Source organism: Apteryx rowi, unplaced genomic scaffold (genome assembly GCF_003343035.1).
Source record: "Apteryx rowi isolate R43461 unplaced genomic scaffold, aptRow1 scaffold_134, whole genome shotgun sequence".
NCBI classification, from domain to species: domain Eukaryota; kingdom Metazoa; phylum Chordata; class Aves; order Apterygiformes; family Apterygidae; genus Apteryx; species Apteryx rowi.
This window is the reverse complement of record NW_020447575.1, coordinates 1,304,269-1,448,447: the sequence shown is the minus strand read 5'-3', so window position 1 is coordinate 1,448,447 and position 144,179 is coordinate 1,304,269. Positions and strand designations below refer to the sequence as shown.

At 44.9% G+C, this 144,179-nt stretch overlaps 2 protein-coding genes across 5 annotated transcripts in view; one reads left to right on the top strand and one right to left on the bottom strand.

Moving 5' to 3' along the window:
• Positions 1-48,543: 48,543 nt before the first annotated feature.
• GAP43 (growth associated protein 43) lies at positions 48,544-104,171 on the top strand. Its single transcript, XM_026056899.1, has 3 exons — positions 48,544-48,644; positions 79,808-80,429; positions 103,413-104,171. Exons 1-3 carry the CDS (start codon positions 48,615-48,617, stop codon positions 103,499-103,501), a joined length of 741 nt encoding a protein of 246 aa, XP_025912684.1. The 5' UTR covers positions 48,544-48,614; the 3' UTR covers positions 103,502-104,171.
• Positions 104,172-136,617: 32,446 nt separating this feature from the next.
• Positions 136,618-144,179, bottom strand: part of LSAMP (limbic system associated membrane protein) — a 1,042,261-nt gene continuing 1,034,699 nt past the window's right edge. For 3 of the 4 annotated variants that reach the window (XM_026056897.1, XM_026056894.1, XM_026056896.1), the window contains one exon: positions 136,623-136,763. In XM_026056897.1, the coding sequence (XP_025912682.1) occupies positions 136,666-136,763 (98 nt within the window). In that variant the 3' untranslated portion in view covers positions 136,623-136,665. Of the gene's footprint in view, positions 136,764-144,179 lie in introns of all 4 variants that reach the window. The other variant, XM_026056895.1, reaches the window with a different exon arrangement.

Here is a 144,179-nt window from a genome sequence, read left to right as displayed (position 1 = left end):
ATCCAGCTGTTTCAGTAATGAGTCCAATAACTTGTGTGCAGTTAAAATGTATCTTCCAGTAAGGCGTCTGATCTTGATTTGAGAACTTCAAAAACATGCCAAAGACATCATGTTTTTTATGCATCCTTTTTGTATTTTGTCAAATATTTGGGCCCTTTCCACTGTAAAAAAAAAAACCCAAAACCAAAACCCAAAAACAAAAAACAGGCAAGCCTCATTTCTTGCTTGAATTTGGTTGTGTCTAGCTTCCCATTAATAGTTCTGTCTGTCTTCCTCTGCCATACTGAAGACCCTGCAAGCACTGGGCACTTCTCCTCTTGAGGTATTTACAAATGGTAAGTCATCCACCTCTTGGTCTTCTCTTTGATATGGTGAAGAAACTGAGCTTTTGATACGTTTCTCCCCCTGCCCTTAAGATGTGTGAGCTGCCTCATATCATGTTCTCTTCTTAGTCTAGCTTTTATACCATGACTGTGTACAGGAACAACTGAGCAGCACACGGCCCCTGTGCTTTGCTGACACCAACTTCGGTGTCTGCGCCTTTCCCATCTTGGACTGGGCCTCCCCTCTTATCCATAAAATGTGCTCTCTATAGTTGCTGAATTTTGGCTTGTATCCACAGCTTTGTTGGGGGAATTCCTTCATATAACTGAGTCCAGCAGTCTCTGTACGTTTGCATTTCTTTACATGCACAATCTGCAGCTTTTTCTGAGAGGATTCTCCATAGCAGCAGGTTCTGCAAAGCTCTATTTCCCAGCTAGAAATTTGAAGAGATTTTATCTTGCTCTGAATAAAAACTTTGAAAACAGCTGTTGTCTCCATTTGAAAGTGAAGAGCATGGATAAGCCACCTATGAAAATGCATAAGCATGGAAAGATGAAACAATATTTCCAGACATCAAGAAACAAATTAGACATTTGGACTGAGCTTGGGGTGAAGTTCTGTGAGGGATGAGGATGTCCTTGTTCTGTTCAAACCTGTTAATCAGTCCCTAAATACTGCTGATGGCTTACCCAATATAAGAGGACATTACCCCTTCCTCTGTACTCAATATGAAGACTACTTGGAGGCTGATCTTGCATTCTGGTCCACTTAGAGGACCTTTACATATCTGCATTTGTCCAAGTATCAGAAACATCCTCTAAGACATCTCCTCTTTGCAAGTTCTACTGTGCAATCATCTTCCTCACCCTGTGAGTTTCATTACAGGAATTCCTGAACAAGCATGACTTCATTTTTACCCATAAACGATGCTTTTTGTGATCTCCTGTGGAGCTGTGAAGCTCAGGATAAGTACACACTAGAGAAACACAGGCATCCTTGGAGCAAAGGACATTGGGAAGACCAAGCAACTAAAATGTGATACCTTTGTTACTATAGGGCTGTAGAGAAAGCCCTCTTTTCTTTACCCATCCCAATTTTCTTTTTCATTAGCCTCCTGATGCTAACATCTGAATAACTTCTAAAGTAACAGCCCATAAATATTGCACGAGTCTCCAATACTAAAAGCTGATAAAGTTTATAGCACTTATAAAATAAATAGAAGGAAATGCTTTTCAGTTTCCTATTTATAGGTCCCAGGAGGGATCTCAGGTATGATTTATCACTTCAATTTTAACTGTGTTAGTTTCCCCCCATCACATACACACAAGTCTTTTCCTTGGTCATTCCTTTTTTTCTCACACACAGCTGCTTCCTCTTTTCTCTCTAGACATGCTTACACCCACACAGCCATTTGCCCTCCCCATCCTTTGCTAACAGGCAGGAGACTGTGTGCTATTTTACTTAGTGTTGAGTACCATCAGTTTTTACCAGAGTCAGCAGGTGTTGAGGGTTCTCAGCATTTAGCAAGGGGCTCTCAACAACATGTAACGCAAACTCTTTTCAAGTAAAAGTGGCATGAGGCCAAAGAAAGATTAAAAAAGAGGGAGGCAACATTCTGGACGTGGGTGGATCATTAAAACACAGTGAGTATAGTTAACATAGGGTATGTTTCTTTTTAGGGCATCCCTAGATGCTTTCCAAATGACAATGTTTCTAAATACACAGTATTCATCCTCAATTGCTAACGCATTGCACTTGAGCAGATAAATGGACTCTGGCTAATAATACCCTTTTTCTTGCGGCAAATGAACACCATCATTTCTTCTCTTTCACAGAAAGGGAGGCACGCTTAGGGCCACATATCATGTGTCTAAGTTAGCATTTTATTTTGTCTCAGTGGTGCACTGGAATCTCCTTGAGTGAATCTCCTGTTTGTCCCTGCTTAGTTTATTTTGGATGAACCTAATGGGCAGTTGTGCTTCAGAAATCTACCTGTTAATGGGTGTTCAGGCCATGGGACCAGACTACAGCTAGACCAACTTAAAACCCCCCAAATGCATACAGTGTGGACATCAGATCCTTAGTACTATCTGTTTTGCTTTAGAGCTCCACTCTTATTACCCTGCAATGTTATCTGTTGTAGCAAGCCACAATCACCATTACAGGTTTTGACACAACTGCATCCTAACTGTGTTTCCCTGTGCTGGTTCTGTGTTAAAAAAACAACTAAACATGCCTTTCATGATTGTGATTGAAATAAATACACTTATGTTTGAAATTCCCCCAGACTGTACTTCCAGGGTTTTGTACCCCAGGAGGTGCTATTGATACTGGAACATGAAGAAAGGTGAATAAGAGACAGCAAAACCAGGGGCCCACAGAGCTGGAGTCAAATTTGCTCCAAGGAAATAAGGGAATTAAAATTGCTCCTTCTGGGAGTGCTTATGTTAAGCAACCCACCTCCTCATCATGGGAGGGAAACTACACTTTAGGTGACATAAACCCTCTTGCTAGAAGGGACCCAACTGGCTGGGGTAGGTCAAAGGGGATGGATTGCAGAAGAAAGGTTCAACAATTGAGGAAAAGAAAATGACAGCTGCAAACCTCTGGGTGTGAGGGAAAGGGAATTTTGTCAAGAGATACACATAGAGAAAACCTGTCCGGTGCGGAGTGAAAAGAATTCTGCACATGCAGAGTTTCTCTTCCCAAGTGTCAAGAAGTGGCCTTTCTGTTTGGAACTTGTAAGGCCCTTCTTACAGCTTCTCCATATATCCTCTCATATCAGTCTCTTCGCACATGGAAAGCAACGGAGGCAACTTCACTCTCAGTGAATCATGCTCCATTGTTTTGTTTTCAGTGCTGAGGCTCTGCCTCGCTGATTCTCCCTGTTATGAAATACTGCCTTGTGAGCTCTGCTGTTCTCCAGGGCTGCCCCCTTTCCTCCCCAGTCCCCATTGCTCTGGCTAGGATCACATTGTTCTTGATGCATGAGATCTCCCCTCAATCACATTTGATCAAACCATGACCCTTTTGCTATTCAGGCTATTAGGTAGCATGAATATACCTTTCTTCATTTGCTGTTTTATACCCTGTTAACGATATTATTGTCTCCTATCAGTAGCAACTACAGTCACACGTTTCTATCTACTCAGGCCAAAGGCAACTGGTCAGTTAATATTAACATGATTCCTTTCCAGTTCAAAACTTACTCAGACTTCATGGTCCCAGAGAACCTGGGTTCTCTGGCCACAAAATGAAATATTCTGGTTTCACTCATCTTTTATCTTATTTGATAAATTTGACCTGCTGGAGAATATTGAGGAATATTCATAACTTCCAGGAAATATGAAGCTGTAAGAAGGCAACTATACCTGCAAATGACTCACATCTCCGTCATTTAAATCACCCTGTTGTTGTCTTGAGACCACTAAGCATGGGGTTTGTTTCAGCTGAGTTTAGCCATCTAAAAATGGATGTCTGGTTTGAGCATGAATTCAGGCTCCCTCTGTAATCCATGAGGAGCCACAAGCAGCTACAAATGATGTTCTTTCCATCTCTTAGAGACACCTCTCGTGACTGGATGAATGTTGCCTACGTTAAGAAGCTTTTCTTGCCTATATAGTTAATGGAAAGGGAGGGCTCCTTCAGAGGGGTGATTCAGAGCCATACTTGGGATGCAGGAAGGGATTGGAGGATGCACCAGTAAAGCCAGTCTGTAGGCAGAGGCCTGGCATGCAGCTAGCATTTTGTGCAAATACCTGTCTTCCTAAAAGATCCCATTGAGCATCAGAAGGATAGTGTCTTTCTGGTTGTAGTCCAGCATGGGTTGCATGAGTTATTGATGATTTTCATGGCAAGAAGGGAATTGCTGAGCTCCTTACATAGTAGATGTTCAGTGATTCTTCCCTCCCCACTTTGCTGACCATGACTCACTCACTATCTTTGCAAGGCCCTTCTACAGTGCATTTCCCCTACAGCAGCAAAGAGGTTAATGAAAAAGCCACCTGATACAGTCTGCCTTGGATAACAACAGATTCAGATATTGAACTGCCTGGCAGATACAGCAAGGCCAAGGGGCAAATAAATATAGCAGCAAAATAGAAAATGTGCCTGCTAGGTGAGGGAAATGAGCAGGGCCTGGAGATGATTGGGAGAAGTAGCCTGACAGGAAGCCATCAAAAGCCCGGTGGATTTATTAGCCTGCCAAGAAGTGACAGGGGGTAGGAGATGTGGTGAAAACAATATGTTAAATGTAAATGTCAGTCAGAAACATGAGCTATGGAGCACTGTGAATAGCCTCTGAAGACCAAGCCTGATGTGCCCCAAAAGCCTTCATTTCCAGAGGTCAGTCCTCTTCCCTGTCAGTGAGCAGGGAGGATGGAGTGAGCTTTCCAAGTCCAGAAAAGGACATGGATCCTATCCAGCCATTTTATTCTGTGCATCCTGATAACTGTATCTCTCACTGAGAAGAAAGGCACCCATTGCAGAAGAGCCAGCCAACATGAGGACTCCTTTGGTCCTGCAGAGCAGATCACTAAAGATCAAAACAAGCAGGATTTCCCTTCCTAAAGCCTGACAAGTTAGGAACAAGAGACTAGGCACAAATATGGGGCTTGCATGCTCCCTGATTTCTCTCCTGAAAGAATCAGCTTCTGTAAACTCTGTAATATTCCTTTATCCTGCCCTGTCCAGAAGCTGAAAGATACTCTTTTGCCCTGGCCTCAGAACAGAAAGGAAGAGCAGGCCACTGAGCCCCATACTTTTCTTATTGTGCTTCAGCACAGGACTGGTGGAGTTTCTCTGAAGGCAGAAGTATCAGTTCAGTTGCTGTGCTCCATTCAGCCTTGAGCCTCTTCAGTGGGATTGGTAATGACAGCAAGCGCAGCTAGCTCCAAAAGAGCTGTGGTTTTAGTGGTATGGGCACCTGTCCACTAGGAAGTGCACTGAAACCTCTGGTGCATTTCATATGTTCCGCCAAAGAGGCATCAGACACTAATAACATTCAATCACTGCTAACCAAGGATGATTTTGGACCAGATGCTTGGAAGTGAAATACTGCCTATCCCACCACCAGCCCCTGCCATAAGTCAATAATACATTATAGTATTTGAAACCAATAAAACAGTGCTTTTTATTATATGCCATGGCTTTCTTTGGAAGGTATTGCAGCCACAGTTGAGTTTGGAAACTTCACACATAGCTTATTTTATTTTCTTTGATGACTTTATATATAAAATATCTCTCTCTCTATATATATATATCTTGTTACCAACCCTTTTAGCCACATGATGTATTTTTTTAATCGTAAAGAATATTCTGTTTCCTTCTATTTCTGTTCAGCAATGAACTATACAATCTTCTCCTTTATTTAGATGTATTTGTTTACTGGTCAGACAGTGCTGATACTGCCCACAATTAGAATAAACCCTAATTCAAACTCCATCTCTTACCACACTCCAACCTGCACAACAGGCAGTGTGGTGGCAGAGTCATTAAGGCATCTTTTGTGAAAACTTGGTATCTGAGTTTGCACCCTGGTTTAGCCCTGTGCAGACAGCTGTACCAACTCTAATTGTGTCTGGTCACTTTGGTGGACGGTCAAATGTGACCAGATGCAAATGATGGCCACGTCACTCACATAGGAGCTATGGGCTAACAGTGATTTGTAGTGATGTAACAGTGGGAGGCCTAATTCGAAGTCAGTTTTGTGTGAGGACAACCTGCCACTGAGTTCAGTTGGCTTTGAAAAAGTCTCCTAGGTGAACAAAACAGATCTTGACTGGAGCTTAGGTAGCTCTGGGTGGTGAATAATTGTATAATCCCGATGTTTCCCAGACAGATATCATCTGTGAGCATCTCACTAACTCCAGGAAGAAGGAAAATTTGGAGCACTAAGGGAATACAAAAAGGTTTTTTCAGTTTCATCCAAATTTGTAAAACAGGTGTATCCAATAAAATTTCAGTGCTAGACTGGAGCAGAATAATGGTCATTAAGAGGGAGGGAGAGGCTAAAATAAGAGTTGTATTTTTTCTTACAGGTCGAAAGTGAAAGAGGGAGGGGTGATAATTAAATTAAGTATAAAGTGGCATGTGAAAACACACTAAATGAAAAGCCGGGGGGGGATTCTACCTTCCCCCCAGCCATGTAAAAAAAAAAGATCAAGCTTTTAAGAAAACCCAAGCCTGAAAGGAACAGTGAACTGTTGCTCTCTGGCAAGATGAGAAACTGTTCTCACACTACGCTCTTCGGCCCTTCTTTTCTCCCAAACCTCACGCCTTCATCCCCTCCTTTCTCTTTTCACCTTCCCATTCACCAGCCTCGGGCCTGCCATCCTTCAGCTACTGCTCTCCTCTCATCCTTTGCTGTCTTTTTGACTTAAAGCAGTTCCCTAGCAACAGCTGTTTTCAGCTGAGGTAAAGAGGAAAGGACATTTTGCAGTTACAGCAAAGGGCTGGGCTGGCCTTGGCAGTGACTGGCAGGTGACGGTTCACCCAGGACAGAGTGTGACACAGCAGAGCTCCAAGGCAGCAGTTTCTGCACTGATTCCTGGTCATGACCTGAGACAGGAGAGCTGCACCTAACTCTTATGCTTCCCCTGTTCGTTCTTTCATTAGTTAACAAAATCTTGCTCATACTGCTTCACTAGGAATGCTCATTTCCCTGACCGAACTCTGGGCTTCGCCCAACAGAAAAGCCTCTTGGACACCATCAACATGACAATTCTATGGGAGGCCCATATGGATTCAGACATAACACAAAGGTCTCCATTCTTCTGGTTAAAGATAAGAGCTCTGATTTATATGGCTCTGACAGTGTATTACTGTCCCTGCTGTCTAGCCCACCTCGCTGCTGGAGGCTGTTATCCCCGGAGCAGACATGGGAAATGTGTGTTTCCACCTCAGCCTCACGTGACAGTGGTCTTTGTTAGCCTGTGCCTGGCATGGGCTGCATGCGGGGAGGCTGAGGACCCAGGCATGTATCCCCTTCCACCCACGCTGCTCCTGGGGCAGCAGTACCTTGGCAGAGGGGGAGGGCAGTAGCACCACTGCGGTTAATTCACCCGAGCTCATCTGTCAGAGCATTAACCTATTACTGTTGGTGTTATTTTTGTCATTATACTATCCCCCTTCTAATTTGCCCCAAAGAAACAAAACCGAACATGCCCTAGGTTACACTATATACAGCAGCCATTCCCTCCCCACTCACAGACTTCTCTCCAGTCCAGGACTTTTCACCAGTCTTAACTTAGACTGAAATGCCTCTAAAATATAAAAGGAACCTTTCTGAAGCACAGAGAGTGATTTAGGAGCCCAAGAGAAATGAACTTTTCCTAAAATGCGATCTCATAAGTGCTGGAGTTACTCTGGAAAATATGATGCAAGCTTTTAAGCCATTTGGTGGGGCTTTTGAAAACTGGACCTGAATCACCACTCTGCAATATCTAGTTACTTTAAAATAGACTAGTACACTAGTTAAAATTGTAGTGGGCACATACTTACATAAACCTGTAATCCCAAGTGATCAAAGCACCTGACAAGACCCCAGAATACAGTCATTCCAGTTTAAAGTGATGTGTAGCAATTCATTAAGAAAAGAGAAAAAGAAAAAAGATAAGGTTTCATAAAAAGATTCTTCAGATCTATCAGCACATCACCCTATGAAAAACCTTACAAGATGTAAATAAATATACCTAGGGACTATATTCCTTTTGAAATCTTTATTGCACATCCAATAAATAATAGATCAAATTTATGGGATACCTCCAGCAGCATCCTCCATTATCAAACAAAGCAAGTGGACAAAGTTTTTTATTGAGTGCCCACTGATGTTTGGATTCTGTGATAGTGACTTAATCATAGTTTTTTTCCCTCCTATTTATTTCCAGGCTTTTCAGCTATCATGTTAAATAGAGATGCAGAACTGTTTTGCATGGTAGAAATTATGTGTCTGGATGTGTTGTGAATCTGAGCTCACCTACTCTCAGCCTTGTTTCTGTTCAGTGGTGTGTTTTGTCTGTACTTTGCTCAGCCCAGTATGGACTGGGGCTTGGCAGCCCTGCCAGCTGGTGTATCTTACGCAAGAAACACATCAGTTACCCACTGTTTTACCCCACCTTCCACCACCTGGCACAGTGTCTGCATCTCCTACCCTGCCTGTTCAGCATTCCTAACATGCTCCCCTACTGGCACCCTGTGTGTCTGCCAGCCGGCTGTGTCCAGGGTCGGGGGTCCCAGAGCAGCAAAGAGGTTGCAGCCCTGCACAGCTGCTAGGGAGTATGCATCTTCTAATGGGATCTTGCCTCACATGTGCCCCATGGTAGCAAGCTTTTTGCAGGAGTAGACTTTCCCCTGCCAATCACCATGTGACTTGACATATTAATGGCTTAAGACTGCTGTAATAGAGAGTACTAGGATGAAGCCTAAGGTCCAGCTTTGTAATGGATAACTACATGCCTGGGGTCTCCTAGCCTGAAGAGGTTTTGTCTGCACAGCCTTTGCTGTCCTCTAGATCAACAGCAATCATCTGCACTTGCATCTCTCTCCTCTGCCTCCACCTGATGCAAGCATTTCCCCTTTCCTAGCTCTGCCCTATGCCTCCACCCCCCTACAACAGCAGTCTCTGCTGCCTGGAGGAGCCTTTGTGCACAGTGGGATGGGATATGAATGGATGATGGATGGGATGGAGGATGTATGTGCGATCGGAAGGCTGCTCAGGTACAGAGAAGGGTTTGTGGTTTTGGGGAGTTGGAAGTGAAGCACATGTACTCCAGGGCCTGAGGAAGGAATACAGGACACCAGGGGAGATGTGGCAAGTGAACTGGAGGAGATGAGACAGATCCCATCTGCTATCTGTGGAGATCTATCCTTTCATAGATCTCAAAATCCCAATGCCATCCTCTTGCTCACATTCCTCCCCAAAACCTATCGCCCCTTCTGTCACTCTGATGCTGCCCAAAGCACCACTGATTTTTCCCCTTTTAACCTTTGAAACCTCCTTCCTAGCCCTTTTGCACTGCCACAGAATTCATTTTTCCCTCTCCAAACGTGCTGGAGGCAGGAAAAAATTCTCTGAGGCTGAAAACCCTTGCGTTGCTGGTGCTGTGACTTGATTACTGAGAGTCTTCCTCCTGACCTCAGCCCCGTGCCTGCTGTCAGGCTGGCCTGACCCCAGCTGTGCCTGCTCCCACACCTAGCTCTTTGATCCAACTCCCCCCCAAAATCTGAGAGGCCTCTACTGGTGTGAAAACATGCCCACTTCTTATGGCCACACATTTTTGCCCTTTGTGTCCTCTCCAAACCTCTGTTTTTTCTGGTCCCTGCTCTTCTGTGTGCCTCTACTCCTTTCATTCCTTACGCAATGCCTTCTTTAGACAACATTCAGTTTTCACCTTATCTCCAGTCCTAAGCCTGTATCTTTGTCAATCACTGAGGCTTAGCAGCAAAGGAGTTAATTTGGACTAAGTGCCCTCATTAGACTTAAAATGAGATTAATGGTGGGGTACAGGAGTTCACATATCTCAGGCACTGTTTTAAGCTGTCCATTGTCTCAGGCAGAGATCATTGCTTTAGTTATACCAGCTCATATTTGACAGGTTCTCTTCCAAATCAGAGGCAAGACTTCTTTTGTTTTTAAAGGAATTCTTATATACTGCAAAACTAGAATATGCCATTTGGGCCACATAAACATATGTTGGCCAGATGCTTAATACCTCTGTTTCAATGCGTTTTGCTGACAATAAATGAATAATGAATGTTCCTACAGGACAGTTTGATGTAGATTAGGATACAATGAATGCATTTTGACATTCCAGTGTGTTTAGCACAGCAGAGACAAACAAAATGAACGAAATGTAAATTCTGTTCTTATTTTTCCTTTGTGAAATTGGTATTAGGTCTGAATCCTTAGGTCTGAATATAACATACGTTGTGAATTGACCAGCAACATACTGTAAAAACAAAACAAAAAACCTCCAAACCCAGTCACAATGAAAGTCACATAAATCATCCCAAATGATGGGTCTCTGGAATTTGCCCTTCTTAGGTATACTCAGTAGGTATTAGTTGCATTCCAGCAAGAGTAAACTTGGCCAAGTAAGTAATAAGCTGGAGCATTTATATGTTCTACCCATAGACATGATGAGCAATAAAAATTACTGACACTACAAGGGATCACATTCTGTTGTAATTTATATCTCTTATAATACTACAGAAGTTACTGGGTGTGTGTTGGTGTAACTGAAAACAGCATTAGGCCTAAGATTTATGGAAGCAGTTTAGTACAGCAATAAGCCTGTAAGAGATTCACACACACACACAAACACACACACACAATTTCTACATTTTGTAAACTGCTATCAATCCCTAGTACTGCCACTAGAGAAGATAGTATCTTATTGTCTACAACAAAATATATTCTTTCTAAATTTGGTACCAGAAATGTTTATTCCTTGCTCAGCTCCACCATATGAATAAAGAACTCAGAATGACTAGATCAATTCCAATATAAATCTGTCGGTATGGAACATATTTTATGTCATATGGAGTACTTCAAGTTAAATGCTCAAATATGACATTAGCCAGCATATTGGGAACGTGGAATATGAAATCCTGGTTCTACTAAAATCAGGGTCTAGTTGTGCCTCAGTTGTATTGGTGCTAGAATACTCCTGCGGAGCAGGGATCACAGACGAAACTGGTAGGTTGATTTTGCAGCTAGCATTGGTCCTTAATGGTGTATTATCTTCTAACTATTTAGCTCTTCGGTCCCTAATGACATTGCAAAAGGGTAGAAGATGGACACAGTGATACAGAGCTGCAGCCACCCCCAAAAGCAGATATGTTGTCCATTACTTGAGAGCAATGCTTTTCACTAGAGGAAGGGACACTCAGCCATGAAATCAGGAAGCACTAAAGAAAAGAACAGAAAATAGTGTTGAAGCAGGACAGGACTAGGCAACACTACATATGGAGTTTGTGGAGCTTGGGTTGGCAGTTTAGAGACCTGAACTGTTTTTCTACTGACCAACTTCTCCCCAACATGTTTTCCTTCTCTGTTCTGCTGCTTCTGTTCCTCTCTTAATCTGTCTTTTTTTTGGCATGTAGCTCTTCTGAGGAAGGACTTCTCTCTCTTCTTAAATGGTACTGTGATGCATATGCTAATGAAGACCTTATCTCTGTAAGGACTCTGAGATCCTATGGCAAATTAAATAAAGAGTAAACAGGGATGAAAATGGAAGTGTCATCTCTTCAATGAGCTTTAGAGATCTGATGCTATCCAGCTGATGTCATTAAAAGTCTCTTTTTAGAAAAAGCCTCCATTTCCCAAAGGTGGGATTTCCCTGCCAGGTGTGTAAATCCAGAAGTTATCCTGCCTCTGGCTGAGGCCAATACTGGTGCCTTGGGAAGAGTATAGCCAATGTATAGCAACCCTTCCCCTGTATACTCTCTCAGCCTCCAGCAAGTTTTGGCTGAAGAACTCTCTGCATGACAGAGCAGCAGTGCTGCATCAGACAGCTTCAGATGTTTGTTTCTTCCAGGACTGTATCCAATTGCTTTTGGGACTCATGTAAACTTCTAGCATCCACAAAATCCTGAGAGAAGGTACTGCAAAGCTTGACTATGCATTGTGTAGAGAAGCTGTTTCTTTGCTCTGTTTTGAACCTGCCCCCTGCCAGCCTTGAGCATGTGCTATGCTGTGATTCCAGCACAGTATTTCTGGCCTTTCCTCCAAGCTGAGGTGTCAGAAATCATGTTTGCAGACTCAGCAGTGTTATATAGCACACATCAGTGTGGGAGAGACGCACAGGAGGTAGTGTTATTTTCATATCACTCCTCTTGGGCTTACGAGAACTGATAGGCTTCTGGTCTTCTGGCCCATCTTACAGACTGGACCTGGCTTTTTGCTCTTTAGATGGATGGACAGAATACCAAGTATTCCTGGCATAAGGAGTGGCCTGACTACCAAAAAGGAATTTGAAGAGAGTCTGCTATGATTTTCTTCCTTCCTCTGATTCACAGTCGTGTTTCATTTTACCAGCTAAAAGCCCTCAAGTGACACAGGAGGTTATTCAGGGCCATTCTTGGCTGTGCAGCTGAGTGAAAACTATGGTTTCCAACCTTACTAGCAGCTGTGCACACAAAAGGCACAACTATCTTGCCAGCATGAAGAAGTCATGTGGCTCCATGACTTTTTCACTGTAAAGAGGATGAAATAGATCTCCCAAGTTGCACACAAAACTGCACAACACAGCCCCCGTCCTCCCAGTGCATCGCTTTTCAATAGATGTAAATGTAACATATTAAATACCTTTATAGCCACCTTAAGGCCTGTCTCATTTTCTGATAAAGGCTCTTGGTATACAAAAGAAAAAGCCCTCACATGCCTTCTCAGGCCTGAGTCATGGAGGTTCAGTACTGTTTACTGCACAAGTGCAAACGCAAGCTCAAGTCTGCTGACACTGCTGCAGGGGTAACGAGAAGGAGCATACCAGGCGGGAGGTTGTGCTCTCCCACATCTGCGCACGCCTGTCTCAGTATAGGCAGACCTCTGCAGTGACCGCAGTGAAACATCTGATAGCAGAAACAGTAGTAACAACAGTGCATCTAATTAGCATTAAATTATACTGTTTTTTGTTCGCCATCCCCCACAGCCCTCTGCTCTTCACAGAGAAATTATGTCTCTCCCCCTCTGCCCCCAGAATACCCTCTGCTCCACGCACTGGAGTTGTTGCTGAATGTTCCCCCTCTCCCCTCTGCCTCTTATGACTGCCACTGTCCTACAGTAGGAAGTGTTGTCCTTGTGCCACACCCCTGGTGTCCCCTGTCCTCCCCTTCCCTTCTGGGAATGGGCTCTTTCTTCTTCTCTCCCTCTAGTGCCTCCCTAATATCTCCACTGCCCGCAAACCCCTGAAGAAGCACATGCACAGCAGTACTTGGGTTTAATGTCTGCTGCACTGTCTGCTGCTAGCACAAGTTGAATGTGGCAGGCAAAAGGCTTGTCTCTGGCTTTTGGGTGAGGTTACAAGAGCAATGTGACAGTGTTAACTGTTTCTTTCCTGAACACTTTGTCTGTGTCATGAGAGAAACTGTCTCAAGCTCCTTCAGCAAGCTGAGATAAAAATCAGCTGTTGTCTGCATCAGACATGGAGCAATTTCTGCATCTTCCACTGTGTTAGTCTAGACTGGATATGAAAACAGGTCCTTAACAGAAACATGGTTGTAAGTACATTTGCATCTTACCCACACCTCATACGCACGGCTGTCAGTGTGCAAAGGTAAAAGATGCTTTTTTAGGAGTTATGTTCAGAGTGGCTTTTCCTCTGGCTGTAGCCCAGAGGGTGCATTTAGGAGTCAGCTGGATCTGGCCACTGGCTTTCCAGAGATGCAGAACCAGTCATCTCTGTACACAGCAACACAAAGAAGGAGAGTCACCAAAGTGGGAAAGGATGTGTGGTGGAAAAAGCATTGTTACAGGACACTTTAGGTTCCCTCAATTCTGGAATACTTGGGAAAATATATGACTGTGGAACTAATAAAGATGTTCTACAGGTTTCAAATACAAAACACAGGATTGCTGCACAGAGAGTGAGCAAGCGAAAGAGGGTTCTTATATTTGATGTTGAAATACTGCCAGTCTCTCTCCCCCGCCTCCAAATATGTTCATGACGCCTAGACATAAAGTTCAGTGTTTCATTCCATCTCAGTAGGGATTTTATGACTAAAGTGCCGAGGATAAGAAAAGACCAATTTGTAGTTTTATTGATCAGGCTAAAGGTCAGGGGCAGACGTGTAGGTCACAGTGCTTCCTCTGAACAGACATGGGAGCAAGCGCCTACCTTCTGAAAACTGAAAGATGAAGCAGGGAAGGAGGAACTTACTTACACTGATAAAATGTGACAGCTGAATTGTCAATCATGACCAAATTGGACAGGCTCCAAGACAGGGGGCCTCACAACAACCATAATTTTGCCCCCATGCCTGCATGCACTGGCAGAGGGGCTTGTACTGTCTGGTTTCTCAGGCTGTGATGTGGCATATGGGCAAATGCCAGGACAAAATTTAATATAATAAAAACATAATTTATGCTGGCTAAGTTTATGAGATCAAGTTTCCCAGTCCTAGCTGAACCACATAAAGCCCACACTGCACTGTCACTATGATCTTTTTTGGCTGAATCAGTAGGGGTTTCTGCTGCATGGAGATAACCTGAAAGGTATTGGGCATCATGGCCCACTCTGGGCTGGCTGCAATAATAGAATAACACAAAATTACATTGATTCATTGTCAAGAACTTACAGTTTAAACTTAAAATGTCATGAAGTGAAATGGTTTCCACAGCAATGTCGACTTGTCTCCCCTACATATATTAATTTTGTCCTCATTTGCCCCTCTGAATCACCACTGAAAGCAAGATTTGGTCTCTATAGTATATTGTTTCTGGTCTCTTTGTGTTACACTTGCAGTGGTTTATGGCTGAGGCTGTGCTTGCTGCAAAATAGAGGACTGAACACAGCTTTAGTTTAAGATGGCTTTAAGCTAACATTTGTCCTCCCTGATTCTGAACTGGGCCAAGAAGCTCCTGGCATAATGCTGACAGACCCACCTTCTGTCCTTAGTTTGCTCTGCCTCCTCTTGGGGGCTGGCTCATGTGTCCAAAAGCCCTGAAGCCAGCTTGTTCTTCATGCTTCTGGCAGACCCCCTTCCTGTGCGAAGGTCCTAACTAAGCAACCCGTGGCCTTTACACTGTTCTGATCCCCTTCCTTAGCCCATGGAGCCTAGCAATGGAAGGAGGCTCTCATCCTGATCCACTACTTTCCCACCATTTAGCGAACAGGCAGGCTAGGTAAACATTGTAGGTGGCTTAATATTGGAGCTGCATTTCCTGATCTTGCTTCTTCAGATGTAGTCTGTACAAAGCAAAAACAAGGTTTTGTTATATGGTAATTTTTGAATCTTCAGGTGCAAAGGAAGAAGGATTCCTAATTCACAGGTGACAGCTTAACACAGCTAAGCTCTTTGAAGGCAATCTGGAGAGCTAAACTTTCCTCTTAAATTCCCTTCCCTACATTAAGTTGAGTCAGACTAAACTTGAAAACAAGCAGGGTTCTAAGTCCCTGGAGAAGATGTTTCATTACATGCACAAAGTATCTCTGAAGTATTTGTCTCATCATTGAGACAGTCAGATGGCTTGATTAATACTTCTCATTCCACTAAATTTATGATGAAGTCAATATGGGCATTTCTTGGTAGTTGATCCTGGCTTGGGGTGGGGAAGAATGACCAGAAGGTGTATTGGTATCTCTTCCGACCCTGTTTTCTCTGATTCTGGAGTTAATGGAGAGCCAGTTAAAGGCCCTGGGAAGTACACGTTCAGAAATAGTGTATGTTACCTACCAGACCTATCAGGAACTGAGATGGTCTAGCACACACACTAGAGTGTGCTTTTAAAAATTGTAGGCTAACGTGGAGAACAGGACTACTTTCATTTATACTTTTTTATTCTCTCACAGTTTTTCTCTGCCTGTGTTGCCCTTATCCTGATGGTTCCTGAGCTCCAAGCAAAAACTGATTTTATCAAAAAGACCCACAAAATCTATTTCTTCCACTTTCTTTTCATGCTGTATTTCTTTCTTCTACCTCTTGATCAGCTAAGCAATGAACTTTATGGTAGGTTCTGGTGATGATGAGATTTGAGGCCTAATCTGTTGAAGCAGAGTGTTCTGCATAGCTTGTTGTCAAATGGTTCTCTTCTACACAAGAGGCTTGATGACTTCTAGATGCCTGCTGTACTATAAGTCAATTGTAGATTCCTCAGGCCACAGCAATTTCATGACTGTGATTAGCTGTGACAGTCATAAAAACATGGATGTCTTGTCTAGGACCTAATTCTAAAGAAAAAAAATGCAGTCTAATGATTAGACAAGAAAAAATAACAGTTGTGCATACCTCGGTAGCAATCCTTATGCCCAACAGTCTTGAAAAGTCCAGTGTAACTCTTAGCAATCACCTCCATTAGTTCTGTACCTTTTCTCTGGACCACAGGACTAAAAAACTGGCCTAACGTCACATAACAGGGATTGAATACCCTATACTCTGTGTGTATTTAAATTATAGTCTTAATGCTCCATTAGTGTGCATTTCTAGTGCCTTCACTACTTATATATTTGAATGTCTAGTAAACAGGTTGTTCTAAGAAAGAAGAAAGGAGGGCCATGTTTATTTAGTGTAATAAGAAAATATAAGAGGAGCAGAAAATAGAGAGCTGCCAGCTCCTATACCTAGCGTTTTGCAGCTGAGGGTGTTTGCATCTAATAGCTATGTCTATTAGACCACATCAGATCATATAATTAACTAACAGCAGTGGGTGAGAGACATTCCCCGGATGAAGCCAAACAGCAGCTGCAATGTCTGTGCCATATCATTTTGGGGAGTAACCCCTCACTGTGAGGGTTTTAGAGGACAATATCAAAAAAGGAGATCCTCAGCTGCAAATAGTTCAGACTGTGGAGGAGATGGGTAAGAAACAGAGATTACTACAGGGAAAATGAAGGGAAGGAAAGCTGGTGGCCATTAGGCAGCCGTCACCAGTTTGATTTAGAAGAGCTGAGACAATAGGGTTGCCTCTCATACACAGGCAAAAACTTAGTCTCAGAAGAAGTTTATGGGTATAGAGAAACAGTCCTTTTGATCTTTGAGATACATATATATATATTCTGGTTAGGGGCACAGTGAAATATTACAAAGACATTGGGCAGAAAGAAATTTCTTCAGCCATATAATCAGGGACAGGGGTGAGAATAGAGTGAGATCTGGGAAAGTTAAGATTAGGGCAGAAGACAGGTTTGGACTGGAACAAAATAGGATTATGGATAAGGGCAAAATTGGGGCCTTATTTTGGCCTTATGTATGGGATAGATGTAACGAGCCTCTCAGAGATTAAATTAGAGATGAAGTTTTGCTATCCAGGAAGGTGAATATGGGGTAACGGTGGTGAAAAATACGTAATTCACTGTGGATAGGCATACAGCAAAGCTAAATTTCCCGGTTTTGTTTCAACCTCCTTTAAGGACATCATTTGGCATATGTTTCCAACACCAGGCTAGTTCTCCAGATTGGCACACAGATGAGAGCCAAGCCTGACCTGTTCCCCCAGGATCTGCTGTCACCTGTGCATTTTGCTGGGGTTTCTGGAGCCATTTCCCATTTGTGCTTCATAGTGCAACTCTTTTCGAGTGAACTGTGAGCAAGTTTGGCTGTGTGGGCACACACAGGAACTGTGTGAAAGGAGCCGAGGTCTGAAGAGACTCAAGTGGGCTAGTGCAAACTTCTTCCACAAAGAGGGTAGGTTACAAGCCCAAATGGAAGCAATGACTATGTTTTACTCTGTACCATGGGTTAGGTTAACTCCACCAGATTGAAAATAGAAATGAATGTGTGTGAGAGGGCTTTTTTTGTTTATTTTTTTGTGGATGGGATGGAGCACAGAGGTGACACCTAAGGAAAAGCCTGGCTTAACTCCACAGTGAAGGGAAGCCTTCAATAGAGCAGCAAGCTCATAGTGAAGAGGAAAGTGGGAGCTGGGAGGGTTGGAGATTACTGTCATATATTCGTCCCAGGGGTTACTGAAGTTAATGTGTCATGCTTCAGGGAAGCTTTGCCATTGGAAAGTCATGGGGCTTCCTCTTGGAACGGAGCAGGAGGCAGAATAAAGCCTTGAATTCAGCTCCACATCTTACTTCAGGGACAGAAAAAGCCCAGTCTGCCTCATGAGCAGTGCCTCATCCAAAGCTTTTATCTTCAGGGCTTGAACTGGGGCAAGAGCACAACAGCAGGAAATGACTGGACATACCTGCCACTCCCAGCCTCTCTGAGGTGCAGGTGACCCCATTGCTAGCTAGTGAGAAAGGACCCGGAGCTAGGCCCATTTGGCAGCTCAGGAGAGAAGCCCCCAGGCGATAGTGGACCCCAGCCTGCCCTCCCTTCCCTCCTTCCCCCCTTCCCCAGGGCAGGCAGCCCTGAGGGAAGGCCGGGCTGCCCGGCGCCCCTCACCACACGCAGAAAATGGCCTCCCGGTGGGCAGGCCGCGCAGCCGTTGGCTGCCGTTGGAGCCTGCCTGACACCGCCTTTGCCGGCAACTCGGCGGCTGCCGGGGTGCAGCCGGCAGCTGCTCGGGGCTGGTTTCCATGGTGACTGCGGCGGTGGAGCGAGGGAGGGGAGAGGTCTGCGGAGCCGGCAGGAGCGTGGGGGTGGGGAGCAGTGGAGGGAGAGCGAGGGTGGGATGGCGGGTGCCGAGCGGCAGCAGGGTTAACCCTTCCCTTGGATGGCGCGGCCTCCCCCCAGACCAGGGGGGCTCCGGGGACCTCAGGAGGGGTGCCTGCTTCTTGCCCACGGAGACCCACCTTGTTCTGGGGGGTGGCAGGTCTGCTGCAGCCCCCGCTGGCCTGCTCTCCTTGAGTGGTGTTTGTGCTCCCCCGGCCTGAGGGGAGCGAGGTGCTGAGGGGCAGCGCGGCTGTCTGCCTTTGCCCTCTGCCCTTGCCCGCCCAAGGGGGAGATGGAGGGGAGACAGTGGCTGGTGTGCAGGTGAGGAAGGCAGGGATGGAGAGGGTGTGGGGGTCCCTCTGCAGCAGGCTATCGACAGCACTGGCTTTCGTGAAGGTCTGGCCCGGTGACTGTTAAACACGGCTCTGCAGCTGCATCCTCCAAGGAGCTGCCTTGTAGCAGGCTCGGTAGAGGCACCAGCCATTCTCCCTGTAAAATATTTAGCGGGTGAGCCCAGCCACATCCTCTGGTGGCAGCCCTGATGGGACTTGGGGGAACACTAGGTCATCTCAGAAAGGCTCAAGTGTTAGATTACAGGATGAAGGAAGGTGCTTGGCGAAGAGCAAAGGCTCAGATCCTTGGCAAAGCCACAGCTGGGATTCACAGACAGAGCAAACTGCGTGTGTAAATGTATGGACTTAGTCTTCACACAGGAGTAAGTTCCAGAGTTGAGAATGGTTGTTACGGTATAGAAAAGTGCTTATCTCCATGGTGACTGAGCAATGCTGTGCCTTGCTGGGAATGGAAAGTGCAGGTCCCAGGGCCCTGCTGCATATGACCCAGTGGGTTAAATGCAGCCCTCTTTCCCTTTTGAAACCTGGGATTACAATATTTGTCACAACTGTATATATGCCCATGAATTGAACTGGTTGGAATCAGTCTGGTCTCTACCTGATAGCTGTATATATGCCAGAATGACTCCACAAGTGCACACTGGTGATCATAGGCAGTCTCATCCAAAGAGAGTCTTGCAAAAAATAAAACAGCAGAGGGAGTGCTGCAGGGCAGGAGAGGGGCAGTGGCAGAGCTATCAGACTATCCAGTATTTTAAATATTAGACTAAGTTGTATCTTAAGTCTAAGATGTGTTGGTGTCATTGGATAGGGGTTGGGATTCACCCAACCTGTGCTGTAGTTGAGGGGCTTGAAGCCAAGTGTTTAAATTTACACTTAGGTAGGTATAAATATAACAGGTGTTAAATGTTAAACCTGAAATGATCTCATGAAACATTTTTTGGTTTTGTTTTGTTTGTTCATGAAGCATTTGGATAAAATTCCTTGCTTTTTATTGCCAGGTGAACCAAGAACTTTCCTGTTTTTTTCCCAGCAGCATTGCTTAATCTGATATATTACTGCTTCCTACAAACTTTGGTCCTCTTCATGAAGTCCAAAGTATTCACTCCAGAACCCTGAAAAAAACCTGTTTCTAAAAACCATAATCATAGCTGGCTCCCGAGAAGGATAACAGCAAACCTGAGCCATAGGCAGGTTGCTCTGTTATAGTCTGCCTAGCTAAGGAGAAGGTGCCTCTAGACACAGCATAGAGACTCTTCGTTCACTCGTTCTGATACTCGGGGACTCAGAGGCTGTGAACCAGGAAAAAAAAACCTCAGTGGATTCTCTCTTATCCAGGTCTCCTCAGAGTCACTAGAAATTTGGCTGATTTTCATGGAAGTAGTGGCAGATTCCTGAAGCATTTTGAGAAGATTTTGCTGAAGATGAAAGTGGCTGGAACCTTTGAATGAAAGAACTGCTTGCACTGCAAAAGACAGTGCCCATGAGGGAGATGAAAATAACACTCATGAATGAGCTACTCAAGGTAGGTTCAGATGGGCAAGGCAATGCTATACTGTGAGTATCTGAGCATGCACCAAATGAGCTGGTATAACTGCACAGCGCTGTTCCATGCAGAGACATGAGCTAGGGCCCTGGAAGCAAATTAGCCACATTAACATAGTGTGACATTGAGGTTAATCTACCCCATTTCTGAGCAGAATTTGTTAGGGCTGGAAGCTGTGCACATGTGGCTGTATTGTTTTCAGCTCTGGAGTTTTTGGGGGGCAGAACTACCTATGACTGACTCTAGCCACAGGCAAACTATGCAGTAGGTGCAAGAGGCATTGAAATACCGCCAACCCTGCTGTCAACTTTGCAAGAGCCATGGAAAGCCAGACTGACAGCATCCCTGTAGAAGGGCTGAGGTGTGTGAAACAGCGTTTATGGCTGAGGATACTGACTTCTCAGTAACATCCCTGCTGCCCCTGTTCTCTTTCTCCTGGAGTTTTGAGGAATCCCCATTCAAGTTGTTTCCTCTTTGCCCTCTTTCCCTTTCCAGTCCTTTTCCTTTCTCTTTCCTCTTCCTGTGTAGGAACAGTCCAGATCGGATCCCCACATCAAAACTGAATTTTGCCCACACTCTTAGAATCTGCCAGCCAGCTCTGGCATTGCCTCGAGGATCTCTGCTTGGTGCAGCCATATCCTTTGAGACCCCTAGCTCAAGTACGTTAGCCATAGGTAACTCTGCAGATACTTCCCTCCCTTGTACTCCCAAGACATTGTGAGAATGGCTGCAGCAGCAGAATAACCTGGCTGCTTTTCAGAAGAACATATCCCAAAGCAAAGGCAGGGGCCTCAACCCCTCAGTATAATTAAACACAAGCATCATATTTGTGTAGTCTGTGCTGTGGCAACCGGGGCAGTTATTCTCATTCAGCTGGAAGGTTTGGAAGGCAGACCCATGGTATTTCACAAAAGATCCTCCTTACAGGCTGTGCCCTAAACTATTTCACTGAATGAAATACACTCATGGAGTGGAAGGGGGGGAGGGGGAAAGGGGGAAGGCAGGGGAGGGATATAAAGAAGAAAAAGACACAGGATATAACCACACCATTTCTGGCAGTCATTCAATAGCAGCTCTTGGGGCAGTACCTGATATACTATTAGGGTGAATTCCACACAGTGCTTTGGCACTTAGATAGCATCTTTTTTTCTCCCTTTCTCTCTTGAGTTCCCCAGAGAGGTAATATATTGTCTTCCCTCTAGTTAAAGGGAGAGAGGGCTATTTGCATAGACAGGTCACTGTTTCTGTTGAAGGTGAAAGGAAAGGGCTAGCTAATTCATACACACAGACAAGAGGATATAGCACTGTACTGTCAGCCATTACAGGAGTCAGCAGTGAGACAAGTAATAGAGTGAGGCAGCTCTGCACAGTGGACATAGCACTTGCCAGAGCAAACCTTTGGATTGAAATAGCAGAAAGAGTAGTACTGAGGAAGAAAAGCCAGAGAGAAAGAAAGGGAGAAGCAGAATAAAAGACGAGGGGTCAGATTTTTTTAGCTGATATATATGACCCTACACTCTCCTAGAGCTGTGGTGGGAAGAGAAAGGATGTGGCCACAGTACTTTTGTGGGGGAGCTATTCTGGACTCTAATACACCCAACATACAGCCAGGTGGTGACATTGCCAAGGGTAGAATAGCAAGCACAATCTGAGAAATGCCAAAGGGACTGCAAGCTCCCTTGCCACTTCTTGATGGGCTCTATGTATTATGCAACAGGTCCTGAGATGCAAAGCCCAGAACCTGGGCTGTGATCTGCTGATGGGAACAGCAATGTCTCCATCTATGCCACCATCAGAGAGCGTAGAATTGGAGATCCTGCTGTTTGAGCTTGGACCTCTTTGCAGCTTAAGCATCGATACTGCTGCCAATGAATGCAGAGATTTAGCAATTTTCTTCAGCTAATGCAGGAGAATAATATCATCTGAGTCTTACACAGTGTTTTCATCAAGAGATCTCGTGTCTGTGTCCCTAATTCTAGGTTTTTATAGCTTAGGAAACAGCTACATGGAGAAGGCGAAGGGACTTGCCCAAGATTGCCCAATAAACAGGTGGTAAAACAAAAAGGAACCTTCTGCCTCACACTGCCAAACTGAATTCACTCATCACACACAGGAGAAAGAAACATAATGCATCTGTCTTTCTCTCAGTGCTTTTGAGATAAAGCAGAAAGCGCTCTCTGAGGTTGTGGATACTGAGGTCTCCTGTGCCAGGAGAGCAGATGCCTGCGCTGTGTGGGTGCCATGCCCTATGAGGATCATTGTCCAGACAGCATGTCTCACTCTGCAACTGGTCTGGAGTGTTTGTTCCTCACGTGGGATAGCAAATGTGAGGGAGATAACTAGATTGATCTCCCTTGTAGGCCTGTGCCTGGGACTTGGTACACAAGTTCCAGATGGTACAAAGCCCCTGCTGCTTGGATCTGCACAAAAAATTGCATCTTCCTCATTTGGCTTTCACTCAGTTGGTTGCTATTTGTACAAATTAAGCTGAGCTGCCAGGAACGTTTGCAAACAGTGAAAAGCAAAGTGGGATGCACAGGGCAAGTCAAAATAGGTCTCCAGTCTGGCAAAATGCCTGCAGGTGCTTATAACATTTGACTTACTCTAGCCTGTATATTACAGACACGCACACTCATTCATCAGACTTTCTCTTGCCCTCACACCCACACATGCTAACCCTTCACAGATTCATTCACCTTCTCTTCTCCCTCCCTACTTTCTCTTCCAAACACAGTCATTCCCCCACACAAATCCACCTCCGACACTTTTTGTTCCCCATACACAAACACACACACATTAATGAATGCTGGAGTGCAATATCTGTAGGTGGTATATATACATTCATACAGCAGTCTAGGCCATAGGCATATATCTGTGGGATAGAAAAGTCCTTGGGATTAGTGAGCTGAGAGCTCTGATTGCTCTTTCACATAAAATAAGACTGATCCTGTTCATGGAGCTGGCTGTTTCTGTCTTTCCCTGCTTCAGCCTGAACTCTCTGTCCCCATCCTCCACCAACCCTCCCTTTCTATTCGTCTTTGCCTTGCCCCCCTTGATTCCTTTCTGCCCTCAGTTTTCATTTCCCACATTATCTCCCAAGACCACAGGGCTTCAGAGAGCTCGGTCTTTGCTGTTTCTCTCCATGACCTAACACTGGCCCTGATTATATCTCACAAAGAGTGGGAACTAAGGTGAGCAATGAGCCTGCCATGCGATGGCAGGGCATGGGGTAGGAAATACTGCAAGGTGTGGTGAGCTCAGAGCTCGGAGGCAGAGATGGTAAGCAGTGGGGCAAACTGCGCTGCCGTGTGAGCAGTACTCAGTCCTCCTGGCATTGAGCCTGCCTCTAATGGAATGTGACCCACCACTGGGAATGAGCTCATCTGTAATCCACTTAATTGAGTTTTATGAGCAGGGCTCTCACATCGGGGAGCCAGCCTGCCTTCTTCCTAGCACTCGCCCTTCTTCACTTGCTGCCTGGGGAAGGAAAGGGGGGCTGGGGCCACGTGCAGGGTGAGTGCTCCACTGTGCTGTTGATCAGCTAGTCTTTGACTTTCTCCCTGCCCTGGGGGAGCTGGACAGCCATCCTTTTCAAGATAGCCATTGTCTTGTGGTCTAATATTGTTTGCTTTTGCTGCAGATAGTGACTGTTAAATTTCCATCTAAATATGGGTGATGCTGTCAGGACTGTAGAGCTTTAAGTGCTCCTGGCTTTTTGATCTCTCTGCTAGGGCTAGGGATTCAGGGGAGGGGCTTCAGTGTTTCCTACAGATCTCATGTACACTTGAACCATCTCACCGAGGAGCCCAGGTGGAGTGGGGACAGAGGCATTTTCTTCTCAATCCTGCCTTTGGTGTGCAGTGGTCAGGATCCCACAAGGGCCTTTTTTTTATTCCCTAATGTCTTGCCATCTTTAACATTTGCATCATCATTTGCCTTTACTGTGCGAGTTTGTCACATAAGGGCCAGCAAACAGAGAGGTCTGTTTGCTGTCTGTCAAGGGATTTGCAGACCTGAATCTGGTGCTTGTTGAAAGGTGCAGCCCTTCCTCTTGGTGAAGCAGAAATGGGGGGAGAAAGACAGAGAGAGTGAGCTTTTTTCTCAAGGGAGCATTGCTCTCCTTGGGAAGGGCCAGGAGAGACCCTCCGGTATGTGTCATTGGGAAGTATTCCCTCCAGTATCTAGCATAAAGGCCTATATTTGAGATATATGCTGGGAGCAACTCCTGCTGCTTTTCCATCCCTTCTGGTCTACCTTGAAGGGAGGAGTCTTTAACATCAATTCAGATCTCGTGTTACATACACACCACAGAGCAGTAGCTCAACAGATCCAGAAATCCTTTAAGGAAAGGACATGACATATGGAAGGGGAAGTGTGCAGAGGCATTAACACAAAGACCACAACAGGCCTGTACTGGTGTCACCACTCTGCATTGAGTGATACTTCAGGTGTTTCTTAAAATCCTCAGCCACTGGAATTATGGGAATACATGATAATAAAAGATTTTATTTTTGTAAATGTGTGTTTCTAGTCTTCACAGTTAGAGAACACTGAAAAATTGGACCAGATGAAATCTGAAGATGCAAATCCCAGAGAGGAAATGAAAAGAACCCAGAATGTATGGTTTTTTTCAACAGCATAATTTTTAAGCCAATGTCACATGGATATACAGCAACTTTCCATTGCCATCCTAATGCTAAGTCAATGGAATGATTTTGGGGGTTTACTGCAGCAGTGCTACAGCTGAAGTAGCTGAAGTGCATGTTTTCCTTCCTTCTGGTTTTCAAAATTCAGGACTCCACAAGTCAGCCGTTGCTTTTGAAGTAGTCTTCTTGTCTTGTGGGTGCCTAGAATGTTCTTCCAGGTGGCTCTTCAATTCTCCTTCTCTTTCCTTTGTTTCAGATTCTTGCAAAATGAGCATTGCAGGACTCACAGTTCTTTCAGCACCGAGCACCACCCTTCACTTCTTTCCCTCTGTCCTAGTTCACACATACATGTATGTTTGAGGAAGGCCTTTAGAACAATGACTATTACTAGCAATGTAACAGTCAAATCTTTCAGAAGACAACACTGAAAGACTGATATTCAGTTTGACCAGCTTAGGTAGAGACTGCCTTAGGGTCAACAAAGATACTTTTTTTTCCATAAACTTTAAGATCTGAAAACAGACATCCCAGCATCCCCAATGACCATGCAATCTGGATAGAGAGAACATTCTTCCAGTGAATCCAATGCTGGAAATTTCTCCTCCCAACTTAAACACATTCTCTTGCTCTGTCCCTTCAGTGGGAAACTCCTGACATCACATTTGGTACTATTTTATCCCTTGAGTAGTGGATAGCTTCAAAAATGGCAGGAGATCCTCAGTCTTGCCTCCGGCTCTCTCTGTTTATGGGATCTGCACACAACATATGGTACATGGAGAAAGGAAGAGCTGTTAAAAGGATGAAAGCTGTTGCAATAAATGTGGTTGTTAAGATCCAGTGGAGTATCTGTCACTGATCAGAGCAAAATATTTTCAGATATTTGTACTTTATGGCACAAATGTTTTTTAGAGAAGTTTTGTAAAAATGATTTTCTGGAGAAGTAAACTTTCCAGGAAATTGCTTCTGTTTTATCTCAGAGCACTGAAAGTGTTGAAGTTTCTGCAAAGATCTACACAGTGTCTCACTCCACTGCTGTTTCAAACCCAAAGAGAAGCTTTCGTGCTTCAAAGCTCTTTTCCTTCTCACCAATAGAAGTTGGTCTAGTAAAAGATATTGCCTCTCTCTCTATAGCACTTGCCTCTTGTTTAGATGTTCAGGCAGTAGTGGGGCTATCTTGTTTATCCAAGGCAGGCAATCTTGAAGTATCCAAGTCAGAAATAATCACTGCTGTTTCCTCTTCCTTCCCCCACTAAATCTCTTCCATGGCAATTGCTCAGATTTCCTTGTGGGGCTGATAGTGGTACTTAAGATCAGGAGACAGATTACTGACAGGGGCCATACTAGGCTATGGAGGTCCATATCGCATCAGCTATGGAAGGTCATGTATCTCCCCACTCTCAGTAATAAATAAACAGCTTGGCTCTTCAGCCTCACCCTCCCCCACTGAGCTCTTCACATACATTTATAAAACACCCACTCACATGTATGCATATAAACAAGCAAACAAATCACACCACCTAAAAACCTAATTTAACAATTCCTCCTAAAGCCTGGGAAGGAAAAGAGAAAGGAGACTGTTGGTTGTTTCTATTTTTAAAATATTGAAGAGCTACTTAGCTACTACTGTAACAGAAAGATATATAGTTGGGTTGATTAGACAGGAAGAAAAGGAAGAACTAGGAAGTGTGAAAGAGAGAGAAAGGAAAAAGCTTTGTCACATGGCTCTGGCAGTGTGGTAAGTGGCTTTCTCCTGAATACTCAGTGGCGTGGCCTGTTTGGGTAAACCTCATTAGAGATAAAAATGGAAGAGCTGAAGGAGTCCACACTGAGCTCCTGAAAAGTTTTGAAAGCAGGGCATGTGCTTGGGCCTGGAGTGACAACAGCAAGGTCAGAAAGCAGCTGAGAGGGAGATGGCAGTGACAATGGCACTGCTGCCCAAGTGGCCTGTGGAGAACTGTGGAGCTGAGCACAAAGGCAGGGTTTGTTCCTAGTGACACACCAGTGACCTAGACACCACCACAAGGTGATGCTGAGCAGGCAACTTGCAAAGTGAACTGACTAGCACACAGGTGATATTTCCCTACAGATCCCCAGAGACTTGTTGAATGTGTTGAAGGTGATTCTAAGAAATAAATGTCTCTTTCCCACAACCAGCAAGTAGGGTTTAAAGATCAGCAGCCCTTAGGGGGACAGGTGAGGCCTACCAGAATTCCTCAAGCTAGACACCTAGATATCATTCAAAATGCTCAGGATCCCTAATACCAGGACACTGGATGTTATCAGGGAGAAGAAAAGAAGTTTGGAGCTACTCAGGGCAGCTGAGCTGGTCTCCCAATCTGTTTTTAGGACATATCTTCTATTCAGCAGATATCCAGACAGCTATCAAATATCTCAGAATGGGGGACATGGCCACATAGGCCACAGTGTCAGGGAGTACATGTGCCATACCGGGCTTGTGGTTGCTGTACCCAATTGCCCTGAGTTTCTCACTCTGTAGAAGGGGGCTTAGTGATGCTTTCCTGCCTCATGGGTAAGAGTGAGATTGGGTTTTGTGAAATGCTCTGGTCTCCTCAAATGCAATGCATCATGCTGATGCTGTAAACAGCCTTACAGACAGGACTGTGGATACTTGGCAGCTCTTTCAGAGGGCGATGGAGGGAAAGGTACATGAGGGATTGTGGTGTGTGGGGGAAGTTTGCACTGCGTCTGCTCCTGCTCTATCAATTTTGTGGATAGAAAGAGGCTGACATTAGCACACACTGTATGGATTTTGCAAGGTCTGTGGTGATATGCTCTTCCTGCAATAGATTAGAGTCAATTTCTGTCTTGTCAAAAGTGGTTAGAAGGAGCGTAGATTTTTAATGTGCTTGGGTTTAGGTATTTGTGTAGTATCTGAAGGCTGGGCTGACATTGCCAGGGAAGCCACTGCTTCAGACTTCCAGCAGGATTATAGCCTGACAAGGGCCAGAATACTGTTGGGCGCGCGAGTTTCCTGTGACCTGTTCAGTGCTGCTGACAATGTACCCATGCTATCTAGACGTGTCATAGCCAGGGGCCGGGGGTACTGCACTTCCACCCTGGCACCTCTGACAGTAGCTCTTCAAGCTCCAGGCTCCCACTGTCCTAAAATGGGATCCTGAGGCTCTCCCATTCTTAGCCCTCATCCCTTCACTCCAATTGCCTGTGATCCCAGTCAGTCCCGGCGCAGCAGTCTTCCTGTTGGGATATGTATGGCCCTGCACTGATACAGGCAGCCAGACAGTGTTCTCAAAGTAAGGTATTATTAATCCGAACAATATGACAGAAATATGAAAGAAAAACTTTTCCTTTAACCCCTTCTGGTAGTAGGCAGATGATTTTGTTTCTCTAGTGCCTCAGTAGAGCCTGTCTTTTGTGGGTTTGGGCTCTGCAGAGATATCTCTTTCCTATAACTCCAAGGCAGTGCTTTTAAAGCCATTCTGTTCCTTTGGCCCAAACCCTTAGCAAAATTCCCTTATAACCTGGAAGTAACGTTTTCCCAGGGGCCACAGCAACTGCCACTGCCTCTTAGTGACCCTAGTACCTTTAGCCAAAGGTGCTTATTTAGAGCCAAAATAAAACATTTGAAGCTGGTTTCCTGAGAAACTTCTTTTAAAATAAAGTTTTCCACTGCTGTTTTCCTTAAAACCTTGTTACATGCAGGTGGTAAAAATTCCAGCAGCCCAGTATGGCCATGCAAAAACTCCTCCTTTAGCCAGGCTATAACATCACTGAGAACTCCAGGTCCTTCACTGCATTCCTATTTTAATATTTGTTTCTGTTATGAGGTAATTTGGAGACTAGAAATCAGAATGAGGACATGAAGGTCACTTTTGCAGAGGTCCCCCCACCAAACTACCAGCTAACTGCCCTGGCTCCAAATCAATGATCAGTCATGCAAGAGAAGTGCTCTACTGTTGCATCTGCTGATTTTTACTTTTACCACTCTTCGTTGTGTAAAGAAGCTCCCAAAAGCAGACGTTCATCTAATATTCCCATTAGAACAATTCCGCTAATACAACTGATTTAAGTGTAGACTTTTGTTGTAGAAATAATAGCTTAAGTGGAGGCGGAACCTCCTCTATACATCTTTCCTTTTTTCTTTTGAAATCTCAGGGTTTACAGCATATAATATGTCACAGGAAATACTGGTGTAACTGCATATTGTAATTTGCTTGCAGCACATATCGTGGAACATACCAATGAAGTGTTTGACAATGATAACAATACAGCCAATAATCTGTTTGTATGATCTAGCAGACACTTTTTTATCAAGCTGTTCGAGTCTCTTATTATTTGTTGGTGGTGTAATATCATAACAGGAAATGCTGTATAACCAGTACTGCACCCAAAGTAAAGTGTAACTTGTAATGAATTCTCCATAGTAAAACAAAGCCTTGACAAGAATGGCCTCCTTACCTGGAGACCTGAACATATAGGCATTTGTATGATCAAGGATTTCCCTCCCCATCCTCACATCTCTGCAAGCATTTGTGTAGTTATGAGTGATGGAGTCTACAAATGAAAATGTCAGGCAGAAAGTGTTTATGCAATTTTGAAATTAATGTAGATACTGTAGTTGAATCTGAGAGAGATAAGATTACACTGTATGTGTCTGTGTGTCTGTGTATATGAAAGAAAGTGAGTGAGAGGGAGATTACATTATGTTAGAAAGAGAAATGACAGTATGTGTTATAGAGAGATAAAATTGTGTTTTCAGGGCCTCAGTGTGTTAGAAAGATTTCACTGTACAGGTGTTTATGTATCTGTTCTTATGTTAAGGAGAAGAAGATTAGTTTGTGTGTGTTTAGAAGGTGAGATTACACTGTGTATTTATGCATTTTAGGGATGCAATGTGTGAGAGTATATATGTATGTATGTATGTGTATGAAAGAGAAAGCCGACCCTCTGTATGTTTAAGAGAGGAAAGTCATATTATGTGTCCTAGGAGAAAGATACTGTTGCAGTATATGTCTATTTCACAGAAGTAAAATGTAAGTATGAAATAGCATAGTATGTACATGTAGCATACATATAGCATAGCATATATGTGTATGCATGAGTTTGTGTGTATTTTAGATAACTTTAGATAATTAAGCTCTGTTTCAATTTTCTTTATAAAATAAACTATTGTCAGTATTTTAGAAACTACTTTTCTAAAATTCTGGAATTTCCTGGAGCTTTTTGTACTTTATCACTCAAACATTTGAACTTTTAAAAATTGCTATTAAAAATATTTGTTGAAGATGCAAAACTCTATCCAGTGAAATATGACTTAAAAAATCCACCCTCCCCACCCTGCAAAAGAAAAAGTCTATTGGAATAAGTGCTCAGTTCATTGATGAGCTGTAATTGAAGCAAACAGAAAAATCAATGACTGTCAGAACTTATATTTTGGCCAATGCAAATTTTAATGACACTTGTTTGGTATTTCTTGCTAAATTCATTCAAAACAGTAAGTTACCAGAAAAACAGCCTTCCCTCCAGGAAACAAGAATGTGTCACTGGTGATTCAGAAGCTAGAAGCTGTGATACAAACACTTTTTTTTTTTAAAAAAAGAATACATCATATCCTTTTTTGAAAGTATTTTGTGAATCTGAACTGCTTGCTAAAAGCCCCCTGTTTTTATTTAGAAAATAATCATCTGAGTAGTACTTTTGTGTGTTGAGAAAAGATAACATTTTGGATATGTAAGAGAAAAGGTATTGAGGCATATGATGGAGAATTGAGATACTCCTTTTTATTGTGTTGGAGAGAGAGAAAAAACAACCTACTTTCTTCTCCCTGACTCAGACCTCCCCTGCATCATAACAGCAGTGCCTCTGCTTCCCTCTCTCTTACCCGTATTTAGCTCTCAGCACCAGGCACCCCATGTCTTTACAGTTATGCTGGGATGAGATGGCCTTTTCAGATGTGCCCACACTGCATTCTGCATGCGTGGGTGAGGGTTGAGTCTGCAGGGCAGCATGACACTGGGATACGAAAAGCAGAGGTCTCTGGAGAAGGAGGCACTGCAGTGGCTGCTTTCTGTGGCCTTCAATTATTTACTCCCTCTGGCTATCATCACCTTAGGTAGGAACAAAGTTGAAGTTTAATAGTAGAACCATTTGCAACTGCTTAAAATACTTTAATCTGACCTTGGCTTCATCATTTAGGCTGCTTGTGTTCCTGTGGCTTCATATTGCTATATATATGTGAGACATGGTCCCCCTGCCCTCTTCTACTTGCAGTCCCTGAGGTGACTGGATACCCTGCCTTACTTCGTACGGTGAGTAAAGGAGAGCTGGATGATCGGGACTGGCCTCTGCTAATCTGCATGGAGCACCTGCATGTAGGCTGGTGTTCTCCACAACAGTGATTCATGTGCCCATCACTTCCATGTCATGGCAACCTTGGGAAAAACTGTCAGGCTGCCAGCACTATCACTACACAGGTTTGGAGAGACGGATTTGGCATCGTCCCTCACATCTGCTTCTAGCAACGGAAGGACAGTCTGCTTGGAAGTGGGTATGGGATTCTAAGATCTGCAAAGCCATATGCAAGGGCCAAGGAGAAAAAGGTGGGGAGGACATGAAGGGATATTTTAGTTTGGACAACACTGGTTCTTCTCCACCTGGGATGGAGTCCAGATCTTACTGGCAGAAGCCTTTTACTATCAACATCCATAAATCATTAATTCAGTGTTTTTTCAGCCTGGATGAACTCCTTTGGTATTAATAGTGATTCCTTAGTGTCATTCTATAAGATACTCACTGCAATTCAGCACTAATTAATTTCTGTCTGTAAGTCTTGTCTTTCTGGCCTACTGCCGTCTCACCTTCTGTGGCTGCAAGTTTCATAGCAGGCATGAGGCCTGAAGGAGGGTGAGATTCTGTGAATACTGGGGTACAGAAGAAAAGAACATGAACAGAGAGCTCTCTCTTTTTCAGTACTAACCCAAATTCAGGCAGTACTGCCGTCAATGCAGGTGAGCCATTAAACATCTCTGCCACTTTGTGCTACCACATGATGAAACCATTGCTGTCTCCCATGCTCACGTAGGGTGGTAGGCAGACATTTGCTCATAATCTTTTCTATGCTTATGCCCAAACATAGTTAGTGTGTCTAAATCTAGACCACTTTGGTTTCAGTGCTGCTGGAATCTGGCTCTGCTACACTTAGACATCTCTACAGCTTGTCTTGGTGACAGTGTCTCACTGCACAGAAGCACCCAACAAATCCTCCCCTTTGTACACACTCATGCACTTTGTAGCAGGTGCATCTGCTAGTCCTCCTGTGTTCTCTTATGTTTACATGCACTCACAATGTTGCCAACTCTCAGCATCTTATTGTGATTCTTACAATATTTGCTACCTTTATATTTGCTACCTTTTCCTAAAGCCTGAGCTGCTTGAGTCAGAGGGTTGCATGAAACTGTTGGTTGTCATTTGAATAAGCATACAAATTCTTAGCCCTTCTTGTTGTGGAAAAAGCCTGTAAATGTGGTCCTATAAAGGATCAAAAATCAGGAAATATAAATTTTTGATTGACTGATTGATTTCTAGGTCAACTTAATGATTTTTTGGGTGCACAACTCAGGTTTTGAACATCCAATGTGGATTAAGATATACCTTTTACACACATAGGCCTTTCCAGCTTCATGTACAGAAATACATATGTATTTGCATGTAGATGCATGTGTACACTCCCACCTACCAGCTGCACACATCTTCTCACAGAAATCTTTACTCCCACTCAGCCTTGCTTCCACGCATTTGTCTTTCTGCAACTTCTGTCCATCACCTTTCTTAAGTTATGGAATTTCCACTGTTGCTTGTACTGAGTAACCTTCTCCCTCACTCTCCCTTCTTCCTCTCCTCCTTCACTCCAGGAAAGCTCTTTCTGATTCTCTTTTCACTGATGACTGGCATTCATGCCTCAGTAGACAGAGAATGACAGGAAGACAGTGACGTGAGCAGACAGAATAACCGGGGAATAAAGAGGCGTTGGTTGAGAATCTGTAATTAGAAGCCCAATTTCCATTTCCTTCTCAGGCACTTTTAAAATCCCTTTCAGGGGTTTCTTGACTGTCTCAAAATTGAATGTCATTGAGATTTTTTTTCTTCTTTTTTTTGCATCCTTCTGTTTCCTTGGCAACAAGTTGGTGATGCAGGAGCTAGAAATGTGCTGTGTCTCCGTGGAGATGTTGGCGTGGGTGTGCCATGGTGACATCCACGATGGACGCACAGCTCTACCAATCCTACCTCACTCCTTGCAATAAATGCAATGGACCCAGCCTCAGAGGTGACGCTTTTATTTTTAGCTTGATAGGTGTTAATCTGGCCTCTTTGCATTGCACATATGCCATGACGATGGACCATAAGGTCCAGAAGCCTCATTAGTTACATCAGCACAAATTAACTGACTTGAGGAAGGCTTTTAGGGCCAAATCTTCAGGTTTGAATTCAGGAACTTCATAACTTGGAAGAAAGTACAGTCCTGTGTTGGAAGGGTACTAACTACAATGATTTAAATCTTCTTCCTTCTCTTATAGAAGAAACACTTGCCAGTTGTTAATGAATAGGACTGTGAATCAGAGCTCCTGTGTTTCATTTTATCCTAAATGAAGTCATTTCTCCCTTTCATGCCTAAGGGCTACTCATTTGGAAAGCAAAGAAACTGCTATTGCTCTTGTCCTGGAGCATAGGAGATACTAAATTTTATTGACATGATCAGCTGGGAGGTTCCAGGCATCTTAGTTGTATACTCCCAAAAGACAGAACTGTCTCTTCCAAAGAGTCTTTGTTGCTCAGATTGCTTAGTCCTTGTTTGGCTCTGCCCAACAGCAAGCAGGGAGCCTGTAGAAATGTTCATAAAGCAAGTCGGGAAGACATCTGAGACTAGACCTCCCCAAAAACCTCAGTACAATGCTCTCTCTCCCTCTTTTCCCACACACTCAATATGTTTACAATACTTGTACATGGACCATAAAACCTGTTCAGTCTCGTTGTTCTGTATTCTGCATTCATCAACCATTTGGCTGCAAGCTAAGACCCTAACTCTGCTTGGACACAGCTCTTGATAGATACAGGAGCAGAGTGAGGGCTAGCCACAGCAACATCAAATAACCAGAGTTCCTGCTGCTTTTTCGTTCCCTAGGTGGCTTTATGACATCACACAGAAACTGTGATGTCAGCAAAGAACCCTCCCGGTAGGCTTTTGAGAGGTTGCTAAGAATCTTCTTACTGACAAATGAGTGTAACCTTGTCCCAGTGGGATTTACAATAGGGCTCATCCATGCAGCAATAAAGCCAAGCACTGAATTTTTCTTGCCAGAAAGACCAATTAAAGGATTAAATGTGAAAAGCTGAAACCCATAACATCCATGGTGACAGGGTTTTCTTTTCTTTTTTAGACTGTAATCATCTTTGTAGCATATCGTTCTGGGATCAGCACCCTTGGGGATACATTAGTACAGTGATTGACAGAAAGAAGCTGGAGAGGGAAACCGAAGTGAACCCAGCCAAGTCAAGATAAGCTTCTCTTCCAGCCATTCTGGCAGGTTTCTTTTGCCTTCTTTCCCATACTCCTTCAGCGATTCAGGCACAGACTGATTTTATTCATCTTCCAAGATGGCAAGGTGCTTGTTCAAAAGGTGTGTCATTGTATGAAGCCAGAGGAAACATGAGGAACAATCAGACACCAGAGGCACATTAAGAAGATGTGTCATTGGCACATTATGTCAATGAGAAGGAGTGAATCCAGGTTCTGTTTTTAGGGACATTATGTTCTAAGGCACACACATAAAATCTGACTCAAATGCTTTGCTTGTTGGATCTGAATCTGGAGTTTATTCCAGACTGCAACTGAAATCCAGGTCAGATTTTTCTTTTTGTTTGCGCTTGTATTAATAAATGAAAGGAGCTGACACATCTGTCTAGCTCCAGCAGTATATTCAGCATTGTACCTAATATTGTCTTAAGGAGGTCTCCTTCATCAAGGAACTAACAGCCCATAGGCCTGATTTGATAAGATGCAGAACACCATTCAAGAGATGCCTCTACTAACTTTGATGGGGAAAAAGGCTGCACGCTTATTGGGAGGGGAAGTGACACAGCAGTGCCCCCAGTTGAAAAAGCAGTATGTGATGGATAACCTGGAATCAACAGCAAAGGTAGGAGAAGTTACTGTGGGAAAACTTGGTAGAAGGAATGTGTCTAAAATCATGACAACTAAATGGAGAGGAAGATGAATGAGGGGGTCATGCTCAAAAACATAGGCAAAACTATTATGGGGGGGTGAGGGGCTAGATGCACTTGACAGAAAGCATCTGTTCTCTCCAGAAACATTGCATCAAAAAATTGCAGTATTTTTGTTTCCAGCCCCAAAATCGTTACTGGTTTTGGAGGAGGAATCAAAATTTTCCCTAAAGAAAAAAACTCTTCAGCCTCCTCTTCTGCCCCATCTCCTATCTCAGGAGAACCAGGAACACTGCAAGGATGATACTGCCAGCTCAGGTTCCTCTCTGTTTCAGACAGTCACAGGGAAATTCCAGATCAGATTTCTTCTTATCCAACAGCAATATCTTTTCCCATGTAATTTGGAAAGCTGGTACAACATGAAATAAAATTCAGTCCAAATTTTTCTGGCACATTCTGCTACTGCTTTCTACTTTTTGCATTTGTTAGCACCTGTTTGTGCTAGGTGCTGCACACACAGAATACATGAGCATCCTCACTGTCTCCTGCTGCTAGGAGATTAAACTAGCATGCACTGAGTATGTGATTGCTTTTGATTTCTCCTTCCTTCCCCTCCTTCCCTCTGACTAAGATTCAGCAGCTTCTGCAATATGACAAGTTCCCATCAGCTGTCGGGGCACTAAAATAAACCTTTATCTTGTCTCCACAGCCCTGAATGATGGGGCAGGCAAGAGGTGCACTGCAGCCAGGCAGCCATTTCTGCCATATGCTCTTTTAACCTCACTGCATGCTAACACAGCAATCTGTAGCCTGGCAGATTTGCTGTTTTTCCTTGCAAGACCTACAAAAAGGGCAACCCTGGTTCCTGTATCTCCCTATTGAAGTGTCTTTTTATGCTGGGTTATAGCATTATTCCTCTTGCGTATTTCTTCCAGTGGTGGGTGAGGGTGAGAGCCAAGACACCAATCCAATGCTAGAGAATGAAAATCTTGCTAATTCTGTTAAATTAGAATTGGCTGCAGAAATGGCCTAGGGGCACACATTGTAAATTAAGTTGAAACCATGCACCATGCAGTTGAAGGGAAAAAAACCCTACCTTCCTTTAGGGAGAGAAGGCATTACATATTCACACTTCAAGCATGCACACCATTGCCAACTAATCCTTCTTGTTCCACAAGGCTAATTTCAAAGTGGCATTTATATGGCATTGTTTTCTGGGGAGGGCACTGATGAATCAGTTAGCTGCCCTTTATGATAAGCCCTGCGCAATTGCTTCTTAGGCTGCTCTTTTCTACTGCCTTGCCTTCCAGTCATCTCTCTGCCACACGCTTCTCATTCAAAGGGCACCTGTTGGATAGACCATGCAGCAAAGTTACTGAGCAGGGGCAATAAATAAAGGGGAGCACAAATGCACAGTACAGCTCAAGCCACTACTTTTCTATAGTCCTGCCACAGGGACACAGGGATTCTCCTGAATGGCAATGCTGATGTTTGAATGAGGAATGATAAGCCTGTAATTTACTTGCATGGCTGTGCAACTGCTTCCTGCTGAGTGGGAAAACCTAGAAGAGTGTTGTTAGTCCTAATACTGCTGCAGCTCAAAGCAGTTCTTTGGCACCACAGGCATTTCAGGCTCTACTGGTGTCCTGCTTTGTGACCATGGCAGAACAACGTTTAGTTAAATATTACTGCACAATAGTGATTGGGAAGTCCAGAAATTGCAGAAGAAGTATGAGACCCTCCACAAGTTTTCAGGCAGCTACTCTGGCAGTAGCTCTGGACGGATCTGAAATGCTGTATGCACTGATTCTGAAATCTACCAGTGTGGTACATTGTATTAACAGTGCACTATAGTAGCAGGAAAACCTACCCAACATGCTGATTGTTCCACTGGGGCACAACGTTGGTCTGCCCCTATCATGAGAACTTTTCAACTCACTGTCTAATTCCAAGCACGTTTGACAGAGAGATGGAAGTCACGAAGATAGTTCAGTTTCCAGAAGTTTCAAGAACATTGTCTCTGGATAGAGGACAGAGAGTGATTCAAGTTGGTGAGGGAAAAGCAGGGAAACTGAGACAGTACTCAGTCTGTTGGCCAGCTTGAGAATGATCATTCTTGGGTAGACTAAAGGTCCATCTAGTATCTTTATTCAGGGGCTAAAAAGAGGGGTAGAGAGTAGCAATAGAAGAAATTACAATGATGCTTCCTGCAAATACTCCTCCAGTCTCCAAAAGATTGCAGCTCTGATACTTTCTGAGGCAGAAATAGTGTCTGTGTACTTACCCAACTGCCTGATGAACAGACACTTAGCTCTGAGAGAGTCATGGGAAGTTCTGTTTCTTCCATTAATGCGTAGATGTGAAAAAATAAGTAGGAACTATGGGAGTCAAATGAGTGGACAATGAAGGTTCAAGGAGATGGATGTGACAGGGGAAGGGTTACATAAGATATGGTAAAGAGGAAAGTTAAGAATATGAGGTAGATTTGGGGATATTGTGTTGCAAAGTGCCATAGATATGTAGTGTTGAGCTGGGTTTATTTTGGTAGAGAAGGTGGAGGAGAAAAGGCCATAAATCCATAGGAAAATGGGCTGTGTTGGGTCTGCTGCTTACAGGGAAATTTGTTCTGTATTCAAAGCATTCAGTAACTGCTGATTCCTAGCACTTTGTGCACAGGATATGTGCGATTCTGAGTAAGAAAGAGAGTTTTGCCTCATGTGCCTTCAAGAGGATCAGATTTTAGATATTTCATAAAACATCCTCATTGCATAGAGTAATATTAATTACCTTAACCATGGATATGTTCAGCAGTGATTAACAATAAAAATGAACTATGATGTATCTCAAAGGGACTTAAAGAAGGATGGGTGAGGATTTTTATTCTCATTTTGTGTTGTGCTAATTGCGGAACTGAAGTAAATTTATCAAGATCCCAAAGCATGTTAGGAGCAGTAAATATCTCATTACAGTGAAAAACAGAAATGGAACTATTTGGAATTGCAAAAGAAAGGAGTGAGTGCTGTCTAAACACTGACCAGAAAATGTGTATAGCTTTTAAATAATATGAATTCTAGGCTGAGCCTTAGAAGAATAGATAACGCTATTGCCAGTGCAACAATGTATACACATTAAGAAAGGGTCCTTTGTTGCTCAGCTTCATCAGTCTCCCCATTAAAGAATTGCTTCCTGAGGTCTATGAAAACATGCATTTGTTTCAGGAGGTGGTGTTGCTTTACTGTAAGCTTTACTCAGGTTTGTTAGGTCATTAACTTTCAAAGAACTGAAAGACTGGTGAAACAACCAAAATCTGAAGAAAAGGAAGAAGGAGTTGAACACTGGGGGCAGAACAAAGCAACAGATACTGTTAAGCCCCTGAGTGGGTGAGGGAGGAGAGAAAGAAATGTGCTCAAAGTCAGGGATGGTGTAAGTGAATCTGGTCCAATAAGATGTTGCAAGGAAATTCCAGCAAATGAGAAGAAGTGGCTCTGTATCAAAATTTGAAAAAAGCAAACTAATTTTTATCAAGATGTCTTTCTTGCAGTCTTAAGAATCCTATTTTGGATCCCTTTAAGTAGATTTAACCTCCAGAAAGAAGAAATAGGCATCTTACACAGAATTCACAGTAGATCAAATAATTTGCCAGTGATTCCAAAAAAAGACATGAGATTATGATTAGAGTGTTTGGATAGATTTTACAAAAATGCATGATTGCACTGGATATAATGAAAGAATTTTAAATCCTCAATAAAGCTATTAAGCTAGGGCAATTTTGTATTTGTGGTTCAAAAAAGCAGAGTATAACTACAGAGTAAAATCTCTGTTCCACTTAATATTATTGCAGGTTTACCATATCCTATGCTTTTTAATATTGTCTGTGTAAAAACTGGTGTGAAATTCTCAGGATTAGGTGAAAAGGAATGTCCTGTACAAATTTTTTGATATGTAGATGACCTTGCTGCTGTAAGAGAGATAGGAAATCTTGTGCAATAGGAAGTTGAAGGAAGTGACAGGAAAGATAGGATTTAAGATCAGTTTTAAGATCAATGAAGATAAAACAGATACTTATTCTTGAACTTTTTCAGGAAGGAATAGAGCTCTAGTGTAAATTTCCAAAGTACAAAAACATCCTCTAATTTTCCTCTGATGTGAGACCCGGGTACTTACACAGAAAGGCCCCGTGTATATCCTGGGAGATAATGAGACAAATTTTGGGCCAGTGAGGTTGAACTGTGTGTGAAGAAGATCTGATAAAGGACTGCAGGAGTTTGACGAGTCAGTAAAAAAGTAGATGTAACAAAGTCCCAACATTTTCAGTGGGCACAGTTTGATCAAGATTAAGTCAGACACAGTCGCTAAACATCCCTTTGGAGACCATTTGACTTCTTGGATGACTGAACATACAAAGGAGGGAGTATGCACCAAGATCTAGGAATTAATAACCTTTACTGGCTTTCAAACAACATACTAAATGAGCAACGTGTTTCAGCAACTTTGCTCTCCCTGTTGGGCTCAGTTTTAGCCTATTGATTCCCAGTGGTTGCAGGAAATGTTGAAAGATCTTGAGGGCATCACAGTGCCTCAGGCCATGGCTTGGTAACTATTGAGCTTAAAGCAAGAATGAAAACAACCATGCTGCTCTCTCTTCAACATTAGTGACTAACAGCTAAGCAGGGAGGTCTGGAGCCTGTCATGTGTAATATGGAGATTACCTGACAATGTAGGGTTGTTACCTCTTTGTGTTTGGCGTTTCCTGAGGACTCAGTGTTTTGTTTTCTCTATTTTTTTTTTTTTTTTAGCTTTCATCCTTAAGAAGGAAATTTACATCATTTAAAGTTTTTAGGCTGTACTCAGGACTGTTCTTGAACAGAAAGGCCATGCCAGTCTTATCTTTGTGCTGTGGCTAACCTTAACAAAACTGGACAGATGAAGTTTGCTTTTCTAACATTACAAAGATTTTTTTTCAATCTTAAAAAGCTATCCAAGGAAATAGTATGCAAAAAGTGGGCTGAGAAAACATAGATCCCTAACTTGAAAAGAACTCTAAAATGAGGAAACTCAGAATTACAGTTCCTAAAGCAGATGAAATTGTATTCTCTTGTATCTATTCTTAACAATAGAATCTTTCAATATATGATCATATGATACAGATAAGATTGTCAAACGCTCCATCATTTACTATGGAACGTTGTTCATACTTGAGCTTAGCTTTCATAACAAACAGAGAATGAACTTCTTTTTCCTCCTCTCTAGATGAATAAATTAGGGTAGCAAGGCAGAATTACCCTTTGTATTTTGTAGCAGACAATATTCTCCTTAAAATAAATATTAACTTGACCCCACTGAGATGAACACACGCGAGAAGATCATTAAGATCAGCATACTCGTCTTCTCTGATGTTGGCAGTAAACAAATGCCTTTTTCCTCCTTTCTCCCTCAAGCTGAAGGAGACCTTTCCACCTCCACTGAGCACTGCATTTCCCCACCATTAGCTGAGTGGGCATAAAGTTCCCTGTTCCCTTCACTGCAGGTCTCTGTCACCTCCCTTGCTGCTTCCTGCTGCCTTCTTCAGGCTAATGTTTCCCCTGTCTCTGGCCTCTGCTCATGTCAGGATACACCAGAAAAACTGGGTGAATTGTGAATACAGGTTGCAGGACAGAGAAAGGGGTTAAACAGGAGTAAAACATGACTGGCTTCTCTAGCATGTTGCACTGGTAGGTGTGCGTGGTATATGACACTTATATTGTATAATACAGTTTGTGTCAAGTAGTGAGGCTGTGTAACAGACTGGATAGATTAGGCTGCCCCTCTCCAGAAAGCTTCCTCTTTTTCCTCACCACCAGAATCACTTGGGAAAGGAGCTAATCCCCCAGATTTATACTGTAAGAAAATTCACCATTATTCCTGGAGCTGCTTCTAAACCTCCAGAAAAACATGCTTCAGATACACAGCTCGGTATCCTGTGGAGCTGAGCTCAGACAGGGCCTTCCTCTGCAAGGCAGTTTTCATGCATGGGGCAGCAGTTTTGGATTCTCGCCTGCACAGTCCTGGAATCTTAAAATTCCATCTGTGTTTCCTGCCCTCTGGTGTGAATTCCTTTGGCTAGCAGTGGGGTCTTGGAAAACAGATAACAAATGCTATACTAGGGCATTATGAAGTCTGGGCACAGTGTTGCTCTGTTGATATAGGAGAACTCTTTTTTCAATGCACACTAGCTCTGATGCTGCTGGAGTGAAGTGGTGATAATCAGAGCTATGGGAATCTTAACTGTGAATTTCCATTTTCCAATACGGATGATTTTATGGACCGAATTGAGCACTTTTTATCCTGTAAGAGCTTTGCAGTTTTTACCTGCAGTCCACACAGTTCTGATGCTGGACTGCATCAAAATTGCAGTGGGTACATCTCCCATGTCTAGCAGAATTTTAGTAAAATAGAAGGGGAACCCTAACAAGATTCTGGCCGTGGTGAGACCAATCTACAAATCAGTTGTCTGCCCAAGCCCTGTGATCTGCATTTTGGACTGGGGAGCTCATTCACTTTTATTGATGCACTGAGATTCATATTGTGGGTCCCACTGCAAGGGAACAGCCCGCAGCATGTGCCATGCCTGCCTGACAAACTGAAGGATATGGGGTTTCCTCTTTCTGCTTAGTGTGTGTCTTGTGCCATGAAACCAAAGGGCGGGCAGCTGCTTTTTGGAGCCCTAAAGCAGATGTTAAAAAAGCTCCAGCCTATGTTTCCAAAATAGATGCAGAGATTTTTACTCATGTGGATGTTTACAGTTTTCCTGACCATTTAATTTGTGCTAGATCTTTGCTGTTCTAACTCCTTCACTTACAGCTCTGGACAAATCAAGGGATCCTGCCAGTTCACTGCACCACCTCACACTTACTCAATGCAAGCACCTCCCCTTTGTCCTTTAACCTTTTCTGTGGTTTGTGGAGCCTGCTGCTGTGATCCTGGTCAAGGAGTGGTGTCGTCACCATATGGCTGTGCATGAAGCACTGCCATGGTTAGAAATTCTTAATGACATTTCCTTAAGGCTGAAGGTGAGAGCAGATCTGATCCACTGGAAGCTCTTTATCCCTGGAAACTTCACCCTGTAGTGGACAGTGCAGTGCCAAGTAAGGCAGAGGAAGGCCTTCTCCAGCTCTGTCTTTTCCTCTCATCCATTTCCTGGCAGGGACAAGGAGACCTCATGTACCTCCCCCCATGCAGATTTGTTTGACTCAACTCAGCTATTGTGGTGGAGAGAAGGAAGAGTTTGATCAGCCGAGGGGACAGGAAGGAGGGAGGCTGCCCTGCCTCAGCTCACCCACCTCCCCAGTGCTGGAGCAGCCAGGTCATCATTCCCAGTCTGGCTTGAAGGAGGCGGGGTTGTGGGCAGGTCCAGAGCAGCACCAGATGGTCCAAAGAGGGCTCAGGAAATTGTGAATCACAGCATAATACTGTCACGTCATCATGCTGGTATCACATTCAGCACTGCAGTGTTAGGGTGATGGCAGTATATCAGTGAAGAAGCCAGAAGGAGAGTGAAACAGTACTGGGATGGACTTTTCTCCTCCACGCATGCCCTGAAGTTAGTGTGCAGGACTCACACCTCAACATTTGTCTCTGTTCCAGTCCCATCACTCCCTGCAGCGTGGAGTGGTATAGACATTCCCCATGTGGGGCTGTAGGGTGGCCAGCTTGGCTACTTACAGCAACTTAGCCATGGCAGCACATGACTTGGAGTAAATGATGGAGCCAGCCTGAGAAGCAGGGTCAATTGGCCCATGCAGAGCTCCTGGTTGCCACTGAATCTTGATAAAAGCTTGGTTTGCTGAGTCTATGCTACAGGGGAAGGGACTGCTGCATAGACCTAACAGCACAGATCACAGGACCCCTGGAGAAAAAGGAAGGGGCCTCCTGGGTCATTTTGTCTTATATTTGGTTTGGGTTGTAAAGTATCACATTCCTCCATGGTAGAGTATAACTACACCAAGAATAATAGCTGAGAGGCTGGCTGCTTTCTGTGATGACATTTTTCTTCTTGACAGACAAGCAGATGAGATTTCATTTTATTGGGGAGTTACGGTTTTCAGCGCTAAGCTGTGCTGGGATTTAACTGTTGCTTGTGTTTGCGTTTTTGATGATTTTGAAGCTTAACAATAATTAACACTGACCTGGGGGATGAAAGACCATTCTTTGTGCATGTTAAAATCTTTCTACCCTTGCTTCCACCCAATTTGCATATGCCACACAAGTTATAGAAAACACATTTTTTCCAAGAATGATAAAACATAGGGAAACTATTGAGGCCATTTCTTATTATGTTTCCTATTGTAAAGTCAGGTGTCTTCAGTGCTGTGAGCCCAGCTGTGCAGGCATGAGAAGAAAAGAGGAAATCACAGGGAATAAATGTAGAGCACCTGTGAAAGTCTCTGACTAGCATGATGGCAACAGGTGCTAATGCCATGTGTGTTCAGTGTTGCAGAGGATAAGCAACCAAGCAGTCATTAAAAGCACTGAATGAATTAAGGCATTCCTGGACTGGCATTTTCTGAAGCCCTCTCTGCAAGAGTAAGTGGCATTGTGGTTCTTGAAAATCATGTTTTTCAAGCCACTTATTTCAACTTATTGTGTATGGACAGTCTTACATCAAAATAAAGCAGGCTGTCTTTCTTTTTCTTTCTCTCTTTCAAAAAATTTGGGATTAAGTTAAATCCAAGGTAAACTGAAGTAAGTCATCTGCATACTGAAATATGGGCATTCCTCCAGGGAGGTTCATGAGTGTATCTAAATCAGTTTAAAAAAATGAGTTTGGTCACATTGCAGCACTGCACTATTTTGCTTCAATAAGGCATAGATGAATGAAAGTGAGGCCACATGAGACCAGATTTGCAAAGCTATTTAGGTGTCTAAAAATGCAACTGAGCCTGCAGTGGAATTTTCAGGAATGCCTCTTCAAATGAGGATCCTGAAAAATCTTTATAAAATTGGCTTTTTTCCCTTCAGCATGAAAATTGGCTAACAAAAGGCAAGGCTACCACTGTATGTGGAACATATGAATAAGGAGAAAACCCAATCTATCTCCCAATGAAAGCAAGTCACTCAATTCAGTACTGTTTTTACTGAAGCTTTAAATATCCCTAGTAAAGGGATTTACACAGTACTTCTCTTGAAGAAACGCCTCTTCAGTTTAGCATGCTTACCACTGGGACGGCTCTTCCAGGCAAACTAACTTAGTCTTTCTTGGTTTCATTTAATTTACTCTGACCAGGGAATCAGCCTGATTACAGTCCTAGAAGCTGGTTCAAACTTTTTGGTTCTCCAAACCAGAACTGAATCTGAGCTTTTACTGTTGAACTTGAAACAGCAGCTGAACTGAAAACACCTTTTCCTTGAACCAGCATGGACCCTGAACTGCTAGGGTAACTTCAGGCACTGCTGATTCTTGCAGCAGAACCAAACAGGGAAAAAGGACTGGTCTGGGTCCCTCAGTCCACACAGTGTATTTTGTAGCAATCACTAAAATGTATCATTAGTTTGTAATAATCTGAACCCTTTGAAAATGAAAACATGGCTTTGAATTAACGGAGTAATCTTAATAATTACTTTACATGAACCATACCCTCCTTCACAGAGAAGGAACATGCAGCATACAGCAAGCAGCAGGTTGTATGTGACTTCAGATAATTCTTCTCCCTTCTTGAGGCTTATGGCTTTCAAAAATACCACACTTCTCCACCTCCTTAGCTTAGTCAAGTCTCGCAGATGAAGCTTTTAAAATCTGTGTTCATTGGTCACCCCCAACTGCCAGCCCCTTCCCCAGCTCCCCCATTCGTGTTGTTCTTTGGAGCTGTTCTTCCTTTTATGTGTGTATATTCAAAAGCCAAGGTCAAAAGGGCCTTTCAGGGCATGTCTACACTGCGTGATGCAGTGTTATCCAGAAACTGTGAAGGAGAGCTGAATGAGCCAGCATAGGCAGTGCAGTGCAGAGACAAAAGTGTAATTTGGATAAAAGCATTCCATCTTGACTTGGTAACATCAAGAAATGGGGATTTACCACTTCTCCTTCCCTTGTGTTTTGCTTCTGAGGTTCATTAATATCTTTGCTGAAGTTTGTGCCTCTGGTTTCTCACTCAGATTTCTAATTCCCTTTGGCCCTTTCACTGCAGGACTCTTCCTTCTTTCCTTCTGCATTGTTATCAGGTAATTTCCCTACAGGTTGAAGTGATGACATAGCCAAAATGGCAGAGCAAGGGACTTTGGTGTATGATTTTCAAAAGTATTTAACTGGCTTAAGAATTTAAAATCCACCTTTTAAAACTACTTAAAGGGTCCTGATTTGAAGGAAAAGGGTGTTAGGACCTGAAATATGCTTAAAATTTGGGTCTTAGCATATGGCTGTTATATGTGAGAAGTAATTCAGAGGAAACTCAGAGGTGACTTTGTGGTGGACTGACCCCTCACCACTAACTCCACACGCATTGAGAACCTGCCAAGGGCTTGTCTATGTGACAAAAGTGATTTGCAATATGCTAGAACAGAGTGCCCATGACAGTGGACATCAAGAGGGGTTATAGTTTGGATCTGACTTAAGGTGGTGAGCAACCACCCCAGGTGTGCACAGGAAGTTGGCTTGACCATAGCTGGCTGCACCAACGCAGTTGTTCTGCTGCCAGCTTGCTCTGTCTCCAGGTGGGCATCTGGGAAAGATGGGGGCTGGGCAGGCTTTCCTTGCCAGGACTCCCTTACAGCACAGAGGATCTCTAAAAAGGCCTTGTCAGTGGGAGGAAAACAAGCTTCTAAAGCACTTCTGAAGCATGATTCATCTGACCTAGTTTAGGCTCCTGCTTTAGGATCATCTGAATCACACCCTAGAATTTCCCATTTCTCTTCATTGACATCAAAGGGAGTCCATGGTGATGCTCTCAGACAGAGACACGTGCATTTGGCCAGACAAGTCCCACCTCCCAAGGCCACACAGAGCAGTTGTGTAGGTTAGCAAGTGCACACAAGCTCATGACACATTTACTTTCTCATGGAGATGAGTCCCCAACCACTTCTGAAGCTGGGGCAGAGGCTCCTAAGTCCCATAGGCATATTCCAAAGTACCATTGCACTGCTGCTCTGCTCCTCAGCACCTTGGCGTGGTGTTGCCAGTAGCGGTGTGTGCCACATAAACACCCTTCTCTAACTTGAGATCCATTGCTTTCTGCTGCTCCATTTCTTAGCTATCTTCTTTTATGATTGCATAGTGTACCTTCTTTTTCTCTGCATGTGTTTTCAAAATCTAATTTTGTTATTTAATCCTTTGGTCTTTGTATATTATTTCTGTGTCAGCTGATGTTTGCAAGTCTTCCCAGTTTAGTATCTTCTCTGAATATCATTATCATGCCATTATTTCCCTTTTCTAGGCTGTATAACCAGAACTAACACTGATACCTGTTCTATCCTACAAGGCACTTCCCTTAAACTACACACAGATTTAGATAGCTAGATACATTTTGTTTGAAATGCTGTTTACTTTCCTTTTAAAAAATACAGGGTACTGGGAACTGCAATGATGTCATAGCAACTGAATATGATTATGTAGAGTCTGCGCTGAGGGGTATCCAGAAACTATACCTATATATGCATGTGTTTATTTGTATAAATGTGTGTGTGTGTGAATATTTGTGTTGAATAATGTACTTATATGTATTTAAAGAGCAAAGGCCTTGATAATAGTCTAAGACAAAATTCTTCTCTTTCTTGGGCTATTTTTCATTAAAAATAAATTAGAGGTAACTCCATGGTGTAGCAGAGAAGATGATGTCATGATATTAGTGCTATAACAGAGAACAGAATCTGGTTCTTTCAAAATAAGATAAGCTAAATTTGAATTTTGGTAGAGGAAATCCTGAGAATCCAGAAATCCTTTTATATTTTTAACATGCTCAGCATTGTCATACTGTGGTTTAAATGTTGTCTGGAATATTTTTTCACGGTGACAGATATAGCTATCCTGCTCATATATATTCTGAGAAAACACAGTGTTATAACTTTCAAGACATATGTGCTTGGGGGTGTGTGTGTGCATGTTAATGTTCACTCAGACTTCTTCATTGCCATGATCTTCTATGCATGCAAACCCGTATTTTTTTCCCACGTGTGCATGGGGGGTGGTTCTGTGTGTGAACATGCACATCTTCCTTATAATAGTTTACAGAAATTTGAATAGTTTACAGAATTTTGAAGATCATAAGATCAATAGACCTAGAAATTACTTAGGCATAGAAATTACTTTAGAAATATATAGAAGGAAAAGGGATGATTTCTATAGATTGTTTTTAAGCAGAATATTTTAAAAAACTCTTGTTACAGAAGTATCATTTTCTGTGTCTACAGGAAGTCTACTGGATGGACTTGGGGAATAACAGAGAAAGTTGCCCGTTCTGGTCTGTTCTGCAGGACATTGCCACACGGGGTATGTGTGTGCACACGTGAAGGAGGCAGCATGTGCATGTATGTTTGCTGGTATGCTGGTGAGGGGGAGGGGGATTTTTAACAGCCATTTTAACATATTTTCCAATTTCCCTTCAGCTCACAGCTCCCACCTACAGTACGTCACCTGTGCATGAAACATACTGCATGCCATGGCAATAACCCTGCTCCCTCTTCTCCCCTCCATCCCCACCCCACCTCACGCTTTCTTAACATATAAATCCCACTTCTGGCGGTGGCTGGGTGGGTGCTCGTGGCTTTGGCTGCTCCAGTGGGCATAGGGCTGGGGGCTCCCCACCAGATGTACGCCCTTGCTGGGCCCCGTCTTGCCCCAACACACCTCAGCCCACCCCTGCCGCATTCTGCAGTGTCCCCTTTCCTGTGTAGTCTCCGTACAGTGGGAAAGTCGTTGGGTAATTGGGTCCAGATTGGAGATTTTAATTATTCATGAGGCTGGCAAGGGACTTGGGGGGGGGGCTGCTGGGGCTGCGGTGGGGGTTGGGTGGGGAGGTGACTAGTGAGGGAGAGCTGGTGAACAATTCGGGGAAGGAGAGGGAGAGAGGGAGGGAGGGAGGGAGAGACAGCGTGTGCATGTGTGATGAGCAATAGCTGTGGACCTTACAGTTGCTGCTAACTGCCCTGGTGTGTGTGTGTGTGTGCGCGTGTGCGTGTGTGTATATGTGTGTGTGAGAGAGAGAGAGAGGGAGGGAGGGAGGGAGGGAGGGAGTGGAGAGGGTGGGGGGGAGAGATAAGAGAGAGAAGAGGAAAAGGAGAGAGGAGAAGGAAGGAAGAAGAAGGAAGGAAGGGGACAATACGATCATGCTGTGCTGTATGAGAAGAACAAAACAGGTAGAGCTGAAGATTTTTATATTTCTTTCGGCTGAGAAATCTCCCAGGCTGTTGGGTGTCTGTGGGGTGTGTGTCTGCCTGAGTGTGTGAGGAGTAGGGGTAGGGGTGGGGGTAAAGGTAGGGGTAGGGGGGAGGAAATTTCAATGGCTTTCAGCAGATGTCTCTTTTGCAATTCTTTAGCATCTTGCGGCTGAAGGCTCTTTTCACACCCTTCGACATGACTGTTTTGCCTTTCCGGGGTTGATGATGTGGGGAGGGGGGGTGGCCTATGTCCACATTTGGGGAGCTACCAAGATCTCCCCTCTATTATTATATTTTTTAATTGTGGGCAGATGTATTGCCTAGGATTTTCTGTCTGTGTTTCTGAGGGTGTGGATGTGGAAGGGGGGCTGGGAGGAAACGTGATGAGAAGTGGCTCTACCTTGAAGATAAAGGAAGCAATTCTTCATCTTATGCCAAAAAAGAGAGGATACCCAGTAAGCCTTGATCCCTGGTCAGAATGCTCTCCATTACTCCTGGCTCCGATGAATGAGAGATGCTTTATGTGTATGTACTATGAGGTGGCTCAGAGGACAGGTGCATTCATTTTTTTGTGTCATAACAATCTGAGCAGGAATTAACCTGAAGCTTTTTTTTTTTCCAATTTGTGCATAATGAAAAGTGCAATTAATTAATAACAAAAGCATTAGCCAGGGGAGGGGGAGAGTAACTCTCTTTGCAATACCCTTCTTATTACGAGTTAGACAACTGTGCACCAGCTGGTAAAGAGACAGAGGACCACGCCTCTGCTAGCTCCGAACTCGGGTGGGATAAGAGAAGCTCACAGTGTGAACCTGTTGGAAACCAGTTCATTCTCTTTAGTAGTATCACATGGCTTTTCTTGATGGGGAATTGGGATGATGAGAAGATTTGGGTGGTGGCTAGTTTTCAGTGACAAAAACTATATGTCCAAAATGATAATGATATTGAAAAAAGCTACTCAGATCATGTTCCCCTCACCCTTCCCCTTTTTATTTTATGTGAAAGCTGAGACCTGCTCTTGGTTAAGAGAGCCTAATTTGGCTGAACTCCTCGGACTTCCTTAGGAGGATCTTGGATTTACATAATTGGAACTTTGAGGCAGGAGCTGGCCTTGGGTATCTTTATAAGAAATTTTGGAAACTTCCCCTAATTAAGGATCTGTAGGTAATGACAAAGAGCTTTGGTCCTTGCTTTGAGTGCAAAACTCAACTCAGTCTTAAGTATAGAACCATAATGGTTACTTTCTTTATATGTTTGCATACATACATTTGTATACCTCTTACAATATAGCACTGCAGTACTGTGGAGCAATAGCCTAACATAGTGATGCAAACAAGTCATGTTACTGTGGAACAGTACAGTGTTTAAAGAAAATCCAGGTTAAGGTGTGTTTCTGAATGGAGATATGTGCGTTATCAAATGAAGGAGCAATTTTGTAGAATAATGGGGAGGGGCAGGCAAATGAGATAGAAAAGAACACTGCGTCATTCTGTGTTTTTCCTTATGCAGGTTTCAAATGCTCTGCAATTAATGATACGTTCACTAAAATCTGGAGGGAGGTGGTGATGGGTGGGGGGAACACATTGCAGCCAGCCAGCAGAGCACGTTCAGCTGGCAAATATGGAATGAAAAGAGAAGGAGAAGGAAGGCAGACAGAGAGGCAGAGTGACAGAGTAGTGGGCAGAGGTGCACAGCAAATTTTAAAATAAAGTAGGTAGCGCTGGGATTCTCTGGAGTCAGGAGAGAGCTATTGGGGGAGGGGGATAATTTTGCCCATAGCATCACAGGTTGGTCATTAAAGCTCCTGCTTAATATTCTGATGTATCATTCTTTACCTCTGTATAGATCCACTCCTGTCATTTTTTATTCTAATGTATTTAGAAATGCATGGTATGCAGGTACTTTGATCTCACATAGTCCTCTCTCCCCAATCCGTATATTAATCCACTGCATGGTACACACCCCTTTGCATGTGCATGTGCTGCTCACATCCCCACTCTCCAGTCCCCTGCATCTGTACCACACATACATGCACACACTTGCGCTCATTCACATATGCTTTCTGTTCCTTATGTAGCCATACATCCTGAATGTGACTGCCCATGCATATTCTGTGGCTGTTCTGTGCTCAGAGCCCAACTCCTACTCCGATACCTGAATGCACACGCTTCCACACACCAAAATTGCTGTATGGGTTATACGGCAGTTGGGACAACAAAGCTAGTAATATATACCAAAGGAAGCTTTAATTTGGAGAAGAAAAAGACCTTGGTTTTCAGCTTATGCTCTTCCTCTGTCCCTGCCCAGACCTTTCATAGAGAGAAAAAGATGGATGGGAATCACAGGCAGGAGTTTCCTTCCCAAAATGAAGACAACTCTCATCAAATTATTCTGGGGAAGCTCCTGGTGTGCCGCCTTTCTGGCAGCAAAAGAGCAAAATGTTGAAATTACAGGCTTGGGCGTGGAAGAAATCTCTTCACATTCGTATCTAGGTGTGCCTGTATGTGTCTATCCTCCCACCCCTCAAAGACAAATATGTTCACACACTCGTACCTCGCAGATTATTCTTTCTTGTGGGTGCAGTGCCAATGTGAAGAGTGAAGTGTCTGACTGACTGTGCCTGCCCATGAGAGATGTAGATAGCTTAGTGTTGTCATTTATGCTCACACTTGATTGCACCTCTGAATCTTTGCCCACAAAATATTGAGCTGAAAGGAGGCGTAACTGAAAGGCTGGGTCAAAGAATTTCTGAAAAATTGAACTTACCCTTTATTGCTAGCAAGAGGTGCAGTCGGTAATACATGGAGATGGGTAGTTAGATAGGTGGCTAGAAATGCAAGTGTTGCATGTGCTGCACACTAAAACAGATGGACATTATGGGGGTATGTGCTCAGTATTGGATTGCATGAGTGATTAAACAATAACCCGCAAGCAGGTTTCCCACTTGTGGGTGAGATGATTCTCATTCATCAGCAGCCATATCCTACGGCTTCCCGCCCGTTCGGTCCTCTGCTCCTCACCCCAGTGTCAGAGAGCCAGCGGCTGCAAAGGTTTAAACCTGCCACACCCATCAAATCAAAGGAGGGAGGGGGAAGAGGCAGTCTGCATTTCTTTCCCCTTCCGCATGAGCAGCATGAATAAAAAGCGCTGTATTTCTAAAGAAGCAGTTTAATGCAATTAAAGAAGGAGAAAGCATTAGGGAACTCTTTTAGCAATTACAGCCAGCCGGTGAGGTATCTTGTCATTCCTGGAACTGCAGAGATGTACAGGATGGAGGAAAAAGGAGAAAAAGAGAGAGAGGAAGATGCATGCGTAGTTAAGATTTCGTTGCCTTAGGATATTAAAATGTCTTGGACATCATTTAGAGAAACTTAATTATGCCACACAATGCAGATGCTTCAAAACTTGCAAGGCATGGTCTTACCTTTAAACACCAACATAAAGAGAGAAAAAGGAGTATTTTAAAGGCAGGTGACCACCCACACCTCTCCTCCCTCTACTTGCCAGCGTGATGTAAATCACCACAGACCATTGACTTCAAGGCAGAGGCACTTCATCTGCACCTGTGGAGAGTCTAGCCTCTGCCTTTCTGAGGAACACTGCACAGTTTCTGCGCTTCTCTCAGTAAACAATTGCTGCATGGAAGTTTAATTACTTCAGGTCCATACTATTTCTCTTCCTGGAGCAATACCCATGGGATTTCTCCTGGAAAGCATGTCTCCAGAGAAGCACCCCTCCCACCACCCTGTCGTCCTCCGCTGCCTTTGCTGACTATTAGAGACATTGATTTCTCCTAGATTGCATAATGTAACTGTTCTTAATGGCACAGACAAGCTCCCTCCTAGGGAACTAATTGCAGGCAGAGTTTCCAGGGGGAGAAGGACAGCCGTAATGCTTAGTAGGAAAGAAACATTTCCTATTGTCATGTGCTCCTGAATAGGAGTCCCAATAAAGAGCAGTCAGGCAGCACCCACCACTGCATAGAGGAGTCCCTGCTGAGAAGGTTGTATTGAAACTTGTATCTACCTGTGCCAGGCTGGGTACATGTGTGCAACCCGAGGGACCGACATGTATTGTCTGTGGCCTTGTCCTGCCCAATGCTGAGAGTGTCTGAATTATCTCAGAGCTGCTCCTGCCTCAGGATAAGAAAGTGTGCAGTAACTTCTGACTGTGCCCATGCCATGCTGAGAGGGTGGATATCACTTGAGGCCTCCCATGTCTTATGATGAGAAGATCAATACCTGCCTTGCATCAACAAGTTATATTAAGTCTGGGCACTTCCCCAAACTCAGGCTGAGACTGTGTAGCCTGAGTCCTCTGCTTGTCCTGTGGCGTGTGAAGCATCTTCTGTCAAAGGGCCACTCTGCCAGGGAGCCCTCCCTCTTTCTTGTGGCTTTGACTGACTTGAGGTGCAAGAGGTTCTACCTTAGATCTGCTCTCATTTCAGGTCATCTGTCATGGACTCTGTGATGTCATCCCAGGATCTAGAAGCTAATCTGCATAGACTTTACATTTCCCCCTCCGCATCTCCCAGGGAGACTGTGTGGTGGAGGAATTTCCCACTGGTGACAGCTGCCAAGTTTCACAGTCTTCTTGTGCTAGTGGGAAGGTGAACTGGGCCATGTGTGTCTTGCTGTCTGGGTTTGCCCCCTGCAAGATAACAGTGGGTGGATAGTCTTGTGTGATGTTAATTGAGGATGTGTATAACTGATGGGGTTCACTGGCCTTGTGCTGAGAGGCATGTGCTCTACTCAGTGACTCTCATCTGCTCCCCATGCAGAGGATGTGGGGCATACATGGACTCGGCCTGGTCTATACTATGCAGGCACATCTATGCTGAGAGATTGGTGTATAACCAGGAAAAACAGCAGGCATAGCCTGAGGACTGTCTCTGCCTTGGCTGAAATAGCATGAAGCAAAAGTGCATACTTGCTTTTACATCAAATATGTATAAACTGGAGATCTCTGCATACTCCCAGTAGGCTGGAGGTGCGTTACTCTCTACCATTTGCTCAGTCCATGCTTTGCTGGCCCTTGTATCCTTCTCTCTGCATAACTCTCCTGTTGTCCCTTCCTCCTGCACCTAAATGACTTTTTCTTCTATTGCTTTGGGCTTCCTCCCTACTCAGGGAGGATTTTATCTGGATTTGAGAATAAATGATAGCTCCAATGACAGACTGAGGCTAAAGCAGCCTCAGGATGGCAAAACTTTTGATGGCAGCACTCTGTGCTGATTCACTTCACAGGTCGCTGCTTGCTTCCAGGATTTGCTATGAGACTGACAGGTCTCAGGAATAGGTTTGGTAGCAGTCCACACCTGGCCACCTCTTAGCTGTGAAGGTCCAAACTGTAAGGCAAGAATCATAGCCCAGTAGTTCTGCACAGGGGTTCATGAGACTGACAAGAGGAGGTCTATCATCCAGACAGATTCTGCAGGAGATGCATGTCCCTTGCTGGTAGAAATACAGAGCAGGTATCTTGGTGAGATACCTTTTAACAGCGGAAGTCCAAAGTCAAACTCTAAAACCCATCCACATTAATTTCATCTATAATTCCCCCCCACAAACACCCCAAGCACTCTGGGAGATGACATGTAACCTCAAAGCTCTGATGGCCTCATGTGGAGAAGGTGTTTATGTATCCTTAGGGCTCTTTCTATCACCTGCTGAGTGTGTGTGTAAAACTCCTTGGCTTTTCATGGTTGCAAGCAGCACAGACCAGTAGTTAGTATACAGGAATGTTTTTCAGGAGAGCTGTTTTCTGTTCCTAGCAGTGCTATCAACCTGCTTTCTGACTTAATCTAAGTGCAGTTTCTCTGCCTGTTATGGCCCTCTCTGCAAGGTGCTTCTTTAATTCAGAAACTAAATAATTAGTGCGTGAAAAAAAAAGGATTCTGAGGCCCTCAGATGAAAGGTGCTTTAGACAGGCAAAACTTTGCTTTATCCATCCTCAGTCACTCCTGTAATGCTAGGATGTTATCAACAACTTGGGTTCCTCTGACACAAGCCATTGATTTTCTTCCTAGAACCAAGCTTCATTACAGTGAGCCACAGCCTGAGAGAATGGGCTACAACTTAACTTTCTCCCTCCATTCACCAGTGTGCTAACTCCTCCCCTCCTGTCGTAATGCACCAGCCTGTAGCGATGTACAGTATATGTGTGGGGTGGAGAACTAGTGTCATGAAAATACTGATTTGCTTTTCATGTAACAAAAAGAATTTGTCCTTTTGGACTTACACTAATCCTGCTATCTCTGCCTGTTATTCATTTTGTCTCCTCTGCCCACCTGTTCTGCTCCTTCCTTTCTTCCTGCTCCCTTGACCATGCAATCCTCCTGCTGCTTCTCCTCTCCTCCAGCTGGGTACCAGCCCTCCGTTACATTCTGCTTTTTGCAGGCTCCTGCTGGCATCATCAGCGCTACCTCCAGGGTCTTTTTCCTTTCACCTCTTCTGGCACAGGTATCAGCAGGGAAGCTGATAGGAGCTCTAACTACATGGGTTTTTCCTTTGTGCTTCTGGTTGCTTTTGCAGCTTCCCCAGTTCTCCTCCAGTTGGGCAGCTGTAGGAGGTACTGGAAATGACCACCTATAGACAGAAACAGTCAGTGGCGCATCCTCACCTATTGCTTTGCTGTCAGCATAGGTGAAAAGTTCCCCAGTCCCAGCAAGCAGCTGGTGAGGGGTACAGCTGCCCTGAGGGCAATGCATGCAATGCAAGCCAATATTGCCATTCCTGCTTTCTTCAGCATTCATGCTTCCTCAAGTCCTGTCCCTCTGCTATTAATGCCACTGCTGGGTGGCAGGCTGTGCTCCAACTGTCTTGCTGGTCCAAGAGAAGATGTCCTGAACCTGCCTTCTCACCAGGGTTGATTGACCTTGATTCCTCAAAAGAAAAGCCAGGATATACTTACCTTCTTTCAAATTATAACCAATAAATGTCAGTCCCATTCATTACTCATCTTACTTCTGAATTTTCTTGAACTAATTCCAGCCATAATCCCAGTATATCTTTATTTATAGAAAGGTGGCACATCTCACATTATTTAACTGTTCTCTCAGTAGGAGCCACCTTTCTCCAAAGGCTGGTAATTAATAAAGTTAATAGGCTCTGATGGAGTCCTACTCACTTGGTTTGAATGCTCCTAAAGTTTAGGGGTTCAGGGATGTGTGTTTGGATTTGGACACAACTCTGCAGTTAGTTTTATTCTACTCCTTCCGTAATAACCTAGGAGAGAAACTGTGGTCTCAGAACTTCTGATTTTTGTGGATTGGGCTGATTTCTAATAATTGGTGATATCCAGAATAATTTACAGTTTTGATTACTTATATAATTAGTAAGACTATTATCAATTAGCATCTGGTTCATCAGACTATTGAATGGAGTCTAACCCATTTATTTTATCAATAGTATCCAATGACCTTATAAATCTGAAATGTTAAGTATGCAAGGGTTGGGGGTTGGGGCAGCAAGGTGCCATGCTTTGCTCTTTTGCACAAGATGCCAGTCATTTATATTAGATCAAACTGAAACCAGCAGAATGTAAACCACAATGCTTTTGATCTGACCATTGCTTTCATTCCATCCTTACCTCTTCTATCTACCCTCAGCTTTAGGAGCAAGTTATTCAATGGTGGACTTAAGTAATTTTCCTTAAACTGTTCAAAATTTGGAAAGATATATCTAAAAAAGCAAGTATGACATGTTGCTTTTCTAGCAAAAACTTATAACTACTCTAGTTTTGTCCAGGAGTGAGACCTGCTCTCACAAATCACGTGCTGAGAAAATGCCAGGAGGGCATTGCCTGCTCCACTGTGCCTGAGGAGTGTGGTCCAGCTGGGAGGCTGTACTGGAGCAATGGGTAACTGAGGCGAAGGAGCTTTTAGATGCTGAACCAAAACACTGAAGTTTGTTTGAAGGCAGGGACACTTCACTGTAGATCGGAGAATTGCACTGAAATGGCACTTGTGTACCTCAGAACTAGGGGCAGCTTCCTCACGATCAGTAGTTTCATTCTTATCTTGTTACATTGGAATAGTTGGGCTGGCAGCTCGCAGAGGCCCGGATTGCACTGACTTAGTCAGAATTTGTCAGAATGGAGACTTTTCCTGATCAAAGATGAAAGACAGTGTTTTTAACCCCTCCTGCTGTTTGCACTTCCAGTGGCAGACCCTTAGGAACTTCAAGCCCTACATAGAGTTTTGAGGACAGATATCCACAACAGAAATTCCATGTTTAATGTAGACAGGACCTTTAAAAATGCAGTAAAAAGCATGAAAAGGATGAAACCAAGCCCACCTGCAGCACAGGATCTGGCAAAAAGCCCTTCCTTTGTACCCAAAGGCCAGCCAGAGTACCATCTAGAAGAGACCCAATCCTAAGGAAAGGAAGACTGGAGCAAGAGAAAAAGATCTCCCCCCCCAAAATAATGGAAGAAATGAAGCTAACCAAAAGCTCCATGAAGTAAACAGAATTTGGATCACTTCTAGGGGATAGTTAGCAAAGTTAATGTGTGTATCAATCTCTTATACGGTAGTAAAACTAGATATGCAGCAAAAAATATTTCCAATTATGATGCCAGTTGTACAAGACTGTGAATGACAAAATAAAGAGCATCTACAGATTAGTGAAAAATGAGCCTTAATGACTTAAAGAAACTTTTAGAGAATCTTCTTTTAAAGCTCAGTTAATTCTGTTCTATGTTCTTTGTTTTTTTCCTTTAAGTCATATGATTCCACAATACTGTTATAGATACCATAAGACAATGCCTCATATTGTACAATTTCTTTGCTTTTTCATTAGGGCCTAGCTGAAAAGAGGAATCTGAAATATGTCACAATATTTTCCCATTTTTCTGGACCCAGAAATAAGAATTTATTCTATTACAAGTTGGACTACCTTCTTAGAGGTATCTGTTCTATGCTGTAGAACTTTAGAGCTTCCTTCCTTTCTAACTGTGGAGGTATCATGTGTATCATAAGATACCCACACTTATAAAGTCCCCTAAACATTTGAAGATTACTTCTTGGCATGCTAGATGATCCTTAGTTTTATCAGCAATAATCAGCTCTATTCCTACTTAACATCTAAGCCATAGTGGTATCTATGAAGCAAGTATTCTTCCAGTTGCTTTCCCTGCACAGCCAAAATGGGTGTGTCAGAGCACATAGATCAAACATCCACACAGAATGCATCCAAGAGGAAGGGAATGTACTTATCCAGAAAAACTTTGTATCCTTTTATCCAGAAATTCTTTGGTTAAAGTATTCACCCAGAGATATGGTGAATGTACCACTTCTGTCTGAGGAGATCTGAACCCCATCTCCTAGGAGAATGTCCTGATTATTAGGCTATAGAATATTCTGGGGCAGGTTTCTCTGAGCGTTTCATGGGTCAGCTGATCTATTTTGCACAGAAGGATCAAATATTATTGGGCCGGAGAGCAAGAGAGTGAAATAATGTCATCCTGGCTCCTTGGCTTAGTGTTTATGGTACTTGTAGAGGGGAGGGAGGACCTACATTCCAAACCTTCGTCTAAAACTTTATATAATACATTGTCAATAAGGCCAGAGTATTTCATGCCCATTGCACGTCTCCAGTAAGATGGTTAACTGCAACTATATGGCTAAAACAATTAATAACAGTTGCAAATGAAGAAGATCAAAATCTAGAAAAGGGGCATAACAATGTACTGATGTACAGGAGATGTACTGATGAAGGAGAGTTGTTTCAAATCATCCAGGACTGATGAGCATCATCCTAGATTATTTGCAAAGATGATGGAAGCAATCTCTGACCATGAGCTTTGAATACTTTGAAGACTCGTGAAGGCTGGGTGAGGTATCAGAAGGCTGAAAAATAGCAAGGAGGAGATAAGAAGTTACAAACTACTCAGTTTAAGTTCATTCCTGGAAAAAAAAATGATGGAAATAATCAAATAAAGGAGACGATTAGGAGCCAGCACAGATCTGTCAAGAATAGATCATGTCAAACCAATTTAGCTTTCTTCTATAGCAAGCCTTGGGGATACAGGGGATGTAGTTGTTATATCTTGTCATTATTTCAGAAGCTTTTATCATGAGTTAAGCAAAGAAACATAGTCCAAATGAAAACATTACAGCACAGATGCAGGACTGGTGTAGATAGCCCGACTCAATGAGCAAATCTCTGATTTGCTGTTGAAGTAGAAGACTCTATTGAGTGGGTTTCCACAAGGTTGAACTGTGGCCTGTTAATACTTAATGTTTTCATTAAGTACATTGTTCTTCATATTTTGATTTCAACCTAGATGACCTGCTAGAGATGGTGCTTGTTAAATCTGCAGGTGGCATGAGCTAGGTGTAAGCTGGTAGAAATTCCTGGAACCAAGGACCTGGTTTGAAAAGCATCAGAATGAATGCAAGATGCTCTGCATGGGTAGAATTAATAAATTACAACCAGCTGTCTATGGGGGGCAACAGACCAGCTAGCCATCCTTCAAGAGAGGAGACAGGGTCTGTGGGGGACCACAAGTTCAATGTTAGTCTAGAATGTCATCCTGTTGCCAAAAAGGCAAACATCATCTTATCAGGATGTGCAAATGGGAGTATAGGCTGTAAGACATGTTTAATAAGCCTTCAGCTCTGATCAGCACATGTTAAGTCTCAGCTGAAATGCCAGGCCTAATTCTTGCTCACTAAGCGTGGTCCAGTGGGAGAGAGTGCAGACTGGGGTAGTGAGATTTTTCTGAGGCCAAGGAAAATATAATCTGTGAGGAAAGATTAAAATAATTAGGTTCTTTAACCTAAAGAGGTAAGACTGAGAGGGGTCAGGATGCCAGTCTTCAAGTACATAAAACTCAAGAGTAAGAAAATGGTAATGTGTTCTTCATGTCCAGGATGGATAAAACAAGGAGTAAGGCTTTAATGGCCATCAGAATGAATCAGACTAGATTTTAGGAAGAGTCTTCTCACTAAAAGGATAGTGATTCACTGGAATAGATTGCCTGAGGAAGCTATGGCTGCTCCAATCACTGAAGGGCTGTAGGAAGTTCCTCTGGACCCGAGGATGGACTAAATGGTCTCTTGTGATCTTCCAGCAACTATTTTCTATGATTAGTTCCAAATGTTCTCTGAAGCAGGAATCTGCAATCTCTCCTCTTGCAGATGAGAGCTTAACGACTAGGCTATAAAGACATATTTTCTTCTGTGCTCTATCTCTGGCTTCATGCTTATTTAATTCTTCCATGAAAAAAGCCTAACAGCTTGAACAGGAGAAGCTAAAAACATTGTACTCTAAACTGTTGTTTGCAAAGGAGGAAGATATAACTTGAGATCCTTTTGGGTACAGTAGAGAATTGAACCAGCAACTCTCATAGTTTAGGTAAGCTACTCTAACCACTGACATACGGAATAAACACCTATCTATCTACTGCATGCTGTGAGAAAGGGGTATAGTTGTTGGCCCTTTCTGGGCAAGAGTTCAGGACTTTGAATCCGAAACAGAAAACGTCTCCCTGCCAGAGCAAGATGCCTAAATTCAAGCAGTTTAGATATCACTATATCTTCAACGTTTGCTATGGGCAGGTTCAAAAGGCATGTTTAGCATATTGTGGTACTGAGGTGCCTAATTCTCCCCATATTTTCTAGTAGGCTCTTAAGAACCTGACTTAAAGCAATGGTTTCTGCAAGGCATCTGATCTTCTTCCTAGACCCAGCTCCAAGATCTGTCTTCTGAATACAGACATCTGCTGGAACTCCACGCTGAGGTTTCTTTTTCATCATCCTCAAGCGATGGATTATTACAAGGGATTTATCAGTTGGTGGCTTCTTCTACCTGCCTGACATGAATCGTCTCATAGCATTTATATGGCAGTCACTCAGAAATTCCCAACTGGAGCGGTGTACCCCTACTGGCATGCACCTTCGTTGCTTAATCCCCTCTGCTCCCATTGTGATGTGTCCCAGCGGTTCCTGGGAATACTGAATAAAACATGCTGAGATATAATGTTAAAGACACTGCACCTTCACTGAAGATCTTCTCATGCAGCAGCAGAACTGCATAAAGCTGACCCGTAGTATCTTCTGTTATCATGTTCTGAGTCTATATAGCCCTCAGGAAGACATCCTTTCCCAGGTTCTTCTAAGGCCTTTACACACAAGAGGGAGAACAGGACACCCTGCCTATAGTCAGGATTACCCAACTTTTTTTGGATGAGATAAATTGTAATACTCGAAGACACTCTTGCAACTACATCTTATTTTTTTGCTGAGCTTTACCTGTTTGGATAAAAAGTTTCTTGTTAGGGATCTTCTTACACTGTGTTTTGTTTTTTTTTATTTGGCTGTATCTGAGTTTAAGATTATAGGAATAAAGCTTTGGACATGTAAAGAGTATTACAACCACTTAATAAGCAACTTTTGTGCCTTTATACTATAACCAAATAGAATGCCCTTATGATTTCAAATGATAAAATTTCTTATTTTCTGCCTTTTTGGTTTGCCTTTTTTAAATAGGAAACTAAATCCTTTTCTTTTGAGCATACATTAAGTTTTCAAGGTCAAACACTTAGAATATAGAGAATTACCTAATTAAAAGGGTTGCCAATCCATCTTTAGTTTGTCCTCCCTCACTTACAGGCATAATGATGTGGTCCTTAATTATATGGTCAAATACTGGTATATATTATATATATGTTTTTCAATAGGATACCTGCCTGATTCAGTGCACAGAATGGGATATACTTAGGGACTGAATGAGCTTTGCTGTAAATGAGGGTGTTATCTGTAGATCTCCTGTTTCACTTATTGCCAGTGTTGAAGGTTGAGTATTGAATTGGGCAGGGGGCTGTTCAAAAGCAGAAGAATGGTCTCATGTTAGGGCAATTCAATACTGCCCTTAAGAATTAGGCTCTTTCTTGCCTCTTGCCATGAGTTCCTATGTGATACCGAACAAGCCATATAAATGAGGCTTTCCATGGGTGGTTACTAATTGGTGCTTAATCATTTTCTGAGTTCTCAATCTGAGACACCTGGGGTCTGACTGGCAAAAGTGCAGATCTGGCATTGTATGGAGTTCTGCTCTCAACATGCACAGAGCTGTGGAAATGCTAAGCACTTTGATAATGCAAATCCAAGGCGTCTCAATTTGAGGACTTAAAATTAGTGGGTGCTCTGCACACTTTTGACCTTAACCTCTTTGTGTCTTATTTCACTGGCCATAAAATGGAGATAACAACCCCAACACCTCCCTGGGAAAACATCCATTAATGCTTGTGAAGCACTGAGATACTATGGCAAAATAGTGCCATAGAAAAGGACATGAAGAAATTAATAATTCTGTATTCAATGCTGGGTTTGAATGATGCATGGCAAATAAGGCACTTTGCCATGCCTAAAATCAGGATAAAGGAAAAATACTGAATAGCTACCCACTCAGTGAGCCCTGTCTGTCCTTTGTACTAGCTGGGATGGGCTAAGGAAGACCTGCATGAAAAAAATGATACGAGATCATGTAGTTAAAGACTCGCATAAGGCATATGCACAAGTGAGTTAAAGCATGGTTTCAGAGGCAGTTTCCATTTTATGTTTTCTCTTTTCAAGCTTTACCATGTGCCTGTAAAGATGACTACAGAACAGGCTTTTTATGTAATACATAGGAGTCATGCTACTTTGTACTTGTACCTATGATGATAGGTCTCAAAATAATTTGACAAAAATGGGCCAAATCTGTTATCATTGAAACTAATACTATACTCTTCACTGGTGTCAGAAGTCAGCTTAGGTTCTTAACAAATGAAGCCTAGAACACTCTTGTTATTACTCCCTTTATAAGTGAGCAAACTGAAGCACAGAAGAAAGTGGAATTCCCTGCCAAAGTGCTTCTGCCTATTTTTCTCTCTCTCTATACATCACCAATGGCTTTTAGACTATTATTCATATGCTTGCATGTATTAAACTAGAAATGACAGGAAAAGCGTGGGGTTTTTTCCTCTCTTCTTCCCCTCCCTTGCTTCTGGAAGAAATAGCCTGATTAATGTAAATTGTTTGTTTGCTTTATTTGCTGGTCTCTTTTTAAGTGTGTCTGTGGGAGTGGGGTGTGTGTCTGTGTGCAGGACTCTGTGGGAGGATTTCCTGAGGGAGGGTTAAGCTGGAGAAGCAAGGAGGCAGGAAGGTCTATGGTATCGTAGGTCCTAAGGCTGGACCTCGATGCTGTGCTCATGAAGCTCAGGGTCTTGGCTGGCTGCTCAGTTGTTGCCTTGGAGGATGGCCACGCAAAGAGGTTGTGCTCATACTGGGAGGAGCAGCCCCTCTGGAACATAAGGTCCAGTCCAGAACCAGCTTTAAGAAAGATGTCTTCAAACTGCGCAGCCTTCAAACTGCACTTAACAGGGAGCCAGAGAAGAGGCAAGAGCCTTGGTGATATATGGTTATACATTTTTACTAATAAGAGCCTGCCTAGGGTTTCTCCCTAGACTGAATAGGCTGTCATAATTGTGGAGACTGTGAATGTCTGTACTGCCTTCCTCAGCTCTGTGGCTCGTAGGGTGGGATGCAGTTTTCTGGCCAGGCACAGGTGGGAATTTTTTGCACTCTGGCTCCATGTATTGGCTGCTGATTAACTGAGACTGCCTGCTCTGTAGATGTATTGCCTCTTAGGCCTCTGTGTCTATGAATTATCTTCAGCAGAGAGTTTACTTCTCCCATGGGGGCACATTGCAGGCTAACATGTTCAGGGGGAGGTTTTATCTTAGCAGAGGCTGAAATGGAAATATAGAAATCCTAGTACAGAAATTCAGAAGTCTTGGAATGAAAGCTATTCACCTGAACTCCATAAGACCTGTACCTATGTCTGTTGTCCTGAGATGTGCCAGTATGGCATGGCTATAAACCAGCCAAATCTAACCAATAGTTATGGCTTGAAGTATATGCTTTATGAGGGCTCCCTGTCTCCTATTTTGAGGACCTTCTGCTGAGATTGCCCTCTATGACAGCTTAAAAGACCCTGCTTCTCCAGAATTAAACCTCTGGCTCTCAGGACTGATGCAGACTTGATGGTCAAGGCTGAGTGATCTGGAGAGATACTTCATGGAGGCAGTGTGGGTAGATGAAAGAGAAGGCCCTTATGCCAGGTATGGAGAGAAGGACTCTGTCCCTCTGCCAGCTCAGAGTGGAAATGGAAAGGCTGACATTGTAGGGAAGGAAGGGGCCTAGCTGCAAAGTGTATCTGCAGTTGTCTTTCTGGACCAAACCAGATATGTGTTTGCCAAGAAGATAATGGAACTATAGCTCTTCTGTTAGCCTTTGGGAGGTGGTGGGAATTTTATAGTCCTCACTGTTCCCAAATCAGACAGGATTTCAGCATACTTCTGGGGCAAACCCTGCTCTTGGATTTGTCATGTAAGGACTGTACAGTGCCACAGCCCAGACATGAGAAGTGGAGGTGGAGAAGGGAACTGGACTAGGTCAGGCGATGATTTTGTTGGAAGTATCTGCAATCATATGGCTCTACTGGCTTGTTCTCCCCATAGAAGAAGCACTGACCACAGCAGATACTACTGCAACTTGCAAGCACCCACTCCAGAACTGAGTGGGCCTTCCCGACCCAAGGTCGGCCTTCCCATCTCGCAAAATACAGTAAGTGGCCCCACTGGTAGGGTTTGCTTTCTTCTGTTTCTCTTCTTTGGTTGTAACCTGTCCCTGCAGAGGGGAAATGTGTTCTGCATTGCCCTTCCCTGCCTTCTCATTTCTGTCCCCATTCAGCTCCATCTCTCACACGTGATTTGTGGCATCTCAGCTTCACACAGCGTGATAGCATGGATGTTGATATCTCCAACCTGTACTTTTTCAGCTCCTCTCATGGATACTTGCCTCTGAGCTCTTCCTGCTGTCAGGTGTAGCAGAAGACAAGAGTATACTGAGTATACCTCTTAGGGGTGCGACACAGAGAGATTCTGCTATTTGGAAATTAGTTTGGGAAATCTTTGAGTAGTGCTGATATGCCTGGAGAAACTAATCAGAACTGGAGATGGGCACAGTTTTTAAAAACACAAGTTGCAAGTACTGTGGTGTAAAACAGGAGGTCAGTTTGCTGCCAGTAGCAGTGAAATAGCACTCACTCAGTTATATAGAGCACAGGAAAATGCTGAACAGGGTTTCTGTCATTCCTTTCCTCCACTTTCATCAAGGCCCTGAGCTCCTGCCTCGCAGCACCCCTGGTATTCCAGCTTTGATACTGTAGGGTAGCCATTGAGTTGCTGAAAATTAGGCAAGGATATAACTGATCCTTTGAACAAAATAATTCTCTGTTCAGTTGCTTTTTGTAAATCTTAAATGATGAAATCTTCAGGGGGCTTTTCCCTGCTGCAGTAATTGTGCACTCATTAAATTGGCAGATAAGACTTACTTTCTATTAATTTATTTTTTGCTAAGAAAAACGTTTCATTTTCCACTGATAATCTGGCCTCACCTAATTCAGGGATGGCCAGCCTGGGGCTTTTAAACCAAAGACAGATATTGAGCAATTGAAGTTTAATTCCCACAATGGAGATATGTCATATTATTAACAGCATGCTCTGCTGATGCTAGGACTACTTTTCTATCAGTACTCCCACATGGAAGGAAGCTCTCAGAAGCTGCTGAGGCCATCACCTCTCAGAAGCTCTGGGACTCAGCAGGGCATCCAGCCTAACCCCATACTACGCTGGGTGCTGGGACCCTGGGGAGCCATTGCTGTTTTCTGCCTGGGAGCTACTTGATGAAAATTCTTCACCTTACCTGAGGTACATGCTTTGACACCTCTTGGACATTGGAGGATGTTTTTCTATGAGGCTTATAAGGCCAAGAGGTTTGAACTCCCATGACTTAATTCATTCTATTTTAGAAAGTGAAATCTGCGTAGAAGTTGAATTATGCTTCATTACTAAGAGTGGACATAGATTAGACTTCAGCTGCAACTAACATGAGACAGTACATGTGTGTAAAAGTCAAAATGAAACTATTTTAAAAGAAAGTTATTAAGACTGCTAAATCAAGTGCTCAGAAGTTAGCCAATATTGGAAATGCAGTTGCCTGTGCAACCTCAGCGTGACCTCCTCTTCTATACATATTTCAGTACACTTTCAATAACAGGAATACATCCTATTCTTTCCAGGGGTTCCTACCACATTGAGGTCACAGAATGGATCATGCTCACTTAATGAACAGCTATTCAATGTTTTGTTCTCTCATAATTAGTCAGTGTGTGACCCCACAGCCTTATTCAATGAGCACTATTCAAACTCTTCTCTGAAATCAGAAATACTAATTTTCTCCTGGGCTGCCTTGTGATTCTGAGCATTTTCCAAATATTACTTAGCTTATTTTCACAACCCCCATGTGAGAAAACTAAGTATTATTACTCCATTTTTGCAGATGGAGAACTGAGGCACAAAGAGAGAGTTTGGTCAGCAGGATTCCCTCATTTTATGTGCCCAATTTGAGAAACAAAGGACCTGACTTTTATCATTAGTTTTTGTTTTCTAGCATTGCACATATTCAAAAACATCTTCCATTAATCTCAGCTGCAGCTTTGAGTGCTCAGTGCTGCTGCAAATCAGACTCAAAGTGTCTGAAGCCAGCTACTCAAAGATGTGGAGCATACAACTAGCAACTGCCCTGTGAAAAGTACAGGCAAGAAAAACCGAGAAATTCTGCAGCAAAGGTAGGGCAGCAGTAAAGGACAGCAGTCTGTTGGCTGCCCTAACCCTGAAAGCCTCTGTTCTTTGGAAAGCCTCTGCCTCCTTCATTTTAACCTTCGAACTTCTGCAAAAGATAGGACCAAGACTTTACCATAATCCTTTATTCCCCCAAGTTTCCTAAGCTTCAACTATCCAGAATTCCTAGTAAAGTTTAAGTGTTCTTTAAGCTCCTTTGCTTTACTTCACAGTCTTTCGGCAGATATTTACAAGGCTAGTTTCAAACAGTGGCAGGATAGCATCATGTAATTTATAGAACCATCCTAACAAGAAAGATTTATAAAGGCAGGAGCCTTAGCAGGATTTTCAAAGAGCCCTGGTGTCCAATTCTCACTGGTTTCAATAGGATTAAAGCAAGTATGCATTTATGAAGATCCCACCCTTGGTTCCTTAAAATCTATCCCTTTAATTCTTCTTTCAGTCAAGTTCATGCTGACCCACTACAGCTGAAGCATAGAAATGTATATTAAAATGTAAATAATTCATGAATGTTTGTAAAGTGCTGTGATAGTACAATCTGGAAAGCAGGCATCTTGGGGGTGTGTTCTATTTTCTGGAGGCTTCAAACTAATTGTTTCTGCAACCAAAGCAAAATATAGGTGGAAACTTTTTCTTCTCCGTATTATATTGAGATCAAAATATTACTTACCTGAAAACCTTGATAGGTGTTCCAAATCTAAACCAAGTACCCTCAGATGTTGCTAATGGTCAGTCAGATCCCAAAACCCTGAGTCACTGACTGGTTTGAAAGAGTACAAAAAGTGTTTGGGCATTTGTAACTCAATCTTACTGGAAGGGATCAAATGACTCTTGTTGAATTTAACACCTGTTTGAAAATACTTCTGTATCTATGCTTCATTTCTGATTTCAATTCTGCAGGATTTAGCGAATAGGTTATGTAACCTGACTTCAGACTATGGATTGCTTGCCAATTATTCACATACTCCACTATGCTTTTATATACATACCTACGTATATATATGTATATACATACACAATGTGTGTGTATGTTTGCGGCATGCAGTTCATGATACTTGTGTGATAATGTTTCCTCTTACTGATGGGGTTGGAGAAGGAGAATAAGAGTTAGGAAAAAAAAGTCACACTCCGGGACTAAAATTTCAGATAAATAATCATTCATTATAATGGAACTTATGAGAATTGTGACTATTTTCATGGCTAAAGCAATAGTTCATCTGAAAAGTGGAGTACAACTGATGACGTAACCTAGCCACATAACATAGACATTTGCATACCATAGTCTTTGCTGCAGTTGAGCAGATCGACAGTTTGTGTAACTCCAGTGATGTGTCTTATGTGGGACTAAGTGTTGTTATTTTTAATGAGTCAATAAAACTGGACTGGCAAGAACCAGTCTTGTACTGTGACTTCCTGAAGAAGCAAGAATTATGTCTTTCTGCTAAGAAATGGCCCCATATTTTAGAAGGTGCAAGGAGAAAGCGAGCTGGTCCCTACAATATGTGTAATTTTTTTCCCTCTGTGAACTAGTGTCCTGCCAGTGCAGTTTCTTGTGTTCAGCACATTCCCATTGTCTTGACTCCTGTTGCTTGTTTCATTGCTTCCTTCCCCAGCACCACAAGGGAGATATATCCCAGAGTTGTAGAAGTAGTAATGGCTGTCATCATCATAAATCCTCATGCATTTGGCTCTTCTCACAGTTGTGGGCACCTCTCCCTTCATCTGGGGACTCACCATTAGGGCAGTAGGAGCCCGGATGGAAACTCTCTGAGAACCTCTGAAAAGTGGTTAGCTTCCTTCCACTTGATCTTACTTGTCCTAGCCTGTTTCAACTACCCAGCCTCTTGACATCCTCAGAAAACTTCTAAATGTGCTGAATAGCATTTGGAGGAGGCTGACAGGAAGCAGAGCAGTCAGACTCAGGACTGTGTGAAACAATCTGCATGGATTGCTATCTGTCTATAGGACACTTGGTCATTTATAAATTCCTCTAAGCTTTTTTTTTCTTCCCCCCACTAAGTGCTTAGCTATTTTCATCACCATCTATGTTCATGTCTGCAGCTTTTCCTTTGCCTTTGGGAGTCTGATTGACACGCTGATTTATTTTTAGTTACATTGCTAATTATTATTTTTGTGAGTATAGTGTTTCATTATTCATTAAAGCTGGGGAGACATTTTAGTCATTTCTCAGTAGAACGAATGTGAATTCAGTAACCAAAATAGGATCTCTGCATACGGGTTAAGAGAGCTAGGAAGAATGGTCTGGCAAAGATGGATGGTCTGACAGGTGAGAGCTATTGTTATACAAAGGAATGTTACTAAGAAAGCACGAACAAGCTGTTCTCAACATGAACAAGAAGCAAGGGGTTGACCGAAACTCGGGGAGGAACTCTGTAGTTCACCAGTGGAATAACAGCCAGAGAAGCCCAAAGAATCATCTTTTGTGAAAATGTACAAAGACTGACATGAGACCCTGCTTTTGCAGGGTGGGTAAAAGATGAAGAAAATCAGTCTTGCTGCAGTGGAAAGTGAGGGCCTAGAGGACCCTCCAATCCACCCTCCAGTGGATCCAGCTGGCCCTCGGGTATTCTGAATGATCCTTTCCTCACTACAAAGTTATGCAAAGTGAACTGGTCCTTATTAACAGGAGATGAAACACTGCACAATTTTCTGACATTATTCTCTTTGTGCGTACTTCCCAGTGCTTTCTGTCTGGCTTTGCACTGGGTCCTGAGGGAAGAAGCCCCTATTCCAAAAAACAGGTTCCACTCAGGGTGAAAACTTGCTTTCCAGAACACTTCTTTAGCAGAACAGAAAGAAGTGGAAAGAACTTTGTGCACTCTGCCTGCCCAGCCATCCCCTCATCCTCACCAGAGGTCCCTTCTCCCTTGAGTCCTTTGTCAGTGTAGCCCATGGCTGCTGAGTAAAGCCCTCCACAGAGAGGGCTCCAAGGATGCCAGGGTAGTTCAGTATGGCTGTGTTAAAGGTACACCAGATAGATAGAGAGCAATCTAAACTGTTTGCCTGGGGAGAACTCCTAGTGGGACAAGGTATCTGTCTCCTATATTTGATGTCTTATAGAGTAAGTTTAACTCTTCTCATTCTCACCTGCACTAGTGACCAAGGAGGGAAGAGATATGGGATCTCTTTCTTTCTCTGCTTGTTCTTTAAAGACATAAAAGGAATGAAAAAAATTGTAGGCTAAGAGTAATTTCACAGGAAGTTTCCTATGAGGTATTTGGCATCCAAGACATGCTGTTGCTGTGAAGCATTCAGATCCATAAGAGGGGCTCACGTTCTACATACTGCTTTTGGTGACTCTCTACACATGTTGTCATAAGCGAGAGCCCTATCTGCTGCCTTGCAGAAGATCTGTAGGGCACTGATGACGCTGCTGAAGTGAGGGTGGGTGGAGGGAATTACCAAGTCAAGTCAGAGGCAAAAGTGCATGTGTACAAATGAAGGAGATCTCTAGGTCAGGCAAGCCCAGCTGGGCATGAAAAGCCACAACACAAATCAATAAAGTGAGCTGCTGTGAAGATCAGAGTTAGCACCCTCAAGTCTCCTTCAACACTGGTATTTTCTGCCTCTAACAGCAAGGTTGACTTTTGTCCTAGTGGAACCAGGGCTGGTATTAGGCAACCCCCAAGAGCAAGAAGCTAAGAGCAAGAAGCTAAGCCAGCAGAGCCTCTCCTGGCTGCTAAGGAGTGGCTCAGTGCCACCGAGACCCACTGAACCCTTCAGAACCAGAAGCTACTAAAAAGCCAGCTGACCCTGTAAGGAGATGTAGCCTGTATCAATAGGTAGCAGCCTTTCCTGTGAATTCCTGCTCTTTGGGGATATAAGATCCTGGTACATGCACAGTTCAGTTCTGCAGTGAAGATATAGGATGGGACTACCGGGAACAAAAGCTGAAGAGGTTATGAGAGGGATATCTTAGACTGAGTTAGTTTAGTGTCAATTTGTGTAAGAGACCTGCAAGTCTGGTTACTTGGGTTTTGCTGGATGCAGTGCTGGTGATTTGAAAGATTGTACTGTGCTCCCTGGGGAATGGTGAAGCTGTTAGCAGAATGTGATGCTCTGGGTTATGTTCTCTTTCAGGAGATGAGAAAGACAAAAGACAAAGGCCTGGTCAGGAGGATAATTAATGGTAAGAGAGGCAGTACTAACTGTACTGATCTTGTCAGATCCTGATCAAGGATCCTGGTTACTACCTTCTTCAGGTCACTGTGCAATTTCAGGGGGATTTAGTACTCCTGTCCCCACCCCGAGTTAACTTGCTGTGTGCGGCTGTGGGCACAGGTAGCAGCTACAGGGTTTCACCCCAGCAGTAGCTTCAGTACAGAAGAAGAGAGACATTTTCTTCTGTGTGCAGGTGCTAGGTGTAAAGCAGTGGAGGCTGAAAAGGCCTGTAGAAACACCACTGTCCAAATGCTCTGTGGAGTGGGAGAAGCTCATTGCAGAGCAGTGTGGGAAGGCACAGGGGGCTGTTGCACAGCCAAAGTATTTTCCTCATTGAAGCCTTAGCTAACACAAGCATAGCAGTGGATGCTCTGTGATGAATGGAGAAGATATTCATGAGAGCAGCTTGCCTCTCCTGCAGTGCCACAGTGAAACCTCAGATTTCAAGTGCAGAGTAAGCGTTGCTCTTTCCATTTCACAAGTAGGGTGACCCAGAACTATGAGTGAAGGACTTGGGACTTGAACCCCCTTTGCTCCTGACTTGGGTTTCCTCTCCTGTATCTCTCCACTGCCTTAGAGGAGCTGTTCCATGTACCAGGACAGATTTGACTCGGGGCAGGTCACTTTGCACCTCTGTTGTCTGGGATGAGAAAGGAGCTGGCGAGGCTCTGCCTCGGACTTTTACACATTATCACATCAATAACCAAATCAATGTGCTTCCTGACAGGGCCAGCTCCCCAGCAGGGCACTGCCACCAGCAATGCTCGCAGGGATAGCCTGGCTGATCTGGGAGAGAGGCTGACCAAGGGGTTGCCGGGACTACTGCTATCCCTGTGCTCATGCAGATGGAAGCCAGGGTTGTGCAGCGAGGTGGCACATGTCAGAGAGTGCTGCCAACACCTCATTCAGCTGTGGCATGGACAGTCATGCAGGTCTGCTCCAGGGGACCCTGCTCAGCTATTTAGCTGCTCTGTTTTTCTTGACATCTCTCGCTATCACACCCTTCACATGTGGATCAGTGATTTTTTTCTCTCGCACGCTCTCTCCCCTCACTCTCCCTTACGCTGTATCTCATTTCTTCCAGTGTACCTCTTATTTCTTTGTCTCTTTTCCATTCAGTGGCTTGGCTTTGGCCAGGTTTTACCTCTCTCCCTGCCTTTCCTTTTCTCTTCTTCATTTGATTCCTTTGTTCTTCCCTCTTTTCTCATTTCTTCTCTCCCTTCAGCTCTGTCTTCTCCTCCCCCAGCCTTCCACCTTCCAGACCAGCTCCATGGGTTTTAACCCCACACCTCCTCTTCGCTGCTCTCCCCCTCGCCATGGCATGGCCTGGGGCTGTGTTGGAGGAGCAGCCTCCCTGGGTCTGTGCTGGTGGGCAACCTCCAGAGGGGAGGCCAGCCACCATGCAGAGCACTCAACCAGCTGCACTGGCAAAACCTGCCCTCCAAGCAGTTTCCCAAGCCACTGGGAATTAATCTGCACCTTGCTTTCCCTAATTGCTGGGGATGTTTGTTTGATTTTAACAATCTGTAAATGCTTTCTCAGAAGATAATTGCCCCCATTCTAGTGACATAAATTAAAATAATAATAATAATAATAATAAAACAAATACAGCCCTGCACTTACAGCCAAGCAGGAAGGAAGCTACTTGATGCTTAGCTCTCTCTCATCACTAGGTTGAGTGATTTCATGGCATTGTCAGTCATGGCCTACAGGAGGTATCAGTGGTTCAAGGTTAACAGGCCGGTTAAAAAGAGGGTTGAGGAACTGGATGGCCTTGGGGCTTGAGCCTTTCACTGCTATTCTGCTGGCTGCAAAAATCCTGGGCAAGCCAGCAGGGAGCATAAATGGGTGCTGAGTTAGTGGTATCTTTGAATGTGAAATGGGCATATGGGACCTGAGCCTTGTTGCTCATGGACAAATGGTCCCGGCATAGAATTCCTCATAACAATTAGGTACAACCCAGGAAACGTCCAGGTAACCTCAGAGTTTACTCAGTCTGAGGAGACTTCCCATAATCAGAGCTGGGGGTGCAGCACTGTGTTCTCACAGAGGGGATGGGGTAAGAGCTGTAGGACACAAGCTGCTGCTGCTGCTGCTTGTGGAAAGTGCTCTAGAGACACTGCCTAACACGGGGCTCTGGGGAGGCTCAGTGACTGCCTGCAACGGACCTCAAGGAAGCAAGTCTGAGTTGTAAATTAACTTCTGGCCCTTGGTTGTGGTTAAAGCGGAAGCAAGTGTGTCCAGCTCTCTTGGGGCAGGCAATCTGAGCCACTGGAGATTAACAACTTCTTCCTGAAAATTTCTGTGGAATCCAAAACTAAGCAAGAAGAAAAGAAAGAGAGAGAGAGAGAAGGGATGGGAGAGGGAGAGTTTGCTAATTCAGGGTTTCATTACTTGGCCATGATCAGCAGAGCATGCAGGGATTCAGAGTGTGAAGTTGTTACTTTAAGTCATATAGCAGCAACAGTCCTTGCTTGAAAAGTCAGGAAAAGGTCCACCCAAGCCACAGGGTTTGGGTTAGGATAAAATTTTTCAGTAGTCTCATGATATTCAGGTCTGTGTCTTTGTCTAAGCAGCTGAAATATTCTTGCATTCTTTGTATGTCTTTTTTCTAACCAAAGCATAGTTTAGGGAAATTTTTTACCTGGCCCTTTTGATGAATCTCTTCAGCATGGTCTATTTTGGGAAAGCATTTACTCTGTCAGCTTGGATAGCTTCCTGTTTCATTCCCAGGCTCTGGTCCCTTGAACTGAACACCTGCTGGCTGGCTCCTTCTGGAGCAACACAAGTATTTCCCTCCAAAAGAGAGACTAGGCACAGCTCCCAGCACAGTATGCACCAGGATCCAGCTTGAGGAAAGAACATAGATGTGGATTGTGCCAAGCACCCAAGGTCTTCAACATGGTACTCGCAAGCCTTGTGCCTTTGAGTGCCTTCACATGCTCAGGCTGTGCCTCAGGATAAACAAACACAAGCCCTTGACATCATGACCCCACAACCACAGGAGTACTACACAGAGCCCAGACAAGACCAAAGGCAAGCACTGTTTCTCACAGACATCTATGAGCTGCTCTGCTCCAGTAAACATCCCTGCATATGAGCCACTTTGCACCAGCTTCAGGGGTGAGGCTCTTCCTTCTCTGACAGAGCCCACAAAGGCAACATAGTCATTACTGAGCACCCTTCTCCATTTAACCAGGTGAGCCGTAGGGGCTTCAAGATGGTAAATGACACAACGGTTGACCACCATATTAACAGAAACGGAGTGACAAACAGACGGGAGGGTCACAAAAAAGGCTGAAGCAGGTATAACAGATTTATTGAGAAGGCACAGTTAAAATAGTTAAATATGTCCAGTTTAGCTAAATGGTTATTTTATACCTCACTTCTCAGTCACCCTATGCATGTGTGAACAACATTCTTCCATCTGCCTGATCATCATTAGCTTGTTCCATTCCAGGCACCAGAAGATAGAAGGGAAATTTCCTAAGTGTGAGAGGATCTTATAGAGAAAAGAATGGAAACTCCATTGTTAGAGGAATTGGAAACTGGAGAGCTGGTACCCTGCTAGTTATGCACTAGGGAACCGTCCTCAATAAGCCTTGGGAGAGATGAAGTAACCTTTTCCCTCTCAAGGGTGCTTTTCCCACCATCACCACAGCCAGTCTGGAAAAAGGAGCTCTGTTTGTTTCCTCACCTTGCAGACAGGTCGAGCTGAGGGGTGCCATCCTCTAGCCGGGTGTCTTCACATCATTTAACTGGGTTAAAAATAAGCTGTTCTCTGTGCTAAATTGCTTCCTCACTTCACAAGGCGTGAAAGTCTTTTCTCTCTCTCATGTGTCCATGCTTTGCTCCTTCTGGAGAGACAGCTGGTCTTTTCTTTAAAGCATTTTGCTCTTTAAATGCTGTGTCTGAGACAAATCAGGTCATATAGAGCCAGGCCCACAAAAACATTGAGGTGACTCAATCCTGTGAAATCAGTGGGAGTCAGGTGCCTAAATTCCATTGAGAGTCTGGGCCCAAGTGACCTTGAATGACACCAGTACAAACCTACACTGTGCTCTTGTCAAGATTATAGCATTGTATAAGGTGTGCCTTAACCCCACAAATATCACAAGCAATTAGTTGACGCAGGACTGCTTCACCTGGTTAACTGAAGGGAAGATCTCCATGCATACATTAGTGCAGGTGTCAACAACTTGGGGCCCTATGTATCTCTGGATAGAGAACAAGGAGGTTTTATTAAGAATATGGTAACATAGGGGACATTTCCTCTTGGGCTGTGGAATGGATTACTGATAACTGTCACTTTTCCTACAGGTGGGCAGGCTTTGGCCAGCATTGATGTCTTCTCTGGTGAAAGCTTTGTAAACCCTAAATCCTGACTCCTGGCACACAGGTTTCAGAATACCAGGAGATGGCTGGGTGAATCCAGGGGCTCTGGGGTTTGGGGTTATGTTAAAGAAGAGTTCTTATCTAAGGACAGAAAGGAGTGGGAACCAGGGTTATGTTTCAGTGTATAACAGCCTGATCCTAAGATGAATGTTAAAGGAGGCTGACATGTGCTGTAAATTACTGGGCGGAGGAACACCAGGAAAGAGAGAGGTACAGAGACAGGTCCTCTGGTATGAAGCAGAAGAGACCGTATAAGATTAAAAGACATTTTAAAGGAACAAGAAGTTCTTTCTTGATCTCTCCAACCGAGTGTTCAAAACAAGAAAGCTATGTGATTATTTTTCTGTCCTTCTTCTCTGGTTTTTGTTCATTGCTCTGCCTGCTTTTTTTAAAGGCAAGTCAGCCTCTCCAAAGCTAAGCAAGGGAGGTGCTGGGATCAGGAGCTGTGATTCAGCACCACAAGACAGAAATGAGCAAACAGCAAGCAAGGATGGAGGCACTCAGTCTCCTCCTGTCTCGCTCTTTGCTTATGTGTGGCTGAAAAAGCATGGAACAGTTGTGAAGCATCTGGTCTCTCCATCTCACCTTTCCTGCTGTAATGGGATGTGGTACATTCAGATGGGCCTGGAGGTTATAGCAATGCTTTCTTCATTCTTAGCCCTATGTTGTCACTTCTGAAGGCTTTGGTTTTGGAGATGGAAGGTGGAAAGGAGGCCAGGGATTAAAAATCTAGCTGAGTAAATCATGAGTCAATGGAATTTCCATGTTCCTGGTACCTGAGAACTAACTTCTGCCCTACCTGTGCCCTGGATATGTAGATAGGAACATAAAAGTTTAACCGTGCATTTCATGAGGGCAAATCCTTGCCTTGTAAACCTACTTTTGTGGGTATGTGGAGATGGTCCAAAGAAAAAATGCATGTGTTTGACTATGTATGTCCTTTTATACATCCTTATAACTATGTGTCAACCTGTCTCAGTGATTTCAAGTCCTCCTGGCCTTGAAGGATCGATTTGCTTCACACTAAATGAAACAGAGTATATCTCTGTGTAAAATGAGGATGACAGTATGCTGCATGTACACTTATGATATCATGACATTTCAATATTAAGTTCCAGTATGAATTTACTTTATACATGAATGTGTAAATGAGGGGTGTGTGTGTGAATGAAACCTATCCTTAACAGACCTGATTTTTGGCTGGGGGCTCTGGATTCTGTACAAGTGCTAATAATAATAATTCACTTTTATTCCAGAAGCCACAATACTACAACCAAGATGTCAAACACACATGGCAGATATATAAGACAGATGATAGATTTCTTGTTTTCCACTGAGATAACTTTGAATACGCCCTGGCAAGGCTGACTCACCCTTTTAGCTTTCCAAAGAAGATAAATTGCTTTCCAGGAGCTTCACCGTGTACAGGTTATTTTTGAGCAGCTTCCTTAATTAAGGTTTATCTGCTGTATGTGTAATCCACAGATGAAGAGCCCTTGTCTCTTTTGATGAGAACAGAAGTTTCCCTCTGAACAATGTTTCTCACCCAGCCCATTGTTATACAACATGACATACATACTAGCTGAATACTGTATCCTTGCCCAGAAGTAGCTGCAGGCCAGTAGCCTGAAAATACATCATTTCAGATGTCCAGGATCCTTCAAGGGGGAAAGATTGAATAGAAATGGAATTCCTGAATGGCACTAAAAGCAATCTGAGTTGGCACAGACTAACTATTAATACCTTTCTTTCAGCCATGACCTTAAACCCCACCTCTACTCCAGCCTCACGTTTCTTATCTTTTATATCTGAAATGATGCTGTTGGAAATGCAATTTGCGATTTTGAACCTTGTGAGCTGGCAAGGACTCAAACTGATGTCATCCCAACTGGGATAAAAGGACAGTGATGTCATCACTGTAGCAAAGGAGCCTCTTAGCTTTGTAAATGCAGTAGGTGCAGGTGAAAGGTTTCAGTCCAGCATCCATAGAGGAAAAAGGGAGGCAGGTGGACCCTGCAGTGCACTGCAGTCACAGCTCTCCAGGAATTCATCTGTCAGAATAGCAAGAGAACTGACTGTAGGACTTGCCGTGCCCTGGACCTCCTGCTAGCAGCAGGAAGGAGATAAGCCTTTGCAGGGCTGCTGGTGAGCCCTAACTCCACTGGGGAAAAAGTCACAGAGGCAAGATCACACTTCATAATAGCTGTCCTAGGTGGGGCAGGAGGGTACCTGGGATGTGAGAGGAGCAAGGCCAGTGGTGAGAGAGCTCCCCCCTCTACCCTGGGAGTTTCCTCTTTGCCCAGGAATTAACAGTTTTGTCACATTTTCTATCGGTTTTGCAGGAATCAGAATATGGAACTGGACCTTAAGGGTCTTGTGGTTATATCTAAGTTTTCTTTCCAGTCTCCCAACCCTGCAGCTATTTGAAACTGGCCACAGACCTTAGATACCTTGGCTCTGCCTCTCAGTGTTATACAGTGCTAGAAAGGAATAGTTAGCATACGTCCATGTTGCTGTGGCTTCAGTGTACTGCAGACATGCTCTAGCTCTCTTTAAGACAGCTAGTCCAGGTATTAGTAGTAATGTTGCCACAGCAACATAGAACTTGGCACAAACTGCAAAACCTGCCTAAGGAACAAAATAAATGAACCTGTGCAGAGCCCATATTACCCTGTCTGGCTCACAACTGTTCCTTGGGTAGTTTAAAGCTGCTTCTGATTTGCTTCCATCTCCATGTAGACCTGTGCTGAAATGATGCTGAAGAGCTTATCCTAGACACTGAATAACGCAGGTTCAGAGTTAGCTATGCAGACAAAAGAGCAGGTTATAAGAGGCACATAAATGGTTACAACATGCTAATGTGTTCATCATCTTTACACATAACTGTCACCTGCTGCCTGACAAACTGACATTTACATGAGAGCCCACTTTCCACACCACATCACTTAAAGCACTTGAGGAAGAGTAGATGTAAGTGCTCAGCTCTGCCCTTATGATAGGTACAACAACCATTTTCTCCCTGTGCGTAGGCAATAACATGAAAACTCCTTATGCTGAATCTTATATGTTAATATCAGTTAATATTCATTCACAAACTTTTTCACTCTTCCCCTACATAAGCATGGTGGTGCCTAGTCTCACCCCCAGACTTGTATCCTGGTGTGTTCAGACCTGTTCTGCACAACTATGTGGAGAGGCTGTCTTCTTTGGTGATGTGGGGCTGGTCGTTCCTTGGCCCCCAAGCCCCCTTGAGCTCACTCGTTTACCTGCGGAAGAGGGGAGGAGGAGCTGCTGTTGCTCAGCCTGCCCTTCAGCATATCTTGCAAGTGCTGGCATGATCCTGCTTGTGCGCAAGTGCTGGGGTGGGGAATCCTGCGCTTGCTGAGAGCCTGGAGGGATGTGGTGGGTACCAGCTCTGGCACGCTGGTAGTCAAGCATTGAGTTCACTTGTACTGCTTTGCTTACACATGTGTGCCTTTCTGCGTCTCATGTCTGTGCTCATGCTCTGCAACAGCAATGATCATTTCCAGTCTGTTTCTCACTGATGCTGCTGGAGTGGCCAGTCTTCTCTCCCCCGCTTCGCAAGTGTGGTGTTTCCGGTCTTATGTGTGCATACTGCAGTGGCTTATTCTCTGTTACTACTGCTGGACTCTTTTTGAGTGTATTTATCAACTGTGTCCTCTGCCTGCTATTCTGGTCCTGGGCCTTTCCCCAAATGGCATCTCTCAGTAGCAATGGCCTAAGAAGTGATTTCCTCTTCACACCCATGAATAGTTGCTTGCTATCTCTTTCAGCCAGCTCATTTTCTTTCTCTTGTGACCTGAGCCAGTGCTGGAAGTCAGGTGCAGACAGCAAAGAGGCCACTGCCTCTGCTTCTGAGTAGCTCTTTTGAATGATTCCCATTGGGAATTTTAATAGAACAGTGTCCTTTCATCAGTATGCAGCTGAGCTGTTACTGGCTCATGAGCTGGTAAATTATTGGGGTGAAACATGGTGGATTCAGTGGGGGTTTACAAATCAAGGATTATCCCTCTGTAGCAGACCAGCAGAAAGCACAGATTCTGTTATGGTCCTTTTTAAGACTTTAATACATGGCTTAAGGCACGCAAGCATGGGAAATGGCAGTTCTTTGTTACAAGGCTGAATTCCTCCCAGTGCTCAGAGAAATAATATTAATCTGCTAAAACTGGAAAGACTGATATCTATCTGCCTATTATTCCTTCACTGAAGGTATGAGTGGAGGAGCAGAGGCAGTGCTTGAAGTGCTTGCAGGAAGGGCATTTGAGAGGTGTACATCATGTGAATATCTGTGTATGTCTGACTGTGCATCTGTGGTGGAGCGTGTGGCAATACTATTCTATATTGGCAATCCTGAGCCAAAAAGCTATAAAGGACACAATGCTCAGTGTTGATAGAGTCACACACCTGTGAAACATGGTGTCATTAAAAAGAAACAAAGAATTGAAGGCTTAGGTGGATTGTGAAAGACCGTGAAAATAACCTGAGGGAAAATGTTTTGAAAATGACAAGGGGAAAAAATTGGTATATTTCAGAACGGATGGCAAAATAAATAATTGGAATAAACAGAGACAACCCAGCTGGTTCGGGTCTTTCCAGGCTGCCAACATGCTCTCAGCATTGCTGATTGAGATGATGAGGTGCTGTAAATTCCCCTCTGTCTGTCCAGCCCTTTTACTTAATTACAGCCACCTGGTTTCAAACCCATACCAAAGGAAAAGGCTATTTCAAAATTTGCCACCTGTTAGCAGGAGGGGGAGGTGGGATATTTCTAGTGGAACCAGAGCTTGGGCTGTACCTGCAGAGGTCCTGACTTATCTCCCTGTTTTCTCCTCTGTCCTTCCTGTTTTTATTCAAAGGTTGAAAAAAATGAGGATGGGGACCAAAAAATTGAGCAAGATGGCATCAAACCAGAAGATAAAGCTCATAAGGCAGCCACCAAAATCCAGGCCAGCTTCCGCGGACACATAACAAGGAAAAAGCTCAAGGGGGAGAAGAAGGGAGATGCCCCGGCCTCTGAGACTGAGACCGCTGACAAGAAGGAGGAAGGCCTTGCTGGCAGAGCTGGGGAGAACAAAGAGAGTGATGCGCCTGCTGCCACAGAAGCTACAGCTGCTGACAGTGTCCAGGTGGAGGAGGGCAGCAAAGACAGCAATGCACCAGCAGAGGAGAAAAAAGGGGATGGAGTTGCTGACACGGGCTCAGAGCAGCCAGCCCCACAGGCTGCCACTCCTGCTGCTTCCTTGGAGGAAAAGCCTGCCGCTGCTGCCGAAACGGAAAGTGCCGCTAAAGCTTCCACTGATAACTCGCCGTCCTTGAAGGCTGATGAAGCCCAAGACAAAGAGGAGCCTAAACAAGCCGATGTGCCTGCTGCTGACACCACTGCCACCACCACCCCTGCCGCAGAGGATGCTACTGCCAAGGCAACAGCGCAACCCCAAATGGAGACAGTGGAGAGCAGCCAAACCGAAGAGAAGACAGGTGAGTGAATGCCAGGGAGTGGGCCTCTCTAGAAATGGATGCCTCCCTTGGTCTCCTGGGGATGCATCTGAGGTTGATCTGCAAGGGACAGTGCAGGGATCAGAATGAGAATTAACAAGGTAATCCCTTGCTGGGTTTTAGAGGGGGGAGATGCATATTGTTGCTTAACATGCTCTCCTCTGCTTCCCAGAAGCTTTTGGAAATACTGCACCTCCTCTGGAGGTTCATGTTCCTCTAGGTGGATGTGTCATCCAGCCCATTCTGCATGGTGGCAGGAGAGTGTCAGGCAGCTGTGAGGTTTGGAGGAGTCTGGGAGAGCTCCCCAACCACTGCATACACTAAGAGGAAGATGAACCTTCTCAGGCACACTAACACAGGCAGCTTCAGTGGAGCAATAAAGCAGCCTGAGCTGATACCATCTCACTAGAGGCTGCCAACTTGAACTGGAAATTTCGTGAGGGAAAAACTCTTTCATACTGCAGGAGGTAATTTAGTCTTCCTGGTGGGATGGTCAAGAAGGAGCCAAAAAGGCCTTTTTTTCCATCTGCTTGTAATTGGATGAGACTGCTGTTACAACCACATCCTAGTAAGGAACATCTTGTTATCAGCATCACTTGTAATTTCATCCACTCCAGTACTCTAGCCCCTGTTCTTGGAGTAGCTGGTGATAGCCATATGTATCACTTGCATGAAGCTTTTAGATATGTGTCAGCTGGGTCAGACTTGCATGATAAGAAGATCAGGTAGGGAGAGGAAAGATTAAAGGCCCTGACAGCTCTGTGAATGAGGACAGAAGAGAAGACTGAATGCAAACAATCACCCCAGGAGGTGTTTTCAATTCTCCTTTATTCTTGACCGAGCTGCAACTCTGCTTAGCTAGTTCCCCTGGGAAGAGGTGAAAAGTTTTGAGAGGCAAAAGTGATCCTTTTTGACAGTGACAGTATTGGCAAACTATAGAGAAGAGCTGTTACTGAATTGCGATGCTGGTGTGGGTAGAAAAAACATGAAAGACCTGAAGACGCTCTTGCTCTTTCCCTTTTTTACATTATCAAAGACACAAAAAGTTTAAAAAAAAAAAAAAAAAAGAGGGGAGGGAAAAAAAAGAAAGATATCATCAGAGGTGAGCACTACATAAAACTTGATCAAGAAGCAATGCCAAACATAACTTTGACCTCCACATGCATGAGACTGTCAGTAGCACAGGACATTCTGCATTCGTTAGCTTGTTGGGGCAAAAATTTGGAGTATCACCTTGATATTCCAAGGTGAGCCAAACATCCTGATGTGAAGGTTAGTCCCTGCATGTAGTCTTGCACTTGTTGATGTTTCTCCTTCACACCATTTGGTCTACTACTTCTCTTCCCCAAATAATAATTCCCATTCTCTTAATTAGACTTCCAAGCTTCACAGCTAGCTCAGGACTTCTGTTCCTGCTTATACCGTTTTAGAAAGAACAGCTAAGAACTGGGAGAGGTGCTCACACAGAACATTATGATTTAAGGTGTGGACCAAGTGTTGAAGAGTTGGAATCTAAACTGAAAGCACACTACAAAGGGATGTATGTTTCACCTCCTTTTGTTTAAACATTTCTGGAGGTAATGCTTAAACTCACATCTTCTGTATTGCCCTTTTATGGTCCAGATCTCCATCCCTTTGTTCTTACTTTGTATGATGAGTTGAGTGGCAAAACAAATGTTAAGCTATGTGGGAGTGATTTGAGAAGTCTAATTTGATATGTTGCATGCTGTACCTGTTTTGTTTATATATATGGGCAAAGGTATTTACCAATGGTAAATATAGAACATCATAGTGAATCAATCTTTTGGGGCCCTGTGTACACAGGAAAGAATTTTTGAATAACGAGTGATGATAAATTCTTATTTAAGATTTGGAATGCCTTATTCCCAAACAGGAATGGTGATTCTGCTTTGAATTAACACCACATTTTTATCAAGATTAATCTGTTGTAATGGATAGAGATAGCCATTCCTATGAATTTCCTATTTCATTTGCTTCATTTTACCCTTTTCTCAGTTGCCAGTCATCAAAGAATAATTTTTATTCAGTATTCTCAATTATTTGCAAATATCTTCTGCTTGCTTTTGTTGGCCTTCACATCATTTGTAGTGGGAACATTACAATTTAATATGCATTTGCATATGATACTGTAATTTATGTAAATATCTAGCCAACGGAATAAGTTGCAAAATCTACAATCAAATATATATTTAAAATGAGCTTTCAGTGATTGTTTGAGTGTTCAAAGCCAGCACGGGCTTCTATTCATACTCATTCAATATTCATCTAGTAATACTCAAGCTTCCAAATGTTTACAGAAAGCAGACATGGAAGGTTTGTGGCCACAGTCAAACTAGTATTGTCTTTACAATCTTAATGAATATAGATTCCCTCCCCCCTCCCCCAGATTCCTATCCCAGTATGATATCAGCCTTCTAGTCACAAACTTGAATGGCTGGGTAAGTGACCCTGAGCCATCCAAGGCAGAAATGGAAAAAGACCCTCTTGTCCATCTCTCTGAGGATTTGGGGTCCTGTTCTGCTATACACTTTATGGTACAATGTCCATAATAATAATAAACTGTTTCCTCTTCAAAGAATCTTCCACAAAAGAGCATCATCATCATGTAAAAGGTCTCACAGCCAGGAGATTATTACCTGATATAAAGCCTATGTTCTCTTTTTCCTAATCATTTTCCTATGACTTCCTCTCATCTCTTTAAAACTCTCTGTTCCTTTCTTGGTACTTACTCCCTCTACAGACTTAAAGATATTTGCCGTGTTTCGTCCTTTCTCCCAGTCACCCCCACCCCCACCTCAGAAAGCACAACACTGGTGGTTGCTGGCACAGCTGTGGTGATTTGGTCATCCATGAAAGAGGGAGGCCCACCAAACATCTGCCACTTCAGTACTCCGCCAGCCTGGGGACAGATCTGCTTTCAGCTTCATCAGTTCCCTTCTCCCAGAAGTCATCCCTTTGGCTTTCAAAGGTCATCTCTTATCATTTCTGTGATCGAAGACTGGCACAGTAGTGTGCAGTGTCAGGCTGCCAAAAATAAATCAAATTGGCTCCTAGCCAGTATCATCGGTTGGCTGGTTGCCATGGCATGCTTGGCTGCTACTACCGTGAGGCGTGCCGGCCATGCTATGTTTGTGTGGTGATGTTCATCTGCCTTGCATTTTACTATGGTGGCTGCATCATTTTATGTATGTATATCTTCCTTGGTGTGAACAGAAGCAAAGGGTAAGGGCATTTCATTTACATCCTGGGGAGATTTTTTGCCTTCATCTAAGGACAGGAAAAAGATGGCAAGAGAGGAAAGGACTGAGTGACCAGATAGAGAATTGCATGATTTTTAATGCTTAATATTTAACATTTATGGAGTAGGGGAGAGGTTGGGCTATTCTTCATACCAGTGCCTATTTCCTCTGCCAGCCCTCAGCCCCCCTTTTTACTCGGTTCCACATACTCTACCTCTCTATGGATAATAGCTTAAGAAATGGCTTCAGCCAGACTGTCCTGTATCCAGTATTACTTGATTTGGTATCCCAGGCATTCCCAGTTCTGTGGCAGGGCAGTTTCTAAACAGTCTTCATGGTATCATGTCAGGGCAAAGTGGATGGAATCCAACCAGGGTAAACTATGAAATGAGTCAGTGGGCTTCAACTGGGGGCAATGGGGGATCAGTGTAAGAAGGACAATCTCTTAGTTCTCTTCATGACTTTTGGGGGTGACTTGCATGCCAGGAAGGCATTCTCTTATCTGAGCATCTTTGCCAAGACTTATGTTTATTGGCTTTCTTGTTATGATCCAACTTTTGCCTCTTTGGAGTTGGAATTATGCTTACAGAGACTCTCTTAGATGCCAACCTACCCAGCAGGAGAAAATTCAGAAGTAATAGGAGGGAATTTGTGTTACATATGGATGAGGTGAGCCATATTCCAATCTAAGTTGCATTGGCTTAAATCTATAGAGTCTCCATCAAAGTCACTGGAAAGAGCCTGCATTAACACAGCTTTAAAGTGAGATCAGCAACCAGCATAGCAGACTATCGAAGAAAATGCGGTACTGTGTGCCTTATAGGGAGGAGAGGAGGTGAATGTCACACAATGTTAGATTCTCTTTGTACTTCCCCAGGTTTTTGAGGCTCACCTCCAAGTCTGGCTAGCTCTCACATCAAAAGCATTCTCAGATTGTCAGGTAAGAATACAACAAAGCCCAGAAATGTGAAAAAGTAAATTGTGCCTAAGGAAACAAATTGATCTTCTTTTGTTGGGAAATGAAGAATGCTTTCTCCTGCTTGATGAAATAGCTTTACAGTGGAGCAGTTTTACAGCTGAAATGAAAAATCAGCCAGCCAACAATTGCTTTACATGTAAGCGGGCCTGCAGTTCCCCCAGGGCCCTGTATCCAGCAAGAGGAACACCGGGAGGCACCATCTTCTGTTCACTTCCTCAAAGAAAGCAAGTCCCTACGGATCCTTTTTCATGATTTAGAGTTGAATCAGTTCTTTGTTTTCAGTTCAATCAGCATATTGATGGAAGGACAATAGTTACTGCACCTAGGGAGCACTGGCTATATAAAGATTTGGAAAGGGAGATTGTCTATTGTCATGTACCAGCTAGAGGGTACAGTCTGCGCTACGCAAGAGGACTGCAGTTGTATAACTGGAATTTTAGTCTTGGCCCATGGGTAGCTGGCATGAGACAGAACACCCTCACTACCATTCCTGTTTCACTGGAGCTTATCTCTTCTGCTACACCTGGCAGCTGAGGAGAGCAATGCAAGCGCACTCATCTTCCCATGACTGCTCCAGAGGGAACAACTATAAGGAAGCTTGCCAGTGTTTTCTTGTCTGTAGTGCTACCAAGCAACAAAGTAAGAGTATAGATATGACCTGTAACATGTTAAAAGGTGACAAAGTATGCACCCAGTCCTCAGTTGCTCTGAACTTTTTAATCTTTGCATCATGTCTGGATGGGTATAAAACATGACCAAATGGATTGCACAGTATTTCACACCTCCTTTGCACTGATGCACGTAGCCATGTGAGGGGCAGGCTGAGGAAAGTGGGCTACTACATCCTTTGAAAAATCATGTTTGGACATAGATGTTTAATGTACAAGGAAGGCCTATGTAGTTACACATTATGTCACATCTCCCAAAGTACATGAATCCAGCACACCACCTGCTACAGGCACTGGTACAGGTTTCCTGCTTTGCTGCAGAATGAAATGCTGTCTCTTCTCCTATGCATGCCTTAGTTCTGATATTGTCAAATAAGATGCAGCCTGCCCAGTACAGGTGGGAGCTGTGCTAGTGGTGAAGAAGGATCTGACCTCTTTTAATGAAATCCTAGATAGTACTACATGTATTTAATGATAAGGGAGGGGAGGCTTACTCTGGAAAAGGCCTCCAGAGAAGAACAGTCTAACTGCACTCAGACCATCTTCAGAAAATGCTCCAAAATCCCCACGTGGGAGGAAGCCTTTCTGCTGTAAATGATAACCAAGTTTTCAGCTGAGAAAGGCTCAAAGAGAAGGACGAGGGACAGAATAGACAGACAGACAATGAAATTATAAGTACCTGCTGCTTGCTGTAGCTTCTGGCAGAGCTTTGTACAACCACCAGTGTAATCTCTTTACACTAGGATTAAGTAGGCTGAATTTTTCAGATAGACACAAGCCTGTAGAGTATCATCTGGGATTTATGGTTCCAGGGAGCAGTCCTTTGAAGGTAACACTGCTGACTGCACAGTGCAGATGACTACTATGCACAGAGGGATTGGATAGTGAAAGCTCACCCAGGTCAGCATGATCAGGTTATTCAGGCATTCCTAGAGTGCTGTATAATAGGTTCATTAATCTGGGATAATCAGTGGCAGTTCAATGATCGCTTCAAATCTGTGCAGCAGCTCCATGGGCCCTAACAAGGTGAAATTTACTCCCAAGGGGTTTTGGCGCTGTGCAAATAACTGTATAGGAACATAGGAACTGCCAAGCCAGATCAGACCCAACATCCATTTACTGTACTTCTCCAGCTGTTGCTAGCACTACTATAGGCAGATTTGGGATAAACTGCCTCTTTACTAGGACTCATCCCTGATCTCTGCTATCTAGGATTTGGTTTAACAGTTGGAGCATGATGTATTATCTCTTTCAATACTAATTATAATTGTGGATATACATGACATCTATATAAATGCCCAGTCTTTGACTGAGTGTCAACAGTTCCCCTGACAACTCCAACCAAATGTACAATGGCTGGAAGGTTCACCAATGAATTTGTTACCATTGCCTTAAATATATTCCTGTACTTGTATTATATCACAGAAAGAACAAAAGCTTCTGATAGCCGTACTTTAAGGGATTCCTTGTAGTATATAGAATCATATAGTATGTGCATAGGCTCAGATGGCATAGTACCATAGCCCTTGCTGTTCATCCTTTTGCTGAAGAAAGCACAATGTTTTCTATTGCTTTTTATATGAAAGGTTTCCCAGGCTGCTTGTCATCTTTGTTGCTTTCTTCTGAACTCCCTTTAGCTCTGCAAATATCCTTTAAATTGGGTGAGAAACACTGTAGACATTAGTTCCAGAAGAGTCTGTACTCATATACATGTATTTCCAGAAAGGCATTTCTCTTTGGTATTGTTTCTCATCCCACTCCATAAGCACACCAACATCTTTGCTTTCTGAACACAGCTGCCTGTTGAGCACTGATGACACCATCCTGGTCCATTGCTGACTTGGGAGTTCTCCTATTTGTAAAGATACCATAGAAATATTTTATTCAGCTACATAGTTATCTGTGAGATTGGCAGCATCCAAGAGAACCAAAGAAACTGTATGCAGTGGCAGGAGGCTTAGACGTCAACTGTTGCCATTCAGGGATCCACTGGCATCAGTTCTGCAGGATAGATGCTGTCTCCAGTTCTGGACCTCCAATTGACCTCTGAAAGTCCAACTTAACCAAGCTGAATTTTAATAGGTCTTCGGTCACAGTTTATTTCTCAAGACTATATTCATGCTCCAAGCTGGACTCAAAGGAGGGCTTCCTCATTCCCTAGCCTTTTTCTCTTTGTTGCTGTTGAATATCTTTCAGGCAGAAAATACAGAAGGCACTTGACGATAATGTATGGGGGAAAATAAATGACAGGGAGTGCCACAACTCTGTGCTTAGCTGTTCTCTGGAGGGGAGGCTGGTCTGTTTTTGCAGGTTGCTGGAACTACACCTTTCTTCTTAGGTTCTACATTCTCTGCTAAAGGCTCCCTTTTCATATCATTTAGCTCTAATGTCCTGTACCATATAAAGAGCCTTCATGTTATCCTCTCCAAATGTGAATATGAGGTCTGTGGGAATGTTTATTTTTCCTTTCTGTTCCCTTAGCTACATTACTGTCAGCACAGGACACTGGAACAGAGCTGAGAATCTCAGCTGAGGTCCTGGCAGTCAGGAGCCCATGCTGGACATCTGCCCTTTGCAGGGCTGCAGAGCAGACTGGAAAAGAAATATGGAAACCTGGACAGGGCCCAGAGATGCAAAGGAAAATGATGTTCTCCTAATTATAGGAGAAGTGAGACTCAAGACTTCATGTAAATAAGTCTTAGAGAGAGGTTGCAGGATCCCAATTACCCAGAGTTCAAAGGACCACACTCTTTTCAGCCATCCCTTAAGGAAAGAATGTATGAGTCCTGTCTTCATCATGAAAGAAAACAAAAGGTAGAAGACACTATTCAGCCTTTCCATCTTTCCTCAGCAAGACACAGTAATTGGGAATGCTAGTAATAATAACTGGACATCACCTGTGACCTACAGGGCTTAAGGAAGAAGAAAATCTCTCTAACATTTGGAAAAGCATCTAAATCTCTATGCTGAAGCGGTGCAGTGCTGCAGAGCCATAACTGACAATGTACTGAATATACTAGGAAAGGGATGGGAGGGTAGGAGTGAAAGCTGTGACCAGTCTACAGTAGCATTCCCTAGTGCTGCTAACTTTGAAACATTTTTCACGGCTGCTAAGACAGACTTGGTTCTGCCATAGACCTGACTGGATAACCACTTGAAGAAATGGAAGAAGGGATCAAGTAGAGGTAATTTAAAGTTGGGGTGTTTGCAAGTGTTTTAAAACCCCTTTGCTGTTCTTAAGGGCTTTGAGCACCCATGGATGTGGAAATGTCACAAGCCTGTAAGATAGAGAAGGAAAGTTTGAATGCAAGCTTGAGTGGACTAAGTCCATAACTGCCTAGTTTCTGGCTGAGTACAGAACTCCATCCCCTCACTGGGTCTGGTCCAAAATAACAGATTACGTATTTCAGTCTAAGGACCTTGTGTTTCCTATCCCATTATTTTTTTCCAAGCTCCCCTTCGTCCCTTCCCTCCTTACTTCCATCTTTTACAGCCTGTTCAGAGGCAACACTCATCAGCCATAGCTGCAACTACAGGGCTGAAATCTAAAGTTTCACTAACTTATGTAAGGCCAGAATTTCACCTATGATTTCAGCATCAATATCATAAGCGATTCTCCAGTCATCAATGTTGAAACAAGGGACAAGCTACTGGAGACCCAACCCTGAGTTGGAGTCTGCCAAACTGCACTTCAGACAGGCATGCAAGTTGAAAGAGTCTGTGGACTTAATCTTAGATCTGTTCACGAAAGGAAATTCTGGCTAGTCCTTTGTCTACATGTACAGTCCATTACTCAGTTGCCATATTAGGGGTCCAGATGATCACAATGAAAGGAAGTAAAGTCTTTATTGCCAAACAGTGAGTGGCCGTGACTGTCACCTAGATCACCTAAGCCTGTACCATATGTGCTCAGTCCTGAACCCTTCACCCTGCAGAGCTCCCACTGTTTAGCATGGACATTCAGGGTGCTGTGGTTTTGCAAGTCAGTGGGACCGGTGAGTGTTTGAGAGACCCTTCAGCATTTTAAACAGTTTTGGCACAGGCATTTAAGCTTATCTTTGGGGTTGAGGGTACACTGAAGCCCACAGCTGCCTGCTCTACCTCTTCCTTGTGTTCTAGCCAGCATGCCATTAGGCAATGAGATAAAGGTAGGGTGAGGTGTAAAAGTGGGAGTGATGGAGAATTGAGATGAAGGCTGGTTTTAAGCTGTTCACCCTTAAAATATAAACAGTTTATACAAAATGTATGTAAGGGTTCTCAGTGTAGCTCTTTGCACAAACCCATCCCAGCAATACTACCAGGCCTTTTTTGGGAGACCTATCAGTGTGGCCTAACATAGTGTCAGGCATGGGGACTAAACTTGTCCTCTAGCCCATGACACAACCTCTCCTGAACACACCTGAGGCCCAACAGGTGGAGGGTGGAGAAATGCACAGCACTGCTGCTGAAAAGCACCTGTTCTGTGGAAAAACAGAAGACTTCAGTCTCAGGAGATACTAACCCAGTACTTTTCACTGCACTCAATAAATGGAAACAAAATGAGAATGAAAATGTTTCTTTGTGCCTCAAGCTAGAAGCCTTCTTCATGGCTGAAACCAAATGTCTGTGAGAAAGATGGATGGAGTCACTCATTTTTACCTCAGGGACCGAAGAGAAAATTCCAGCATACTAATACAACTACTTTTTGTCCTTCTTTCTAGCAAAATACCCCTGTGTACATGAGTTTGGCAGAAACGCATAGAGGGGTCGAACCTAGCTGCAGTTCAAACCACTTCCATGCAGGGCTTCTGAGTCCTGCCATGCAGGAATTTTTCAGTAAATGCTTTTTCAATAAAGAACCTTTTGATTTGTCAAAAAAAACTATAACGTACCAGTTTCAGGAAGGGTGGGATTTCTAGATGAAAGTAGTAAGAAAAACACATGCCTTTTTTTAGACTAGCTAGCGCTTGAGAGTCAGGTTCTCCCTGAGGGGAACAGGAAACATGGGCCCAGGCCTTACAGTGCCTCAGACCAGAGAGCTGAAATAAAATGAGTTAGCCAGCGAGCAAGCCATTGGGCTGTTGACTATGCTGGACAAGGCTTCCCTTGATCCCCCCTGCTGGAGCTGTTCCACTTTGAATAAATTATTAATTATTTGTTGGGGCGAAGATGTGGAGCTTGGTCTCCCCCATTCCAGATGATTGCTCTAACCACTGTGCTACAGAGTCAATCTTTTCCTCTGGCCCAATGAATATTTAATGATTTATACAAATGGAAAAGCTCCAGCAGAAGAAAAAGAGTGAGAGAGACATGTTCATTCACATGGATATTCCACAACATCTCCCTGTGACCGACATGCAGGACCCATGCCAAGGACCTTTACAGTGAGTAAAATCAGCCAGAGGACCAGGGGAGAGAACACAAGCACGAAACAGTGGGGTACACACTGCCTCTGCCTCAGGGCAATTTCTGAGCAGCTCATACCCAGGCTGGTTCATACTTCACTGAAGTCCCTCTTCTGTGAGGGCCATGATCAAAATGATGATGCCAGAGCCAAGAGTGCAGGCTGCTTCACCTTGACTGAGAGCCCCAAGGCTCTGCAAGTGGGAGTTGCAATAACTTGCAGCTGCCATGGATCTGTCCAGGGCTGGGCTTCAGCAGACTTCAGCTACATGTGAAATGGTGGATGTGCAGCATGTGTAGCAGCTGCAGCCTTACCCCACAGCCAAGGCAGGACCACTGCAGCAGGTAGGGGACAGTGGGCAGCACCAGCTAGGGGCGGTCATGACAGTGCTGAAATTTTCTTTGACTAGGGAAAGAAGCATTGTTTTAGGGCTAGTTCAGCAAAGGGCTATCTTAGAACCCCGTATGGGTACTTTTTTCCACCACAGAAACAGTACAGAGGAGCTTAAGCTTTGCCAGCAACAACCCAGATGAACCTGCCTCTCTGTGCTTTTAAGTGACGTAACCCAGCATGCTGCACCCTAGGTTAGGGCTTCTGTAATCAAAATAAGCAGATGAGGGCATGCCACTCAGCATGCTTACGTACTGCTGTTTCACCCTGTAGAACGAATCAGGTTTTTATTTGTTTTTAGCAGGACCCCATCCATTCTGATATTGCACCAAAAGGCCCCAGGCGTCCTTCTTGCCCTCAAAACAAGCTGCCATGCAGCACAGGTCTTGCACCTCATACCAGCCTCATGCTGCCCCGGCAGTGCCTGCCGACAGGTCTGAGGAAATGGCTACATCCATGGGTCGGCCCTGGTGCATCACCATCTTGGGTGGCAGTGTGGTGCATCCCCACAAAGGTGTCCCCTACCTGGGGGACACCAGGAGGCTCATGGCACCATGCTCGGGCCTGTGCTCATGACATGAGGCCTGGGGGGTGGCCCAGCTGCCGTGGTGGGCACCGGCATGATGGCAGTGCCCTCTGCCGTGCTCAGCTCCGCACTGTGTGGTGAGGAAGGTCAGCCCTGGCGGCTGGCTGGGCCCATGGTTGTGGCACCAGGCCCTTTGGTTCAGCGGGAGATGTTTGCAGCTGGCTTGCTGGGGTGCCCTTGCGTCGAGGCTGAATTCATTACCGCATAATTGAATTCTTATTGTGAAAAGCCTGTCAGGCAATTAAACCAAGATGGGTATTTGCAATGCAGCTGCCCTGATTTGCTTGGTGTGGCATTCAAAAAGTTCAGAGGCTGGAAAGTCCCTCCTGTGGGAGGCAAACCAGAAGAGGGTTTTTCCTCCCCCTACCTCAAAAAAGAAAAGGAGAAAAAAGACCGGATTTGAATTAAAATCAGAATTACTGATGCTAGCCACTGCCACCTTCACAGGGAAGACTGCCGCTGGCAACGTGAGCCCTCATGAAAAGCTTTCCAACCTTCTCCTTCCTTCCTGCTGTGCAGCTTTTCCACTGCTCTTGTCCTCAAAAATGCCCAGAGCCAGCTGCATGGCTGCCCGATGGCTTCCTTTCTGCTAGGACACAGTGCTTACTGGGTAAGCATCAGCCCATAAGATAAGCTGGGTAAGCATCAGCCCCTTAATGCCAAGATTTCTCAGGGCAGAAGACGTGATTGTTCAGTCTGACCTCCTGCATTAAGACAGGCTGTGGCATTTCACTGTCCCATCCTTATGCTTTGTCCCTGGCCCCTGATGGATGAGGTGACAGACAAGGGAGAATCAGGCCTTGGTAGTATGGGGAAGGGGTCCAGTCACCCACCTGGTTTTCCAAGGTGGCTGCGACTCCTGGTCTTTCCACCCCTGGAGGGCAATGATTTAGCAGTCCCAGACAGGGGCTTCCAGGTGGAGAGCAGGCTGTTCTGCATCACCAATGCCATGCCATGTTGTTTCCAAGTGGAGATTTGCCGTCAGGCACTCCCAGTTGAAAACCTGCTCCTGTTGAAATGAACAGCAAAGGCCCACCAGCTGTGTATATTGGAAATATTAATATCTTTGATGCAAAGAGCTGATGTTGTTGATGTTGCAACTGCTGGGGACATTTATCAACAAGATGTCTGTGGAAGGCCTGACAACAGCTGCTTAATTCATTTTAGCATCAAATTTGCAGAGCTTTGGTGTATGAAGATGGACTAAAACAAACTAATGATCTCTAAATGAAATTTCTCTTTAATTTAAATGCAAAGCGGGAAGATGGCAAAGGGAAGAAAAACAGACATTTTATATCCTCTCCTTGCTTGTAATTCCCTGCCTTCAGCTAGATCAATATCATTTCATGCTGGAGATGGAGGCTGCCTCCGGTTTCCATGGCAATCTGGGTTGTTGGAGGCTTGCAGGCTCCATGAATCCCCGATTTATCAGCCTTCTAGGGTTTAATAATGGAGACCAGCAGTCAGGCAGCTTATGAATGGCACATGTCTTTTGGACTGGGGGGAGGGAGGCAGGAGTGTGGTTTGTAGTAAGGGCTGGAGCAATTTGTTTTCCTGTCACTGACAGCTGAAGGGGGAGGAGTACAGGGGGAGGAGCAGTGCATTAATTCTGGAAGCACTGAAGGAATTTCTAGACCTTTTTGCAGCAATTATGGAAGATTTCTTCCTCTGGCCTCCTTTCCCTGGCCAGCTTTGCTGGGGCAGGGACAGAGAGCAACTTCACAGCCTATCCTGTATGACAAGGTGGGAGTCATGAGACTTCAAAGGCTCTGGCACTCTGCATGCTTCTGCCTCTTCTTAACCCTCTTTACTTCAGGATCAGCAGTGTGTGAATACCAGCATTCTGCCACCATTTTTGGTTTAATTTTCTCTCCCTATCCATCTGACCACAATTGCCAGGCTGATCAGCAGAGCCGTAGATGGGCAGACCTCTGAGGGAATGATCTGGCTATCAAACTTCTGTCACTCAATATGCTACTGTAGCATCTGCTACTCCAAACCCAAATCTCCATCCTGAGATTGTTGTAACCTTCACTCCCTGAGTTAATTACCTTCTTAGGAATGTTCTGTTTTTTTGGAATTGCTATCAGTCACTTAATTTAAGTGCTTCTTTTGCTCACTTAGCCATGATCTGCTCTGGGCATTTGCATTCCCTTTTATATCCTCCTTCCTCTGCTTTCTCCCCTATGTTCACATAGGGCAGCCACAATAGAGAGGCTAAAGAATAAATGGATACATCTTGTCAAGACCCCAGTACTCTTTCCTCTTTTACCCCTTCTATTTCCAAACCATCCTCCAGAACTTAACCCTGCAAGGAGGAAAAGAGGTGACACAGAAGAGGACTATTATATGAGATGGAACATCTTTTTTTCCAAATACATATGCCAACAGCAGCTGTCAGATGTTATATTCCACAGCTGGAAGCAAATAAAAACCTGTTTATTCAAGCTGTTCGAATCACAAGGTATTTAAGGAATTCAAAAGACTAGGCTTTCTGGTCTGTAGGATCTATGTAAAATCTGCAGGGATGGGAATAGAAGAGTAAAGGATAAGTTGTGGGTTATTTCCTCTCAGGTCTTCCTATTTCAGGGAAGCTGAAGTCACAAATGCCTTTCTTCTACCTGCCTTCTTGTGATGGTTGGGGGTGAGGGAAGATATTATCAGGCTTGCTCTACCTCCAGTTTTGGCCTGAGATTAGACTTTATGGAATTTCTGAGGCTGTTGGCTCCTTCAGAAATTGCAGGCCTTTTTGCTGAGCACCAAGACCAAGGCACCACACCTGTGAAAGTGCCATGGTATCCATAGTGGTTGATGGAGAGCCTGGAAGGAAGAACAGAGGTGACTCATCTTCCTGGGTTCACCACGGGCTCTTGTTTGCCTGCAGCCCTGTTCTTCACACTTTACTTACTTTAAAGTGCAAATAAAAGCATTTGCTTTCCTCACTGGAACACCACAAGGATAAAATACTTCCATGGCTGTGAGTTGGGCCATTGTTATAGTGATGATAACCAGATAAATACTTATGTTGTTGGTTGCCTTGAGCAATTTGGGAAGGTCACAATGGAGGCAGCTCTTGACCTGCACAAAGGTCTGGGTTCATCACAGATGAAGTGTCTCTATGATCTGAATATTATATCTAAAAAGACCAGTACATTACCTCACTGGAAAGTTAAGTAGTGGAAAATGAAGAGCTATGCTCTAAGTGTCTCCAAAGAAGCACCTTTGTCTCTGGCATACCTTCTTTTTGGGGGTGGATGTAGAGTCTGGTAGCTTGGAAGCTCAGCTGAGGGAAGTTTTTCCGCTCCAGCAGGGTACTCTGAAAACCAGGTTGCTGAGCAACTGATTGGGGATCAGATCAGCTCTGATCCCAGCTCTGCCACTGACAGCCTGGAAGACCCCAAGCAAGTCACCTCCCTTTTCTGCATTTCAGGCTCCCTGTTGTAGCGTGGAGCCTTGCTAGGAGTCTGCCAAAGACAGCAGCTTGTGGCTATTTGAGGGGAGGCCACTCAATATCAATGCAAGACATCTGTCTCCAGGGCACCTTTATACTAAAAAGACTTCTTTACCACCCTTTCAGCCACTGTGCTACTTAGACTCCAACTTGCTGACCACTTTCTAGTGCAACAGAGTACCTCAAAATAAGCACTGTGACAGGTCACACTGCTACCAGTTTGGAGCACCTGTCTTCCCCGGGTCTGCACTTGCTTGCAGCGGTGATGGTGGCTGAGAGCGAGGCACTGTTTGCAAGGGAGATCTCGCTGTCTGAAAAACCTAACCACTCTGATAGACTCCCCCCAGTCCTAGCTGGATCGCAATGGCCCAGTTATAGGTACTGTACACAAAGTTTTGGTTTGCTGTAGGCAAACCAGAAGTGCTGGTAGCGGGCAGGAATAAAGCACCAAACAGCAGGAAGCATATCATTTGCCTCAGGCTTCAGGCTTGGCTCTGGCCATGTGTGTGGGAAGGCAACGGCAGTGGAAGAAAGAGAGGCACTTCTTTCCCATTCTCCAGGAAGCAAAAACATTTGCAACCATAGCTGTAACAGGGTTAACACCTCACATTCACGAGGAGCATCCCCCCTTTTCTCTCCACCTTCTTCCTCCTCCACCACTCCCATTTCTCTGGAGACCTTACTGCTCCCGCCCCTCAGCCAAAGTTGGAGTTTCCATGGCAACCAGGCAGCTGGTGTCTAGACACTGTGAAAGATGCTTTGCAATTGAGCTGCGAGCCTAGCTCCCCTCAGTGTCCCCCTCCTGGATCTCCCCCCCCACTTCTCTCCCCAGTTCCATTTGCTGCACACATGAATGCCGACGCAGGATGGGAGTTCCGTGGTGTTGGGGGAAGAGAGGCACAGGGAGGGAGGGGAAATCCCTAAGCCACTGTCTCATCAGCCTGACAAAGCGCAAAGGCAGCTGGGGCGACAGTACTGGGGCTGACTCTCCTCAGGGGATTTAGCAGGATCAGAAAAAGAGGCAGCCGTCCAAGCTTGGACCAAAGTCATCAACCATGGGACTGGCAGACGTTGTTTTTCTTCTCCCTGATAAAGCAACTGAGGTTGGCATGCATGGGGCTGAAACAGAGCTGAGGAAGTGCAGGAGTGGGAGGTCCAAAATGCCCCATATTGTGGACATCTTCACCTTTTCATTTTAACCTTAACAGGCCCTGTTTTAACCCCCTCCCCTCCAATATGGCATGGGCCCACTTTACCTGCAAAATCTATGAGAACAGCACATGCTACTCTGATTTCCTAGTTCTGGGGCTGCTTCTTTCCAGTAATTACTGGGCAACTTCTTTAGCCCTCCTACCTGCTACTTGCACTGGGGCCATCCCTCCCCACCACCTTCTTGTCGGGTTTGCCAAGGGAATGCAGACCTCCCAGGCACTGCATGCCCGTCAGGACCCCCAGGGCTCACAGGAACCTGGAGGTATCCTGGATCCATCTGTAGCAAGGGAGGAATTCAGTAGGGCTTGAGAGCAACCCTGCAAGGCAGTCCCCTGGGCCAGGGAGAGCCGTTCATCTGAAATCTGTAGCTCTCCACCTCTCAGTGTTTTGCTGGGCCAGTGTATATCTGTCAGTTTTCAGAAGCAGTGAGTAGGGAGGGCGTAGGATTTTAGCACTGTGGATGATGCATAATAGGGCTGACTGCAATGGGCTAACTTGGATTGGGAAGAGAACAGTATAAGCAACAGCTCTGAACCTGAACTGCATCTCATTTCAGCAGTCTCAGACCTACTATAGTCTGCCTGGAACCTGCTTCTGGCTGACTAGAAGGACAGATGGATCAGGACAGATGAATCAAGCTGTGAAGCCTGGATTCAAATCTGGATCCACACATCATTAAAACTAGAAGTGGTTCAGGTCAGGGATTTTAAGTGGGGCCTTCTGTAATCCAGCACCACTTATCCTCCAAAAAAAGTCTCTCAGCAGAGCCATCTCTGGGGCAGATCCAGGGAGAACACTGCTTATAACAGGGTAGTAAAACCTGGATTAATATTTGAGAGCAAAGAGGAGACCTGACAAGGCACAGGTTTTCTAGTCCCATCTCTGGCCAAGCTGTAGCTGGCAGAGAACAGAGGGGGAAAGGAGTGAGCACGGCAAATGGTGGCTTTGGACCCATATCATGCCTGATGCTAGAGAAAGTGCACAGGCTGAGGAGAGTGGACAATACTTTAACACGAAGGCATGGGAGAGTTCTATCTGAGTGATCAATATTAGCAATAATTATGAAAACAGTGGGAAAGCAGCAAAAGCAAAATCCCTACATCTGTTGTAGAATCCCAGAGTGTTTGTGCAATTTCTTTTCTCTTGGCATCAGCCGTGGTAATTTAAAGATCTGCAGTGGAACAGAGAGAAAAAGGAAAACAAAACCCAACCCACCAGCCACAAAAGAAATGATCAGCAGAGAGGTTACTGCTACTATGGTCATAAGCTGATGTCTGCTCTGATTTAATTAATCTTGGCAAGTCAGATGGGAGCTGGGTACGTCCCAAGAGACAGTGTTTTACCCGGAAATCCACTCAACCTAATTTTGCTAATGTAGGGCAGTAGAGAGACTTGGAGTAGAGCCTGCACGCTCAGCTATTAAAGCACAGCATAGGCAAAGGCAGCTGGAAGTACCACCATCCAGCAAAACTGCTGCTTGCCTGCCTGCTTCAGCTTTACAGCAACCAGACCTGCATATGTTTGAAGCATTTGCTCACCAGCGGGGCTCACAGATACGATTCTCAGTCATTCCAGGAAATAAATGGAGTGCTGAGGGGCAGGAGCTCTCTAAGACCCAATTTCAGCAAGGATCTGCAGTTCATTTCCATATCATTTCTCTTCTCTGGGCAAGGCATTTACAATTCCCTGGCAGATGCCTACAGGAGCTGTAGGTATGGAGCACCTCTCAGCCCCTGGCCCTTAAGCTGGGAAGCAAACACACTTCAGCCTCTCCCACCAAGCAGCTTTGTCACTTCACGGCTTAAGGTTTGTGTGAAGGCTCTGAGGCTGCCCAAAAGGTTTCTCAACTAGGCTACCCCCTCCAGAGTCCTAGATTAAAGTGAGATTGGTGGCAGCTCAGCTCATAGATGCTTGTCTCCACTGCAAAATTATCCCACACTATAGAATGATTTGGACAGAGGAAATCACATTAGATTTAGAAAGACCAAAATAGAGTGCAAAACTGCAAAACAAACTAAAATCTCAAAGCAATGTCTGAGGGCCCCAGGGCTGGAATAGCCAGGAACAGTGTAAGTGATGACTGCAGTGCATTAAAAGAACTGTGAGGGTGATGATTGCAAGCACAGACTAGCACTTCTTTTTTCTCCTTTTTTGTTAAAGCTTTTTGACCTAGCCATTCCTGCTTTATCCTTCAGGACAGATTTTCTTTTCCCCCAAGCTTCTTCTGCTTCATAATACATCTCAGCCTCCTCGCCTCTTCTCCTGTTCTGTTTCTTTCACACATGCACATCTTGTGTTCTCCTTTTGTGAGTTTGGGGCCTTCTTTTGCTTTGTCTCTGTGCCTGGGATGCACTAGAACAAATATGGATGTCTCCATCCATGCTAGTCACCTTAGCTTGCTAGGGAAAAGTGTAGGTGCTCCAAGGCTGCAATTCCTCTTGTCCTAAAGTAGATGTCTAAATAGGTCAGGTTAATAGAATTCTAGAAATTTTGGGTTTACTTCCAGTAACTTGAAAGGGAGCACAGGATGAGAAGATCAGCTGGAGATGTCTGTGTTTAGACATCTAAAATTGGTCAAGATGTCCACCATCTCCCACTTCAAGTTTCCCATTTCATGATCTCTCCAGATGCGTTTGTGCTGCCCCAGTGAGGGTCCATCTAACAAAATAACTCAATGCCTCCTGCTTGTTCTGTGCCTTGCAAGTGGACATAGAAGATTCATCTTGTGTGAGGAGATCTCACAGTGCTGGTGTGTTCAGAAGGGGAGGCAGCTTTAGATGGGTGGAAATACAGCCATCCAGAATGACATGCTTTTGTTCCTAAAGCAGGAGATGGAACATTTTGCCTAAGTAAGTGGCCTGAAGTCTCTCCTTCATTTTTGTCACCTTTTATGCCTATTCCAACAAAGTGCAGGTGCATATAAAATGCCAACACTGTACAGTTGTGGATGTATAATTGTATCTGTTCACTACAAACTAACACATATGACATCCCAGAGTGCAAGGAAGTGGAAAAATCAAAACTAGTACTGGGTAGAAAGCAACATAACAGATATTCCCTCTGATCTGTGAATCTACTATGATCTGTGAATCTAGTAATCTCCCCAGGGAGAGTAGAGAGCAGCACCTAGCAGTCCTCTGCTAGAACACTGAAAACTAGATTGGAGAAAACCTCAGAGAACATACTGCAGAAATAGCCTACATCAAACAAACTGGTGAAGGGTGAGTCAGATAAATCATCTCACCTCTCCTCGTGAATCAGAAAGTGCTATTAACTGGCCCTGATGTCAGCAGGATTATACTGCATTGCTCCCATTCCACAGTGAGAATCGTCTCCTTTTCACCACTGTGATTTAGCAATGCCACAGCTTGAACTTTATTTTTTCATCCTGATTTGTCTATCCTTTATGGTATCACTTCTTGCTGAAGTTCATTACTGAATGACACCAGGTTTCTTCTTGTCCTAAAGATCAATGAAACAATGCTAAAGCTGGTGAGAAACAAGACACAGCTTAGTGGCAACAGGATGCAAGGTTACATAGGGTATTTAAACTCATTGCTCTAGAGGAATACAAGAAAGAGAGGGGAGAGTGGGTAGCTGAGTTCTGCTTGACAGTTCTCATCGGGAAGGTAGACCTCTTGTTTATATTTAGGCCATACACACTAGTGGAAATTTGCTTGTTAGCCATGCATCCAATGTTTTTTTTCTCTCATTCATCTCTGTTCTGCACAAGACTTGAGTATGTGGTGAAGTGACTTTGAATCCCTTCTGCTACTCCTTGACCTCAAAATCAGTCTAGATGGTTTCAGCTGTGGTGAAAAACCGAGCAATCCCTGGGCTGCTTCAGCAGAGAGGCATCCGCCTAGCACTAACTGCTCCCCAGAGAGAAGCAACGCGGGGTAACAAGGAACTCTACACAAGTTCTCTGCTACCAAAGATCTCTGGGTGCCACCAGCACTCCCTGGAAATTAGATTTGCCACTGCAGTGCTGTAACAGGGAATATAACATGGTAGAAAATTGTGTTTTAACTTGCCTGTTTATCTTAAGAGCAAGAACAGCATAAGAAACATTGTGAGCTACCCTGTGTGACTCTGAGATTGCCAGCTCTCCTGCTTCAAAGACAACCAGTTTTTCTGCCTGTGTTGCTAGGACAATTGTGAAGAGCCTACTATTGTAGGAGCAGGAACCCAGTTTCAACTGCTGGTGTAATGGGAGAATCAGTGTTACTTAACAGTTTGTGTGAATTGGCCAAGGCACTCAATATCAGAGCAGGTATTCAGGACCTCTCAGTGTCTACTCCTGTACTTGCTATGTTATGTGTCCTTCTGTTGTGCTATCTTGAAGAGACTGTGTGGATTCCTGGTTAAAATCTGTGCACATTTTCAGTGGGAAGCCACAAAAAGTTTTAAACATAATGAAACGCTAGTGGGTGGTGATTGTGTTCCTTAAGCTTCATTGCCTGTCCTTCGTTGTACAGATGTATGCCCTTTCATTCATCTTACATTTATCTGTGAGAACAGAGAAGCTTTGCCACAGTAGGGTCTGTCAGAGCCTTACAGAGTTTGCCTTGCTGCTGGCTAACAATAGTCTTAGGCTCAGGCTTTGGCTTAGATGGTCATGCACTGGGGTTCTACTCTCAGCTCTGTAATTCAGTGTGTCTCCTGTTATAAATGCATCGGAAAAGAGCAGGACTGAAAGCACTCTCCTCCCTCCCCAGTAATGTGTGATCAAGTCATTCAGGAAAATTGATAAAACTTGGGGCAACTTGACCTGCTTTGCCTTCCAACCGTACTTGAATCCTATTTTAATCAATAGCGTATTTTGCCTCTGAATCCTATTTTTATCAATAGCCTGTTTTACCTTTAGCTCATGGTTGTATCAGTGCTCTATATAGAAGGAGTCCTTAAGTACCACTCAGTTTTGTTGCACAGTATCAATGGAAAGTGAGTTCATGGATGCTTTTGCTGGCAAGGAGTTTGCAGCTGCAGGGGCTGAAGCCATGGTACTGGGCCATATTGCCATAGACTTTTTCTTTTTGGAAAAAACAGCAGTAAGAATTCAGTAAGACAAAAAGTGTTTGATGATCCAGTAGCAGAGCTTAATTAAGTTGATTCAAGGCTGGGAGTTGCATATGTCTTATAAGTGATCCATATGGAAACAGTGCGTAGGGAGGTATTGAAAAGAAAGGCTAAAAAGCTGAGGGGAAGAGGGAAGTGAGGTTGCACCTATTGCCAGTGTTGGAAGCAAACACAAGTCTGCCATCTGATGGCACTGAAGGGACCAGGCCAAAAAGCATAAATAGTCTCAGTAAGCAGAGGTTCACATCCCAATTAGCATTCTCACGAATGCTGAACATGAGTGTGAGGATAGTAATCCTCACAAACTAAACATTGACATGTGAACATCCATGGTGTTAAGCTCACAGCATGGACCATGGCATGGTTTTTGAACATGCCAACTAGCTTTGCCCCAGGCAAAAGCTAGTTATGATCCCGTGTCCAAGGCAGCCATCCTATTCTGCAGAGTAAGAGAGTTTAGCCATATGGAAATGAGCTGTGTGGTGCCAGCTGGCCTCAGGGCCAGAGAGCAGTCCCTGGCCTATTTTATTTGCTAGTATAGATGTAACCTGATAGCTCCTCAGAAAATCCAAGAACTGTCTGGTTCAAAGGGATCCTACAGTCCTCTGTGGAATGACCACTGGAGATGATACACTGATGCTACAGAGGTATCTCGAGTGCCAACATCACTGAGGTATGGACATACCAATCTTGTGTGCCATCTTGCACTACCCAGCCTTTTGGTGCACCTGCTTCTTCTCCCTGCTCTTTACCCAAATCTGAAATGATACTGCTTGCTTGGCCTCTCCATTGCATGTGTGTGGGAAGTCAGGGAGAGATGGGGATGGATCAAACCAGCCACTCCAGTACATTGAGACCATTGTGCATTATTCTACCTTACAGCCCTGCCGACCTGGATGAACCCTCACCTTCACCAGTAAATAGCCATCCATATGGGCACACACCTTAGTGGTTGGTCTGAAACAGGCTCAGGAACATGTTAGTGTACCTTTATGTCCCTGGAGAAGCTGGTCAACAATAACTTGGAGACAATTAAATCAGGCCTGCTGCAATAGGGGGGATCTCAGACTGGATGAAGCCAGCAGCAAGATCATTCCAGCTTGAATGATGCTTTTTGGTTTCCCTTGTCCCTCCTGGTTCCTCTTTCTTCCCCTCAAGTCTGATCCCTTGTCCAATTCATTGTTATGGGATTGCTATTAGTGTTCATTTTGATTTTTCATGGGAGTAGTATGCCAGTACAAGATGTCTGATTGACAGACAGACCCAGCTTCAAGTTACACTCATTGCTTCCCACCAGACAGCTCTGCCTTCGAAAGGAGATCCCAGAGAACTGGAGAGACAGTGACAACCTCTCTGCTGAAGGATCTTGTTCTTGAAGGTTTAGAGACATTTCTCTAGAACTCTATTCAGTATAAGAGAAAACTGAATTACATGTTATAAGATTTTTCTCTATGGATCTTGCAAGCTGCAAGTGTGAGTAGAGAGTTTTCTTTTCATGACCTCTTTAAGACTAGGCTGGGAGTAGCAGTAATTAAGGGGGAACAATTCAACGCTGGTTGGCACGGTTGGTGGGCTCAATAAGACGGTAATGTACATGTCTGATCTAGCTCATTCTACCTTGCAAGCCAAGAGCCTAATCAATGCACCTGATGAAATGAATGATGGCTGCCTGCCACATTAGCAGGGAGCTGAGCTCAGGGATCCAGGCAGTTCCTTCAAGTTGTGTGTGCTTTCCGGCAGGGCTAGAAGTGTTTTGTGTGAGCTAGGCACTTATCTGCTATACTGAAACCCAGCAAATTATGTCCATGTCACAGAAATGCCAGGCGCTTTCAGACCTGGGTCACTTTGGGAAGAGAGAAGCCTGAAGCCATGAAATCCATCATGCAATGACTGTGTGCACGTGCAGGATGCTCTAGATCGTGGCTGACTAACCCTGGACCATGTCTTTCCCCACTAGATGCTGTAGAAGAAACCAAACCTACTGAAAGTGCCCAGCAGGAAGAGGTGAAAGAAGAAGAGAGCAAGGCGGACCAAGAAAATGCCTGAACATTAAGAAATGACTCCCCATTGCCCCTCCCTCCCTCCCCCTATCCTCTATCCTTCCTTCCCACCCCAATCTTGATCTCCCCCTTTCCTGCTCACACCTGTGAGCCTGTCTGTCCCTCTCCCATTCCCACTTAAACCCTTTTTCTCTCTGTGTGGCAAACATTTAAAGAAAAAAAAAAAGCAGGAAAAATCCCAGTCAAACAGTGTGGCTTAAACATTTCTTTGTTTCTTGATGTTGTTATGGCGAGTTTTTTGGTAATGATGATCCAATCATTTTGGGAAAATTCTTGCACTGTATCAGAGTTCTTTGATCTGGCGCGTGCGTGTGTCTGTCTGCCCACCGCGAGCGCACTCTCTCTCTCTCTCTCCTCTCTCTCTTTTCCAAGTGTGTGTGTGTGCAATGTTCCGTTCATCTGAGGAGTCAAAACTTATCGAGTGAGTTAAAACAAAAACAAAACAAAACAAAAATCCTTTTCTTCCTTTTTCAATGTGATGGAATGAACTAAAGAAAAAACAAACCCAACAAACAAATGATCAAAAAATAATACTAAACCCCAGTTTGTTTTCAGAGCTAAAACAAAAGATGTGCCAATTAGCATAATGTGTGGCTCCAGGCTCCTTTTTCAAACTGAACAATAATTATAATAAATGAGAATAATGATCATTAAAACCACCGTGTCGCATTTCTATGCTGCCTTACATCCCGCTGGCCTGTGTACACAGACTGGTCTTTGGTGGGCCATTTGTTGATTGGCCCCTTCTTTGCTTCTCAGCCACTGCTTTGCCATGAGTCAGTGACTGCTCTCCCTGACACTGCTAAGGGGTTTTTTAAGGAAAGCAGACTTGGATTTTGGGTTAGGCATTAGCCCTGACTAACATAACAAAAATAGCAAAATTGGTTTTAGGAAAGAACAAAATAAGTGGCTCTCCAGGAGACCTCTAGACCCTGATTCAGCGAACTACGGCTACCCTGGAAGGATAGACCCAGGGTGCCCTGTGGGTCCTGGGAGAGGGACCAACTTTGGTCTGAGCTGAGGCTCTGATCCCCATCAAGGGCTGAGTGGGGACAGGGGCCGTGGGGCCTGCACTCCCTCAGTGGCGGTGTCACCACTCGCCCCGCTAGGCTGGAGTTGGAGAGTCATTCAGTAACATGGTGCAGCCCTCCAGAAATGTTCTTTTTGGCAAAACAAATTGGCCCAATGCATTAAGTAAATCAAAGCCATGGGGCCAGGTCAAGGTCCGGTGATATAAGAGCCAGCTCGTGGCACTTTTGAGAAATATCTCACTACTGCTTCCTGGAAAGCACGTGGTGAAACCCAGGTTACTCACCCAGTTCTAATTAGGGCCTAGGTTTTAGTTCTCACTTATAACCTTTCCCAGCAGCCAGCTAAAAGCTTAGCTCAGGCTTGGTGCAGTGGGCAGAGCACCACCTCACGAACCTCCACTACCACTTTCTACGGGGTGCAGGATTTTCCTCGGTACCTGCCAACTGAATATCCACCTTTCTCAGTGGATGAGACCTGACAGACTCCCAGCCCTGAGGGAGAATGGCTGTCAGAGTCTGCTGTTCTGTTTATTAGCTGTGAGAGTGAACAGCTTAAATGTATTACGGGAAAAAAATCTTTCTAAAGTCCTTTCATAAAAGCCCTGTTAAGACTGTAATAAATACTCCGAGTGCTGCTCTTTCACTGCCCTGATTATTATCATGTGCTTTCCCACCAGCTTTTGCATGATTTCCCGGCTGCATTGGAAATAACAACTAGTGTACCCTGCAGTATTGCAGTACAATACTGCCGTTGGCAGGACCAGGATTAATTGGCCTCACAGCTGTAACACCAAAAAGATGAGTCTGCTGACAACCCCAAAGCACCTCACTCGCTGATGCTTGGAGTGCCAGTCCCAATGCCTCCAGAGGGCTGGTTTGTCCTCCCTTCCCCACTCCTTTGTTCTCCTCCATCTCTTTGTTGGAAACAGGGAGAAAAGATGAACGGCGTCTCCTCAGAGATGATCATTTTGAACTTAGACTGCTCACTGGAAATGCCCTCAAAATGCATCAGGATTCATTTCCATGTGCTTCCTGACATTGACAGAAATAAGAGAGAGAGAGAGTGGAAGGATAAAAAAAGAGGGGAAAAGAGAGAGTGGGAGAGAGATTGGACAGAGATTTTTAATAACAGGGATTTGAGAGAGGAGGAAAAAAGATTTTAGAGTGGATAGATGGATGATAGGGAGAGAGAGGGGAGTATAGTTAGCGTAAGAAAGATTAGAGTGAAAAAGATGAGAGAGAGACAGGAAGAAATTAGATATTATGGAGCAATAGATGATTGATAGAGATAGTGAAACATAGCTAGCTAAAGTAGATTAGACAGACTAAATAGGTAGAAAGATGGGCTGACTGACAGATAGGTATTGTGTCATACTTCATAAACAATATATATGCTAATATTCCCATGTCATGATGGGTAGTAAACCCTGAGACACCTTCCAGCCTGACCTCAATTCAGCAAATGTAGCGCGGACATCAGGCATTGCTTGGACCGTATGTCAGGTCTCACAAGCCTGCCTGTTTCCACTGTGGAAGCAGCAGGTGGGCGGATGGTGTATGGGGAGGGAGAGTGCTCTGACGGACACAGCGGGCTGAGGCCCCTTCTGGAGAGGCATGGTATGTTTGCTGTTCATAGCACACAAGATGCCCAGCCCGGTTCAGACACTGTAAATGCTCTGTGTCTCTAGTATCGAATCAAGAGAACTGAGGTTCAGCTCTCAGGATTTGTTGGAGAGGTGTTTGGGAGGAGGCAGGAATGAGAGAGCACAGCTTTTATGTAGCCTCATCTCCTGTCATGACCATTTAAAAGAGTTTTCTTAAGGACTGTCTTGCTCATACCTGCAAGGACCACATGGTATCCCTACTCTTCTGACTTTGGATCCCAAACTTTTCATCTTGCCTATGCTTTATTATCACTATTTTTTACTTTATAAGGAAAAGAAATCTGCCCCTCATTCCTCCTGGACATAGACCATCCTCCCTCCTCAATAAACAGAAACTTTTTTCTCTCCCTGGGGGATGCTTTATCTTTGCATTTTGCATGTTGCCTCCCCTTGGCTGAAGGTTTGGACATCATGTGTGTTTTGCCATCATTTGTAAGAACATACTTTGTCTTGTTGCTTAGAGAACAAAGGGTTGGGGGTGTTGTGTTTTGTTTTTTCCCCACAAAAGGAAAGGAGTACGTGGTTACCAACTGCAACCCTAAATATTTTTAACGCTAGTTCCTCTCCTTGGTTCTAGTTTAAAACTACTAGCCGTAACCAAGCATCCCCTATCTTTCTTATTGCACAGTGTCCAGACCCTGCCAGAGAGTCAGGGCAAAGAGAGCGTGAGAGAGTGCACAAACAAACCCTGCCTTGAGCAGGCAGTGGTTTATGTGTAATGCGCAAGATCTGTGCAGGAAGCTGGATTGTCTTCAGGGTACAGGAAGAGAGCAAAGAAAAGCATTTGGATTTCCTTGAGTTGCCTCTTCAGCCAGAGTTAAAAAGGCTGAAAGGGAGCAGTAGAAAGGATATAGCATGTGATGGAACCTGGAAGGGCCTCGGAGAACAGGGGCATTTGAGGAACAATTTTCTAGCATGGTGTCGAATGAGCTAAGAGCAGCACAAGAGACAGAAGGTCCCAGAATCAAAGTGGTGGAGCAGAATATCCAGCAGAGTAGCTGGAGCTTTTCTAGCATTCCTCATGCAACAGCTGACATGAATTCCCCAGGGAGTATATATCTATTCCTCTTTCCTCTCTCTCTGAAGGATGCATAGCTTGCCTGGAGGTGCCTGTGGTTGTTACTTTATGCATGGAGAGGAAAGGGGATGTCAAAATGATTCATACTGGGAGGATGGTGTCTGACCTCATGCACCATGCCAGGGAAATTTGGAATCCAAGAAGGGCTTTTTTCATGCCTCTGTAGGAAGATATGCTAGTGATCCGCATCTATACTGAATGCTCGTACCAACTGTAGGCCAACCAGCTCTTGACGTTTCACCTCATCAAAATTAAGTCTTAGAAAAGTACGAAAAATCCAAACCTAACAACACCCCTGTCAATGCAGTACATCATTTGCTTGAATTTGTCTGCTTTGCAATGCATGTGACATCCACAGACTATCTGCATTGATAGTGTATAAAAACACAACTCTTGCAACTGTTGCATCAGCCAAGAAAACTCCACCATGAGCCACATTCCAAAGGGAGGGGAAGCACATCCTGCTGAGATCCCTTCAGACCCAGTGTTTTCCAGCCCCAAACCCTAATGCAGTCCCATGAGAGGCCTTAGCTATAAGGAACTTGGCTATGGTGACAATATAAGCACCATCATTTGGGGAATGTGTTACTTTAAATGAAAAAAATGGCCCTGACTGGAGGAGAAGGGTTTAGAAAGAAAGGAAAGAAGAAAAAAAGAAAAGAGGGAGTTCATACTAAACTTCCCACCAAGCTATTGGTGGCAGATAGTTTTTTTCTTTTTTTCTGCACTCTCCTTATGGCACACTGTAGCATGTGAGGCTTTTTGTACTGAAGGTCTGATGTTTGTCGTAGGTGTCTTAGGAGAGAGATGGAGTGGTTGTGGTTTGCAGAGGTGAAGGAAAGAGTCAGAATGAATGTTCTTGTGGCCCCTTTTGGCCAAGAAGTCTATTCGGTGATCACCTGCAGCTCTATGATGTGGGGTGGTGGTGGTGGGGTCCTCTTCCAGGCCTATGCTCAGAATCCGTGCTTTTCTGCATTGCCACATTAGCACTTTCACTGGATATTTAGAGCACCTCAGGACTGGTTCTCCTCTCACTCACACTGGGGTAACTCAGGAGTCACTCCACTGGAACCAGTGGTGTTAATCTGGTGTGAAAATAATGTGAGAGGAGGATTCAACTCCTCGGGGGGGGGATTTTCCAGGTCCCCGAGGGGGGAAAAAAATCAATGGGAGTTACATGTCTAACTGCCACTTGTGCCTGTGAAAGTCTGCCCCTTATCTACCCATATGTATATAGGGTATGATTTTCAGAATAGCCTAAATGATATGACCACTTAAGAGCACACAGTTCACTGGCTTTTAAGAGATACTTAATCTCCTAAGGCTCAGACCCTAGAAGATGTTCAGCCTCTTAACTGCCGCAAGTTTTAGGGCTCTGGCCTGTAATTTTTGAAAATGGAACTTAAGATCTTGAGTCATTTAGGTGGTTCTGAAAATGCTACCCTTTATCCATTTTCAGGGTGTTGATCTCAGGTCATGTGCGAGCCTGCATTCTTATCTACAATGCTTTATTACTACTTTTCTCTGTTGAGCAATACTTGGAAGAAGAGGTGAAGGCCGAGATTTGCAGAACAGACTAGTGACTGAGTGGCTCACTTCTGGAGTGTGCAGCTTGAGACACCTTACGGGGGCCCAATTTGCAGGTCCCCTGTACACTCTGAACATCAAGATTCATGCATTACACACCCAGAACCACTGGTCACTTCCAAAAATCCTAGCCTGAGACCTAGACTACTCTTGCAAAAGAAAATCCTAGGATTACCGTTCATCCAATAGCTTGGTTTTTCTGCTCATGCCTGTTCCCAATGAATGAAACACATCCCTATGCATCACCTAAGCCCTATTTTGAGGAGTTACACTGGCATACAGCTGAAGTAACACAGTAGTAAATCAGGGCCTGAAGAAGGCGACTACAGCCTAGAGAGTATAAAGAACTATGAGATGTTTGGAAGCTAATAAGAGCAGATTTGACGATTAGAGCGGCCCATTTCCGATGCTCTTGTGTGAGGATCTGGAAAGAGTCTCTCACTCATTGTACTTGTGTATTATGAATGTGTCCATCTGCAGAGATCTAATGTACACATATGTCCTGAATATTGTCCTAAGGTTGCAAGCTTCAAAACTGAGCAGAAAACATTCCCAAGAAGTGAGAATAATACAGATGTCTGTATTTGAAAAATTGGTTCGAATAAAGTCTCTCACTTATAGATATATGTAGTTGTGTGCAGTTATTTGTTCCTTGAACTGAAGTTTCTCCTTGCTGAGATTTTCAATGCTTTTGTGAAAAATCTTATTCCATTTTCCCTCCCTACAGCCTGTGACCTTACCAGTCAAGGCCTGTTACTGTGGAAATATTTTCTACTTATTCTTTCTGGGTAAAAAGCTATGTTAAAATGAAAGGGTGAAGTAAAAAGCCTGGTATGTTTTTACTGTTGTTAATTGTCTGTTGAGGTAGAAGATATAGGCCTGACTCAGTCAAGATGCAGTCCTGATGTGCAAAAATACTAGATATTTATATAATAAGAAACAGACATTACCACAGAAGCTCTTGACCCAGGAAAGACTAGTGTATGGCTGTCTAGATGCTCCCTGAAACTAAGCTGAACGAAGGAAAGCTGTGCTTTCAGCATCACATGTCTGCAAAATGTCCACAGCAAAATGCTAGGGCTGGGATGTTCTAAGTAAAGGAATTTGCTTGGGTCTAGAAAGCCAGTCTGTCCCTGATGTTAGTCACCACTAAGGGAAGCAATCAGCATGTTTAAGAAAAAGTGAGTACAAAATAGAATAAATTTGTTTAGGCAATTAGGCAATCTGGAAAGCTGTTTCTCCCTTGTGCAACAGTATCTAAAGGTATCAAATTCCTCAATGAATTTAAAGATTCAGTAATTCACTGGGAAACTCCAGAAGCTTTTCAGACAGGAATATATATTTCAACACCTAAGAAGTCCCACCAAGCTCTTTCCTTCAGCATCAACTTTGTGCCAAGTGTAATGAAATATGAACAGAGCAGAGCCTGCTGCCGAAGCTGTGCTAGGCTGCTGACTTTAATGCTGTGCTGTATCTGTCAGCAGCTCGAGAGCAGAGCTGAAATCAAACATTTTTATCACATCCATTCATCCCAGGAAGCTTTGCAACCACTATTTAGAAATCACTTGCAACTCATCTCTGAAATACAGCAGCTGGCTTAGCAAGGGCCCAGGAAAATTCCTGATGGGGCTCTAAGGAGCTGCTTGGGAAACAGAGCAGACCTCCGCACCTTGCATGGGTTCTGGACAAAGTGCCAATTTACAAATGAAAATGACACAATTAGATGTCTGTACTCTTGCATGTAATCATCAGTTGCCCCATGGCTTCTCCAAAAAAGGCGTGGACTCCAGCTTGTGTGCAAACAAACATTTAGCAATCAAAATCAAGTGGTTTCAATTAGTCATGTAGCTAGATTGCAGGGCTCAACTCTGGCTGTTTTGTTTCGCTTCAATGGAGAAAAAATATCTGTAAAGGGATAGCCAAGGACTTCCCTCCAAATAAATGGCTATCTTGGGGGTGGCAGGGCTGCCTTGCGCTCTTATTTCTTCTACATAGTGGAGAGACAGGCAGAAGCCTGAACAGCTAACCCATGGCACACGTGTCATCTGAAACACTCAGCCTAACTTAAATCTCTGCCAGAGTGTTTCTGACCAGACACACAGAGCTCTTCACATATGATTTCCAATGTCACTCTCTTGCCATTGTGAACTGGAAATAAATTTTCTGCATGAATTATACAAAGTGACCTGTGATTCACCTCATGCATTAGCCTCCCATTGCCTTCCTGCCCAGGTCAATCCCCTCCTCTAGGAAGTTTTTTTGCGGATTGCTGTGTATATACATGAACTGCTGCCAATAGCCTTTCTGCAACTTTTGCAAGACATGAGTGGGTGGTTGTGCTTCTGAGTCCAGTGGTGGTCCCACAGCTTAGCCTGCACTGGGTTGGGGAACACCTTCTCTCCTTGGGGAAAGTACAGTCGGATCTTTGGGAAGTGTGGCAGAGATGCAGCCCTGGCAGAGGAAAGACCATGCTTCCAGGAGCATAATATCTTGTGACACCATTTCTTAATCTTAGTAAACATTGCCATGCTCCCTGCCTGCAGCCTTCTGAGTTTCTTCTGACTACTTCCTAGTGTGAGAAAATGGCAATGTCTGACCCCCATTTAACTGAGGGAAAATTTATGTCTCTAGCATCAGCACCACAAGATAATTGCCTGGAAGCTGAAGGAATCTGAGCCCTCTGTAGCCTCCTCAGCACTTTCCTGTGTCACACTTTGATTGGTGATTTCATATGATTTTTGACAATACCAAGAGCTTGACAGCAGACTTACCACCTTCATTGCTCTACTGAGGTCACTGGCAAAAGACCAGCACTTCCCATATTGTTACCCAGGTTTCTAAGCCTGCTATCCTTTACACAGCAGGTAGTATGAAGCACCCTGTAACAGACTTTCAGAGCCTCCTAGCCTGTTACTCTTTGCCCTGTTTTACCACTGTATGCCAACAAGTGAATGGAGGTGGCATCCAGGGCCTGCTGCACTCTGAAGATGAGCAGAAAAAGCCAGACAAAGGAAATTATGCACTACTTTACCTAAGATCACTTTGTTTTTTGAAAATGAAATTATTTTCCTTCCTGTAGGACCACTTTTGTTTATTAAGGAGGAAATCGTTTTCATTTAGCTTGGTATGGAATGGTGAACATGAATAATAAGAGAAGCAAGGAAGTAAAAACCTAAGTCCCTCAGGAGGGCACAGCTGACTCTACAGCTGAGAAGCCGGATTTGCAGGGAGAGGTGATTGCTTGTATGAGATAGATAGATTGCAAAAGCTGGAGAAATATACAGTCTTTTGGGTACTTCAGTCTGTGTAACTGGACCAGCCGCCTTCTGGTCTTCAACAACAGCCCCAAACTACAAGCTGGGTACAGGTAGAGAACAACTGCTTTGAGCCTAATTTAATTATGTTAATTCATTAAGCAAGTGCTGAGCAGAATATAATTAGCACTTAGGGAGCAATGGGTGGATACTAAGCTAGGAGAGAGATAAAAGACATCTGCAGTGGGACATAAGGGTGGCACAGGTCATCACTAGCTTGATAACAAGGAGGGATTAATTGGGGTGAAGACTGCTGGTGAGGAAAGATCTCTACTGAGCCTATGATTTTGGTATCTTGAGACAGTCATCTTTTGAAGGATTTTGTGTCCGTCTTTAGGACCCTGACCCAGAGAGGGAAAAATAGTTTCTCTCACTGGAGGAGAGGTCTAATGGAGAAGGTTCGATATTCCACCTGGATACCAGGAAAGGATGTCTCCATCCTTTACCATTTATCTACATAAGTTGATTCAAATTGTGGTTTAGGCTCTGGTGATCCTCACTGAACTCTTGTCTGTGCAACAGCTCATCTTTAAATGCCAGGGCAATTTCGCTGTGGATGCAGTGAGGCAGAGCCCTCCTCCTTGTGTTTGTCTAGTTCCTGATGCTTTCTTCTTGGGTATCTTCTCCTTGTTGGGTGGAACTGAGCATTTTGGAATAATATAACTAAAGGTAATAAACTGCTGGACAATGGTGGCCTTAGGGGACATTGATGTCTAACCAGGCAGACCCTGAGCTTAGAATGGTGGTTTCAGATGTGGAGGACTGATGCTCTTGGAAGTCATGGGGAAGAAATTGATGAAGAATAACCTTATGACTGTTAAAGAGTCACCTTCTCTAGAAGCCATTTTAAGATTTCAAGGTCTTTTCCCCAAAAGACAATTCTCAGTTGAATTCCAGCACCCAGCAAACGGATGATCAGCTTCTGTGCACTGGGATTTCAGCTGTCTTGCTACAACAGCCCAGTCCAAGGCTTCTTGACTCCATTGTGCATCGCCTGTTTCTTAGCAGCAAAGAGAAAGGAGACCTATAGCTGTGAGTTGCTACCCCTGAGAAGGAAGGATGAGAATCGCCTCCTATTAATGACAGCAAAGCAGGGTGCAAAACACTCCATAGAGCATATTTGGGGCCTGAGGGCTGGAAGAGCAAAGCATGCTGCAGGCAGAAGTATGGGGCACTGACAAAAGTCATGCAAGGGAAGAAGAATCACTCCACTGCATTCAAACCCTTCTGAGGTTCTCACAATCATAAGAAAAGATCTCTGTGAAAATTAATATAATATTTCATCTGGAGACCAACTGGTACTTACAAATCTGCTTGATCATACAGGGAAGCTCCTCACTTAGTGCCAGCTCAGTGCTAGATGGCAAAAAGTAGACTTAAAAGATCCTATATCCTAACTAGTCCCTAGGAAAAAAACAAAGACCCCAGGGGTATTGCTGCTACGTTTCATGTCTGAGAGGAAGGAAGAAAGCAGTGATAGTGGAGCCTAGATCCAGTGAAGAGATGGGAGGGAGGATTGCTTCTTGCTGTGTACCATCAGTGTACATGTTATCATGGTGGGGCTGAGGGAGGTTTACAGCTGGGGAGGGGTGGTTTTTCCCCACAGTCACTTGACAGCAGTGCTGCTGGGCTGTTTCGCACTCCCTGCCTCAGAGGCCCTCACTGGTGGAGAGCCCATTAATAAGGCTTTCCAGCTTGTCACTTCCATGCTGAATCCTTTGAAAGCCGCACTCCTCTGGGCCCATTAGAGGGAGGAACTGTCTCTGCTGAAACATATGGGGCTGTCAGCCTCTGTCTGGCTGTTGCTCTGAAAGCTGCTGCAGCTCTAGCCGTTTGCTGATGACGGGGGAAGCTGTCTTGAAGCGACTGTGATGGGAATGGTGGTTTAGTAAGGGGACCAGAGGAAGATGACAGGTTAGCCGGGAGGGCTGCTGGGAAGCAGGGCACTGGCAGGTGATGGGCTGTTAGAGAAGAAGGACACTGGGTTACAAGCCAGCAAAAGGGCTGCTGGACTGTGAAGCCTTGCATGCTGTGAGTGCAATAGTACGGAGAGGTTGGCTGGATTTGAGACTGACTGGGGTAAACTGGGGCACAAACATTGAGCAAGTACATAGGGACAGGCTGCAGCAGAGGAGGCACTGCTGACAACAGAGTTGTTTGGGCTTAGGAAGGAGAGTGCTGGCAGCACTGGGTGGCTCTAGGAGGATGACAGAGTTGGGATGCTTTTAAAGGGGATACTGGGACAGAGGGGAATCTCGTGTGGTCAAACCACTGTGAAAGTTTCTAGGTGCATTCCTGAAATTGCCTGAATGCTGCTGGAATTTCTCATTAACCAGTGCCCCTGCCCCCCAGCTCCATTTGCAGAGACTGAAGAGGATTTAATGGAGTCCCTTGACTTTTTCTTCTGAAATATTCATGGGTTTTAGCAGTGCATTTCATGTTCACCTCCTCCTCCATTAGAGAACATTTAAGATGAACTGGGTGGAAAGCATGCTGCTGCGGGGCCAGGGAGGCAGATTAAGGGATCTGTGGCTCTGAGCAGAGACTGCTGGGAAGTGATCTCCTCATGGACTGCTCCCCAACCCTCTTGCCAGGCCAGCAAAATGATTTCAAATGAGCCCAGGGCAGCATGCAGGGGGAGATGATTATTACAGTGGGAAAAAAAGGAAACTGATTAAGCAGAAAGAGCTATCTGGAGCTGCTGTCCCCCACCTTCTTCACACATATACATCCCATGTCTGTCTCCCTGCCTGTCTTCATCATCTGCAAGGCCAGGAGCCCTATAGGAATCAAACAAGCTGATGAAAAATGCCTGGGGGCAGCTGGTTTCCTCCTTGCCTCATCCTGCTTGGATGTTTTTTCCACTCTGCTGGTACCTCAGGCTGGGATTCTGGGAAAGGTACCAACACAGCCTCCGTCCTATCCCACTAAATATTTGGGAAAGACACCATATGTTGTCAACAAGGGGCAGCAGGGTCACTCACCAAGCCTTCAAGAGGTGGTGAGAGATGAAGCAGAGCGAAGATGCTATGGAGAGGTTCAGGACCCCAGGAGCAGCTCTAAAACCTGCCTGAAGCAGTGACACTGACAATAGGAAAACTTTCAGTAGCTACTATGCTGTGCTAGGATCCAGGGAAAGTCCAGAGCTTCAATGAGACTATGCAGAAGCATGTTGCATATTAGATGCTCTGTTTACAGTACCTGACACAGCAAAGAGCCTGCTGGAGATCTGGAGAAAAAGTATAATAAATAGCACCGTTGCACTCAGCTGTAGAAACAGCCCTAGAAGAGCAAAGCCAGGCAGACCTTGCAGGGTCATGTACATCCTCCTCCTCTGCACAAAGCAAGCGCAACTAGACTTATGTTGCATTCTACCATGATATAAAATAGATCTTTCAAGTGTACTCATTTCCTTTTTCTGATGTCCTTGCTCTCCAGTTTAACATTTTCCAGACCTGCTAAGTACTAAGCCAGAGTTCAGTCTAACTGATTGATATGTCCCCATCAGAGTCCCAGAATCAAATATTGGAGATTTTTTTTTTGGGGGGGGGGGGGGGGGGGAAGGTGTGACTCTCTGCTCCAGATTCAAACATTTTTTGCAGCAGACACACTCCAAAAGTTCACAGTTTAAAATCCTAAGTGAGTCCTTATCAAGGACTCTGCAGATTTCAGTAGGAGCTGGATTGTGCCCTAAGCAAACAGATTCTTTGCTATACCAACAATACTCCATGCTGCCTCAGCAAAATGTACAAGAGGTGTGCAACAAGGGGCTCCCATGTCCGCTTGACTTCTCCCTGCATGAATATTTGGATGGCCAAAAGAGCAAAATCTTCATGCTAGTGGGCTGTTCACTCTGGCTGACAGTGACAGAAAGTGGGATTATGAACCTATAAATTCCCATGGTTTCTTCCTGCTGGATTAAAAAACAGAAAAAAGCCACAGATGCCACAGCACCTATTTATTCTTATTCTCAAAGCACTTGCCAAGCTGCTTCCCTTTCCCTCCATGTACACACATACGCATGCGTATGTGCCCTGGGAAACAGATGTTTTATAAGTGTTTGCAGGATGTTCCACGTCTCCCTGAAATGATAATCAGTGGACCCAGAATCAGCTTAATTACAACGTATTCATCACACGCCCACAGACTCTTCCAAGACAGCTCCACACAGCATCGCTATGAATGAGTCTGCATGTTTTCACCCTGTTGCTAACCACAACTCATGATCAAGAGCTCAAACCCTTACTCTCTGAGCTGTTGGATTGTCTGAATATTTATTTATTTCCAGGTGGGGAGAGAGAATTTTGTGGAGCAGAGGCAGGGCACTTGCAGACACAGACTCTCAATGCTAGACATAGCTATCTATATGTTTTTTCAGAGGTCTTGTCCTTTTATAGCAAAGGCTCTCCCTTGCCTCAGAATAAAGACATCAATGATGCCAGTTTTAAACAAGCCAGATCAAAGTTTCAAAACAGTTTCAGGGTCTGGCAATTAACAAGGTCTGCAGAAAAGGTGTGAACCAGGAATCAAAGTACCAGTAAGCATGAAACTATAACACTTTGCTTCCCATGTGCTGCACCCCGACATGTATAGGCACTCTGCAGATAGGCGTTTGCTAAAGAACTGAAGAACTGCTTATTTTAGCTGAGGCAGTTAAAAAGTAATGTGAGCTGGGTGCTTCATAAGTTCCCTGTAGCTAAGGCTCTTCTGCTACTCAAATTTGAGTTTCTTTTCTGCTAGCCCTGCCTCTTCTCTGCTGTGCCATGGTCTCCCAAACCCACAGCCTTTCTACCTTGCAAGACCCTATGCTCTTTTGGGCTTGGTCTATGTGGTTTTGTGGCATCTTGGCCAAGGCAGCCACAGCTATGGCCCCATTCACTCGTGAGCATGCAGCCATGTAGGAGGAGGGTACTTACCTTGCATGACAGCGATGAAGTTGTTGCAGTGCTTGATCTTCTCTCCCAGAGCAATCAACTATATGCCAGCACATACCTACTCAATTCAGCTCACTTGAGATCCCCCCAGAGAAAAAAATGCTATTTACACCACAATAAAACAAGGAATTGCTTGTACTTATCATACTCAGAGATGCACTATAAGCTGGTTCAAAATACCATGACCACACACCCAGCACAATTTTTCACAGTGCTGGGTGCTCTCTGGGGTAGCAAAATGCATCTCCTATAACAAAGTACCATTCACTGCTCCTCTGAACTTCTTTTCTGAAGGCCATTCTGGACTGAGGTTGTGGGCATCTGCAAAGATCATGGTCATGCATTTGATTTCTGTCAGCACACAGGGGCAGCCCCATGGCAAACGATCCCTCACACACTTCACAGGCTATTTCACAGAGGCACTAAGAACAGATGAAAGAAGGACTCAGGCTACCCCTTGTCCCACTGTATTCACTGTCTGCCTTGGTTAGCCTGACAAGATTTGAAAGCTTCACACAACTGCAGCCTCCCTGTGGCATTGCACTAGCAAAACCCACATGAAAATCCTTTCATGTTATTACATGGATTAGAAGTCTTTAAGGACATTTAAGGTCATGCTTCTCTATTTATTTGCTTTTTCGTGGAGCTCAGACCAGGGAACCCCTTTCTCGCTCTGCTGTGCTTGCCATCACAAGCAAAGAAAACCCCTTCATTTAAAACACGTATCATGGTGTCAGAGATCCCCCGCAATAGAGATATGATCAAACCAGCATTTTGAAATAAAGCAAGGAGGAGGCTCACAAGCATAAACTCACTCTTCAACCCAGGCACATTTACACACAGGGGATGGGGTATGTGTCTTTTCCTCTGTGTTCATACAGGAAAGTTTTAAAATGGCCAGAAACCATTTTGCCAAATCTTCCAGGTCCCAATTTATCAGCTATTCAGGACCCTTCATATGAGCAGGCTGTTGTTCACATGGGCACTTAATAGCAGATTGGTTGCAGCCACAAATAAATAAGATGCTCCAGGAATGTCTGGGTGCCTAAACGGCAAACCAGCTCTAGAAGTTCAAATTTGCTGTTAATAATGCCAAAGCTGAAGTTCTGTCTTACATCTCTAGTGATGCTTTTGGACCTCAGAAATCTTCCATCCTTAGCATCACGTTATTTCTATCAGACTGTGCCCAGGATCTGCCAGTACTGTAACAGTGTTGTCCTCACAACTCCTGGCGCACCAGGGAAGCATGATTATTGCAACACAGGGTTGTGAAGTCTTAGTCCCTCAAGACATTTTTTTGATACCTAGCTCCCTGCTATGAGGCAGGACTCTGCCGCTCGCCCAAGGGTGTAGAATGAGTCTGCTGCAAAGCACAGAGCTGAGCTTGTCTCTTGGGATTTGAGGAGATCAGATCAATAACTACTCTGTTCCCAAGTATTTATTTTGCGGGGAAGAGGATGGGAATAAATATACCTTTAAGCCTTGTTAAAACTACATGCCATGAAGATAGCTGTCCTCTAAGGGTAAAAGTGTCTCCAGGGAACATCTCTAGGGAATTCCTCTGTACACAAAACACTCAGTAGGGAAAAAGCTTCTAGGGAACATCTCTGTAGGTGAAAGCTCTGCTAACTGAAATGCCTCGGGAGAGCACATATTGGCACAGCATGCTGCCTAGCTCTGTCTTTCCTGACTAGCACCTCCCGTCCTTGCATCTATGAGTAAGCCTGATATAATCACAGACAGAGTCCACTGCATATGTAAACTAAGGCTTCCTTTTAGTTCATTGTTATTAAACTCATAAGATTATTTTTTAAACTAGAAACAGCGGCTTAGCTCGCTCAGCTCCTCTGGCTCATCAGTGACTGCTCTGTGCCAGCTGACCTGCGCATTGAGCCCCTGCACTAGGTGGGCATGGGCCTTCATTTGCAAACAAGCATGGTTACTCACCAGTTACTCTTTTATTAATAGTCTGGTTTAAAAGCGACTGTCATTCAATCTGCAGTAGTGCAACAGCCACTTGAACTGTGCGACTACTGCCATGTGGTGGTGCCATAGTTGGCAAAATGATGAAAGAGAGGAGGCTTTTATGAGGCCTTGGTATGAGGAGGACAGAGAACTATTAAATGAGTGGCTCTGGGAATCCTGCACCAAGCAGGAGAAGAGGAGGTTCAGAGGTGGCAGCATCGTGGTGGCACTGCAGGAGACTTTTGGAGGCATGGCTGCCAGAGCGCCGTGCAGGCTGCTCAGCAGCCGCCATGAAGGATCCCTGGGTTGTTCAAAGCAGATCAGCTCTGCCTTTTTGCTGCTGTCAAGGCTACTAGAGGGGAAAATTAGATTTGCCTTTTGCTCAGTAAGCCTTGCAGAAAGCCTCAGCTCAGTGGCTAGTCAAAAAGAAGAACCCACTTAAGGCTTATGCACTTGGTTATCTGTTTAGTCAGGAGATAGTCTGAGAGTTGTACTTCCTCCTTTCCCAGCAGGCTCTGACAGCTCACAGTTGGGGATGGAGAGGCTCTGCCCCAGCCACAGAGACATCCGCCTCCTTCAGCACATGTCTGTGCTGCCCTCCTTGCATCAGAGGGCCATGTTGTTAAAGGATGGCAGAGATCCTTGAGATCAGTCCTCTGATAAACCACAGTCAAGACCCATTGTGTATACATGTGCTTCCTTGGCTGACTATGGGTACATCCCAGATATGCCCTGCCCTTGACCTGTTTTCATCCCACCAGAGACTGCCATGGCACATCATGACAACATGCAGCTAAAATATGGGAGGGACTGTCCTCCTCCTTTCCTTATGTTAACCTTTCTGTATTCTGTCAGGTCGCCATAAAAGTAGCTACCTGTAACATTTTCTATCTGAAAGGCACTGATCTGGGAGCAGCTTTTAAATATTCTTCATAAGGTATTATTTTTTCCATAAAACATTTTTTCATAAGGCATGGGACAGATTGGATTCTGACAGGTTCTGCTGTCACTGGATGAAGGGAAGAGCAGAAATGACATGAGATTTTTAGGACAACTGTATTAAACTCTGTGTAGGATTCCAGTTTAGTAGTAATACTGAAGTGAAATTTGAGCTGATATTCCATTATCGTGTTCTGCACTACCCTCTAGTACCATCTCCATTCATAAAACAGTTCTGTTCCTGTCCTTTAGCTCTGATCTATTTGGTTTGTTCTAGAGCAGTTTTCAACTTGTAATGGATTTGTCTTTCTGTATGCTTGTGTGTATAGTAAATGGATAACACCTTCCAGGCTGCTAGCTTTCTATTTATGTGTTGGACCCTGTGAATGTGTCCTCTCATCTGTGCATTATTGCACATGGGTATCTCTCTACAAAGCTCTTTGTGAACACATATATGACTGTATTTCTTTTTCCATCTCCTGGACTATTAAAAGGCAATGCGAGCAGATAAGCACGAAGACAGGAAATACAAAAGGAGGGTTGGGCTAGGAATGGGTGGGGGGCTGCGGACGGAAACTTATTTTCTATTTCCACCTGAGCAGGTCCCAGTGACCCATTACACATGCGTGACTTGCCCGGTTTTTCAGAAATCACAGTATGCAGTCTCACTGGAGGGCTGCAACGCCTCTCCCACGAAGCCTGACTTGAACTAGAAATCCTTTGTTCTCGTCAGGCTGTACAGCTGGCAGCCCAGGCAACTGCAAAGCATCTGCCTCTGCATGGCCAGGGATGAACTCCCAGCCCCTCAGACGCAGAGGTGCAATATTCCCTTTGCACTGTTCTGAAAAATTTGGTCCCTTCCTCCCTCTTCTTGTTAAAAGTTATAATTGTGGGCCTCACTCATCGCTGATAATTTCTTAGCACCTCTGCAAGGCAAATGCAAAGCACTATCAAATCCCATGAGTAACATTTTACCACACTTCCCAGTGGCATAATAGATAAACCACCCTTTATTCAGCCTGATACTTCTCCCTTCTCTGCCTCCCATCTCCTGCAGGACTTGCAGCTTCTTCTGGAGGGCATCTTTCTATGCCACTCTCAAGCAACTGCAAGATAAAAGGTTCTCACCTTCATAAATAATCAATGTGGGCCAAATGGCTCATGCTTGCTCAACAAAATCATGCATGAGAAACGGAAATGGAAGAGAGAAATGCCAGCACTACAAGGATCCTATAGACATTAAATACCTAATGCCTATAAAAGGTGGGACGAGGTTCAAGTAACAGAGAAACAAGAGAAAAAGAGCAGAGAACAAGGCAGCTTAGTGCTCATCAAACATTTCCCTAACCACACCTCTTTTATCTGTTCACAAAGTGTCTGCAAGCAGGCTTTGATTTTAGTTAATTTGTTCACTACAGAAAACTATTAGAGCAAGCTGGTACCGGTCAGCAGGCTCTGGTCCCAGGATGACCCACTGCCCATGGTGGGCTGCTGCCCTGCTCCTCCCCTCTGGGTCCTGCTTTGTAGTGCCTCTGATGGGCTTGCCTGCAGGGGAGGGATGTGGGTGTATAACCAAGTGAGCCCAGCATCAAGGATCACACTGCAGGCACCCGACGCACACAGAGCAATCACAGCCCAGAGAGTGCTTTTCAAGTGCCACCTCTTTCGTAGGAAGGGCAAATCAGCTAAACAGGCTCTCAGCTTAGTTTGATTTCTAGGGCAAGATTGCCCTTATGGGACAGTATGACTTCAAGGCTCCAGAGCCATGTGCCTCCAGAGTCATTATACCTGTCTTTTGCCACCAAGGCATTTAACAAGTGCTGAGTCCCATCACTGTATTAACTATGTGGCTACATCCCTTATTATTATTATTGCACCTCACGTTTGATAGGATCCACATAGAGCAACCCCATTGTACTAGAGCTTATCAGCCAGCAGAGCAGATTCATTGGTGTCTATCAGTGCTGATTTTTGCATCCTGGGTAGCTGGCCCTTAGAGGAGGTGCCTATGCTTGGAACCAAAATTGCACAATAATCACAGCAGTAACAAGAGCATATCTGTGAGCCTGAAAACACTCTTTTCAGATGACATAACCATTTGGTAAGCACAAGCAGTGCCATCATGTTGTTTTTTTGGGGTTATTCACAGGCACTGGTAATGAGCATATATTTAAAAAAAACACACCTCAGGCCTGGTTTGCCATTGAGTAAACTCTTATACCAAACTGATGTCATTCTTTTGAAATGAGGCTAAAAGGAATGTTAAATCAGAATGTCACAGCAATGAGTCAGGTCTGGCACATTTAGCCCAGGAGGCCTTAATAAGGACTTCAGTCATGTACTGTTACAGGAATCTGTACTGTTCAGAAGCATCAGAGTAACAGGTACTGTAGCAAGCGTCCCAGTGGAGTCCAGTCCTGTGGGTCTTTCTCACTCTCTAAATTTCTGTATTGCTTTGCCTGGCTGAATGCACACACTCAGGCCAACCTGCTTCCTCAGTCACAGGCAACCCTGGCATAGGCACCAAGCACAGGAAGATGTGCAGAGTGGGTGCACAGGCTCCCTCCCCATGACATGCACCTCCTCCCTCCCTCGACAGACTTATATCCTTTAGGGTAAGAGGGCACAAGGCTGAAAAACAACCACAGGGAGAGAGCAGGAGAATTCAGTGGTGTTGCCAGTATTTTGGAGACTGACAGTGACTGGAGTTCATCAAATCATTAAGTGAAATTGCCCAACCATCCAAGGAAGTGAACTGTTCTCTCTACTATAGAGACAACACCATCTTACACAGCCCCGTCCTTGTGCCCCAGGGCAAAACCCTCCCTGACCCTAAATGTGACCAGTACGTCCCCATTTCCTAGAGAGGCACATGAAGCTGAGCACAAGGTCAGATTCTGGCCATGGAAGTAAGTGGTGATTTCCCACTCCTGTTTGCATTTGTTGTAGACAGAAACTGTTTGGGCAGATATGAATAAAAAAAGGCGGGAGGGAGGAATTGCATCAAAGCAAATTCACACTTTTGCTCTGAATAAGTGCTTTCTCAGCCCTAGTAGTTATACGAGAGAGAGAGATCACTAAAGGACAGAGAGGAAGAGCTCTGAGGATACTGACAGTGAACAGGGGAGTGTACAGGAGCATTGGATTCCTTGGGAGATAAAGTTTCATTGCTATGGAGTTAATCTCTTGAGCTTTTCATTGCAATTTTGTCTCATTCAGTGCCTCTTGAAATGAGTTTCCATTTGTCTGTCTGGTGTTAATTTTCCCTCATCTGCCTCATCCCAGCCATCATTAGAGGCAAAGTGCCTCCATTGACTTCTTTTTTTTTTTTTTTTTGGCCCTCCTTCAGACAATCTCCTCAGTGCATCCTGGTTTGTTAACTCTGCTATCACTCAGTTGCAATCGGCTCCCATTAGCCTGGCCTGGCTGTCTTGGGATGCCCCATCCCTCCACTGCCCAAGAACGCCAAGGTTCTCAGAGACACTTGGTCTCTATGTTAACCTTCCGTCCTTATTTCAATTTCAACTATCTAATAGGCGTACAAGAACAGAGAAGAAGGACTTCAGACAACATTGCAAATGTCCTGTGAGCTTGTGGTCCTTATGCTCATGCTGACTCAGGGTTTGCTACGAGCCTGGAGCTGGCTCTCAGCTGCCTGCTCCTTACAGCAGAGCACCCCCAGGAGAAAATTTCTTCTTTAAAGCCAGCAGCCAGCAGCACAAATCCCCATGTCTTCTCTGCAGACCCAGAGGAAACCCTCCCCAGTCCCAAGCCCCCCGGACACATGGCGAGGTGCAGCTCCCTGGAGAGCTGCCCACGTGGATTGTCCTCCAAGGAGACAGAGCAGCATGAGGCCATGCTTAAACTCATCGCTCCAGGAGCTACATGCTTTCAGATCATTTGGCAGTAAGAAGCCTGACAGGGATCGGCCATATGATCACACTTCTGTCCCGCTAACCGGAGCATACAGCGTGACTTATGCTGATGGGTACTGGGGCCATGTCAGCTGGTATCCCATACTGTAGTGTGGGAGGCTTGCCCTGATGTCTGTCAGCAGCTCTCTTGTGCCAACCATCGCCCCAGAAAACCTTGCAGAAGAGTAGTACAACACTACCAGCAAGAGCAAATTGCTTCAAGAGCATGACACTGGGCTTATCTCTCCATGCGCCATGACCAGAAATAGCAGCAGTGCTTCCTGCCCAATGTAGACTATAGTGAGAGAGGCTGCATGTGATGCTGTGAGTACCAGAGGTGCAGCTGGTGTCATGACTAGCTGCTGTCTTTGGTGATAAACCTCTGGACATCTTGGTTTCTGTTCCACAGAGAAGAGCTTTGATGGGTGGCAGAAGGCTATGCTGAATATGTGCAAGGCTCTGCGCTGGAAGGAAGAACTCAGGCTGGGCAAAGTAACACTCACGGAAAGATATGGTGAGTCCACCCCTTCCTTCACAAGGAAGACAACCAACACACAAGTGCTAGTGTCAAAAATAGAGTTGTTTTGGCCCTGCTAAGCAAACTGGCAAAGTCAGCAGCAGTGAGATGATTTGGGAGGGGATCTCTACCACTGGAGAAGTTCTCAGGCTGCTCTACAAATGGAAGGCACAGTAGGTTTCATTTGAGCAGGCTCCCCTAACTGCATTGCAGAGAGAATGCACCTCCAAGTCTCAGCTGATGGGTGCCCTGGCTGTATGCACAATGCATGTGTTTTCCATGACTTGTGCTGACTGAAGCCATGCCAAGTGGGCAGTATGTCCATGAGGTAGAACTCCTCTAGATAATGGTGTTTTTGCCACCCTTATATCCAGAGACCCAGCTGCCTCCTTATATGGCTCATCCTACCACTCTCTGCAAGCTCAGGCACTGCTAGGACCTCTTCATGTGCTGCCTGCTGGATGGCAATGGAAGGATGTTGGCTGCCAGATAGCCAGGTGGAGGAAGTGCTCCTGCCATCAGGCTTTAGGAAGACCTACTGCTTCTCTGCCAGGATCCCTGGTGCTTGCTCTGCCCCTGCACAACGTTGTGAGACTGAGGGTTTGGAGATGACATATGGCTGGGTGGGAGGCGATGGGGGAAGCCCAGCTGGAATCAGAGTCGCTCCTGATGCCTATTTCAGCTTGCTCACTTGCCACTTGTTCACTTACCCAAGGAGCTGTGAAGGACGGGTTGGAAGGAATAACCCTGCAGACTTTGGTGCAAGATCATTGCTTTCTGTATTCATGTATTCTTCAGCTTAAAAGCAAAATAGCTTCCCTCATAACTGCATGCATCCCTTGATCCTGACTCTGCCACTTGCCTGAAGTCCCTGATGGTTCAAAGCCTTTATTCCCCGTGAAAATTTTGATGATAAACAAAGTACATCATAGCTTCACTGGTGAGAGGGGAACCCAACAAAACAACAGGGCAAAAAAATAAAGTCAATTTAGATATCTGCAAGAAACAAGCCTGCAAGACTATTACAGCTACATGTAATCACATGGGTCTGCTATGGGGCTGGGACTGAAAGCCAGGTTCAGTGAGAGGGTTTGAATCTCTGCTGGGTTCCTGCACTCATGTTAAGTGCCTTGTGCATCCCCCCCTTTCACCTCTGTCTGGAAAGACTCCCAAGGCTCTAAGGTCCTGGGCTGCTTTCGCCAGTTGGGAGGACTGGTGTGGAAAACAGGTTGCAAGGTAAAGAAACTGCATCTTGGACACTGTGCTTCAAAAGAGGGAAAACCCAGATCTATGTCCTCAGCTGATGGAAGAAGGCAGGACTGTCCACTTCTACCAACCACCTGCACTAACTCTCCCATTACCGGTACTACAGCCTGTCTCCCTGACTGTTACAGAAGTTAGAAGGCTGCAATCCTCCAGTCCCAGGAACAGAGCTGGAAAAAAAAGCACTCAAGGAAGGGTCAGCTGCAGATCAATGCAGAGATGTGATTTTTGAACCACGCCGAAAGTGTGCCTTGCTGTCCTCCAACCCCCTGGTAGTTTTGGAACAGCTCTGATCTGGCAGCGTAGCATTATTCTTGCTCAGTGTTTTGCATTTTGATTGCGGTATTTTAAAGGCCCTAAAACCAGATTTATCACCAAGGTTATTGGAATATACAACAGCTTGATAGTGCACTTCAATTAGCATCTTCCTCGTAATGAAAAATGGTCCATATATTCATTCTTGTAACTTCCTGATCATTACAACATTCTTAAGCTTAACTGGGCAAGGCAGCACTTTTGAAGAGAGAGTCATAAATATTCTATGAACCATATCTCTGAAAGTATTAATCACCACAAAGCGTCATGTAAAGCTCATAGTCTCCAGCGTGTGCCCAAGTTTCTACAGACACCACACCTGGTGTGTTTGGACACAGGTAGTGACACAGACAAGAGATCAGTAACAAGGTGTTAGGCACAGATCTCTCTCTGAAAGTAAGTCATTGCAATTCCTAGTTTTGAGTGGTATCTCATGTCATATTCACTCAAAAATGCCCCCATGTCTCTGGGATGCCTTGTTCTGGATTTTGTGATAAACTGTGGAATTTGCATCCTGATTTATAACCAACAGGCTAGGGGTTATAAATCAGGATTCAAATATCTTTGAATCAGGATCCAAACAGTGCCTCATTTGGAGGTACATAGCTCAGCCTCCAGTGAAAAGTTTTGGGTCACTGTGGGCTTTTCAAAGAATGCTGAAGGCACAGGGAGCCAGTTAAGGAAACTGCCATTCCAAAAGGAAGGAAAAAAACCCAAAACAGTGTTTTCAGAATGTTTTTAAAGGCTAAACTGGGACAAAAAGTCAGAGATAAAAAAATTCCACAGGAAAATAGTCTCTAAATATTTCATGACGCAAGTATCAAATATGGTGTCTCTAAAACACACACTGTCTTGGGATTACAGCAGCTGGTGGGCAAAAGTGATATGTCCTCAGTCATTATATTGCCAACCAGTGCACGGTTGTGCCAAATACGACCAGGTGTTTTATCCATTGCAGGTTATCTCCCCCCAGGTGTTTCAGCCAGTGCCTCTCCCTCTTGCCCAACTGTTTGCCCATTCTGACAAGACCCTCTTGGATAGTAAGTCCCAGTCTTGGCTGAATTGCAAGATATGTTTATGGACACACATTTTCTTGTGGGTTTTGATCACCATAAACCCTAAACTCATTTTCAGTTGCAATTTAGCCATGTTTGAACATACTTCTCCAGTGAGGAAAGATGAAGAATGCAGTCCCTAGGACATATCATCACTTCCCTTACACCTCTGGAAGTTTTGGATTATGGTAAGTACCAATAATTTAGATCCTCATTTTCTGGTATGTCTGCATAACTGGCAATAATTTCCTATGTACCTTTTCCAATGAGAATGGGGGTATATCTAAGTGCTGTTATAGATACAGGAAGCTCTTTGTGGTAGTAAATGCAGCAATTAATGCTAATGAGTCTGCTGTTAGCAAGTAATACTATTGGTGTTATGCTCATGCCTCACCGAATGCAAAGCTTCAGTTTGTTAAACAGATGCCAGTATTAACAGCCAAATTCTCTTCCCATGGATAAGTTAGTGTTAGTTAAATGTACCATTAAAAATAACCATTTAAAATGTTAATGAAAACAGAGATTGTGCTTGCCAGGGTTTTGCTTGTCTTCTGCTTATTCTCAGCCTTAAAGTGGTGGAGGTAAAAAGGCATCGCTTTGGAGGGTGTGTTTGTAACACATGGAAAAGTGATAGCATGAACGACATCCAGGTGTGGCACCAGAAGCACGGCTTTTTTCCACCTCAGAGACCAGCCAATAAAGCTCAATACTGACCTTTACATCTGTGTAGCATGTGTTATCCCAGCCCAGGGGTCCCCACACCAGCTCTGCCAGTGTCCCCCTCCTGCCCTGCAGCCCCCTGGTTCTCCCAGCTCCAGGGAAATGAATGACAGCATTGGAGAAGTCTCCGTAATCCATTGTTTCTTCTCAGCCTCAGAAAATAAAGGTGTGGCAAGAGCTACTTATGTTCATATTCACAGTCCTATTGGTGCCTAATACTTACTGAAATATCTTTGCTTAGCGTGCTTTTTGTGCTGAGATTATGGTGGTAGGGTTTATTTAATTTCAAACAGTTTAAGAAACAAGCCCATACACTGCTGAATATCAGGATTTCATTTTTCTATTCTTTATACTGCAGAAACAAACAAACAAACCAAAAGACCTTCTTGCAGAATACCCCTGTGCTTTGTGTATAGGTCTAGAGTCTGTCCCAGGAAATTGTAAATAGGCAATACAGGGAAATGTGGGAGGCGAATCAGAAGCAGTGAAGTCGGTGACTTGCCCATCACCACACTGACGTTGGGCAGAGAAGAACCAGAAATACGAAAGTTTTCCATCCTCAGAGCCCAGCGGTGTGCTTGTTTTCTTGTATCCTTGCCCTGGCTGCTCTGCTGCACCCTCCCTTCTGCTCCATTTTCCCTAACTGTTTTCTTCCCAGATCTGGTTTGTGCCCATGGTTGTCCCTCTCCCCTGGCTGCCCTTGCTCCAAACCCTCCCGTCCACATGTCCCAAGCCCTCTCTATGCCTTGGTCTTCCCTTTTCCTCCCCATCATAAAACCTGTCCTCTCCAGCACTGTGTCCTGCTCCATTTTCCTTGCCCAGCCATTCCTGCTGCCCTTCCCTGTGGCCCCCTCCTCCTGCATGGCAACTCCAATTCATGGCTGCTTTCAGCCAGTATGCTCCTATCATCTCCCCCAAAATGCTGCACCCCAGGGCCCACTATGACCCAGCACCCCCAGTCCCAGCCCACTTGCCAGCCGCCCCGCTCTCTGCCGCCTGCAGCCACCGTGCTGTGGTGACACCTTGCCCTGCCTTCTCCACGAACCCCAGCCAGGGGAAGGGGAGGAAAGGGGCAGCCTGACCCATCTCCCATTGTGTGAGGAGCGAATTCATTACTGCATGCTGTCAGAGATGAGAAGAGCCAGGTTATGCAAGGAAGGGAGGGGAAATGAAGAAACATTACCTCCTTTTCACGTTTATTTCATTTTTGTATTTTTGGGTTTTTTTTTTTTTTTAAGATCACAGAAGAGCAGAGCATTCATACATGTAAAGAAACAGAAATGAGATAACAGAAGTTAAATACATTGAGAAAAGAAAAAAATAAAAAGCCTTTTCTTGTCATCATTGAGTTTTGCTCATTCATTTGTTGGGGTGTTTTTTCTTTTTGTTTGGTTCTTTTACACACACACTTGCGCTTTTAAAATTTTCTTTCACAGAGCTAGTTCCAAAAAACAAATCAATGGCAAAAAATAAAATGGCCGTTTTTCTCGTTTCATTAAAGAGAAGTTCAGCTCATGTCTACAGTGCTGGGGAAAAATATATATAAAGATATATATATATATATTTATATGTATATAACACTGTTAATGAGGAGAGTTCTAACCACCCCAGTGTGTAGCAAGAAGAAGGGACTGGCTTTCATTCTTAAGGTATAGAGGATGAAACTTGGCTCCAGCTGGGAAAGTAGCAAGATTTGGGGAGGTGACGGTGGCATCTCGGAGGCAGGTTCTCGTTCTATACCTCCTCCTCCCTTTTCTCGCACATGCATGTGCTCCTGCACATACATGGGCCTGCACACACACACACACACACACACACACACACTTTCTCCTGGTTTCTTCAGGAGGTCACCACAGAGCTGTATGTACAGACGGAGCAATCACTGGAAGCAAGTGGAGGAGTGTGTGTCTGGCTGTGTGTATGATGGGGGACATGGAAGAGGAGAGTTGCCTGTGTGGTTGTTGAGAGGACAACTGTAGCATGTATGCAGTAGAGGTTACGGGTGTGCATGTGACTGAAATGGGGAGCAAACATAATTTCAGAGAAGAAGGACAGCCCTGGTTGGGAAGTGCTGTCCTCACTGATGCTCCCTGGTGGCATGGCTCCTTGTCTCCATATGCAGGCTATATGGTAGGTACAGGTACATCCACACGCCTGCTCCAAGGCCTGACCCAGAGTGACTGCAGGAGCAGCTGCTCGCCTCTCTGGTCTCGTGCCACATTGCTCACCAAGGCCTGCTGCAGGGTGGGGTGCAAGCCCTGTGGGACCACAAGGTGAGCAGCAGATACACGATGAGCACAGAAAGGGAAGGAAGGTCCCTGCCCTACCTGGACACCATCATTGTGGAGGTGATCTCTGCCCCTTTCCCCAGGCATGCTCCCCCGGGAGCTTGGCTATGCACGTGGCCCTACCACCTGCTCTGCAGTCATGTCCTCCTGACATGCACTGCCCCTTCCTCCTCTGCTGCCCGGGTACATCTTATGGCTTGCAGGACGCTGTGGCACCAGCTAACCTGAACCTGCAACAAGTTAAAGACCCTTTGCTTTCCACCTGTCTGGGCTAATTAGGAGAGTTGCTCCTCTTTTCCAAGCCCTGCTCTGCCTGGTCTCCTTGCCCCACACAGATCTCCCCAAGCCACAGAGATATGGAGGACCGTACCAACATATCCTCACCGAGATGACTTCTGCTTTTCTGCTGTGGTGAGTGACTCAACAAGCAAACACCACAGATTGGCCTAATGGGAACCAACCATCAATCAAAAAAAAATATTTTTTTTTGGGGGGGGGGGTATAGGAGCTGCCTGAACACCTTTCTAGCACACTGCAAAGAGGAAAAGAGAAGGAGGCTTTAACGGTGTGACACAGCTCTTAGTCAGCAGGAATCATGCAGTTAAAAAAATATCTTCTGGGCATCCCACCGGAAATGAAGTCGCTCTAAGGTTAATACTGCGAGGCCATGGTGTCCCTGCTGGCGTGCCCGGGAGATCTACGCATGGATGATGGGAATAGCTCATCCCTAACCTTTTCCACTGGCATCACATCTTGGATATTATCACCCAGCTGCTCCATCGCTTCCCTTCCTGACATTTTGCTCTTTCATTGCAAGGTCCACACCCGGCATCCCTCACTCTAGATGTTTTTGTGTCCTCGAGTCAGAAAAGCAGTAAGATTGTGCACCATCAGAAGAGAGAGAGAGAGAGAGAGAGAGAGAGAGAGAGAGAGAGAGAACTGCCCAACCCCTAGAGTCTCCTCCACAGGACTGTCTCATTTAGTAATCCTTGGTGTTGGTTGCTACATTGTGCCGCATACCACGATGATTTGGGCTGTGGGTCAATGTGCACAGAACAGAGGCAGCAGATGTGTGAGAAGGCTTGGGAGGAGAACTGCAGTTTCCCTGTGCCCCTGGATTCTCTCATCAGAAAGGGCAAAGCAGTAAAGCATTACACAAAGGTCAAACTGAAACATCAGTTGGTGGAATGGCTGAGAAGGACACTAACAGTAGCTCCTACAACTTTCCAAATCCTCTTCCCCCAAAACTCTTGATTTGTCAGGACTTGCTGTTGCTCCCCAACTTCCTTCCAGATGTGCAGCTTCTGCTCAGCCTGGAGACTGTGTGGCTACTGATGACAACTTTGTCCACGCTGTGGGCTTGGATTTTCACACAGGGATTTCCTCAGGAGGCTTGGGGGGGGGGGGCATGACCTGGGTGCACTTGAAGCTAAGGAGAGTTGGTGGGGCTTGGATATTCTTCAAAATGGGGGCAGGCAGCAGTATACGAGAGAATCTGCCCAAATTGCGAACAGTCAGTGGCATGAGAAAGGTGTGCAGACAAAGACTAACTCTCGACACAGTGCATGTCACCAATGAAATCTTCATGAATGGCACATTAACATGCACTTGGTGCTAGCACGGGGTGACACAACTTCACTGGTGAAGAAAGCAGGGGTGCATCACTGAGCAACATACCCGCAAGCTGCGGAGCTGGAAACAAACAAAAATGAACAAAACTGCCAAGGTACAGGTGTTGGCTGGAGATTCTCGCATCGCCTTTCCAGCAGTTCAGAGACAGCCTCAGCTTCATTTTCCAGCTGACCAGACACACGCTCTAAACAACATGCTACAGTCAGGCATGGAGTTCATGCGGCTCAAGGTGGCTGCATTCCCACTGTCCCGTTCCTTTCAGAAAGACTTACCTTCGCCCCTCCTCTCGGTCATCTGAAAAGGGTTAGAAACCTGCTAGCAAGTATGGGGCCATATATTAAATCTAAGTCTTTTTTCCTCTGCTTGGACATTACCAGACATCTCATGTAACTCTTATAATATTTACAAACTGGTAGAAGAAATACTTTTTATTTCCTCTGTTTGTTTGTTTGTTTTTATAACACTAAATGTTAAACCTCCATCGATCAAACACAATTACACCGACAAGCTCAAGGAACTGGTGTCCCATTCCAAACTCCCCTCTCCCTGACTCCCCAGCCAGCCCTGAGGCAGCAGGAAGCAGGAGCACAGCTTTTCTGGAGGGGATGGGGAGGACAGGACCATGAACGCGGAGTAGAGGCAAGGAGAAGAAAGAGCTTCAGAGAAAAGGGCCTGAGACATGAGAAATATCTTTGCAACATCTCCGTCAAAGGGTGGTGGGGGAGAGAGAGAATGGAGAGAAATGATTGACCTTGCCTGTTTTTCCTGTGGTCATTTGAACTCTCATCTTGACAGATGCTTTGAGCGAATCCTGTCTGAGTTCAGGAGAAACAGGGAGATGTTTGCAGCATCCTGTGACAGCAGCTCACAGGATTAGCTTCTGAGAGTAAATCAAGCTCCAACCTACCCATGGCTCCCTCAGCCCTGCTAGGAACAGACATTTCCAAGAGTAGGGCTCCCAGCACTGCTGCAGATAACAGTTGTACTTTGTATTTGTGGCTTTTCTCAGACGGATCTGCAAATAGCTGTCTTTAACCCCATTTCACAGACATGCGACTGAGGCACAGATCTGCCCAGGTCCTGCAGGCAAGACTAGAAGCAAGTGTCAGGGTTGCAGCTGTTTGTTTGTTCTAGCTACTGGATAGATGGCTTCAAAAACTGAGTGTCCTGCTTTTAGTAATATGTTTTCTTCCTTTAAACCAAAAGCCTCTGTGCTTTGCTATTCCCTCAAAATATCCAAACCAGAAAAGATGCAGCACAAGGAGCTGTCTGAAGCTCAGCACTTGTGACCAACATGCCAGTCGTGCTTGGATGCATGTGAGTCTCATGCCTAGGAGCAACCCTACAGTAATGAAACTGCATTTGAATGACAACATGCAGGATAGACCTTACAACAACATGCAGCTTGACATTTGTCTCAGCTTAAAGAAAATGGGTGCCTAATCCAGGAACAGCCCTGCGATGGCAAGTCACTGCAAGCTGGCCCACCTCCTGGCAACAAGCTTGCAACAATAAATCCAGGTGCAGATACAGTGCTGAGAATGAGACATGTCAGTGATGCTGTGTTTTCCCTCATGCCAGGCTGCTGGGAAAGGGCCAGATTCCAGCCCCAGCTCCTGGGAACAGCAACTGCTCATGGCTGCGCAGAGATAGCCGAAGGGGGTGAGGAGCCTTGTTGTAGCAGGGGATCTGGAATAATTTCTAAGACACCAAATGACACGGCCCTCCTGAAAGGTAGGAATGAGGACTCAGGTGCCTGAATACTGTGAAGGATGCAGGACTTTTTTTTTTTCCTGGGCCCTAGCACGCCAGTCTCCTAAGGCGCAATCCCAAGTCCCATCAACACCTGCCTTGGCCAAGAAGAGCCACCTCACATCCCAGGGCCCCTTTGGTGGATTTCAAACACTCTCACGTTGCCCAGCTCTCACCTCTTGCATCAAGGCACAAACACTCCTAGGTATGATTTTGGGGCTGGGGGGGGGGGGGGCATAACTTCCAACATCCAAATCCACAGCAGGAAAACTATAGCCAAGCCTGCCTTCACTCAGACCTCAGCCTCTCATGTTTATCTCTCTTTAATACTTCCTTGCTCATTCTGGCTGCTGATTTAATTGCCTGACTGCTGCTGCTGCTGCCCAAAACAGCTGAGCTCAGCAGAGGGGAGGCAGGCATGGGCAGTGCCACAGAGCAAGGTGCGAGCGCCTTGCTGAGCTGGCACCCAAGCGCAGGGACTTCTGTGCAGCTTGTGCCTCAGCTGGGCAAAGATGGGGCCCAGCACAATTCATGCTCTCCTTCCTGGCAGGGATCACCTGGCACATTGCCCCTTCCCACACTTCTCAGGGCTGGATGTGGGCCGGAGCTATTTCCACCCTGTCTGCAAGAAAGTGTGAGCCTCGCTGCCAAGCACATTGCCACTGTACTGATTCACAGGGCAAAGCCAGAGAAGCAAGTGCGCTGGTGCTTAAAAACTTGGTGATGCTTAAACACTTGGTGGTGCCAAACACGTAGGACACTGTAGTGTTGTGGGGTTGTCACTTGACTTGTGTGGGCTAACCCCAGTTCTTCCCTGCCTCCATCAAAAAAAAAGACTGCCTACTTGATAAAACACAGATTTTTATCAGCTTTGCTGCTGCGGATGCTTGGGCTTGTTACTCTAGGCAGGAAACATGGCTGTCTTTGCCCTGCTACCCCTTCCCACACCAGCACACTGCAGCGTGTGATTATTGGCTTCACCCTCCCCCACTGATCACTCCCTCTCCCGCAGGAGACTTGTCACTGGCATGGCAATTTCCAGCCATGGGCCGGCATTTTTCTTAATCCTGTTTCTGGTGGCCTGCTCTCAGACTGCTCTGTCCCTCAGGAGTCGCCAGAGTGTCTCTGGCTGTTACCTCCACACACAGCTCTGCCATGGGGAGGGTGATGGCAAGCAACAACCCTCTCCGTCAAGACCAGCGCTCTGCGGACAGGACCAGAGAAGAGCAAGGGGAATTGCATTGCCTACTTCACTGCACCACTTTTAAGCTCCTTCTTCATAAGCCCAGGATTTTGGACCTGATATTTGTTTTTATTCTTACATTCACAGGTCCTGGACAATTTCTGATCTAATTTGTTTAAAAAGTGTAATTTGCAAAGTGAGCTTTGTAGTAGCAGAAGCGAGCACTCGCACACATGCGCGCGCACACACACACACACACACACACACGCACACACACACACATTCTCTCTCTCTCTCGTGCGCGCTCTCTCTCTCTCTCCCCCCCCCCCCCCCCCCCCCTTACATAGACTACTTTTACTTTTGTGACAGGGAGGACAGAAGAACAACAACAGAAAAGGGTATTGGCTCTATTTCTGTATCAATATCAAATGGTTAGGAATGACCACATTGTGGTATTCACACCGAAGCATTGTTCCTATGCACCCTGTACCTACAGGAATGGTGGCTCAGCAATGTCCGAGTTCTCATCACTCACATCCCACCTGCCCAGCCTCCCCGTCCCAGGAGGAGTGGGCACTTGCACTCTGCACACCATGGTCCTGCAGGTCAGTCTTGCGTTCTTTTCCTTGTCTGGACAAAAACGCACACATGCACGCACCCACATATACATGTGCAAGCACTCATACGTAGCAGGAGCTGCTATGCTGATACTTGACGGCTGAGTGCCAGGCAGGTGCTGGTGGGACAGAAAAAAAGGTTAAAAAAAGGATGTGGACTGACTCTTGCGAGCAAGAGGGCCAGGACTCAAAAAGCCAACAAGGAGGCTGGAGAGGGTACACTGTGGGAGCCTGTGTTGCAACTGCCCTGCTCTCCTCACCCCTCTTCTCTGCCCAAGTGATCTCTCAGCATCATGTCTCACACTTACAAGGCAGGACATTATCTACAGCAGGATGAGCATATGTACACATGGACTGTTCCTTTTGCATGCTTAGAGAGAGCAAGAGTAAGAGTGAGGGAGAGAGAGAAAGAGAAGAAGAGAGAGAGGACAGAGAGAGAGAGCCACATATACGCACATGCATGCACACACACACACACACACACACACAGGAGAAAGAGAAAGACACCTGGTCAGATTGAGGGGGGGAGAGGAAGAGAATTATAAAAGAAAATAAAAATATGCTTTTAGTATAGTTGACACAGCTTTAGTTCAGGCCAGCGAGCATGATGCTGCATGGAGGAGGGTACAGGAAAGAAGGATTTTAGCAAGGGCCTGGTGCACAGGATGAACTGAAGAGAGGAAAGGGTTCTTCACAGGACACCAGTGCGTAGAGAGCTTCAGATGACTTGCTCTGGGTTTGTTTGCTTTTTTTAGTTAGGTTTTTTTTTTTTTTTCAAAGTATGAACTGGCTGAGCATCAGCTCACAAAAATGACCAAGGGCATCCAAAAAGTTAAGTGGCTACAGTCACCAAAGCAAAGACTGCTTTCAGCAAAAGAAAGAAATAGGATGAAGGAAGAAAGGTGAGGGAGTACGGAAAAGAGGAAGGAGGAGAGAAAAGAAAATGGATCTTCTGTTTGACTGGCTTCGTGGGTTTTGCTGGTCTGTTTACATTGCAGCGTCCTCCAGCGACACAATCCTTGCTGGTGCCCCGTTCTCTCCCTCACTTTGTGTTGCCTCCTAGATGGTCGGTGACTTGCAGCTGGCTTGTCAGAATTCAGAATAAATGTTGCTGAGTTGTCTTTGCTGTGATTTTTTCCTCTCCCCCTTCTTCGCTCCTGAACACACAAAAGTTGTGAAAGAGTCCTCTCTCGCTCTCTCTCTCTTTCTCTCTCTCTCTCTCTCCTTCTTTCTCTCTCTCTCTCTCCTTCTTTCTCTCTCTCCCTTCTCTTCACTCTGTCTCCTGTAAAACGCGTTTTGTTTTGTGTTGTTGTTGTTGTTGTCGTGTTGTTTTTTTTAATTATTATTATTATTATTATTATTATTTTAAATTCTGATTTGTATTAACATTTGCTGAGTAGGCAGAGCAGGGATGCTGCCAGCAGCCACAGTGGGACGGCCAAACTCATGGAGCCGCTGTCTACTCTCCCCGTGCCGGGTCCTGCAGGGTGCGAGAAGGAAGAGAAAAGAGCACAAGATTATATGACAGGTGGAGAGAGCAGGGTTATATGGGAACACAGCTGTACGCTTAAAAGGCAAGGCTGGCTCTGGGGCTGTTCCTGCAGGAAGGGGCTGGGACTGCAGAGTGGGAAGGACATCTTGGGTGAAGCTTGGTCTGGTGCAACTGGAAGCTTCCCAGAGCTTCTCCCCAGCCAGCCAGCCCACCAGCTCCCCACCAGCCTCCCCTCCTGTGCAAGGCTCTGACTTTGGGCAACTTTCCCAAAGCAACATCTAGTTCAGAGAAACTGTGCTTGGAGTAAGGGGGGAATGCACACCCACAACCACAGGGCCCATCCTGCCTCTTGCGGCGCTTCCCACTGGAAGATGCTTGCTGCCTTGCACAGCCGCTCGGCTGACACCTCTGCACTGTTGCGCTCCTGCTGCCTCCAGCCCAGCACCTCCCTGCTCTGCCTCCTCCTCAAGGTGGTCCTTGAACACCAGGGCTCGTTATAATTCTGCACATTGACGAGTGTCTGTTTGCAGCCAGACACCGGCTCCTTGGGGGCTGATTCATCACAGTGGTCCAATCAATAAAACATGGGCCCAATCAGTGGATGCCTCCCCTCCCAGGGGGTGTGCCATAATTATTTATTTCTTAATCGGGATGGAGGGTGATTTCACCGTAACATTGACGGCCCTGTGGAATAACACCTCCAGGGCAAGCATGCAGGTTGTGCCAGGGAGGCTTTGCTTTTTTGTGAGGGTAGGAAATGAACCTCGGCACGTGTGCGCACGCATGCACATGGGGCTGTCAGAGGGGGCGGGGAGGGAGCGCTCTGCCGCAGCAACAAATAATGCAGACTCGCTCCAGGAATATTAAGTGCTAACACTCCTGACATCTTCTCATTCATCCTCTCATTTATGGGTTTTCCTTTTCTGGAAGGCTTTTAAGACAGGGATGCTGTTTTAAATTCACCCTGCAATACCAAGCATTGGCAGCCTTTTCCTTTTAACGGGGCAGGGAGGTGTACATGGCTGTGGTTTCATAAATGCATGCTCATCATATATATATATATTTATATATGTACGTATACATATGTATTTGCAATCTTTTACACAGAAGGGGTGTGGGAAGATGCTGAAGCGTGGAGATGGGTATAACTCTATACATCGGGACTGATTCTGCCGTGGAAGAAGACATGCTTATTAGGCAGACAGAGCTATTTCTAATGGAGGGGAGGAAAAAACAACCCTTTTCAGGACAGCCCAGTGGGACCGAAGTGCAATTGCTCTATCTCTCAGCCTACAGACTTTAACAAAGAGCCCTTCTCTGCTGGGTGGAGCACTGGCTCCACAGACTTATTCAGCAACACAGTTGCTATTAAATTCTAGCTGGTGACTAAAAGGAAAAAAACCCAAGAAAGATGTCCCCGGAGTCCCTGAAATTCTGTAGCACTTTCATTTGTGTGATTTCTTCCTAATGTAGCCCTTTATTTGCTGGATCTGCTGTTTGTGCCCTGATCCTATTCTTTTTTTATTATAGAAGTACGTGCTGAACTGTGTGGACAAATTATATTCCAACTTTGGATTCTTTATTTTAGTTATTCCTTGCTCACTTTTTTTGTGGCTTGCCACACAAATCATACAAGATTGGGTTTTGCTTCTTGTTTCGGGCGACAGGAACTTTTTTTTCCCTTCTGAATTCAGGAATGCTCAAGTTCAGCAAAGGCATCTACCTGGACCTATTTCTCAGAGAGAGTATCTGTCATGGTTAATTAATTGGGGGGGGGGTGCTCTTTGCGACCATTTGCGTCCCAAGTCAGTAGTTGAGAGATCCCCAAGAGGTCTCCCCGGCCCAGCAAATCATCAGAAACTCAACAGTGTGTTGCCTGCTAAAAGTTTTCAGGCACCACAGTTTTACTATTTGGCTAAAATACTGTTTGTCTAATACATACACAGATGCAGCTGGGAGAGCTACACAGTTGCACCTGCCCAGGACTGTGTTAATGAAGGTGCAAGGGGTCTCACGGCCACCAACCCCCTCCTTGACACACTTGGGGCACACATGCAATCCGAGCTAAGGGAGGCACATTTGGAGGCATGTAATACTCACCTAGCACTGCAGAGCTATATGTATGCTTGACCTTGCTTGGGTACTACTGCCTTAATACATGTAAGAGCATGGCTCTGAGCCATGTATGAGGGATGGGGGTGGCGTGGCATGGCATGGTGCTGAAGGAGAGGGCCACCCCAGTGTCTGTTCATGCTCAGTTTAATCTGTGAGCTTGCATGATGAAGCCTGTGGATATCTGAAGAGCCAGGACTCCCACCTCTACGGCTGAAAAATAACGTGAGTTGTATGTTCCCCTGTTTCTCTGCTAAGCTCCCTGCAGGTGGCAATCAGGTGGTGGGGCTGGTTGCGCAAGCCCCTCCATGTGCTGTTGCGATCATCTGCACAACAACATATATTAATACCAAACACTTGTTTGTACCAGCGGGCCTGCCTGTAGTTGTGAGGGTGCCAGACAGCATGCTAAGCTGACCTGGAGACCTGAGACGGAGCATGGGGCAAACTTACCGTGGCACCTGCACATAACCCTGGAAGCTGTATGTGATCTCTGCATGTTACAGGAGAGCTAGCAAAATTTACTCCAACATGTATTTTAAAAATGTGGGGAGGTTAAGACACAAACCAAAACAAATCTTGAAAACCTTGAAAATTTAAGCTTTGGGGGACTAATTACTCAAAACTCAAAAAAAAGTGAGAAAAATGTTAGAAGAGAATAAAATTCATGTTCTGAGTGACATTTTGAGCAAGAAATAGTATCTATTTTCAATTCACTCTGGCTATCGCATTTAGTCCTTGTGCATAGCTGCACCTCGCTTTGCCATGGGGCGTGTGTATGTGTGTGTGTGTGCGCGCTGCTGATGGGTGGGTCCTGAGGCACCCACGTGGGTGAATGTCTGTGCTGGGTATAAACCAACCCACCTGCAGCAGCATATGTTTATCACACACACCAAACATACATGTGTGCATACACCCACAACCACACATATATGACACTCATGCATGCACACACATACACAGACCTGTACACCCACCCACGTGCACACACACCCATACACACCTTAATGCACACCCACACATGCTCATGCACATACATGCAGACATGCATAGAGGCAGACACACATCGTGCACATGCATGCACCCACCCCATGCATGTGTGAGCACACACCCTGCCACACTCACATGCATGTACACACACACCACACACTCAGACCCACCCATACACCCATCCCCAACATGCACACACATCCCCCACATGCGTGCACACACATGCAAACACCCCCCACACACATCTGCACCCCCCCATGCACACCCTCCCGCTACCCCCACCGCAGACATGCAAATGCATATCCCCCCCCAAACACACAGGCACTCCCTGTTCACGCCAGCGCATGCACATGTGCACACACACACACACACACACACACAAACAGCCCCTCCCACAGAAGCACGCTCACACACAAATGCATGCACACGCATGCACACGCGCACCCCCGCGGTCTCTGGCGCCGCCTGGCGGCCGCCCGAGCGCACTACGTGGCCGCCGCCGCGCGCGGGAGCAGCCCCACGGCAGCCCGGGCTCTGGGCCGCAGCCCGAAGCCCCGTGCGCACGGGGCTGTCAGAGGGGGCAGGGAGAGATGACTGGAAACAAGTGGTGCTGTAAAGTGGACACCATTTCTGCAAATGCGCACAAATGCACACTCCTACTCAGTTTTGGGGGGTTGCTACCACCTGTACGCACGCAATACATTTGTTCGAGAATCTCTAGGAGAAAAGCAAACAAACCTGTATATGGCCTGACTCAATCGTCCAGGGGTGTGCTCCCACCTGACTCAGCTGAGGTACAGACTCAGGCCACTGTATTTGGCCTCTGGGTCAGAGCTCAGCTCTCTATGATGTACAAAGTCTGCACTCCCTCATGCCCAAAAGCAAAGAATCATCTCTTTTAAAGGGCACAAGGGAGGGGGTTGGCAAACAATTGTCATTTTCTCTGCAGTTTCCCAGCTTGGTAACCTTGAGCCTGTGTTGTGGGAGTTTGCTCTGCAAGCTAACCTCCTGGGCTAATCATTCCCCTGCAATTTGGCAGCACTGGCTAGTTCATGACCATGCAATAACTTTGAAGGGGGTTTTCTTTCCCTGTAGCCAGGGAAGGAAATTGGGTTTCTGATGATCAGTTAATATGAATACTTGGCAGCATTTCACAAATAAACCCTTAAGGAACCCCACACCCCAAACGGCTGAACAAGTCAGATCACATTAATCAAATCAGGAAGGAACAGACTGAAAAATGGCAAAGGCAAAATGATTGCCTTTCTCTTCATCAACCCAAATAGTTAGATATTTTGTGCAGATACAGGTGGACCACCGCCACATTGACTAACCATGCTACGACAGCTTCATGGGGCACTTACACCTTGTGTTTCTGAGCCTATGTCCGTGCTGCACATTCAGCCTGGGTGATTTGCATTGGTGTCAGAGCATGAGGTAACCTTGGCTAAGTTTTACAGAGCAATAGATTAGCACTGATAGGAACCATGTGAGGCCCCCTAACCCAACCCCTCTTCCTATGGCTATCCATGCCCTACCTGAAATTTAACCATAGCAAAGACAGGGCTGTGCCACTGTGGCCTCACTTCTTCTGCCCACATGTGTGCAATGGCACCAGCATCACATGAGGCTGCTCCAGAAGGCTTCTCCCAACATTTGTGGGAGAATATCTCTAGTCTCCGAGGCAGGGGTGTGGAAGGGCAGGTGAGGTCACACCAAACTTCAGTGATTTCACCTGGTGCCTCACCCTCCTGCACGCAAACCCTTCCACTCAGCTGAAACCTGAAAAGCAGCTGCACGCTCTCATGTCAAGTGTGCTGCTTAGGCTGCACTATGAGAGTTTTATCAGCCTTATAAGCAGGGCTGGTGGCAGCAGTTATTCTTAAGGTTGCCTGACCTTTACCATTATAAGGCTCTGTTTGCTTATCACTTTACAAGCATTAATAGGGCAGGTGGAATGTTCCCATGCTGGGTGTTTGCCTCGGGCTGATTTTAAGTGAAAAAGCAACAGCCAAAATAGTTCTGCTGTTTCTGAGAACAAGGCTTGAGGAGGAACAAGGTTTTGTATTTTTTTTTTAACTGTAAAGAAAGCAAGCTGGTGATCCTCCCTCAGAACATTTTTTCTGCTCTGGTACTTTGGCCCAGAGCCTTGCAATGGCACTGGGATTTGGTCTTTCAGCAAAAGCTAAAAAGCTACACAAAACTATATCTGCCTTATACGCCCCCCCCCCTCCCTTTTTTTGGTCATGGCTCATAAACTGCTTCTACTCCTGTGAATGGGGTAGGAAAAGACAGGGGAAGAAGGGTGGGGGGACTTGGGTGAGATAGTGGGGGGGCAGGAAGCAGGGTGCTTCTCACTTTCACAGCAAAAACCTGGCAAGATAGTAAAGCTGAGAGCTGCTCTGTTCCTTAAAACCAGCCTGCCTCAGGGAGGAGCACACCACAGGAAAACAGCTCTACTGGATCAGACCAGAAGTGTTGTCTACTATACAGTGCCAGCCCCAGCAGGTCCTTAGTGAGGGTGTAGGGTGCAAGCACGAGGTCAGCATGTCATGACATTGGCCGGCAATACCCTCTGAGCCTCCACTGGCTTGTCCTGAACCAGTTGTAGTTGCACTTAATAGTACTCGATAGATTCAATTTTTCTTCCCGAACTTGTCCAGTCACTTCTAGACTCCCTGAACACTTCCGTATCCACAAACTCCCTCAGCTTTTAAGGAGCACAGTGACAGTCAGCTGCCAGCAGTGATATTACGACCACACATTAAATTTGGGTGTTATGCTCTACAGGGATTTTAGGCCCTTGATATTAACAAAAACCTTGCACACTGCCCGTTACTCATTGCTACCTGAACTGGCTAGATTAAAAGTGCCTCGCTCATTCCTTGTTACGCAGTCTTCTCTGCTGACTGCAGGATAGCCAGGCTAAGGAAGCTCTTTGCTCAGAATGGGAAGAATTAGCTGGGGGTGTTCAAGCCTCTGCAGGAATCAGGTCAGTGAGCTTTTTGTCAAAGAAACTGTTAAGAAAGAAGCTACCTGTTGTTAACAGATTGGAGGCCACTAAATACTCAGGTCCCAAATTGCACACCTACAGGTCTTGCCACCAAACCTGGAGTATGGCTGTTACTGAGGCCTCAATGGATGTTAGGCAGGAGGCTAAAGGAGCACAATTTTGTTGTGAGAGAACTTGACATGGTGCCCCTAAGACTTAAGCAATTAACAGTCCAGTGGTGCCTCCTCTGTGGCACAGGCTCAACCTCCAGAGACCAGGCTAGCTGCACAAATCACTGACAGGGGAGCAGACTTCTAAGTCTGTGCTTTGTGGGCTGAATAAAATGGTGCTTTTTCTCCTTGCCTTCAGGCCATGAATTTATAGTGCTATAAGGCACTGACACACATAGACTGGGCTAAGTGTTGGCTGGGCAGCTAGTGGCCAAGGCCAGAAGGCTGCCTGGGAGTCCTATACATCTGCCTCACGGCTGGCATTGCCCCCTCAAAGGGTACAGCACCCATTTGGGACTGGGGCTGCATAAGGAGGTGATTTATATGGGTGGAAGCTGATGTCAGGTCAGAAGCATATGGAAGAGGCCACTGTGAAGGGGGATATGACAAAGGGGTAATATGGACTCAGGTTACATGATGAGCATCACACCTGCATGACCCCAAGGCTGGCCACAGCACAGGGAACCATACCAGAGAAAGTCTGTAATTGAAATGGTAATATGGCACACTCAGCTCAGGATTTTGAAGCAGACAAGAGCAGAAGATACCAGCCCAGGCTAGAGTGGAGGAGCCTATTAGCTGATGTGAGCATGCAGATTGGATAGGTAAGGCCCTGGGAGAAGGGGGCCTCTGAGGAGAAGAAAGCAAGCCCATAGCAGGTGTAGGGAAGCAGGGATGCTGGGGGAGAGGCAGGTACAAGGGAATGACGCTCGTGGGAAGAGGGAGTTAGCACCACAAATGCAAAGGGAAGAATAAACTATGGGAAAAAAAAAAAAGAGGGGATGGCAATTCCTGTAGAGCTGTTCTGGCATGGATGTGGTGCCAGGTGAAGCTTAAATGCTGTTGAACAGCTGTGGGAGAGGGGATGAGCAGAATGCGAAGGAGTGCTGTGAGCTTTGGGGGTGAAGGCATACAGCACTAGCCCTCTGGCTCAGCTGTGCGGGTGCCCCATGCAAACTCCCTGGTTTACACACATGCTGGTAGGCTCTGCTTTTAAATGCCTTTTGCCTCGAAATGGGGGCAGGGCATTTATTATGATTAACGTCTACTTTGGCTTGCCTCAAATCTGCAGCAGGAGCT

Excerpts from the sequence above, each read along its gene's own strand:
- GAP43 (XM_026056899.1), top strand. The coding sequence starts at position 48,615 with ATGCTGTGCTGTATGAGAAGAACAAAACAG. Across the intron at positions 48,645-79,807 it reads GTATGAGAAGAACAAAACAG|GTTGAAAAAAATGAGGATGG; the intron begins GTAGAGCTGAAG and ends TTTTATTCAAAG. Across the intron at positions 80,430-103,412 it reads CCAAACCGAAGAGAAGACAG|ATGCTGTAGAAGAAACCAAA; the intron begins GTGAGTGAATGC and ends TTTCCCCACTAG.